Raw genomic sequence first — 144,179 nt, 5'->3', positions numbered from 1 at the left:
GCAGAGTGAGGCATTAGTGCTAACCACTGAGCCACCGTGCCACCTCAGGTTTTCCAAGAAATAGCTCAGGAAAATGAGACTAATTATCCACAGTTATAACAAACACCTTTTAATTGTTCTCAGAGTATCTATCAGTTTTATCAAAAGTACATCAAAGTCAAGAAATTAATTGCTGCATCCAGTTCCACATCAGGGATGTTATCCTTTTATATAGTGATATTGCAAAGTTATTTTAATACACTAACAGCAAGTTGCAAATGGCTTTACTTATTCATTGGTCAAAAAATGTGTGTTTGAATAGAATATATCATATTTTTAGCCTTTAAAGTATTGATAAGGGCATACTTCAGCTCCACAGGTCAAACGAATTACACAGTGAATGTTCTTCATCACTTTTGAAGATACATAGAGTTTGCATTTTTACAGCTTGCAGTGCGTCTCTAGACCTTTCTAAAATTAACTCTGAAAAGTAAACTTGAAAAGCATCAGGAGGCTTATTTGCCCACGTCCAAGTTACCCCTCTATGCGTAGTGCCTGCCTCTATTTCTCACCCTTCTGGCAAGAATATTGGCTCAGTCTGAATATTAGACTAGGTCATACATGCATTCTTTCTGAAGAGCAATCCTGGTATAGCATTTCTACTTGTTTGTTTGTTTCTGTTCCCAAAACTGGAAAAACTTAGAAGAGGGAATCAAATAGCTGAAACCATAGGGGACTTTGCAAAGAATGAGTTGAAGACACTGCTATCAGCAGTGAGAGGGCATTCATGGTATTGAAGCACAATCAGCAAATGCATGTAGGTGAGGGAAGACTGATGGTTAACCCTCTTGAACTTCTGCTAATTACAACCTTAGATTAAAGCTTTACCCTACGAATGATGCACCATTATCATGTTCGACCAACTAAATTTATTTACAAACAAAACAGAAGTTGTTGGAAAAGCTCAGCAAATGTAAAGAGAAATCAGAGTTAATGTTTTGAGTCCAGTTCTGAGGAAGTGTCACCGGACCCGAAACTCTGATTTCTCTTCACAGATGCTGCCAGACCTGTTGACCTTTTCAAGCAACTTCTGTTTTGTTTCTGATTTACATCATCTGCAGTTATCTTGGTTTTTAAGTTAATTTACAACCCTTGCTTGTTTCAGTTAGTGCGTGTAATGGAAGGGAAAACAATTGTCATGCAACAACAGATCTTTCATGATTCTTGTTATCATAGAAGGTCTCTGTTTTGGGATAATTAGGTATTTTAAACAATAAAACTGAACTAAGGAATCTGCAATAGAAATCTACAAATAGAAAGTGTTCCAAAACCTAGCAGGTCTGGCAGCCTTTGTGGAGAAACAGAGTTAACGCGTGGAGCCTGACAACTTATCTTCAGAACCGGACTCTCCATTCCTTTTATGTTTGCATAATTTACTGTTTTTCAAAAGTAGCTGCCAGACCACAATGAATCAGAATGAACATAAGAAAGATTTAGCCCAGTTTGCCATCATCATTCATCTGAAAATAATGTTAATGTCTGGAACTTTCACGGGCATTTTTAACTGTAGTTTCTGTCAATGATTCTACACCACTCCACAGACTGAAGTGTCCTCAAACTACAATCAATTAGAAAAGCATCACAGTTAAAACCTCTGAAAAGTTACTTTGTTGAATCAGGCATAACTTAAAACTCTACCTGCCACTTATCAGATGGAGTTTAATTCGGATAAGTGTGAGGTGCTGCATTTTGGGGAAGCAAATCTTAGCAGAACTTGCACACTTAATGGTAAGGTCCTAGGGAGTGTTGTTGAACAAAGAGACCTTGGAGTGCAGGTTCACAGCTCCTTGAAAGTGGAGTCGCAGGTAGATAGGATAGTGAAGTACTATGGTATGCTTTCCTTTATTGGTCAGAGTATTGAGTACAGGGGTTGGGAGGTCATGTTGTGGCTGTACAGGACATTGGTTAGGCCACTGTTGGAATACTGCGTGAAATTCTAGTCTCCTTTCTATTGGAAAGATGTCGTGAAACTTGAAAGGATTCAGAAAAGATTTATGAGGATTTTGCCAGGGTTGGAGGATTTGAGCTATAAAGAGAGGTTGAATAGGCTAGGGCTGTTTTCCCTGGGAGTGTCGGAGGTTGAGGGGTGACCTCATAGAGGTTTATAAAATCATGAGGGGCATGGAGAGGATAAATAAACAAAGTCTTTTCTTTGGGGTGTAAGAGTCCAGAACTAGAGGGCATAGGTTTAGGGTTGAGAGGGGAAAGAGACCTAAAGGGCAACATTTTCACGCAGAGGGTGGTACGTATATGGCATGAGCTGCCAGAGGAAGTTGTAGAGACTAGTACAATTGCAACATTTAAAAGGCATCTGGATGGGTATATGAATAGGAAGGGTTTGGAGGGATATGGGCCGGATGCTGGTGGGTGGGATTAGATTGGGTTGGAATATCTGGTTGGCATGGCCGGGTTGGACCGAAGTGTCTGTTTCCGTGCTGTGCATCTCCATGACTCTAAGTTCACAAATACTACGAAAGAATGAATTTTCAAAGTTTATTCATGATATTTAAACTTCTAACTTGGGAGCATAGATAAGGTGAATAGCAACGGGCTCCCCTATTCAGAGGAGTCCAAAACTAGACGGCAAAACTTTAAGGTGAGAGAAGGGGCCTGAGGGGTAACGTTTTCATACTAAAGGTGACATATAAATGGGATGAACTGCCAGAGGAAGTAGTAGACATGGCTACACAGTTACAATATTTAAAAGACACTTAGACAGATACACGAATAAGAAAGGTTTAGAGGGATATGGGTCAAATGCAGGTAAATAGGACTAGTTCAGTTTGGGAAAGCAGGTTGCATTGGACCGTCGGGTCTGTTTCCATGCTGTATGACTCTATCACTTTGGTGTATGCTCCAATCATTTAGGTTTCCCTCTGTAAGCCTCAATTAAAAGTGAAAGCTAATCAATACATTTTAATCCCTGGTCTGTTGAGAGGATGATTCAATGGCAGCCTGTCCTGCTTGATAATATCACTGATGCTGGCGATCACCTTGACTTGGTATCAGATTCAAACTAATATCTGACAAATGGAAATACTCAGATACCACTAGACTGGGTGACTGGGTCAGTGTTTCGCATAGTCATTGTTTTAATTGTAAAATCCAAACTATGAGGGGACTAAATTATACTACAGGCTGAAAATGTGTACACAGCAAGTCATTTTCAGTTTCAACACTGAGGTTAATAATCTCCCGGAGTTCATAGTGCATGCAAGAACATGTCTCAATTTTCAAGCATAGTGATCAATACGACTAACTACAATCACACATTCAAGTTCAGTTAATGAAATACAATTATCATAAAATGCTTGCACTGGCAATGAGGATCTTACCAAAACTAAAGTATCATAAAACCCCATCTGGGTCATAAATGTTCTTAAGGGAAGAAATCTACCATCCTTACCTTGTCTGGCTTTCATAGGATTCATAATGGTGTCGTTGACTCAAACCGTTTGGCCTAGCAAGTGTCTCAGTTGAAATCAAAATGTCAGTTCAGCACTTCCCTCTCAAGTTCAATTCCAGATGTCAATTAATCCAGACTGCCCATCTCCAATAAATAAATAAAACTTTTTAAAAACCCTTATAAACAAACAGGAAAAGGGGTTTCATCCTTAACAAATGAAAATCAATCCAGACCTCCGTAAAGAATTAAAGATCATGACGTTAATTCACTGTACTATGTGGTGTCCCAAAATTAAACTGGGGTGTTATTACTCGTATTAATTACCTGCATAAAAATTGCAATAGATTGTCATTCAGTCTTTTAAGAATTTCAGCAATGAGAATTCAAAGACTCCAAAATGTTTGCTTGATGTATTTCAAGCATCTTTTCTTAAAGCGCTCCAGCGTGCTGTCATGCTGATGGTATTTGGCTCAAATGATGGCCCCCGCAGCATGTTCCTCAGGGCCCTGCAGCATGAAAGATGTCATATACAAATCGGCTGACCTGATTAAAAAGAACCACCCTGTTAAGCGCATCTGTCAGATACAGAATTCACTACTGTGGCTAAAGTCTTAGATTAGCATTCATAACATTTTCAAGATGCAATAGTAAACTTGATTGAAAAACTTAACCGTCTTGTTATTATAGCTGCCAGTAAATGCACTGTTTGTAAAAGACTCAGGTATTGCAAAGGAGCAGTCTCCAACCCGACTACCTAATTCAGAGTGCAGCATGTAAATCAGGATCTGGCATAAGGACAATATTAATAAATATATTTTCAAACTAATGCAATCAGAACTATTCAGTCTCTTTCTAAACTTCACAACCTCATTCTCTTCCAAGACACTATCTGCATTCAAGCAAAAAAAAACCATAGCTAATTTTTTTTTAGATTAGATTAGATACAGTGTGGAAACAGGCCCTTCGGCCCAACAAGTCCACACCGACCCGCCGAAGCGCAACCCACCCATACCCCTACATATACCCCTTGCCTAACAGTACGGGCAATTTAGCATGGCCAATTCACCTGACCCGCACATCTTTGGACTGTGGGAGGAAACCGGAGCACCCGGTGGAAACCCACGCAGACACGGGGAGAACGTGCAAACTCCACACAGTCAGTCGCCTGAGGCAGGAATTGAACCCAGGTCCCTGGCGCTGTGAGGCAGCAGTGCTAACCACTGTGCCACCGTGCCGCCCGTAAATTTGAAATAAAAGTATAAAATTTTGAAAAAATGTTGCAAGTTTCTGATTTTATTACATTCAAAACTACAACCAGCTTTCACTAATGATAGGGCCATGACTTTGGCTGTGAAACATTTGGCCTTAAATGTTTTGGGATAGCTGAGAGCATTAGTCCATAAATTAGGTTCGACTATAGATGACAGACCTGAGCTTTTAATAACATTTTAACATTAGTTAAAATTTGCATGTTGTACTGTAAGAAGCATGGACCATCTCCATTCAGACCACAAGCAAGATCCTGATTGATATAATTCACTAGTTACGTCACAGGGTAAACCCTCCTGCTTAATTTAAATCACCAAACCAGAAAAGATTTATTTCATGCTGTAATATGTGAAAATTCAAGAGGCCAAGAACTATTAAGTAAAATTTTAACAACTTTATTTCTTAATGTATAACAGAGAACAATTAACTAACAACTATTTACAACTCCTTCCTCTAACCTACATCTTAGTTTTCCCTCTATGATACTAATCCAATAAAACCCCTGATTAAGATTTCAAAACCAGCCAGCTGTTGAATCTTCTTTTTGTATCTTCCTCTGTCTTCTTTTCTTCTTCTTAGGGTTTTCTGCTTCATAGGTCACTGATCGATAAAGGTACCTTGAAGAGAGCTACTCTTTAGGCAGTCTGCAAGCATCGTTGGTTTGAACAGTTCGCCCTCAACTGTTCAATTTTCCCTGGTCTTATATCCCCAAAGCATCGGATTGTGCCACTGGTTTTTAATATTGTCAATATACTCAATTCAAACTGGATTGGAGTTTGGTATTTTTCACAGTATAATTTAAACTGATAGGCCTAATTCAAATTTGTTTCTTTTTGCCTCCAGGTAACCAGCTACCCTAGCAACTGGACCAAAAGGTTACATTATATCTTGTTCAGAACACTTGGTGCTGTCAGGTAGTTCTACGAGCTTTTAACTTTCTTAAAGGTACAGTACACCCACATCTTCATAACACACAGTTCCACTTCTAATCTAAGCTTCCCGTTTTCAGTCTCCTACCTTGTAATAAAGCTTAATGGAAGCTTGAGGAACACCACCTAACCTTTGAATTAAAAATTAGTCACTTTTCAGCTTTGCACTCAACATTACTGAGCTCAACAATTTCAGATTATAACACACTGCTGCCATTTTCATCCCTAGCAGACACCTGTTAACAATGATTCTGCTGTGGCCACTTTCAACTTCTTCAGAACCACTTCTTTTCAAAAAATAAAGCTTGTCATGTTAACATCTGAAATCAAAAGAAAATGGTAGGAATATAGAATTAACTTTTCAGGTCTGTGACCATCCATCAGAACCCATTTTTCAACTAACATGTGATTTTGATTGGCTGGAAGGTCTTCCCCATGTTTCAACTTGCAGATCACCATAATATCTAACCAGAGTATCTCACAGGTTGAGTATCACTGTCTCTGCCATGTACTTACCATTTTGGTGATATAGTTCAACATTTTCTTTAATGTGTTGATTGCTGTCTTGCAGCGGTTGGAGAACAATGATGAATTCTGATAAAAAGTTGTCAGCTTCAGATGTTAACTTTTTTATAAAACGAACAGTTCCTGCCAAATCAGCTTAATATTTCTACTATTTTCTGATTTTTAAAAAGAATTTCAAATTACCACTTTGTTGATTTATTCGCAATCAGAAAGTAGTATTGGAACTTCATCAACATTGCAATCAACTGGAACTTTTTCAGCAATAACTTGTCCATCAATGCTCAGTTTGGGTTCCTCCAGGTCTATTTAGAGCTAGGCCTCAGTTACAGCCTTAGTCCAAGTAAGGATTAAAGAGTTGTCTTCCAGAGGTGAGGTGAGTGCAACTGCCTTAGATAAAAGTAGCATTTGACCAAGTGTGGCTTCGAGGAATTCTAACAAAACAAAGTCCATGCAATTTTATGTCCACTTTGTAACACATAGCTACAATATTGTGAACAGAAATTTCTGCTACTAACTTTGTTTAGTCTCTCACCCATTAGTACAAATGTAAGATTGCAAAATTTCAAACAATCACACCAATTTATAAGACAGGAGAAAACATGGTGATTGGTTGGTAACATGACTGACTGGCCACAGTATTACCATGGAGAAAGCAACAGGAAACTGCAGCCGGCCCAAACATGTGGCAATTCAAAAAAAGCTTTTGTTTACAACAAACAGGTGCGTACCCTTGAATATAGGTTGCTTCTAACAAGTCAATAATGCTTTCTACTGAGCCACATTACAAGCTCCACTGATTATCCTAAGAGTGAGGAGAAAAAAAGTGCAACTGAGCAGAATGCAAGAACAGCAGTATAGCATTGAACAGACCTGTTCCTATCACAACAGCTTATACACAGTCTCCAACGCAACCAAAAGTTGTCGTAACGCTCTACAATCCTTGTTTTGTGATGTAATTCTGTACCATTATTCAGGTCTTAGATGCCATTATCACTTGATTTTGCACCCCGCCCCCCCCCCACCACCTCCCCCAAATTTAAGGGAGACAAACAAGAGAGACAATGATGCACTTTAAATCAGCATTCTAAAACAAAATCTCACACTGAGCCATAAAGGAAAAGCACAAGTAATTTAAAAGTTGGATTTTATTAAAGTGATAACATTTAGGAATGAAAACGGAGTTTAAATTGGGCATTTGTTGAAATCTCTGCCATTATTCAGAATATTGCTGCCATCTATTGGCAAAAGTAAAATCCTCCCATTTAAAAGCTGCAGTCATGTTCACACAGCTCACACTTTTACTGTAATAATAAATGTGACTGAAAACATCAAAATATTGGCAGAACAACGTGCCTTGCAACTAAGTGTGAACAATACCGACTGGTTTAGGATTAGATTGACTGCATCTCTCAAGTAGCTATGCATTGTAAGGGAAGGCTCACGAAGGGAAATAGGAGGAGGTAACTCTTTAAATAAGGGTCAAGTAAAATTTCTTGATTAATTTTAAAACTGAGAGATGGGAGCAGTTCCATAAGATGTACTTTCTAAGTTAGTAAATAAAAGTGCAACGTTCTCCTTCAACGAACAGTATAACAGTGTATAAAGCTACAAACAGTGTTAATTACATTTGTGTTTGCACAATGAATTAGCCATATCTCCACAGTAATTGTTCCAATTCTGACTAGCAACTAAAAACAACATGTAATAGAGACCCAGTTATTAAGGATACAGTCTTAACAGATACTCATTGTGTATGCATTTGTACTTTAACTTGTGAGTTTGTTGAAAAAGTAATAAAACGAAAAGCAGTGCTGGAGAGTGGATTTTTAAAACCAGAGAAGTTTACCTCTTTGCTTGTTGAATGGTGGTAGACTTTTCTTTGTAAAAGTGAATATCCACACAACATTTCTGAATGGTGATAAACTCTTTTTTTTAACTAAAGTAAATATACATGCAAAGCAGGTTTACCCTGCATTGAGAAATAGTACACAATGGGGGTTTAAAATGTTCTACCATAGCCACACCTGAGGTTGGTCAACAATTTCTCTTGAACATTGCAGATTGAGAATCACTGCAATCAAAGTTACTGGTGTACAGACACGTACAGTGAAGAGAAATTGCACATTGTAATTTCTGTTTGTGCAATTTAAAGAACTTATCATAAACATCCAAAAAACCTATCGTTTCTCAGGTGTCGTGGGAAATATTTCACTTGACAAGCAGGACACTGAATGTTGCAAGTTAATAGATGACTGGAATGAGCTGGAAATTCCATATTAACAGCTCTTCCTGCTTCAAATAAGTTTCTAACCAGTCAGAAACGAAGAGCTCAGATCATCTGCAGTCGTGATGGGTTATATACTTTGATAGCACAAACAACTGAGTGTGTCAAATCTATGTCCAGTTTCCATATAACTATCCATTTATTTCCACTCCTCTGTGCCTTCCTAGTGCCTTAACTGTTTAATTTGAAAATTTTTACATAAATCCTTGTTTTTTGAAAAAAAAATTTAATAGTATCATTCAACACAGCATCAGTGTTTCAGCCTACTAAACTAAAATAATCATAACCAAACAGTGCAATAAATCTAACAGTGATGGATCTGAACTCTTTGAATTCCTTGCAGTTTGTGATGTATTTGAAAGCACAATCCTTATTTAACTTTTGTCTCGGTTCACCTTTCTAAAGTGTCCACACTTACAGATCTAATTGCAGCTATATCTCCAGCAGTGATTTCTCACCCAGTCCCTACACATTAAATCCAGAGCCTCAAGATGCCTTGGCTCCCTAACGTTGCTCATCTAAGTTCTGTCCTGCACCCAAATTACAACAGAAGTTTTCACATCTACTTATGGCACTTAGCTCCAGCTCTTGAAACTCCAACAGTCGGCGTTGGAAGACAGCTTCAAATAACGAGCCATTGATGAACTAAAACATCTTCTGCTTAAATATTATGACAGAAGCCAATAGCTTCAGACCTGTCAAAAAACAAGTTTCATCACTGATTTTTAACTTCTCCCTGCCCACTCTCAGACTGTAATGTTTTGGCCATTATTGATGGTAGCCTTCTGACTCAACATTATTATTCGCTCAGTGTTGGTTATCTCTGTCTTATGTATCAGCTGGTGTGGCTCAAGAGCCTGATTCAAACACATTTGCTACAGAGGGTGATAATGAGCCCCAAATCCAAACAATTCTCAGACTGTCAGTCTCCAAACATCACAAGTGTCAGTGACTGCGTCCTAATTGTCAGTGTCAACATTCACACCTTCGCATTTTATTTGTGTCTCCACTTGGTCGAAGCATGGATCCCCAGAAGGTTGTGACCCACAGGACCTTGAATACACAGCCTTCACCCATCTTATGAACTGTAGCTGAGCTACTGCATAAGTCTTTAACATAGCAACAGGTACGTGCTGATGAAATTAACTTGCACCAGGACCAGAGTAGGCGAACTCCGTCTGACAAAATTAGTGTGTGTTGATTTCAGCACCAATTAAGAGATTTCTGATGACTGAGCAGCCTAGAATTGTCAAGTCTTCCAACAACTCCAGCATCTCACTGTCAAGGTGAAAACAACACCTTGAATCATAAAGGCTTTTACTCATGAGACAGCATGTCCAATTGCTGCTGAGGGTGCTCCTTGATCTGGAATGTTAGTGCTGCATCATCAATATAAGGAACTCTCAGATGTGAACACAGCATACCTTTGTTTTGAATCTCAGGTCAACAAGGTTGAACAGCTGACAATTATATAACGCATCTCGACACCCTCTGTTGATGATCTAAAGGCATATAACAGTAACAAAACGTAAGCATATCAGTGCCCGAATGCAATCCTGCTTACTCCCACTGCAGGTCATAAAGGGTTCAGTGTTGCCTCATCATAAGTAACCTTACCCTTCACATTCTCATGGAAATAGATTTTTGATGGTGGCAAACCAATGTTCTCCAACAGCTTAAATAGTCCACACTTGATTGTGTGGTTAACAGTCTTGATGAAATCAATGAAGGCAATATATAGTGATCTCTCCTGTTTACAGCATTTCTCCTGCAGTTCCTGGACTGAAGCTCATAGTAAATTTTCCAGTGAGATACCACACTGGGATTCAGGATGGATGCATCTAGATTTGAAATGTGTCTGCATTTTGTCAAGAGCCACACAGGTAAACACTTTTCCCACAATGCTAATTAGGAAAATTTCTTCTTGAAAGCTGTATGGTGACCTTGTACAGTGTTGCAAACTTTCAGTTATGTATATCTGTGGCACTGCTTCCTCCCCTCCCACCCTTCCCCCATCCCAACCCCCGAAAAAGAGTTTCATGGGGATGATGCATGTTTCGCTGTTTGGCGAGTTTAGGAGGTATAGCATCATTGCAATGCAACTAAGCAAAAATTTCAACCCAACATTTTCTCCAGCATTTAGGCTATAGTGGTGTCCATCTCTATAACACCATTTGCTTCATCTCTCCATAATGCTTATCTCCCAGTGAAGCCTGACTCCATTTCTTTCTCACCTCCAGACCAGACTAAACCAATTCTCTTTTCGCAGGTCTCCCATCCACTATGAAGCTCCAGTGAATTTAAATATCCCGTGTCTGGCTCATATCCTGCATCAGGTCATAGAGTCATAGGGATTGTACAGCATGGAAACAGACCCTTTGGTCCAACCCATCCATGCTGACCAGATATCCCAACCCAATCTAGTACCACCTACCAGCACCTGGCCCATATCCCTCCAAACCCTTCCTATTCATATAACCATCCAGATGCCTTTTAAATGTTGCAATTGTTCCAGCCTCCACCACTTCCTCTGGCAGCTCATTCCATACACATACCACTCTCTGCGTGAAAAAGTTGCCACTTATATCTTATATCTTTCTCCTCTCACCGTAAACCAATGCCCTCTAGTTCTGGACTCCCCTATCCCAGGGGAAATACTTTGCCTGTTTATCCTATCCATGTCCCCCATGATTTCATAAACCTCTATAAGGACACCTCTCAGCCTCCGACACTCCAGGGAAAACAGCCCTAGCCTATTCAACCTCTCCCTATAGCTCAAATCCTCCAACTCTGGCAACATCCTTGTAAATCTTTTCTGAAGCATTTCAAGTTTCACAACATCTTTCCAACAGAAAGGAGACCAGAATTGCACTCAATATTCCAACAGTGCCCTAACCTAACATGACCTCCCAACTCCTGTATTCAATACTCTGACCAATAAAGGAAAGCATACCAAATGCCGCCTTCACTATCCCATCTACCTGCAACTCCACTTTCAAGAAGCTTTGAACCTGCACTCCAGCAGGTTCAGCAACACGCCCTAGGACCTTACCATTACATGTACAAGTCCAGCTCAGATTTGCTTTCCCAAAATGCAGCACCTCGCATTTATCTGAATTAAACTCCATCTGCCACTTTTCAGCCCATTGGCCCATCTGATCAACATCCCGTTGTAATATGAGGTAACCTTCTTCGCTATCCACTACATCTCCAATTTTGGTGTCATCTGCAAACTTACTAACTGTACCTCTTATGCTCACATCCAAATCATTTGTATAAATGATCAAAAGCAGTGGACACAGCACCGATCCTTGTGGCACTCCACTGGTCACTGGCCTCCAGTCTGAAAAACAACCCTCCACCACCACCCTCTGTCTTCTACCTTTGAGCCAGTTCTGAATCCAAATGACGAGTTCCCCTTGTATTCCATGACATCTAACCTTGCTCACCAGTCTCCCATGGGGAACCTTGTTGAACGCCTTACTGAAGTCCATATAGAACACATCTACTGCTCTGCCCTCATCATTCCTCTTTGTTACTTCTTCAAATAATTCAATCAAGTTCATGAGACATAATTTCCCACGCATAAAGCCATGTTGCCTGTCCCTAATCAGTTCTTGCCTTTCCAAATACATGTACATCCTGTCCCTTTGGATTCCCTCCAACAACTTGCCCACCACCGACATCAGGCTCACCGGTCTATAGTTCCCTGGCTTGACCTTTGTACCCTTCTTAAATAGTGGCACCACGTTAGCCAACCTCCAGTCTTCCGGCACCTCATATGTAACTATCCATGATACAAATATCTCACTAGGAGGCCCAGCAATCACTTCCCTAGCTTCCCACAGAGATCTAAGGTACACCTGATCAGGTACTGGGGACTTATCCATTTTTATGTATGTCAAGACATCCAGCACTTCCTCCTCTGTAAAATGGACGTTTTTCAAGATGTCACCATCTAATTCCCTACAGTCTATATCTTACATGTCCTTTTCCACAGTAAATACTGATGCGAAATACTCGTTTTGTATCTCCCCCATCTCCTGTGGCTCCACACAAAGGCCACCTTGCTGATCTTTGAGGGGCCCTATTCTCTCCCTAGTTACCTTTTTGTCCTTAATATAATTGTGAAAGCCCTTTGGATTCTCCTTAATTCTATTTGACAAAGCTATCTCATGTCCCCGTTTTGCCCTCCTGATTTCCCTCTCCTACTGCCTTCATACTCTTCTAAGGATTCACTCGATCTATCCTGTCTATACCTGACATATGCTTCCTTCTTTTTCTGAACCAAACCCTCAATTTCTTTCGTTATCCAGCATTCCTTATTCCTACCAACCTTCCCTTTTAACCTAACAGGAATATACTTTCTCTGGATTCTCGTTATCTAATTTCTGAAGGCTTCCCATTTTCCAGCCATCCCTTTACCTGCAAACATCTGCACCTAGTCAGCTTTTGAAACTTCTAATACCGTCAAAATTGGCCATCCTCCAATTTAGAACTTCAACTTTTAGATCTGGTCTATCCTTTTCCATCACTATTTTAAAACTAATAGAATTATGGTTGCTGGCCCCAAAGTGCTTCCCCAGTGACACCTCAGTCACCTGCCCTGTCTAATTTCCCAAGAGTAGGTCAAGTTTTGCACCTTCTCGAGTAGGTACATCCACATACTGAATCAGAAAATGTTCTTGTACACGCTTAACAAATTCCTCTGCATCTAAACCCTTAACACTATGGCAGTCCCAGTCTATGTTTGGAAAATTAAAATCCCCTAGCATAACCACCCAATCATTCTAACAGATAACTGACATCTCCTTACAAATGTGTTTCTCAATTTCCTTCTGACTATTAGGGGTCCATAATACAAACCCAATAAGGTGATCATCCCTTTCTTATTTCTCAGTTCCACCCAAATAACTTGCCTGGATGTATTTCCAGGAATATCCTCTTTAAGTACAGTGCAATGCTATCCCTTATCAAAAACGCCTCTCCTTCTATCCATCCTATACCATTTTTGTATCCTGAAACATTCAGCTGCCAGTGCTGTCCATCCCTGAGCCACATTTCTGTAATTGCTATGATACCCCAGTCCCATGTTCCTAACCATGCCCTGAGTTTATCTACCTTCCTTGTTAGGCCTCTTGCATTGAAGTAAATGTAGTTTAATTAATGTGTCCTACCTTGTCCTCTGCTTTGTCCCTGCCTGCCCTGACTATTTGACTCACCTTTGTTCTCAACTGTACCAGTCTCAAATTAAAATCTTTCCTCACTATCTCCCTGGGTCCCACCCTCCCACCTTACTTGCTTAAATCTTCCTGAGCAGCTCTAACAAATCTCCCTGCCAGTATATTAGTCCCCTCCCATTTAGGTGCAATCCGTCCTTCTTGTACAGGTCATTTCTACCCCAAAACAACTTCCAATGATCCAAAAATGTGAATCTTCTCCCGTACACCAGCTCCTCAGCCATGCATTCATCTGTTCTATCCTCCTATTCCTGCCCTCACTAGCTCATAGCACTGGGAGTAATCCAGATATTACTGCTCTCGAGGACCTCCTTTTTAAATTCCTGCCTAACTCTCTGTAATCTCCCTTCAGAATCTCAATCTTTCCTCTTCCTATTTCCCCTTCCTGGTTCCATTGTGTACAATGACCTCTTGCTGGCCCCTCTCCCCCTTGGGAACATTCTGCACCCTCTCAGAGACATCCTTGATCCTGGCACCAGGGAAACAACACACCATTCTGATTTTTTGCTGCTGGCCACAGAAACGTTGGTCTGCACCTCAAACTACAGAGTCCCCTAACACAATTGATCTCTTGGAACCCGATGTACCTCTCATTGCATTAGAGCCAGTCTCAATACCAGAAATTTGGCTGTTTGTGCTATGTTCCCCTGAGAATCCATCACCCCCTATTCAGCACACTTATTTGAAATGGGGATAGTCACAGAAGACTCCTGCACTACCTGCCTATCTCTCTTACCTTTCCTGGAGTTAACCCCTATGTGACTGTATCTGAGACTTAAACCCCTTCCTATAACTGCCATCCATCACATCCCCTTGCTCTTGTAAATTCCTCATTGCTTCTAACTGTCTCTCCAACCAACCCATTCGATCTGATAGGATTCGCAACCAAAGGCATTTATTGCAGGTATAATCCTCAGTAACCCGTAAACTCTCCCTAAACCCCCACATCCGACAAAAAGAGCAATTCAGTCTACTAAGGGCCATTTTTGCTTCTTTCAATCTACAGACCCAGAACATAGCACTGTCTTATTCCTCTACAAAACACTGCGCCAGGTTAAATTAACATTTATGGTTTATATTTTAAGTTTAGTTAAGAGACATAGCTCAATAAAATATATAATCAAGGATTCTCAATCATCTAGCACCCATGCTTTTGTTGACTCACTTTGTCATTTCTAAGAATGGTAAGGGTCTCTGTCCCCTCCCTAACTGCCCTTGAATGTAGTGGCTTTTGGCAATTTCAGAAGGCAATTGCATTCATCCTTACAATGGATCTGGAATTACATATGCACCAGTCCACGTAAAGTTTACGGACTTCCTTCTCTAAAGGATATCAATCAACTTGAATGGGCTTTGACAAAAATCAATATAGTTGCCATAGTGACCGCTCTTACCAACTTTTAAGTCCAGAATTTCTTTTACTGCAACATCAATTCCATCAGCTGCCATGATAGGATTTGAACCCAAGTCCTCTCAGAATGAGCCTGTACCTCTAGCTGCCTAATCCACTCTTAACACCACTATGTCACCAACTCCCAAACATTCATTTAAATTTGTCATACATTTGCAGAAATCCTAATGCATCTATGCCTCTCTCAATTTTTAAAACCTCATACTAAGCCAAATCTTGTTATTCATTACAACAAAGAAACTGCTGGAGAAACTCAGTAAGTCTGGCAGCATCTGCAGAGAGAACACAGTGTTAAAGTTTTGAGTCCAATGATCTTTTGTCAGAATGCAGACTGCGATTTATTACATTGTCTCTTGCAAATCTCCTCCATCTCACTACTGTTAGTGATGCGTTCAGTCATGAAGCTATGGAATTCCCTGGCTAAACCTTTCTGTCTTAAGAACTCCCCCCATGATACTCAACTGTTTGTCCAAGTATCTGATTGCACTTTCTGATACCCCCTTCCACTGCTCATAAGTCTTTGTGAAATCCGTTGACAACAAGGATAGAAGCAAAAAAAAACAGTTGTAAAGTCGTATGGGGATGAGTGACTCATCTCATGCCGCTCCCAGATCCTCCCAGTTGGAAAGCTGAACAAATGAAATGGTTAGTACATGCTTCCAGCATGACGTCTATCAAGGACTGAAGACTAAACCAAATATTTTCGCTCTAACTTGTTCAATAGGATCTTGGGAGTTACTTGAAAGAGGACATTGTGAGCATGTTCAGCAAGTACAATCACGTTGAAACAAGTTCAACAAATTTTCTCATGGTCATTCCACAGAAGAACACACAAAATGAACGAACCTTTTTTTAATTATAGATGCCAGTGAAACTTGATTAACACTGTAGCCACAATCATCACGGTCCATAGCAATTGATCAGATGGTTTCACAATGTTCCACTACTCCACATTCTTTACACGGAGTACAACTGGAACTGAGGTACACGGGATCATTCCCAAGTCTGTGATTACCAAATCAACGAAGTCAGGTGGTGTGACGTCATATACCAAGTTAAGAAGGTGCAGTTTAGGATTTGAGTGCCAACTCTTCAGTGGAGTGCTTCCATTCCGAGTCACCAAAAGATCATCCGGGTCATCTGAAAATTGAAAAAATTCAGAAAATTCACTTATGTACTTAAACCTATAATTGAACTTTAATGGTTGGAAAATGTATTGGGATATCTTGTGTTAGTAAAAGGTGCTGTAACAATGCAAGTATTTCTTTCACTCAACAATAATTCAGAAATACGAGATCAGCAATGGTTTATTCATCTATGAGTTTAATAACACATGAAAATTAGATTAGATTACATACAGTGTGGAAACAGTCCCTTTGGCCCAACCAGTCCATACCGAACCTCCGAAGATCATCCCACCCAGACCCAATCCCCTACATTTACCCCTCACCTAACACGACGGCCAATTCACCTAACCTGCACATTTTTGGATTGTGGGAGCAAACCAGAGCACCCGGAGGAAACCCACGCAGACACGGGGAGAATGTGCAAACTCCACATAGACAGTTGCCTAAGGCGGGAATTGAACCCAGGTCTCTGGCACTGTGAGGCAGCAGTGCTAACCACTGTGCCACCATGCCGTATACATGTTGTCACAATTAACCCATAGATAAGTTACCTTTTCAAGATATAACTGGTCTGTTAGCCCTATGAACAGAATACTCTGTTCTGCCACAACAAACGTTGTATTTTTAAAAACAAATTCCTTAGAAGTTTAAGCACTTGCAATAATAATGAGACCAAAGTTAATGCTCAAAGCCTCAAGGCTATCAACATAAACCTCTGTAGTCACTTTTCTGCCAAGAGCCAAATTTTCCCATCTTATTCTCAGTTCCAAAAGGTGCAACGAAACTTGTACGCAATAGAAAGCAAATAAAATCTCATTTTTTATGTAAAGCCAAATTTAATAAATACTGAAGTATCCATACAGAAAACAAAAATTAAAGTAGTGAAGACAGAGAAGTGAAATATAAGTAATTATCTTTAATTTCTTAATTGTTTAATTTCAGTTGTGAAGTCTAATATAATATTTCACTACTCATGCTGAATCTGATACAAGAACTAAATGACCACACTATTAGGATTGTATAGCACAAGCACAGCTGAAGGCATGATAAAATAAACAGTCTAAGCAGTTGAGGTATAGACTACTGTGCAACAAGTCACAGCTTGAAAGAGGATATATGATAAAACAACAGACAAAACTATAAAAACAGTAAGGAATTCAATATTATTACATTTCAGTATTGACGTAAATAGTAAGTGAAGGTTAACATCATTCTCCACAAACAATTCCTGAACTGTCCACTTTAATTTATTGTCCTGAACAGAAAGAAAATTCCTCATTTTTCTATACATTTTATGTTCACTCCTATGCTAACTTCCCTAATACTACCACGGCCAGGTGGAAGGTAGCATGGAACTTTGCATCTGACATCACAAACAATGGTGCTAGCTAAGGAGACATTCAACAGAAATAGTTTTCAAGAAAAGCAGATTATTTTTTTTCAAATGAGTAGCCAGGGCTATTTGCACCCTCCACAAACAGTAGTGAATAGAACATATTACTAATGTGCCTTCATTTAACATAAGTTCTATTATATAACTTTATAAATAGACCACTCCTTCATTCGAAAGTGTAACTGTCTAAGAGAGAAAGAAAATATAATACTTACCTAGTTCATTCGATACAAATGAATCCGTCTGAACTCTTTCACAAAACTTGTATGTTTCACAACACACCAGGACTGGTACATTGAATGCTTTGGCCAAAAGTGCGATCTGTGATGTCCCCACACGTGACATTACATAGCCATTGGCCAGGAGGGCATGTGCACCCAGGAACACTTTAGAAACCTATGTGAAAAATGATGTTGGATAGTTAATGCAAACCTTGGGGGGTAGGCCAAATGTCATTTCAAAAAGTAAAATATTTCCAAGCAGCTAAATTAATTACATGGGAGGACAGGAAAGGCTATGCAAATGTTAAATAATGCTTTCAATCACCAAATACTATACAAAATTTGAATCATACCATTTTTTTTTGTAATTTCAGATGTCACATACATTTTGAAGACAGGCGAAAACTGTGATAGGTGAGACAGCATTTTAAAACTTATTCCACTTAACTTGCAGTGACATTAAACAGAACTTGTATTAGAAAAATAAGTCCCATCTTTGCTGATCTCACATTCTGATTGTTATACTTTCCTAGTCTTCCACTGAGTGTGCTGCTTTCCTCCAACATTCTCTCCTGTTATATTTTATTCATACAATGACCACATTTACGCACTTGCTGCCACACCCCAGCCCAAGATTTCTATTCTGTGTTTGTGTGTTTACTTATTTTCGTTGAATGCGCGAGATATTTATAATTCAAGGTCATGACTTGAAACATTAACTGCTTCCTGCACCACAAATGTTTCCACAGCCAAGGTATTTCCAGTACTTCCAGTTTTTATTTAAGATTTCCAACATTTGAAATGTCTTGTTTTTAGATATATTTTTATGTACAGCCCTCCTTCTGCATGTTTCACAGAATAACTTGTGTCACTGTTTCTCTCTGTACCTTTCACAATGATCAGCATGTCAGAGCCAATCACAAAGCTCAAAACATCACACTGACACAGAAACGAAGATGCTTTTCTCTGGCTATATTGTCCTGACCAACTGGGGCATTAGCTTAATTTTTAATACACTCTTACATAGAACTCAATCAGGTAAAAAATGAGGTCTGCAGATGCTGGAGATCACAGCTGAAAATGTGTTGCTGGTTAAAGCACAGCAGGTCAGGCAGCATCCAAGGAACAGGAAATTTGACGTTTCGGGCATAAGCCCTTCATCAGTTCATTCCTGATGAAGGGCTTATGCCCGAAACGTCGAATTTCCTGTTCCTTGGATGCTGCCTAACCTGCTGTGCTTTAACCAGCAACACATTTTCAGCATAGAATTCAATCAGCAAAGCATTACTTTTGGCCCCAAAGGAAATTCATGAGCATCTAGTGATGGTAAGGAGGTAGTGCAAGTGTTGTCTGGCAGGTGTCAATGATAATCTTTCAGTGTCACTATCAGCAACCTTTCTAGTCAAAGCCCAAACAATGTTATGTGCATTCAAAAGATCTAAAATGGATACAACAAAAAGAAGTATTTTCTAGTCATACAGTTCCCCAAGACCTTGTGTCTCAGTGAACAGAAAAAAGTTTGTTTTTCAAAAAAGGCAGGATATCCTAAGCAGAATAAGTGATAACTTTTTAAAGTGATAAACAGAAAGACATTTAAGGATATTTACAAACACACCTCAGGTAGAATATAAGACACAGCACTAATCAGAATGTACGTGCAGTGAATCCCATTCCGCACTAATCTCCGGAGTGCCTCTCTTCCTTCCAGTTTAGGCCGGCTGTCTACCACTATCACCTTGAACTTCTTTGCCTTGTGTGCATCACAAAGGATAGAGGTCACTAAAGAAGAACTGAAAAAGGTAATAAAATCAGAATACAATTTGAGGCATAAAGCTATGATTTACAATTCAGAGATAGCACAGAGCATGATGCACCAACACAATCCCTGCGCTTTATCATTCGACAATCATTGTTTTCAAGAAGGTTTAACTAACTTTCAAGTCAAGGAATCTTATTTGATATTTCCAATTTGCAAATAACAACTTTCCTTCATGTCATTATGCTCACAGAATGACAGTTCATCTTCAAAAAAGTGCTAACCTATTCTCGGATAAACAGTGATATAGAATAAGATACACATCTAATTGGTGCACTGCACAGAAAAGTGTGCAAATATCAAAAGACACGTGGGTGTCCAATTTAAAACAAACAGAAACATTTAAATTTAGACATGTTCTTGCATGCAAGCAATATCATTTCAGACAACTATTTTACTTTGTAGCTACTGCACCATAATCCAAGATAATCTCACGACACGGTGGCTCAGTGGTTCGCACTGCTGCCTCACAGCACCAGGGTCCCAGGTTTGATTCCAGCCTCGGGCTGTGTGGAGTTTGCACATTCTCCTTGTGACTGCGTGGGTTTCCTCCAGGTGCTCTGGTTTCCTCCCACAGTCCAAGGATGTGCTGGTCAGGTGAACTGGCCATGCTAAATTGCCCACAGTGTTAGGTGCATCATTCAGAGGCAAATGGGTCTGGGTGGGTTACCCTTCAGGGGGTCGGTGTGGACTGGTTGGACCAAAGGGCCTGTTTCCACACTATAGGAAATCTATTTAATACTAACAAGGGACTAATGATTTAAACAACTCAACATTTCCAATATTACTTACCATCCATATACCAGAATTACATCATCATCATTAATTTTCTCTGATGCTGATTTTGATATGGCTTCAGCAGCCAGGTGAATCTTCTCATTTACGTATTTATCTATACAATTCAATAGCATTTGTTTTGCCTGGAAGTAAAGCAAAAGATAAGCTTACAGATATTTGTTTCTTTTTATTTTTAGATAGAGTGAGAAACAAAAGATCATGCACAAAAAAAGTAATTTGGGACTGCATTAAAAGTTGGTCCCCTACTGTCAACAAAAAACATAAAGCAGAACATGTACAGCACATCCAGAATGGATTTCAAAAATTCAGCAAAGCCAAAAAGATTTGAAGATTTTAAGCAATCCATCAATATATAAAGTAAAAGGAACAGGACATCAAACCACCTCAGCAGGAAAAAAATGTCATACCACCAGGGAGCACAGAATGGAATCAAAGTGGGGTCTGAACAATTGTTCCAAACTCAAGACTCGCCTCACATGAAAAAGGTTTTATAGCCAAAGAATAAATTATTCATCTTGGTTCAACCAGTTACAACAGGTTGGAACAGTAACACAGAAATTGATGAATCTTTCAGAAATTTTTGCTGACTTAAATGTAGAAAATATATTTACTCGGAGCACAGGTCAGAGGCATGTCACCTAACTGAGTAACCTGGTGTCAGCAGGCCACAACACATCTTGTGGGGCAGTCCGCCTTGGAACATCAGTCATAAGCTAGACAAGGTAGTGTTAAAGGCTTTCACAGCATGCTCTCTTTCATCAATCAGAACACTGAGTATAATAGTTGGGATGTCTTGATGCAGCTTACAAGATGTTGGTTAGGCCACATTTTGAAAACTTGCGCTCACACCTCCCCCCTCATCTCCATCCAAGGCCCCAAAGAAGCCTTCCACATCCAAAGTTTCACCTGCACATCCACCAATATCATTTATTGTATCCGTTGCTCCTGATGCGGTCTCCTCTACATTGGGGAGACTGGACGCCTCCTAGCAGAGCGCATTAGGGAACATCAACCCCACTGCACCGTGATCAAACATTTCAACTCCCCCTCCCACTGTGCTGAGGACATGGAGGTCCTGGGCCTCCTCCACCACCGCTCCCCCACCACATGGAGGAAGAACATCTCATCTTCCGCCTTGGAACACTTCAACCCCAGGGCATCAATGTGAACTTCGCCAGTTTCCTCAGTTCCCCTCACCCCCATCTTACCCCAGTTCCAACCTGCCAGCTCAGCACCATCCTCATGACCTGTCCTATCTGCCAATCTTCCTTCCCACCTATCTAATTCAATTGTGAAAACTGAGCAGCATGGACAAATTGGGCCAAAAGGGCCTGTTTCCATGCTGCAAACCACTATACCTCAAAGTCAAAATCACTGATAAACTTAACACGCTGCATGGCTATCTTAATCATTCAATCTTTGTGACAGAAATTTCCCTGAACCTGCCAATGATTAAAGAGCTTAAATCTTTTGTGACCATCTTAGGAAAATTAAGAATCAAATCTATTTTTCTCCATGATTTAACAGGCCATGAAATGGGAACTATTATTTATCATAGAATGTGCTGTCAGGGTTTATTGATGTTGCAATATTATATCAGAATAGAACACTATAGGTGTTATTACAATATATACTACTAAAATACTCGAACAGGAAGAGAAGGCTAATTATATACTTAAATTACACCTTTGCTGCTAAATTAATCGAAATATAATAATGGCATTTCTATAATCATAACATTTTTATTTGCTCATTGACTAATTACTTTACTAATGAAGGGCTTTTATTCGAAACACTGATCTTCCTGCTCCTGCTGCCTGACCTACTGTGTTTTTCGAGCTCTAATCTTATCTGTAATCTGCAGTACCCACTTTCGCCGAATTACTTTAAACACTTATTGAACATAACAGTTAGATTCCAAGGACAAGTTACATTAACAATCAGTAAAACTTGCATGTGTTGGAGGGAATCCAGAACTCAAGCCTGTTGGGTAGTAGAGACAGAAACCCTCATAACATTTAAGAAGCATTTCGATATGCACTTGCAATGCCAAGTCATACAAAACTATAGGACAAGTGCTGGAAAATGGAATTGGAACAGTTAGGTGGTTGGTTTTGACTAGCGCAGACTGATGGATTGAAGGCCCTTTTTCTGTGCTTTAGATCTCTGTGACTCTATAACTATAAATTGAAGTGCTGGATTAGGGCCATCCAATTATGCTAAAGCCAGCCCATGACCCAAACCATGGTTCTAAATTAAGTAAATTTAAGTAAATTCAGCGTCAGCATAAACCATTACTTTTCTGAAAGGTTTTAGCTTTTGTAGACTGCAGAGTTTAGAAAGATGTGGAACTACTTTGCCAATGATTATTTTCTTTCCTTGTCAGACTCCTTTTGTTCACATGGGAGGCTGAGCCAAGTATGTTATAAATCTCCTTCCAAACAGTGAAACATTTTGGATCAGGTTGTTATAAGGTACCCTCAGTACCCAAACAGTTTTAGCAAGGCCATAGAAAAGGAACATGATATCAGTGATGATTCAAGAGCAGGGTTGGAACTGAGCCTATATCTTTCCTTGATTGAATCAGCATTTAACAAAATGGATATAAAGTACATTCCTGTTAAATTAAATTTTTCTTTTTCTTCCCCTTCTGAAATTGATCAGTCATTTTTATGACTTACACACAAAACAACATCTGTGGTAAATTTGGGGTTTCTTGAAAAGTAACTTTCTAAGAAGAAAAGTATCAGATTAAATTAAAAGAATTGTTCTTACCTCATCCTCCTTTACGCTTGCAGAAATATTTGAGATTTCCTTCTTAATGAATTTGATAGCATTGCCCATACTCGTTGAGAGTGATCGGCACTGGTTCAGGAAACTGGAAGGCAGAAACAATACATCAACAAAATAAATCCTTAAAAGAACAGAACACATAGAAGTACTGTCTATTAACAGGAGTATCATTTTCAATCAAGGTCACTGGAAGTGATAGTTGTGATGATGCAGCCACTGGGAAGACACGCTACTATCCAAAAATTGTTGGGATAAGCATGGAAAGACATTAAATGTTCATCATTATAAAGAATTGTTAAATTACCAAAAGGATCTGTGGATAAAGAAACACAAACTTGTTGAAGGCAAATTGTGTTACTTACTGCAGCCCAAGGAACTCCACCAAGGGCATGCTCCTGTCATAACAGCTCTTGCCATTTTATCGTTCACACTGCAGATGGAGAGGAATTACAAATAGGAATTTTTTTTTGTTTTAAAGTGAGGAGACGTGGGTGAATTACCCATTCCTAATTGCATTTGAGGTGGCGTTGATCAGCTACCCTCTTGAATCATTTCAGCTTAGTTGATGAAGGGCTTTTAGATAACAATATCAGGATAATTCTCCCAACACACGAAGAAAAAAAACCCACTTTGTCAGCAATGACCAGGCGTTATGACACTCATCTCCAACCTTCATACTGTGTCACCATATTGGCTCTTCCTTCTTTGATTCATTACTGCTGGGTACATTCTGGCCTGAATTCTTCTGACTCATTGGACTTGGCTTTGGAGGTGAGTGAATGTGGAAATTTGAGGTCCTCCAGGTCTGCGTTTAATACAGGTCTACAGTACAGCAAAAAGGCCTTTAGCCCATAAAGTTTGCGTTGAAACAACCACCCAACTATTGTAGACCCATTTTACAGCACTTGGTCCATAGTCCCGTATGCCTGTGTATTGCAAGTGGGTTTCTGCCTTTCAGGCAGTCAGTTCACAATTCTTACCACCCTCTGGGTGAAACAAAACTTTCTTACATTCCTTCTAAACTTTCAGTCCCTTGTGTGAAATCTATACACTCTGGTAATTGATCAGACCAGCAAAGGGAAATGTTCCCTCCTGTCTACTCTATGCCCCTCATAACTTTATACATCTCAATAGTGCCTCATCCTCAGTTCTCCTCTGCTCCAAGAGAAACAACTCCAGTCTATCCAATTTCTTTTCATAACTAAAACTGTCCTGCCCAGGCTATCTCCTCTGCACCCTCTCCACAGCAATTACATCCATATCTTTTATATGAATTCGAAACTGAACACAATACTCTAGTCATGGTCCAATCAAGGTTTTGCACAGTTTCAATATATCTTCCCGGTTCTTAAAACTCTATACCTCGGCTAATAAAACATCCCACGTGCCTTCTTAATCGCTTTAGCTAACTTAAGGGACCTTATATACCACAAACAGCTAAACTGATCCAACACTGATCCCAATGGAACACCTCCGATCCCAGGCTTCCACTCACAAAAATACCTCTCAACCATCACCTGCTGCTTCCTGCCACTTAGCCAATTCTGGATCCAATTAGCCAAATTTCCTGGGGTCCCATGGGCTCTTACCTTTGCAATCAAACTCCCATGTAACCTTTTTAAAAGTATTACTGTAAGTCCACATAGACACACATGGTCACCTCTTCAAAAAGTTCAGTCAAGTTGGTTTGACATGACCTTGCTATAAAAACAATGCCTCTCCAAGTGTTGATTAACTTTGTCGTTCAGAATTGTTTCCAATAGTTTCTCCACCTCGAGGTTAGACTGACTGGATTGTAGATTCCTGGTTTATTCGTTGGTCCCTTCATGAATACTGGTACCACATTGCTGTCTTCCAGTTTGCAGGCACCTCTCCTGCGACCAGAGAGGAATTGAAAATCTCTGACATGTTTCCACTCAATGGGCTATTCTCAAAAGCAGAGACCAAGTAGCAGTGCTGGGAGCCAATAAAGATATTTAAAAAACAATGATCTACTATCCTGATAATCTAATGAAATTTTAGTGACAGCACACAGCACCCCGGACATTATCCCTTGCTGAGCTGGAGATGGACAACATATCAATAAGGATCTCGTAGCTGAAGACTAGAGTATCAACCCACGAGTTTTTAGATTCAAGTATATAGCATAATTAAGCAATGCACCCACAGGGAGACCTCTGCATACTGCTGCAAAAAGCTCTGTTCACTACTCAAATAATTCCATCTGAACCTTCAAATGAGTGACTCTAACTTGTAGCGCCATTTCATTCCGCAGAGGGACTGACAGCTGTCCGTCCCTTAAGCTCTTGCAAATGCCCCCATAACTATCTGTCAACTGCTGTCCCCTGATGGGCACCCATAATGGAAGTAGTCTGTTTACTTGTTGTCTCCCATGAGATCACATTGTAAGGTATATCTGTGACACAAGGTATGGGAGTGAGTAGGGTCAGGATCTCAAAATTATCCAAGCTCCATAAAGTTTTAATTCTGTCTTTCAACTTCTCTCTGTTCTCAGTGTAGGCAAGCGAATGATTATAAAGCTTCGGAACCTTTTTTTGAGTGCTTTAGGAGCTTTTGTACATGCAACACTTAATTTTAAGTGACGGTGTCCTTTTAAGTTTCTCCAGTATAACAATTTTGCAGTGTCCCCTATTAAGAAACTTCCTGAACAAATCAAAAACAGCACTGGTGACTTGGTATACTTATGGAAGGGGCTGTCACAATGAAAGTTATGCAGGCAGCACACTATACTCTATAATCAGCTTTACTTAAAACATTAAAACAACAAGAAGAATATCTACTATTAATTACTGTTTCCATACAAAAAATATGGAAACATGTATTTTTTATACCTTCATAAATAAACACTCATATGGACACACACACACACACACACACACACACACACACACACACAAAATGGATATCAAACCAGTTACATGTTAGGGTCAGGTCATAAATGGAAAACTTTAAACTAAGCAGAAACACCAAAATTAAAACCATGTCATAGAGTGGGCGGCATGGTGGCACAGAGGTTAGCACTGCTGTCTCACAGCGCCTGAGACCCGGGTTCAATTCCCGACTCAGGCGAATGACTGTGTGGAGTTTACACATTCTCCCCGTGTCTGCGTGGGTTTCCTCCGGGTGCTCCGGTTTCCTCCCACAGTCCAAAGATGTGGTGAATTGGCCACGCTAAATTGCCCGTAGTGTTAGGTAAGGGGTAAATGTAGGGGTATGGGTGGATTGCGTTTCGGCGGGTCGGTGTGGACTTGTTGGGCCGAAGGGCTTGTTTCCACACTGTAAGTAATCTAATCTAATCTAAAAAACATTTGTTCTTGCTGTACCTAGCACTAAGTTACTGAGAGCTTTCTGACTGAAAATGGAGAAATACCTGATATCTGGTTTCAGTTTGTTGACCAAGTCTCTTGACAACTCTTCATTAGGTGGAGTTGAGTAGTCACGAATGACCTGAAGCAGAGCAGGAACTAACAGTTACATTTGCTTTAAGAGAGTGGCATTCGAAATAAATATTTGGCATCACACATTCTAAGATCTGTCACATTTTAATAGCTATAACAGATTTTTCAAGTCATACCTGTTGTTGTCAGATATTGTGGTAGAAACAAGGACATGTAAAAGCGATCTGGACATTTTTTCCAGTATTGACACATTATTGTCCCTAATGACACCAAAGACAAAGTGATACTTTTCACTTTGTTTGTGCAAATAGTTGAGAAACCTGTTTATAACTTCACTTAAGAGGGTGACAGCAGTTTGCCATTAACAAGAATTGACAGGATATTACAGGACAGTCTCACCTCACCTCAAAGAAGCTGCCAATTTTTTAATGTTACATGTTTATAGATTTTTGTCTGTAGATCAAATTTCAAGAGCAAATGATTCACCAGAACAGTTTCAGTACTAACATTAAGCACAGAAATAATATACTGCTTTGGCAAGGTTCAAGTTTTTTCTAATTGTATCCCAATTAAACATTGGCCCAATCCAAAGGCATTTTATTTTAATGATTTTTGTCTAAGCTGTGCACACCTTTCAAACAATCATACAAATTCCCCTTGGTCCAAATCCAAATCTGACAAGTGGGATTGAAAGTCAGGCGAATGACCTGGTGGGTAAACCTACTGTTGTGTGTGACAATGAGCAAGATAAACAAGAAGGTCTTAAGTTCACCTCCTGGCCTATGCCGAGTTGGCTAAACTGGACCAATAGTTGAGATACGGCTACGAAATCCATGAAAAGAAAAAAAATGAATCAGCCAGGTTCTCGGTCTTGATTGCTATTAAATAACTCGTTTATATAGTGCAAATGAGATAGTTTTCAACACAGGATATGAATAATTCCAACTGGAATGCTTTCTACGACCAAACAGTCCTTGACATGGAAATTTGTTTATATTTCCCTATTATTGGTATGTCTAATTGCTTTAATATGTTAAGGCTTCTGACCATTAAAACCTGAGATGGGACCTAACGTCTTTTATGAACACCTTAAATCGGCCCTCTTCTCTTTTTAAGTTCAAAGAAAATATATGCCAACCTCTTGAAAAAGCTTTTTTTAAAATATCGCCCATTCATCTTTATTGAAATCCTTTCTCCTTGTCTTTGATCAGGTACTTAGCTCGACCCAAGATGAAACCACAAATTGATGATGAAGGTCAGCAGGAGGGTGGGGGAAGGTAAAAAAAAATACAATGGGTGAATGGGGGTGGAGATGAAGGTGATAGGTCAGAGAGGAGGGTGGAGTGGATAGGTGGGAAAGGAAGATAGGTAGGACAAGTCATGGGGACAGTGCTGAGCTGGAAGTTTGAAACTGGGGTGAGGCGAAATGAGGAAACTGGTGAAGTCCACATTGATGCCCTGGGGTTGAAGTGTTCCGAGGCGGAAGATGAGGCGTTCTTCCTCCAGGCGTCAGGTGATGGGGGAGCAGCAGTGAAGGAGGCCCAGGACCTCCATGTCCTCGGCTGAGTGGGAGGGGGAGTTGAAATGTTGGGCCACAGGGCGGTGTGGTTAATTGGTGTGGGTGTCCCAGAATTGTTCCCTAAAGCACTCTGCTAGGAGGCATCCAGTCTCCCCAATGTAGAGGAGACCACATCGGGAGCAAAGGATACAATAAATGATATTGGTGGATGTGCAGGTAAAACTTTGATGGATGTGGAAGGCTCCTTTGGGGCCTCGGATGGAGGTGAGGGAGGAGGTGTGTGCGCAGGTTTTGCAATTCCTGCGATGGCAGGGGAGGGTGCCAGAATGGGAGGGTGGGTTGTAGGGAGGCATGGACCTGACCAGGTACTCACGAGGGAACGGTCTTTGTGGAAGGCAGAAAGGGATGGGGAGGGAAATATATCCCTGGTGGTGAGGTCCGTTTGGAGGTGGCGGAAATGTTGTCAGATGATTTGGGTTATGCGAAGATTGGGTGGGTGGAAGGTGAGCACCAGATGCGTTCTGTCCTTGTTACGGTTGGAGGGTTGGGGTCTGAGGGTGGAGGTGCGGGATGTGGACAAGATGCATTGGAGGGCATCTTTAACCACGTGGGATGGGAAATTGCGGTCTCTAAAGAAGGAGGCCATCTGGTGTGTTCTGTGGTGGAACTGGTCCTCCTGGGAGCAGATATGGTGGAGGCGGAGGAATTGGGAATAGGGGATGGCATTTTTGTGGGAGGTAGTGTGGGAAGAGGTGTAATCCAGGTAGCTGTGGGAGTCAGTGGGTTTGAAAAAAAATGTCAGTGTCAAGTCGGTCGTCATTAATGGAGATGGAGAGGTCCAGGAAGGGGAGGGAGGTGTCAGAGATGTCCAGGTAAATCTAAGGTCAGGGTGGAATGTGTTGGTGAACTTGATGAATTGCTCAACCTCCTCGTTCTAGGTATGTCATCAGAATGTCATATGTAAATGACTTTTGCATTAAATCCATGCAACACAAAAGTCAACTTGGCACAACAGGGAACAATTAAGACAGCTTAAATTGTTCTGCTCGTCAACCCACAGGAAGAAACAATAACTCTCCATTTCAGACAATACCATTTTGGGATGACTTCCAATGAACTCACCTCAGACAGCCAATAATAGGGACAAAAAGAAAAATAATTACCTTATGAAGGCTAAATTATATTTTTGATGGGCTATTTCATTAATACTACATGTCTTATCTGTTCTTCAGGGCATAGATTAATGTATCCCATACCTGTTTAAAAGCATGTAGTAATGCTATGCATCGTGCATTAGATCCTACGATAATTCCCTGAGAATACTGTAATCCTAGACGTACAATAGCAGGGTGAAGCACAGTCGATGGGATGCTGCAAAGAATCAAAAGAAATAGCAGCGTAAATGTCAATTACACTTGTGAACAGTGTTTTAATTAGGTTAAGGCCAGTTTCTAAAATGAAGCTGGCTACACCCGTAAAGGTAATTGCTGAACATAACTAGCATGGTAAAAACCACAATAATAGAATTAATATGCTGTTGATGTAAACATAAACTTTGACAGTCAATTTACTATTTAGATATCTAAAACCAGCAATTAAGACTCTGAACAGTATTCAAACTGAGTTGAAACTCAATAACTGTAGACATCATTAGATTGCCACACAGAACAAGCGATTAAAGTTTTATATCTGATGCTTGAGGATCTTCAAATCTTATAAGTATGAACTTGATGACAATCAAGTCAAGCTGCAACATGTCAAAAGTGAAAACCCAACTCCAAAAACCAAAGAAAAACAGAAGTTTCAACATCAAATTTCACTTTCTGTTGTGCCACCAAAGGAAGTTGAATAATGCTCAGCAAAAGATACATTTTGACAAAGCTTTTGATCTTTCACTCTTCCAGACAGGAAGACAAATTCAAAGGAAAATCAACACTGATACGGCACAAAACAGAAGTGCTGACGGGTTGGGAATAGAACTCAATTTAGTAGAGACATTGCCATGGAGAATGCACCCGCTAATGCTGATTGATAATTAACAATGAGACTTCGTTTACATTTTAAAGCAAAACAGCTGCGGCTCTGGGACGCAGTGGCGTGAAACAGCCTCAGAGCCAGGGTCTGGTTCAAGCCTGATTCAGGTGTTGCCTACTCCAGAGATGCATCTTAACATGTCTGAACAGGTTGATTTTAAAAAATTATAATCCAAAATTGGCTGTCAGAGTAATTATCCAAACAGTGTTGTCCAATTTCAGAATCACATGTAATATTGTACATTATATCATCAGCTATGCAAGGATGAACTGTTTGGCACGAACAATATCTTTCTTGTTCCGAAGAGCTGACTTATGCTGTTTGATACAATCTGCCAGTCTTTGGGATGTACAGACTACAAACCCAGCATCATACCGGCACAGACATTCATACACCACATTACTCACTTGTGTGATTGGCAGAACATCTTTTTGGTTTGACAGTAGCATCCTGTTAGTGGCAAACACCACTCTTACTGCTACCACTTAGTCAGAGCTGACAACAAATTTAGGATTGTCAATCAGGCTTGCATTGTCGTGCACTTGTGTGTCTTGGAACTTACGTATATTCATACAGACTGTATTCTTTGCAAACTGAAGGAACATGTACATGCACCACACCCATGTAAGCTCAACAAAACATGATGACAGCCATTTGCTGGTTCACTTCTGAACATAATGCCCTGACCAAAGACACCTTCCTAGTTTATAATTTAAACAAAGCTTGACTGTCAAACAGCATTAATGGATAATTGCTCTGTAGCAATGCTTCTATCAATCAGACAACATTTGCCAACAAATCAGGATGCTAGTCACATGCACTAAAATTGTTGGCTTCCCTCTGATATTGGTATTCTTGCAAAATGTCCTGATGAATGTAAGACATAGAGCTTTTTTTAAACGCAAGATTAAAACTTTGTACTCCAAATCTATACAGAAAAACAAATCTAAAGAACTGCAGACGATGGAAACAGAAATTGCTGGAAAATCTCAGCAAGTCGGACAGGATCGGTGGAGAGAAAGCAAAGTTTGCACTTTAGGTCCAGTGACCCTTCTTCAGAACCAATAAAGAAAATTCTGAGCAAAGTCGGGGAACAGGGATGAGTGGTGATCCCTTGTTTGATTAGATTAGATTAGATTTACAGTGTGGAAACAGGCCCTTCGGCCCAACAAGTCCACACCGACCCGCCGAAGCGCAACCCACCCATACCCCTACATTCACCCCTTACCTAACACTACGGGCAATTTAGCATGGCCAATTCACCTGACCCGCACATCTTTGGACTGTGGGAGGAAACCGGAGCACCCGGAGGAAACCCACACAGACACGGGGAGAACGTGCAAACTCCACACAGTCTGTCGCCTGAGTCGGGAATTGAACCCGGGTCTCCGGCGCTGTGAGGCAGCAGTGCTAACCACTGTGCCACCGTGCCGCCCGTTTGGTTTTCCTGATTTCTTGCAATCGATTTCACAGCGATATTGGCAATGTGAACTCATTTTATTTTTCAGATGTAATAGTCATTGGTAGAGGTATTTGCAGAAATGGGGTTAAATAATCAAAAGGAAGCGTTAAATACTGCAGGACCCGTTTGGCTTGAGGAAATTCCCATGTTTATATTCTAGAAATTACACTAAAAAATGTTTAATGAAAATAACAAAGCTTAAATTAGGGTTCCAACTAGAAACAAATGACTCCTTCAATACCAAAAAGACAGACTAAAGCAGCCTTGTGATTGCAAGTAACCTCTCAACAAATTTACAAATGGTGGTCCAAAACATTTGCAATTCGGGACAAAAAACATCAACAACACTGCACTTGTAGGCAAGTTGTTCATGTCTCCAACTTAACTAGAATGTTACTACATTCAATAACAAAACAACTATTAAAACATGCCTACTTACGTCAGCTGCTGTGTCAATGGCATTTTACGGCTGTATTGGTGCAAATGTGAAAAGAGAATGACTTTGCTGCCATAATCTTGCCTAAGTGGAACCTAGAATAAATCAAAATATTTTAAGTACTTGTTTAAAATAAAATGAATGTTTTTATGTATCAAACTAAAACGAAATTGACACATCAAGACTACCAATACTTCAAGGAAAATTACGGATATTCTTTGGTGACACATCAAATTTTGTATTTGTATTAATGTTTTTGTGTCCCTGAGGTACAAACAACTTTCATTACTTCACCGTAGCTGAAACATGCAAGAATATTATGGCTATGTGGATAGAATTCTTCACTTTTATTTCTGTACCCAAGTGGCACTGTACAGTCCTTCGTAAAAGCAAGGATATTCCTAACTTCAAAACTGAAATTTAATTATCCTCAAAAGAGGATAATCCAACAAACACTCAAAAGGATTGGTGACCTTAGCACTATTTTTGGATTCCATTCGTATTGCATGTTCAAAGAAAATCAACAACTTCTTTTGAAGCTAATTAATCTATTTAGACCTTCCTAAAGCTTCTACTCTCCGGAAATACTATGAATTGGATCAAGATCAACAAATTGTTAAATAAGTACTACGGTTAATCAACACAAACGGAGGGTCCATTAAAATGAGAATAGAATAATAGACTGCGTAATCATAACGAATGTTGTTCTCAGAGTTGTGGAAAGATTTACTACCATAATTTTGTACTTAAAGTGCAGTGTCCTCTATATTTGAGAGATCAAACAGACTGTGACTCCACACTTCCATTAGCTTGCAAGGGTGGTCTTGAGCTTCCAGTTGCTTGTCCACCCTACTTTCAATTGCATATTTTTGTTCTCTACCTCCTATGCTATTCTAATAAGACACAATAGAAGCTCGCAGATGAGCACATCTTCACTGAGTCGTAGAGCCAAAGGTACAGAAGGTGGTCATTCAGGTCACCAATTTCACACCAATGGTCTATACAGCAATCCAGTCTGCCCCCATTGTTTATTTCCCTTGAGTGATAAATATAATTTCCTTATAAAACATTGCATTGTCTCTGCTTCTAGAACCCTCATTTGTTAAGAGTTCAATGTTATTACATGCTGCATTAAAAGCTGTTCCTCACAATCACCCTAAATCTCTTGTCCCAAACCTTTAATTATATACCCTTGTCCTTATAATCATATACGCTAGCTCCAATCAGATCTTTGGAACAGCTTGTCTTTGTATGCTTTATTCAAGCCCATCACATCCTTGTCATCTCCATAAAGTCTTTTATACATCTTTGTTCCAAAGAAAAAAGCCCTGTTTTCTCCCAACCTAAAGTCCCTAAATCTCAAAAATTCTAATTAATCTCCCAGGCACTTCATTGAGCACCCAATCACAAATGTCATCCTTAATTTCAGCTAGTTTTCTTTTACAAATCATTATAAGATCACTTTGAAGCTATTGTCATTAAAATTCCTGGCACAATTTTCATTCTCAGACAGGACACATTTAGCACAGAGGGCTGTCAACACTGGGTCTTTAAGTACAGTCAAGGCCAAGAAGACAGATGTTTAACCAGTAAGGGCTATGAGGAATGGAGCTGAGGATTATCAAATCAGTTATGATCTCAGTGAATGGTAGGGTTGATTGGCCGGGCTAAGTGATCTGTGTATGCTCCTTTTTCTCCCCTATCCAGAAGTGCTCTTACACACAACTGAACAGATTTTCCCACTACCATTATGCCTACTTCTGCTTATGGTTTATAGCATTTAGCTAACAGCAATTTTAAATCATAAGAATCAGGTAGCAGTGATCAAATATGAGGATGGACAAACAGACCAAAGAAGGGTGAGACAAGGCTTCAATCTCTCATTAGACTGTTTCTCAGTGGACTTAAAGAAATGCATGGTATAAAAGGTAGGAGAAAAAGTCACCAGCTACAACTGCTCAGCCAATAATATCACACACTAACAAATGAAGACAGTGAAGTGGCAGATTGAGTTCAATTTAGTTAAAAGTGAGGTACTGCATTTTGGGAAAGCAATCTGAGCAGCACTTATACACTTAATGGTAAGGTCCTAGGGAGCGTTGCTGAACAAAGAGACCTTGGAGTGCACGTTCATAGCTCCCTGAAAGTGGAGTCGCTGGTGGATAGGATAGTGAAGGCGGCGTTTGGTAAGCTTTTCTTTATTGGTCAGAGTACTGAGTAAGAGGTTGGGAGATCATATTGCGACTGTACAGGACATTGGTTGGGCCACTGTTGGAATATTGCACGCAATTCTGGTCTCCTTCTTATCGGAAAGATGTTCTGAAACTTGAAAGGGCTTGAAAAAAATTTACAAGCATATTGCCAGGGTTGGTGGATTTGAGCTACAGGGAGGAGGTCAAATAGGCTGGGGGTGTTTTCTCTGCAGCATTGGAGGTTGAGGGGTGACCTTATAGATGTTTATAAAATTATGAGGGGCATGGACAGGATAAAGAGGCACAGTCTCTTCCCTGGAGTGAGGAAGTCCAGAACTAGAGGGCAAAGGTTTAGGGTGCGAGGGAAAAGATATAAAAGAGACCTAAGGGGCAACTTTTTCACGCAGATAGTGGTACATGTATGGAATGAGCTGCCAGAGGAAGTGGTGGAGGCTGGTACAATTGCAACATTTAAAAGGCATCTGGATAGGTACATGAATAGGAAGGGTTTGGAGGGATATGGACCGGGTTCTGGCAGGTGGGGATAATTGGTTGGCATGGACGAGTTGGACCATGCTGTACACCTCTCTGACTCTAATGTGCAAAGATCCATGAATCCCAGGCAAAAAGATAATGGCTACACTTAGCTATTTGAAAACACACATAAAAGTGATAACATATGTTGTGGTTCTGCTCGCCGAGCTGGAAGTTTTTGCTGCAAACGTTTCGTTCCCTGGCTAGGGAACATCATCAGTGCTGTTGGAGCCTCGTGTGAAGCGCTGCTTTGATGTTTCTTCCGGTATTTATATTGGTTTGTTCTTGCCGCTTCCGGGTGTCAGTTTCAGCTGCAGTGATTTGTATGTGGGGTCCAGGTCGATGTGTCTGTTGATGGATGTTCTTGCCGTTTCCGGGTGTCAGTTTCAGCTTTCGTGGTTTGTATATGGTGTCCAGGTCAATGTGTCTGTTGATGGAGTTTGGGGATGAATGCCATGCTTCTAGGAATTCCTAGAAGCATGGCATTCATCCCCAAACTCCATCAACAGACACATTGACCTGGACACCATATACAAACCACGACAGCTGAAACTGACACCCGGAAACGGCAAGAACATCCATCAACAGACACATCGACCTGGACCCCACATACAAATCACTGCAGCTGAAACTGACACCCGGAAGCGGCAAGAACATCCATCAACAGACACATCGACCTGGACCCCACATACAAATCACTGCAGCTGAAACTGACACCCGGAAGCGGCAAGAACAAACCAATATAAATACCGGAAGAAACATCAAAGCAGCGCTTCACACGAGGCTCCAACAGCACTAATGATGTTCCCTAGCCAGGGATCGAAACGTTTGCAGCAAAAACTTCCAGCTCGGCGAGCAGAACCACAACAACGGATACCCGAGCTACAAATCTTCAATCAGATTTTAAACACTTAGGAGTGATAACATAAAAAGGACATGCCAGTATGCAACATTGTTGTCAATGGAATGATATTAGAACATGTCAATCAATTCAACTATCAAAGAAGCACAGCAGCATCAACTGTTAAAGGCAGTAATGAATAGAGCAGCCAAATGATGTTTTAAATGAAGCAACATTATAAAGAACATCAGTTAGAGTCTGGAAGCAAGAATCCCAATCCTACAAGATTATGTCTGGCCATTAATGAATTATTGACATGAAGCTCACAGCTTCAGAAAAGAGGAAGAAAGGAAAATAACTTGACAGTGTTGTGCTGAAGGAGAAATAGAAAGCTGACGTAGTGATTGTACTGAGGTCAGCCAATTGGACCTCACAGAATGAGTTCCCTAATTGGGCACTGCTAATGTAAAAGATTGGCTGCCATAAAGAGGGGAGTGTCAGAGATCTTGACACGCTGGTAGCTAACTGAATGAGACAGTACTAAAGTCAAGGACTGTACTGTTCATGTGTAAACAAAAGGGTGACTTGGTGACAGATAACAGCCTTAGTGGGGTAATGTCAGGTAAACTGGGTGGAGAAAAGGTTCAATAAAATAGTAATGAATTAGACCATAAGATCAAGTGAACTCTGAAATAATATCTTAGAAGACAAATGGGAGTCTTTCGAACATGCTATCTATGTGAAAGGTTGGAATGTCTAATCACCACTGGAAGGATGAATGAAAGAAAACCAAGTGGTCAGAGGCAATGCAAGTAACAAAACAACATTAAAGATCAACTTAACTAGAACTCCGACAACACTGTCACACTGACTGGAAAAGTTTCCGAAACCCACTATGTCACCAATGCCATCAGTATGGCACTTAGCCAATGACAAAGCAACATTTTGCTGACCAAAGCATAATTACCAAACAAAATATTTTGTGGCAGACTAAATATTTTAAGTTGCCTTAAAGAAAACTAAAGTTCTTAGGTGAGAAACAATGACTGAGATCGCAAGAGTAAATAACGAATAGACAAATGCACTAAAAGAAGAAATGCTACCAGCAAAATGAGAGATAACTAGTATGAATACAGTCAAACTAAGGACATGTGACATTAAAACAACAGCAATAGATCTTGGTTTCTGGAAATCTGAAAACTAACAAAAAGTGCTGTACATACTCAGCAGGCTGAGCAACATCTGTGGACAGAGAAACAGTTCTGAGTTAGAAACATGATGTATTCATTGCAAATGAAAGGGAGGAGAGGAACAGTAAAAAGGAAGGTCGGTGATAGGGTGGATGGGGAAGAGGTTAAATGTCAAAGATGTGAAGGAACTAAAACCAAACGGTACAATGTAATAATTTTGCAAAACATCTGGGAGCAGAACATATAAAACAAGATTAAGACATGTCAAGGAGAACAGAATCAGAACGGAGGTTATGGTCAATGTTGAATCTAGAAGCCCACAACTGTCTAATAAAATGCCAAATGAAGTTGTTGAGGTGCTTTTCCTTGAGTATGAATTGAGTTTCAATGAAACACTGCAGCAAGTAGTGACAAGAAATGAGACAGAGAGCAAGGTGCAGAATTAACATTATAGGAAACAGGAAGCCCGAGGTCGTGCTTACAAACTGAGTGGAAGTGTTCTGCAAACCAGCTGCCCTGCCTGCATTTGATCTCCCTGAAGTGGAGAAAACCACATTGGCAGCAGTAAATATCGTACACTAAATTCACCTGCTTCACCTCCAAGTTGCATTCATTTAGTCTGCAAGAAGCTTGACTCTAGTTTGAGCTGGTCAGAATTGGTTATGTGCATATAGTAAAAGATTTTACTTTTCGATAATGCAAACTGAATAATACTCCTCTGAACCATACAGTTATGCTGTGAACTCGCACAATTACCAATGAAAATCTTAATCACGAAGCAAGGAAACAAACAATTAGCACACAGTTCAAACCTTAAACTTGGAAACCTTTTTAAAGCAATCAGCTGAATCAATCTGTAAGAGACATTCACAATAAGTACACCACCAAATGACATGAGCCAGTTTGATCAGTTTTAGCACCAATTCCGGATGAAAATATTAATAGAGTAGTCATCAAAACCAACAAAGCAAGCAGTGGACCTTAAGACACGGCTCATGATTTTGTTCTAAAATAGGTTAAAACATACAACAAGGCAAGGGCACCAAAAAACAGTCACATATAGGTTTGCAGCTTCTTCTGGAACACAAGGTCTTGAGCTTCCTGAGCTGTCAATAAAATCGACAATTCCTTCATGTATGTAAAATACAGCTAGCCACTGCACATTGGTTTACGATCTGAAGTTATAGATTCAGGGACAGCCATGACACGTCATTCTAATGTGATAGATTCATGAAGGAGTAAGGTAAAAAAAATGTGAAAACATGGTAGATTTCAAAAAATCTACAAACTCAAGTTTAGATCTCCAGTTCCTGTTCAAATATCCCATAGGCTGCCTCAAATATTGACAGCAAAGATTCTAGAAAAATATGTGTGGCAGTAAAATTGAACACTGAGTAAACATTGAGGGACAAGGGCACAAGCTTGATATTCCATGTTCCACAAAGCCTTTCCTTAATTTACAAGCATAAGTCAAGATGATTTGCCAGGGTGAGTACAGCTCTATAAACCAAGAAGCTGAGCATTATCATGACAAAGCAGCCTGTTTTATCAGCATTTCATTCACATTCAGCATTCACTCCCTTCATCAAAGATCTCATATGAACACAATATGCAACATCTACAAGATAAACTGCAGCAATTCATCAAAAGCTTTCCAGACAGCATTTTCCAAATCCATGTCACCTATCACTTTCAAACAGCAAGCTTTTAGGAAAAGAATCACCTCCGAGTTTCCATTAATTTCACAAATTCCTGACTTGAGAATATTTTATTATTCTTTCACTGATACTGAAACAAATTCCTGGAACTCTGTGAAATATCTTCACCATATGAACTTCTGGATTGCTAAGACGCATCATCATTGCCATGTGAGGAGTATTTAGGAATAGCTAACAATATCACCAGAAATGCCCATGTGCTGCAAATTAATAAGAATGACTTTGAAGACCTGTTTTGGCATCTTGACAAAACATTACTGGAATTGAAGTAATACAAAATAGAAAAAATGATTTGCAATGAAGGCCACTGCAGAGATAGGTAAGTGTTTCAACATGCTGCATTCCAAGACATGTACATTAGAATCTAAATCTAATCTAAAATCTAACAATGATCAGGGTCATGCCTGTTATTCTCCAACATTCAGTCAGAAGCTGGAACATCTCTAGATTAAAAATTGTAAGTTAACTCAACTCTTGTTATCTTTATTCCATTATTCTGACAGATAATAAGACTACACCAGAGGAAATCTGACTGAAATATATACAAGTTAGAAAATAGAATTTAAAAAGGTGAATCAAAAACATTTACTTTGTTGTTTCAACCAGAAAATTTTAATATTAAAATGCTACCTGTTGCCGCTCCAGTTTTTTGGCCAGTTTTTTGAGAGCTGCTGGGTCATCTGCCTGAACATGATCTGGGAGTCGCTTTACTGTGGAAAAGGTGTTGAGAAGATGCACTCATTACTCAGGAGAATGCAAGGAAATTAAACACACTTATTAAATCCTCAATTTCTTTAAAATCTTTCTTTAGAACTTCAAAACGGTCTTTGGTGCATTCTTTCTTGGAAGTCAGGTAATATTCATAAATGGCAAGCAACAATGTTAACAAAACACCAGAACATGAAATGAAGCACTGGTGACATAGGTAGAGTGTCAATTTTATTTCAGATTTGGGAAAAAAGTTACAAATCATTTAAGCCAAGTTCCTTCTGTTAGTGGAGGTTCAAATCAATAAGAGATAAGGTTAGCCAGTTCAAAATGATCCGACTCCTCTATCAGACTGCATGCACAACACCTTTCCCTTGCAACTGAACTACAATTTTCACAAAAATATAAACTTTTTACTTACTAATTTAATAGCTGTGAATGCAAAGGGAATAGCTATCCAAAAATGGATTATTTAAAAACATTTAAATAGAAATTTTTGAAGAGTACATTACACAAAATTGCTTCTTTACTTGTTTAGGTATACAAAACATGCTGATACAACAAGAACAGTTTTCAACTATTTCAACTCCATAAATTTCAATGTCAGCAATCATTTTTGAATGACTTGCTGCTTCTTCCTTTTCCTCTGTTGCACTCCACCACCCATTACAGTATACTGATTATGTTTCTTATTACCTTGCTGAGGCTCACTGGCTACAACTTTTGGCTTCAATAAAGCAGCAGACTGGCTCTGGTCAGATCTCTTGGACTGTTTTGAACGGTCTTCTTGCTTTGCTTTCCTTTCTGCTCGAAGTTCAGCTTTGCTTTTCCCAGCTGAAACTTTATCACTATTGACAAACGTTTCATTTAATGCTGCATTTGCTACTTGAAATCAAAATAAAGGAGAACAAGGGTGAAAGTTAATAAGGATTTACTAATATTTGATTCACTTCAGTTTTTCAACAGTATTCAGTGAAAAGTACATGACATCAGTAGCTTGTAACAATCCCTCCTCCCACTGTAGTTAGAGTTCACCCAAGATCCAACCTAAGTAAATATCAGTGAACAAAATTATCCTGAGAGAAAATATTGAATTTGCTTAGTACTTGTACATTAGTAAAACTGAAATTAAATTATAAAAGAAACATGGAATGTTCACATCACTCAATCAAACTGTCGTGTCCAGTTCTATATAAGGGCAACTCAACAAGTCATAACCTCCTGGCTTTTCCCTGCACTGTTACAATCTTTCTCACCTCATATCATGTTCCTACTATTTAAACAAACAAATCCTTCAAGATGAAGATGATCATGATCATCAATATCTTTTCTGAAAATCTCTATTGCATCTGCTTCCATCAGACCCTCGGGCAGGAGATGGGCGATCCTACCACTCAGTTTGTATAAATGTTTTTCTTTATGTTGCCTCTGGTTCTGCTCAGTCATTTCAAATCCACGTCCGTGAGCACTCAACCCTCCTACCAATGAGAACAGTTTGTTCTATTTACTCTATGCAGAATTTTGAACTGCTTGAATCCAAACCGAACATTCAACTCTACAGTAACAGAATTCCAATATGCTGATATCACCATTAAATTTCAACTTTTATTCATGCATATTTAACTACAAATGCTTTTGCTGCATGACTGGAAGTCATTCTAAATCCAGGCCTTTAGCACCAGTCTGATCATTCGATAGAATGGCAACCACAGATTACTGCTCCTCTCCAATTTTGTCTTGCAGCAACAGAACTACACATTTCTGGCCAGGAGTCGCAAGCCTGTCCTCTTCAGAAATTAAAGCGTAATTCGGAGTCCTTCTTCATTGAATTGATCAACATATTCCATCATATCCACTTGTGTACCTGTCCTTCATGCACCTCCTCCCCTTTTGATAGAGCTGTACACTGAAAAGCTTTAGAATATTTAAGCTGCTTTTCAAGTATCACATATACTCGAGTAATAGTCAAACTTTTTTGATGACTTTTTACGATTAAATTTACGGGGTCAACTATTACATGGATGCTACTTTTGAGGGGCTGACACTCATGCCTGTCAAAATTCATACCATATCATCAGCAGAAGCCCAAATGATCACTAAACGCCTGAAGGGAGAATACAGAAAGGCAGAAATTTTAAAAAAGGTCAAGGGTAGGAATGTCTGAATTATCCAGGTGCTGCGAGCGAACGAGAGTAGGATTAAGATGATAGAGCAGATGAATGCATGGCTGAGGAGCTGCTGCAGGGAAGAAGGCTTCACAATTTTGCATCATTGGAATCTCTTCTGGAGTCGAAGTGACCTGCTCAAGAAGGACAGATTGCACCTGAATTGGAAGGGGACTAATATACCGGCAGGGAGATTTGCTACAGCTGCTCAGGAGGATTTAAGCTATTAAGGTGGGGAGTGGGATCCAGACAGATAGTGAGGAAAGAGATCAATCTGAGACTGGTACAGTTGATAAAAGAAGCGAGTCAAACAATCAGGGCAGGCAGAGTCAAAGTAGAGAACAAGGTAGGACTGATAAACTAAACTGCATTTACTTCAATGCAAGAGGCCTAACAGGGAAGGCAGATGAACTCAGGACATAGTTAGGAACATGGGACTGGGATATCATAACAATTACAGAAATGTGGCTCAGAGATGGACAGCACTGGCAGCTGAATGTTCCAGGATACAAAAATGGTAGAGGAAGGATAGAAAGGAGGGCAAGAGAGAAGAGACAGTAGCATTTTTGATAATGGGGAGCATTACAGCTGTACTAGCGAGGATACTCCTGGAAATACATCCAAGGAAGTTATTTGGGTGGAACTGAGAAATAAGAAAGGGATGATCACCTTACTGGGACCGCATTATAGATCCCCTTAATAGCCAGCAGGAAATTGAGGAACAAATTTGTCAGGAGATATCAGTCATCTGTAAGAATAATAGGGTGGTTATGGTAGGGGATTTTACATTTCCAAACTGGGACTGGGACTGCCATAGTATTAAGGTATTAGATGGAGAGGAATTTGTTAAGCGTGTACAAGAACATTTTCTGATTCAGTATGTGGATGTACCTACAACAGAAGGTGCAAACCTTGACCTACTCTTGGAAAAGAAGACAGAGCAGGTGACTGAGGTGTCAGTCGGGGAGCATTTTCGGGCCAGCGACCATAATTCTACTAGTTTTAAAATAGTGATGGAAAAGGATAGACCAGATCTAAAAGTTGAAGCTCTAAATTGGAGAAAGGCCAATTTTGATGGTATTAGGCAAGAACTTTCAAAAGCTGATTGGGGGCAGATGTTTGCAGGTAAAGGGATGGCTGGAAAATGGGGAGCCTTCAGAAATGAGGTAATGAGAGTCCAGAAAAAGTATATTCCTGTTAGGGTGAAAGGAAAGGCTGGTAGGAATAGGAAATGCTGGATGACCAGAGAAATTGAGGTTTGGTTAAGAAAAAGAAGCATATGTCAGGTATAGACAGGAGAGATCGAGTGAATCCACAAAACAGGATAAAAGCAGTATGAGTATACTTACGAAGAAAATCAGGAGGGCAAAAAGGGAACATCAAATAACATTAAGGAGAATCCAAAGGTTTTTACAAATACATTAAGGACAAAAGGGTAACTAGGGAGAGTTACCCACAAAGATCAGCAAGGCAGCGTTTGTGTAGAGCGCAGGAGATGGGGAGATACCAAACAAGTATTTTACATCAGTATTTACTGTGGAGAAGGACATGGAAGATACAGATTGTAGGGAAATAGATGGTGACATCTTGAAAAATGTCCATATTACAGAGGTGGTGGTGCTGGATGTTTTGAAACGCATAAAAGTGAATAAATCCCCAGGACCTAATCAGATGTACCCTAGAACTCTGTGGGAAGCTGGGGAAGTGATTGCTGGGCCTCTTGCTGAGATACTTAGATTAGATTACTGAGTGTGGAAACAGGCCCTTCGGCCCAACAAGTCCACACCGACCCGCAGAAGCGCAACCCACCCAGACCCCTACATATACCCCTTACCTAACACTACGGGCAATTTAGCATGGCCAATTCACCTGACCCGCACATCTTTGGACTGTGGGAGGAAACTGGAGCACCCAGAGGAAACCCACGCAGACACGGGGAGAACGTGCAAACTCCACACAGTCTGTCGCCTGAGTTGGGAATTGAACCCAGGTCCCTGGCGCTGTGAGGCAGCAGTGCTAACCACTGTGCCACCATGCCGCCCTTCGATAGTCATAGGTGAGGTGCGTGAAGACTGAAGATTGGCTAATGTGGTGCCACTGTTTAACAAAGGTGGTAAGGACAAGCCAGGGAACAACAGACCGGTGAACCTGACATCAGTGGTGGACAAGCTGTTGGAAGGAATCCTGAGGGACAGGATTTACATGTATTTGGAAAGGCAGGAATTGATTAGGAATAGTCAACATGGCTTCGTGGATGGGAAATCATGTCTCACAAACTTGATTGAGTTTTTTGAAGAAGTAACAAAGAGGATTGATGAGGACAGAGCTGTGGACGTGATCTATATGGACTTCATAGTAAGGCATTCAACAAGGTTCCCCATGGGCGACTGGTTAGCGAGATTAGATATCATGAAATACAAGGAGAACAAGCCATTTGGATGTAGAACTGGCTCAAAGGTAGAAGACAGAGGGTGGTGGTGGTGGAGGGTTGCTTTTCAGACTAGAGGCCTGTGACCAGTGGAGTGTCACAAGGATTTGGTGCTGGGTCCACTCCTTTTCGTCTTTTGCATGAATGATTTGGATGTCAGCATAAGAGGTATAGTTAGTAAGTTTGTCGATGACACCAAAATTGGTGGTGCAGTGGACAGCAAAGAACGCTACCTCAGATGACGATAGGATCTTGATTAGATGAGCCAATGGGCTGAGAAGTGGCAGATGGAGTTTAATTCAGATAAATGTGAGGAACTGCATTTTGGAAAAGCAAATCTGAGCAGGACATATATACTTAATGGTAAGGTCCTAGGGAGTGTTGCTGAACAAAGGTTAGGTGAATTGGCCTGGCTAAATTGCCCGTAGTGTTAGGTGTAGGGGTAAACGTAGGGGAATGGGTCTGGTTGGGTTGTGCTTCAGCGGGTCGGTATGGGCTTACTGGGCCAAACGGCCTGTTTCCACACTAAGTAATCTACTCTAATCTAATCTAAAGAGACCTTAGAATGCAGGTTCATAGCTCCTTGAAAGTGGAGTCACAGGTAGATAGGATAGTGAAGGCTGCATTTGGTATGCTTTCCTTTATTGGTCAGAGTACAGAGTACAGGAGTTGGAAGGTCATGTTGCAGCTGGACAGGACATTGGTTAGGCCACTTTTGGAATATTGCATGCAATCCAAGTCTCCTTCCTGTCGGAAGGATGTTGTGAAACTTGAACGGGTTCAGAAAAGATTCAGAAGGATGTTGCCAGGGTTGGAGGATTTGAGCTATAGGGAGAGGATGAATAGACTAAGGCTGATTTGAGGCTGAGGGGTGACCTTAAAGAGGTTTATAAAATCATGAGGGTCATGAGGAGGGTAAATTGACAAAGTCTATTCCCTAGGGTGAGGAAGCCCAGAACTAGAGGGCATAGGTTTAGAGTGAGAGGGGAAAGGTATAAAAGGGACCTAAGGGGCAAGTTTTTCATGCAAAGAGTGGTGCATGTAAGGAATGAGCTGTCAGGGCAAGGGGTGGAGGCTGGTGCAATATTAAAAGGCATCCGGATGTGTATATGAATAGGAAGGGTTTAAAGGGTTACAGTCCATGTGCTGGCAAATGGGATAGATTAGGGTTGGATATGTGGTCAGCATGGACGAGTTGGACTGAAGGGTCTGTTTCCATGCTGTACATCTCTACAACTCTATGAATAAAAGAAAAAAAAACTGAATTATAATAATTCTGAAAACCTGAAGCAGAACACAACAGCTAGCGGACTGGAGGACCAGAAGTGAAGCAGAACAACCAGCAGATTGGAAAGCTGGAGCAGAACGTGATGACCAGCACACTGGCTCACAAACGTTGTTCTGTTATCTGTGAAGATCTAGGGTGGGCTTTAACACAAGATATATGGAAACTTCCAGGTTATTTGGCCAACAAATAGGGAGTCAAGTTTTACAGATCAACTATTACTCGAGTAGAAATGGTATTTAAGTGAATAAGGGTGGGAAGAGTTGGTAGGGTGGAATGGATGCATCAGATCAGGTGCACTAGGGCATCACATGGTCAGTTCACGGAAAGGGAATTAAGTGCTTGGGAAAGTCGGAAGGCCGAGGGGGAGCAAGTCGGAGGTGTGGGAAGAATTTATGTGGGAGTTGGAATGTCAGATTACCAGGGAAAAGCTGAGAGAAGCAAAATGTCAGTTGTATAGTTACTTAAGTGTCATTCATGGATTCAAACTGTCCAACATTTCCTGAATCGCTCCTCAGCTCAGTATGTTGGATAGAATCTCTGATTCTAATTCCATGGGATTTTTCTTTTAAAAGAGAGTCCTGGGAAGTAGGATAATTACCTATCAGGAATTCAAACTTCCTGAGCAAATCTCACAGAGTCAGAAGGGCTTCACACTCATAAATTGGATGCTATGTCCAGTCTAAACTAAATCAAGATCAGAAACCTGGACAAGAATAGGAATAGCAAATCACAACTTTCATTATTCTTCCTCAAAGTCGTGCAGACATTCATTTACCAAGTGCCAAATTGTGTGTATTCACATTGATCCTGACAAACTGTGACAACTTTAGTCACTAATTAGATCTTAAAAACAATGTAGTAAATAGGCTTTAATCTGTTCGAACTCTTTGACAAAGTAGGACTTTACAGATTATTGACATGGAAATACAATTTGTGGACAAGTATCAATACATGTATTTTAAAGACTCATTCAGTCTTTTTTGTAAGTTTTACGAATCTCAATTTTAGAAATCTTCAGTAAATCTTCTTATAATGGTAGATAAGATACCCACACTAGTCTTTTAAGCCCAACTTTGACCAATGGGACTCCTTTCTATCAGAAAGATGCTTTGAAACGTGAAAGGGTTCAGAAAAGACTTACAAGGATGTTGCCAGGGTGGAGGATTTGCGCTATAGGGAGAGGCTATTTTCCATGAAGCATCAGAGGCTGAGGGGTGACCTTATAGAGGTTTACAAAATTATTAGGGGCATGGATAGGATAAATAGGCAAAGTATTTTCCCGGGGTCAGAGAGTCCAGAACTAGAGGATATAGGTTTAAGGTGAGAGGGGAAACATATGAGAGAGACCTACGGGGCAACTTTTTCCACACAGAGGGTGGTACGTGTATGGAGTGAGCTGCCAGAGGAAGTGGTGGAGGCTGGTACAATTGCAATATTTAAGAGGCATTTGGATGGGTATATGAACAGGAAGGGTTTGGAGGGATACGGGCCGGGTGCTGGCAGGTGGGACTAGATTGGGTTAGGATATCTGGTCGGGTTGGACCAAAGATCTGTTTTCATGCTGTACATCTCTATGATCTATTGCCAAAGAGCTGTTCTAATCCGGACACTGCTAACCTGAGACTGCATGCAAAAATAAATTAGCCACGAGAGAGAAATAGAGTGTGCAGTTTACTTTTCTGCTGTTGCTGCTGTTTATTTGGATCATCTGTCGAAAAAGAATTACCACCATCTGTGGTCTTATCTTGCTTCCTGTTTTTCTTCTGCTGTTTCTTCTCCTTCCTCAATCGCTGCTTTTCTTCCTTGGACAACTCTTGCCCTTCTAACTATCAAAGAAAATAAACAAAGAACAGCTTTTATGCCATTGGATTTGTTGAGGAAGAGAGAGGCCATTTTACATTATACAGGAAAATCGTTTAACAGAATGACATCTGACCTGGGGAAATCTAAATCGTTTCTGTGAAATGGGAACAAGTCTTGATTAATAATGTATTTTGGGGGGTGGGGGGAGAGAAAAAAACTTCAAAGAATGGTAAATAACTGCTGTTGCTATCCAATGTTCCTTAAAACTGTTATGCTCAAACTATTCTAAGATATCAGGCATGATTTCCCCACTATGAAGCCATACTTTACTTGATAATATTACCAATGTCTAAATGCTCTGCTTTTGCATCCTCTATAACAGGCTCTAACATTTTCCCATTAACAGACATTAAGCTAATTGGCCTATAGTTTTTAATGATGTTACCATATTTAATAAAAATAATTATCTCCTTACCTGAAAAAAAAGGGAAATGAATCACCATAGGCCAAATTCAAATTGAAAATAATTAAAGAGAGGACATACTCTCAAGTCACACACTCACAAACCAAGAATATCAACTAACCATTTCTTTACAGTAATACAAACAAACACAGACATTCTGGTCTCTGGATAGTTGGAGAGCGAACATATCCTGAGAGATTCACATGAAGATCTCTCAATAGTCCTAACATCTGGAACCTTTCAAGAAAGTCACTAACTCTGAAATCTGAGACTTCAGAAACTTCCAGCTTGTGTAAACAGTTACCGAGGAAAGTAAAGGGATTAAAACCTGGTTAACCGTACAACCAATCTGCTAATCACTTATACCAACCAAACCTACCACACACCAGACAAGGCTCAACACATCCAACACCCACAGAATGATTCTACCTCAACCACACTCACCAAGAACATCTTACTGACCACCACTTCCAATGAGACCTGGCCAACCTCCTCCCCACAAAAAACCCCTGACTAACTTCCCCCAAATCTTGCAGACACCTGACAACCCTGGTCATTACAGGCATCCAACTGACCAGGTATCATACTCCCAGCCCCTCATCAAACTTGGATTCTTAAATACAACCCATGCCCACACACATGACCTTGCCTATGCTGTCACCCACGTATCTGTGATCTGTATCCCTCACCCACTTGGCACCATACACACACGTACCTGCCACTTGTATGCCCTCACCAATTTGATACCTGTAGTCCTCAGTCCAACAAGTCCACACTGACCCGCCAAGGAACACCCCACCCAGAACCATTCCTCTACCCTATTACTTTACATTTCCCCTGACTAACGCACCTAACCTACACATGCATGAACACTTTGGACAATTTAGCAAGGCCAATCCACCTAACCTGCACATCTTTGGACCATGGGAGGAAACCACACAGACACGGGGAGAATGTGCCAACTCCATACAGACAGTTGCTTGAGGATGGAATCGAACTTGGGTCCCTGGCACTGTGAGGCAGAAGTACTAACCACTGAGCCACCGTGCAAATTGGGCTCAAAACTATAACCTGGTTTCTCTCTCCACAGATGCTATCAGATTTGCTTTAAGTTGCTTCACACTTGCTGTGTTTAATTCAGATTTCCAGCATCCACAGCATTTTACTTGTACAGAGAAACCTTGATTATCTGAATACCAATTATCTGAAAATCGGATTTGGCGGGTCAGTGTGGACTTGTTGGACTGAGGACTACAGGTATCAAATTGGTGAGGGCATTAAAGTGGCAGGTACGTGTGTGTATGGTGCCAAGTGGGTGAGGGATACAGATGACAGTTACGTGGGTGACAGCATAGGCAAGGTCATGTGTGTGGGCATGGGTTGTATTTAAGTATCCAAGTTTGATGAGGGGCTGGGAGTATGATACCTGGTCAGTTGGATACCTGTAATGGCCAGGGTTGTCAGGTGATCTCGAAGTCCCCATGGAAACATTACAGCAAAGACGTGCTTCCAACAGTGATCGTGTCTTTTGTTTACAGTGATTAAACATGCACTGTCTCCAAATGACTGACATCCTGCCCTCTCTCTCTCCCCACACTTTCCCTGGAGTTCTACACAAGGGTGTACCCTAAACCCCCATCCCCAGATAATCTCTCCAACATTGTCCTGTACAGGGCAAAGATGCAACCTGTCAAACAGTTGCAGTAAGAAGTTGTGTGTGTGTGTATGTGTGCGCGCGCGCCTTATTCCACAAAGGCAGCTGCAGTCTAACTGTTAATGTCCAGTTCGGCTGCCGCGGAGAGGGGGGCCGATATGTACAGGGTTTTTGGGGGGTGGGGGTTGGGCGGGCAGGGAGCAGTGTTGGACTGGGTTGGGGTGGGGGGGGGGTGAAGGGGCAGTGTAGGATGGGTTGGGGGCGAGGGTGGTGCTGGGGTCGAGAGGGGGCAGAGTTGGACAGGGTTCATGCGGGGACGATGTTGGGGGCAGGGGGCGGTGTTGGACAGGGTTTGGGGTGGTGAGGTTTTGGTGGCAGAGGGCGGTGTTGGACAGGGTTGGGGGTGCAGTGTGGGGGGGGCAGTGTTGGACAGGGTTGGTGGCGGTGGGGTTTTGAGGGCGGGGGGCGGTGTTGGATGGGGCTGGAGGCGGGGGGCGGTGTTGGACAAGATTGGGGAAACGGTGCGAGGCTGGACATGTTTGGGGGCAGGGGGCGGTGTTGGACGGGTTTGGGGGTAGGGAGGCAGTGTCGGACGAGGTTGGGGGCTGGGGTCAGTGTTAGAGGCAGGAGGCATGGGGCAGGTTTGGACTGGTTTGGGTGGGTGGGGGGGGCGGTGGGCAGTGTTGGACAAGGTTGGTGGCGGGAGGTGGTGTTGGGGGCGGAGGCAATATTGGATGGGGTTGGGGGTTAGGGGCAGAGGGCAGTGTTGGACAGGGTTGGTTGCCGGGAGCGGTGTTGGGGCCTGGGGGATGGTGTTGGACAGGGTCGGGGGCTGGGGGCGGGGTTGGACAGGTTGGGGGCGGGGTTGGACAGGTTGGGGGCGGGGTTGGACAGGTTGGGGCAGGGGGCAGTGTTGGACGGGTTTGGGGGCAGTGGCGCAGTGTTGGACAGGGTTGGGGCAGGGGTGAGGGGAGGTGTTGCATGGGGTTGGGGTTGGGGGGGTAGTGTTGAGGGGGCGGTGGGGGGCAGTGTTAGACGGAGTTGGGGGCAGTGAGGCAGTGTCTGACAGCCTGGGGGTCAGTGTTGGGGCGGGGGTTCATGTGCTGTGTGCTGCTGCAGTCTCCTGAACAGGGAGCAGACTTTTAAAATGTCAAGCCCCAAAGGAAAGGCACTCAATCGATTATCCGAACGAAATAGTGCCCGCCCGTCACGTTCGGATAATCGAGGTTCCCCTGTAAACAAGGAATAAAGGAGCTATTGTGATGTAGGATGGAATGGTTTCTGCAAAAATTCACTGCAATGCCACATGCGTGACTTGCCGGACTGCTTCTAGGACTTTGTCTTAGAAGTCTATTCAGAAAGCTCCCAGATTGCTAAGTGAATGAAGATTTGTCTGATCTGGGTTAGAAATAGAGATTCCAAAACAAATCAACAAACCTGAGCCCTAATTTTAAATAATAAATGTTCAATTCCTCATTTACATAAACAAGTATTCAAGACAGTTAGAAAGTCTGTAATAAAAATGCAGAATTTCAATAAAAGATCAGCCGTATTTATTACTGCCGGCAATCACACTTTTCTACAAAGCTGACAGCACATCACTATTTGGCAGACTGCAAGGAAAATACAGCTTATGGCTTGTCATAGGCCTCGTCCAAAAATACACATTTCAAGGATTCAATGTTTGTTTTATCATGCCTTGTTTTCTTGGAAGTCTCAATCAACAATGTTTAATCAGTTTCACTCATCCAATACTATCTTCAAACTACGCATATAATTTATAAGACATGTCCTTAACACATCTCTCTTTGGCAAAGTAGTCATACATTGCTCCCCAAACGATTCTACTAAGCATCTTTCCCATTATGGATTTCAAACAAATGGGTCTGTCTTATTTCTTTTTTTGCAGAAAATTGAAATAAATCATCTTTTACATTCATTAAGCTACTGAAAATACAATACAAGCTAACAGCTCGGCCAACATACTTCCCATCGTATTCAGTATTCACTGGAAGAAGAATGCCTGGGTGATACATCATTCATCTACTGTGAATTATGTTACAAAGATACATCTGATTATTATTTCACAAAACTGTGTTACATATATAATCAAATTCTGAGCAAGGTGCGAGTTTTCTAAATGTCAAGACTTGATTTTGCAGCAAGGTGATTAATTTGGGCCAGTGCCATTTACTGTCTGAACATAAAGAGTCAAAACAAAATTTAACATTATTAACACTTTAGAACAAATGTGTGTGTCAGCAAGGAAATTAGTCAGCAATATCACAGAGTTTACTCCAGACATTCATTATATGTTTACTTTAGTTCGCCTTGTTATGGAAAAATACCGACCCAGAATACTTGCATATACAAGTTGGGATGTAATGTTGCAGCTGCACAGGACATAGGTTAGGCCACTTTTGGAATACTGTATGCAATTCTGGTCTCCCTCCGATAGGAAAAATGTTGGGAAACTTGGAAGTGATCAGAAAAGATTTACAAGGGTGTTGCTGGGCTTGGAAGGCTTGAGCTATAGGGAGAGGCTGAATAGACTAGGGCTATTTTCCCTGGAGAATCAGAAGCTGAGGGGTGACCTTATAGAAGTTTATAAAATCATGAGGGGTATGGATATTGTAAATAGACAAGGTCTTTTTCCTGGGGTGGGGGAGCCCAAAGCTAGAGGGCATAGGTTGAAGGTGACAGGAGAAAGATTTAAAAGGGACTTATGGGGCAACTGTTTCACACAGAGGTTTGTGCATGCATGGAATGAGGTGCTAGAGGAAATACTGGAGGCTGGTACAATTATTATATTTAGAAGACGTCTGGATAGGTATTTGATTAGGAAGGGTTTTGAGGTCTATGGGCCAAATGCTGGGAAATGGGACTATATTAATTTCAGCATGGAGGGAAGGGTCTGTTTCCATGTTGTATATCTCTATGACTTGCATCAATTTATGATTTTATTTTTTAATGCAACGCCATTAAATCACAATATACTAATTAGTTCTATGGCATTTACTGCACTGGCAAATCTACAATCTAGCTGAATCAAAGACAGTACGTGATCCAACACACTAGTCAGTTACTTTGTTAGGTGATAGTTTCATCCCTTTACCATGATTGCAAATCAATCAGTATCCCAAAAGATTCTGAGGAAGGGTCACCAGACCAGAAACTTTAATTTTGACTTCTCTTCACAGATGCTGCCAGACTTGCTGAGATTTTACAGCAACTTCTGTTTTTGTTCCCAAAAGGTATGTTGACAGGCTTCAATTACATTGTGTTTTAATATTCTCTGTACAAAACATGCTCGTAGTAGGCCTGTCAAGAGTTATCCTGCTGAGAGCTGCTGTGACAACATACATATTTATATACATGTAGTCTGCAGCTACAAATCGTGATGGCAGAAGCTACAATTTTCTTTACATTCACCAAGACCTCTCATACAGCACCTTCTAAACCCTCCTTCCCCAGCCTTATCCCATGTCCAGCCCCACTCCTCCTCCTCACCTCTGATCTATTCTAACTTGTCCATTTTCCTAGTCACCTGTCCACTCCACCCTTCCTACTGACCAATTACAACAACTCCCTACTTAAATTCACCTATCCCCCCGCCCCCCCCCCCCACCCCCAACTTTCACCCAGCCCAACCCCACTCCCTTTTTCTACTTCTCCCCAGTCCTGACAAAGGGTTTTGGCCAGAAATGTTGACTTTGCTGCTCCTCACATACTGTCTGACCTGCTGTGCTTTTCCAGCTTCACACCTATTGACTCAGACTTTCAGCATCTGCAGTCCTTACTATCTCCTAGTTAAGTAAGCAAATTTGTTTTGACTTTCAGTCTGTCTGTTGGTTGTGTTTTTTCGCTAAGCAAGCAAAGGATTCAAGAGAACTGATGACAAGGCATAGTTGGGTGCCCACAATGAACAAGCTAAAACATTGTACTTTATAAGGAACAGCACATACACAGGATATAGGCAGGGGCCAAGGATTGACGTTTGGGGGACACCAGGGATAACAGTGTGGAAGTGGAAAGTCATTTAAGCGATAAGGAGGTCAAACGCATCAAAAACTGCAAATGGGTCAAAAACGATAAGCAAGAATTGTATCCCTTGTACAGACAAAGCGGACATTTTTTGTAATGTTTTGGTAGCGTTTGGCTGAAGCCTGATGGGAGTGCATCAATAATGGAATTTTGGGAAAAATTGGCAGGGATTCAGAAGACTGCAGAATGTTCAGGGATCAGACAGCATAATTAGGATGAGGTGATAATTAGCAAGAAAGATGCAGTCAACTTTTTTTAAAAGAGAAATGATGGCAGATTTTTAAAAAATACAGGAGGGAGGGGCAGGGGGGTTGCAGAAGGACAGAGAGAGAAAGAGATATATGACAGATAGAAAGAGGAGCAGAGACAGAGATACACACACAGAAAGACAAGAGTGTGAGACAGAGAGACGGACAGTGAAGCAGACAAACATACAATACCAAACGAGAGAGAACAATTAACAATTTGGATAACAGAGATCAAAAAGGAAGTTGGGCAGTTAGTTGTTTAATGGGATTACGATGAAGGGAGCAAAATGAGTCTTATGGACCAGGTGAACACAGAAAGTACTTGACAGGAGATAGGAAATAAGTTTGAGTCAGAAGTGATTTTGGACAAGGGCAATTTATTAGATGGTCTTGATCAGAGTGACAAGGTCCATGAACTCTTCATATTTACTGCTGCAGGTTAGAAACCAGCTTGGGTACATTGTGACCCAGTTTTTCTGACCATAACATGATAGGTCACTTCAAGTTACTTTCTAAAAAATCTTCACAACAGTAATAACTATATTTTTAAACGCTGATATAAATCTGTTTTCATGCTGTATAACAACCTGCAAGAGGTGGTGGTTCAATTACAAACTTTAAAAGTCATCTAAATGGACATACCAATAATAAGAGTTGAGGGGGATATGGGCCAAATGCTTGCAACCCGGACTTGATCAGTTTAGTATCTCTGGATGATGCATACAAATTTGACTAAAGGGTCTATTTCCCTGCTGCATAACTCTATGACCCTCCGACTATGATTCTATTTTATGTAAAAGATGTTTATTATTGTTCTATTTTCACCTAGCAAAACTGTAGCAGACCCAATGGAATTACTTCCTTTTTTTATACAGTTTCCAAAGGATTAAAGTGGGGAAACAAAAATTTTAATACAATTGTGCTTAGTTCATTTTTTTCCATTATATTATTTCCTTTGACTTTTATTTTACTATTTGCAGAGAAAGTTACAAACCACGTGACCACTACTACAAACTATTGGCTTACTGGAATTCAACAGCTATGGGAGATTTACTTTATCTGATCCACTCAAATCAAACAGGTACCAACTGCTTTGTAAATTACTCAAAGCTTAAGTGTTTCCATTCGTACGTTTTGAGAAGATTTGAGGCTCAGGTTGAGGTTTTGGATGTTGATTTGCTTGCTGAGGTGGAAGGTTCATTTTCAGACATTTTATCACCATACTAGGTAACATCTTCAGCGAGCCTCCGGACAAAACACTGCTGATGATTCCTGCTTCCTATTTATATGTTTGGGTTTCTTTGGGTTGGTGATGTCATTTCCTGTTCTTTTTCACAAAGGGGTGATAAACCTGGGTCCAAGTCAATTTGTTGATAGAGTTCCGGTTGGACTGCCATGCTTCTAGAAATTCTTGAGTGTCTCTGTTTGGTTTGTCCTAGGATGGATGTGCTGTCCCAGTTGAGGTGGCATCCTTCCTCATCTGTATCTAAGGATACTAGTGAGAGAGGGTCATGTCATTTTGTGGCTAGTTGATGTTCATGTATCCTGGTGCCTAGTCTTCTGCCTGTTTGTCCAATGTACCATTTGTTACAGTCCTTATACAGTATTTTGTAAATGATATTAGCTTTGCTTGTGGTATGGGGTCTTTCAAGTTCATTAGCTGCTGTTTTAATGTGTTGGTGGGTTTGTGGGCTACCATGATGCCAAGGGGTCTGAGTAGTCTGGCAGTCATTTCAGAGATGTCCTTGATGTAGGGAGAATGGCTAGTGTTTCTGGTCGTGTTTTGTCAGCTTGGTTGGGTTTGTTGCTGAGAAATCTGCGGACTTGGTCATTGGGTACCCGTTCTTTTTGAATACACTGTATAGCTGATTGTCCTCTGCAGCTTTGTTTGTGGATGTTGGGATGATCGAAGCTGCATCAGAACATTATTCCAATGGGTAACCACATACTGCAGCACAGAGGAACTATGCAGACAAGAGGCCACACGCAGTATTTTGTGGGGAAAACCATACAAGATTAGAGAGAATATAGAACTCAAGGAAAATTCCAGGGACTGTTTTCATTTGAAGCTGATCGACAGTGGAGAGGAGCCAAAGTCATACTCATGAAAAGGTCCTGGAGTGATGTTTTGATATGTACAGGGTACAGCAGTCCCACGAAAGGAGGGTGATTCACCAGAGCAGAAGCTGTAATTGAGGTAGTCTATGACCAAGCTGTTTTTGTGAGGTCATTCCAAAAACCAGTCGAGTACAAGCGAAGAACTGTGAAGCCTCGTGAAGTTTATTGGATTTGATGATCCATGATGTCATTATCATCCAATGCAGGGGAATTGCTGAGAAATCTATGGCATCAATTTTCATCATGCTTGCTATTTCACATATGCTGTGTGGTGCTGAATCACTCTACTACCTATAATTACCATGTCACTTTTGAGTGTAGGAAAGAAGAATATATACTGTAGATCAGTACTTCCCACACGTTTTCCCACTGTGAGCCCACTTCAAGGCTTGAAAATTGTTGTAAGTACCTTGGTGAAAATGTAGAAGTGGAGAAAAATCAATGAAAGCACAGATGCAGAAAGAGGACTTGCGAAACAGAGGTGCTCCTCAACAGTCAGTGCTGCCTTGAAACCCCAATTCAGCTTCTGATCCCCAATTCAACTTCTGTTAATGAAGGTAAGCATGCAAGTACAGCAGATAGTGAAGAAGGCTAATAGCATGCTGGCCCTCATAACAAGAGGGATTGAGTATACAAGCAAAGAGGTTCTTCTGCAGCTGTACAGGACCCTGGTGAGACACCTGGAGTACTGTGTGCAGTTCTGATCTCCAAATTTGAGGAAAGACATTCTGGCTATTGAGGGAGTGCAGCACAGGTTCACAAAGTCAATTCCTGGAATGGTGGGATTACCTTACATTGAAAGACTAGAGCGACAGGGCTTGTATACCCTTGAGTTTAGAAGACTGAGAGGGGATCTGATTGAGACATATAAGATTATTAAAGGATTGGACACTCTGGAGGCAGGAAACATGTTTCCGCTGATTGGTGAGTGCTGAACCAGAGGACAAGCTTAAAAATACGGGATAGATCATTTAGGACAGAGATGAGGAGAAACTTCTTCACCCAGAGCGCGGTGGCTATGTGGAATGCTCTTCCCCAGAGGGCAGTGGAGACCCAGTCTCTGGATTCATTTAAGAAAGAGTTGGAAAGAGCTCTCAAGGATTGTGGAGATAAGGCAGGAACAGGATACAGAATAAGAATGATCAGCCATGATCATATTAAATGGTGGTGCAGGCTCGAAGGGCAGAATGGCCTACTCCTGCACCTATTGTCTATTTTGCAGAATGTACGGCTATTGCAATATTGTCTAGTAAAGTTCATTGTTGCTTTTCAAAACCATGGAGTCTTGTGAATTTATTCCCTTACTAAGTCCACTGGATCTGACACTTCAATCATAAAAAAGTTACTGATCCCTAGCCAGATCTTTCCATAAATTTTGGCAGTATGGACCAGGATTATAACAACCATGACAACAAAAAGAAAACAGCACTTACCTTTTGTGTGTTGATTTTCTTATCCTCGATATCTAAAATATACAAACACAATGCAGCAACAAGATTACAATGAAGTTTAATATATTTTTCATAGACAAGACAACAATATAAGTCGTTCCTACTGACTTTTAGGGCCTTGAGTGGTTTAGTCTCATTACTTTGCTCTATTTCTTGGAAATTCTTGGAAGAAATGTTGAAGCCAAGGAATATGATGTTAGATTTTATTGATATAATGAATCTCATATGATGGCTGTTTCTAATTTCAGGTACATGAATTATAACACTTGAGGGTTTACAATGCCAAAAACTGGATTTCTGTACACAAGATTTACACAAAAACAGGCAATTCAGCCCAACTCGTCCATGCCAGTATTATACTTTCTCACATTTATAAAACAAATTGTTTCAAGGTTGAGAACATATTCAGCAATAGCCACACATATTTATTAAATACCATGGTGGGGGAATCCAAAACTCGAGGGCATAGGTTTAGGGTGAGAGGGGCAAGATATAAAAGAGACTTAAGAGGCAATGTTTTCACACAAAGGGTGATGGGTGTGTGGAATGCACTACCAGAGGAAGTGGTGGAGGCTAGTACAATTGCAACATTTAAAAGTCATCTGGATGGGTATATGAACAGGAAGGGTTGAAAGGGATATGGGCCGGGTGCTGGCAGGTGGGACATCTGGTCAGCATGGACGACATGGACCGAAGGGGTCTGTTTCTATGCTGTACATCTCTATATATCTATGACTCTATGTGACTGTTTTCCAAATGTCACACCTTTAAAACAGATGTGACTGAATAGTCATAATTTATAAATAAAATCCTGAAGTAAAACAAAAGACCTTGAACATGAAACTTGGTTCAGGCAATTAACTCCTGATTTAACTTTTGTCCGAAGTTTCTTAACTCCCAAGTTAACAGAAGAGATACTGATGGAATCCTAATCTAGGATGATGTCTGCACCCAACTGTGTTCAACGTTCTCCCAAGTCCCAGACCACTAAAACCTGCTGCACTTTTTTTTCATACTTACCCTCAATATATTGTTCTGCTTTAATGATTCATATGGTCCTTGGGCCTTACACATCTTTCATTCTCAATATGCTCCCTTTTGTCTTACAAGGATGTCAGTCAAACACCACCTGTTCTTCTGGCTAATCACCTTATAGGGCATTCTTGAACTTGTCCTGTATACAAACAGGTAGTCCAACTAAGATACTTTCAGATCCCAGATTACCAAATATTAACTTTATTGACACATACATACTACCTGACTAGCTGAGATTTTCCAATATTCTTCTTTCTGTATTTGTCCTTTCTTACACAGATTGCATTGTACAAATTGTCCTACTGAGCAAAGAGGGCAGGAATAATACATTCACAAACACAAACAGAAATTGCTAGAAAAATTCAGCAGATCCTACAGCATCTATGGAGAGAAAACAGAGTTAATAATTCAGGTTCTGATGAAGGGTCACTGGACCCGAAACGTTAACTCTGCTTTCTCTCCACAGTTGCTGCGTTTTTCCAGCAATTTCCTGTTTTTGTTTCTGATATCCAGCATTCCTAATGGAAAAGATATGAAAATCACGTGTCAATGCCAAGTTTCTGCTACAGGAATTTACTGAATTAAATGGCAAGGCTCAAAGATGAATAACAGTCCTACAAAACAAAATGGGGATACATTACGGGGCTCTTCCCAGACGAAAATTGAAACAAATGCTTTGGAATGGGCAAAACCAGGAGCCTCAGGAAAGCAACATATTCTCCGTCGCGGGAATTGCATCAACTTCCGGTGATACATTTACACGAGGCCGCCCAACAGTCCTTTCTTTTTATGAATAAAAGATCAAGACTTTCTTTTAGTTGTAATCTATCCCTTCTGTTGAATTACTGGAGAGAGCTATTCGAAGCTTACCCGGTGCAGAGCTTGCGCTCGCGCTGCTGCCCGGAACTCCAGGACTCGTTCCATCTCCTTCAGACATTCTATGCACTATGCGCTACTGCGTCTGCGCGCCCCTCCTCCCCAGCTTTCCCTTCACACAGCAGAGTGACTAGGTTGATGTTTGTGTGTGTCCCACTTGCTCTCTCTTCAGGGATGCTACCTAACCCGCTGTGATCTTCAGCATTTGTGATTTGGAGATGCCGGTGTTGCACTTGGATGCCTAAAGTTAAAAATCACACAACACCAGGTTATTGTCTAACAGGTTTATTTGGAAGCACTAGCTTTTGGAGCGCTGCTCCTTCATCAGGTGGTTGTGGAGCGCTCCAAAAGCTAGTGCTTCTAAATAAACCTATTGGACTATAACCTCTGTTGTGTGATTTTTAACTTGGTCCAGCATCCGCAGTACTTTGCTCTCATACACCACTATCACCTGGTACAAAAAAATTCAGAGTTGCAATATCTAAATAGTAAAAAAAACTGTTATATCACAACATGACTTTTATTTAACCAAATGATTTTAACGTTTGATGTTTATTTTCTGTTGATTATCCAACATAAGATATCAATACAATTTATGCAGGTGATAATTAAACTGCAAACGCAAGAGAAATAATTTTGCCTGAATGTAGAATTGAATTGAATTTATTGTCACGTGTACCAAGGCACAGTGAAAAGCTTTGTCTTGCGAGCAATACATAGATCACATAGTTAAGTAGCACAGATAAGTAAATAATAGGTAAACAGCAGCAAAAACAAAAACACAGTACAGGCGAATTTTAAGAGTTTGTGAGTCCATTCAGTATTCTAACAACAGAAGGGTAGAAACTGTTGCGAAACGGGCTGGTGCATGTGTTCAGGCTTCTGTACCTTCTCTCCAATGGTAAAGATTGGAGAATAACATTGCCAGAGTGGGATGAATCTTTAAGAATGCTGGTGGCCTTTCCTTGACAGCAGGCTTGGTAGGTGGATTCTATTGATGGGAGGTTAGCCATTGTGATTGTCTGGGCCGAGTTCACCACTCTCTGTAACCGTCTCCGATCTTCAATGGTACAGTTGCCATTTCATATAGTGATATATCCGGACAGAATGCTCTCGCTGGCACACCTATAAAAGTTGGCAAGGGTATTCTCTGTCATGCCAAATTTCCTCAGCTGCCTGAGGAAGAAGAGATGTTGTTGGGCCTTTGTAACCAGTGTATCCACTTGAAGAGTCCAAGTGGATGACCACTCCCAGGAGCTTGACACTCTCCATTCATTCCACCTCAGTGCTATTAATGTGTAGAGGAGCATGAGTAACATCCTGCCGAAAGTCAATAATGAGTTTCTTGGTTTTGCCGGCATTGAGAGCTAGGTTATTCTCAGTGCATCATTTTTCCAGGTCTTCCATTTCCTGTCTGTAGTCTGCTTCATTGCCATCTGAGATTTGACTGACTATGACTGTGTCATCAGTGAATTTGTAAATGACATTAGTCTGGTATTTGGTGACACAGTCATGGGTAAACAGTGTGTACAGTATGGGACTGAGTATGCACCCCTGGGGGGCTCCAGTGTTGAGTGTTCGTGAGGATGATATATTGTCCCCAATCTTCACTGATTGTGGCCTTTGGGTCAGGGAATTGAGGATCCAGTTGCAGAGAGTGGGGCTTAGTCTGAGATCACTAAGTTTCGTAATTAGTTTTGAGGGGATAATAGTGTTAAAGGCTGAACTGTAGTCAATGAATAGGATTCTTACGTAGCTGTTCTTGGTGTCAAGAGTGAAGGGCAAATGATATGGCATCTGACATGGATCTGTTTGTCTGATAGGCAAATTGGAGTGAGTCAAGAGCACTGGGGAGGCTGGAGTTGATTAATGCCATGATCAGCCTTTCAAAGCACTTCATGACCACCAAAGTTAAAGCCATTGGGCAGTAATCATTGAGACATGCTGCGTGAGCCTTCTTAGGTACGGGGATGATGTTGGCCCTCTTGAAACAGGCAGGGACTGCAGGGAGAAGTTGAAGATGTCTGAGAAGACCTCTGCCAGTTGATCTGCGCATGCTCTGAGTGCAAGGCCTGGTACTCATCTCGTCCCATTGCTTTCTTTGCATTCACACAAAGGAAAACTGATCTGCCCTCTGATGCAGTGACTGTTGGAATAGGTTCATCAGGAATAGTTAGAACAGGTGTTACCTCTCCACTGAAATTCTGCTCAAAGCGAGCATACAAGGCATTGAGATGATCTGGGAGGGATATGTCATCATCTGCTATCTTGCACTGTCTCTTTTTTGGACCTCTGATGTCACTCAGTCCTTGCCATAGTTGCCAGGTGTCTGTCTGTGGCTCTATTTTGGATCAGTATTGGTCCTTGGCTATCTTAATGGCTCTGCGAAGGTCATACTTGGATTCCTTATATTTGAGTGGGTCTCCTGATCTAAAGGCCTCAAGCCTGGTTCTTAGAGTTTACTGACATAAAAAAAAACAGAAAATACTGAGAGTATTCAGGTCTAGCAGCATTTGTGGTGAGAAAATTGATACTTATGTTGTTGACCTTCCATTGACGTTACATGTTAAAAAAAAGAACAATACAGCACAGGAACAGGCCCTACAAGCCTGCGGAGACACGTTTTGCCCTTCCATACTAAAATTATCTTCAATTACAGGATCCATATCCCTCTATTCCCTTCCTATTCATGTATTCATCCAGGTGTTTCTTGAATGCTGCTATTGTGGGGAGGTGCTGGTGTTGGACTGGGGTGGTCAAGGTCAGAAGTCAGACAACACCAGGTTATCATCCAACAGGTTGCGTACTTCCACCACCTCCCCTAGCAGCTTGTTCCAGGCACACATCACCCTCTGGGTGAAAAACTTACCTCGCAGATATCTTTTAAACTCCCCCCTCCTAGCACCCCTACAAAACTTAAATCTGTGTCGCCTAGTGACCCTTCCACTCAGTGAAAAAACCTCATACTTTCCACTCTTATCCATGCCATTCACAATCTGATAAACTTTCTATCAGGTCGCACTTCAACCTCCTGTGTTCCACTGAAAACAAACACAGTCTGTCCAAGCTATCTTCAAATCTAAAATCCCCTATACTAGGTAATATCCTGGTAAACCTTTTCTGTACCTTCTCCAAAGCATCCACGTCCTCTGGTAGTGTGGCGACCAGAACTGTATGCAATATTCCAAATGTAGCCTAACTAAAGCTGCGACATGACTTACCTATCCTTATGCTTAATGCCCCTTCCACTGAAGGCAAGCATGCCATAGGCCTTTTATGCTAAGTTATCTTCCAGTGGTGCTACCTTCAGTTATCCATGGACCTGCACACCTAGATTCCACTGCAAATCAATACTCCCAACAGTTCTGTCATTCACTGTACAATTTCCATCTATAATTGACCTTCCAAAATGCATCACATCACATTTGTCCAGATTGAACTCTATCTGCCATTTTTCTGCCTTCAACTGGTTTATATCCTGCTTTATCCTCTGGCAATCCTCCTCACTATCTGCAACTCCATCAATCTTTCTATCATCCGCAAACTTACTAATTGAACCATCTACAGTTTCCTCCAAATCATTTACGTAGGCCACAAACAGCAAAGGTCCCAGCATTGATCCCTATCCAACACCACTAGTCACAACCCTCCATTCCAAAAGGCATCCTTCCAATGCTCTCCTTTGTCTCTTATGACAGAGCCATTCTGAGCCCATCTTGCCAGCTCACCTCTGATACCATGTGACTTCACCTTGATGGGCCAAATGGCCTTACTTCCACTCCTATGTCTTATGGTCTTATGGAGCAGTCTGCCATGAGGGACCTTGCCAAAGGCTTTACTGAAGTCCATGCAGACAGCATCAACCGCTTTTCCCTCATCAATCATCTTTGTCATCTCCACAAAAAAGCTTGAGCAAGTTGGTGAGGCACAGCCTCCCCTCCTGTATAGCTAATAGGTCCATTTGTTTCTAAATTCGTACAAATCGTGTCCCTGAGAATCTTTTCCAATATTTTTTCCACTACCACCACCTGAACGTAGTCTCTTTCTCTTCACGAGTGGTGCTAGCACCAGTATTTCCAGCACTTATTCGTTTTCCGATTCTGAAAATCTACAGTACTTTGCTTTCATATTTAATCTATATGACTGATTGGATATCGGGAAAGTTGAAATATTTCCAAACCAGTTGATGATAAAACTAAATGCGAATGTTGTAAGGTAGGTGCATGTAGGGTTGAAATATACTTGGATAGCCTAAGTGTACAGCAAGCACATGGCAAATGGAATATGAATGTGTGTGAAGTTATTCACATTAATAAAAAATCATAAAGACAACATTTTGCATGTAGTGAGAGGCTGGTAAGTGTTGGGTATCCAAAGGAGCCTGGGCATCCTTATTTACAAGTCACCAAAAGCTAGCATGGAGCAATAATCAATAATCAAATTGCATTGTGATCTTCATTTTGAAGGTACTGAAGTACAGAAATTTTATAGCAATTGTGTAGAGACTTGGTGAGACCACAATTAGAGTATTATGTACAGTGTTGGTCTACTTATCTCAGAAAAGGCATACATGCCAGAGATGATGCAAAACACTGCTTACGATACTGTCTCTTATTTTGACATGAACAAAACTGGCTATGTGGCTTTCTATGATTCATTATTACGAAATACTCTTTTTCTTAGGTGGTCTGTCAAAAGTAAGGATGATTTTCTATTATTCCAGATAGCCAAAGGTTGTGTTGGCACACTGGAGTTTGAATTTCATTGTTGATATTTGCCCTCACTGAAAAGCTGCTTCCAAGGTATGAGAATTGATCGATCCAGTGGCTAACCACAGATGTTGATAATCAGAGGACAGCATTTCATGATAGGAGTCAAAACGTGTGGCACTGGTAAAGCACAGACAGCATCTGAGGAGCAGGAGAGTCAATGTTTCAAGCATAAGCTGTTCAACAGGAATGTGCTTATGCACGAAATGTCGACTCTCCTGTTCCTCAGATACTGCCTGACTGGCTATGCTTTTCTAGTGCCACACTGATCTCCAGCATCTGCAGTCCTCACTTTCTCATTTCATGACAGAAGCAGATTGGTAGAAAACAATTACTGAGCAACCTGTTAAAGAGATATTATGACATACTTCTGGAGCAGATAAGCAGGTTTTGTCATTCTTCCAGATGTTTAACCTATCACCTGTTCCTCTAGTATACTTCATTGAATGCCTGGATTGGAGCTCAGTCACTGAGTATATGCATATGCAGGCACATCTGCATACTTCAGCACAACAATAGATATTGGGATAGTCTCGGTTCTGGACTAGAAGTAAAGCAGGTTGAATAGTACACAAGTTCCACTCTACTCTCAATAGAATTTAGAAGAATTAAGGTGAAAATCATTGAAACTTATAAGATACTAAGAGGCCTTGATACAGTGGATATGGAGAAGATGTTTCCACAAGCAGTAAAGGCTAGGACCTGAGGCACAGCTTCAGAATAAACGGATGACTCTTTAGAACTGAGATAGGGAAGAATTTCTTCAGCCAGAGGGTGGTGAATCTGTGGAACTCATTTTCTCAGAAGGATGTGGAGGCCAAATGATTGAAATGCATTTAAGACATATAGATAGTTAGCGAGTTTTGAGAAAATTTGTAGCTCAGGTTGAGGTTCTTGATGTAGGTTTGCTTGCGGAGCTAGAAGGTTCATTTTCAGCCTCTGGAGGCTCACTAATGATGTTACCTAGTATGGTGACGAAATGTCTGAAAATGAACCTTCTGGCTCAGCAAGCAAAGCTACATCCACATATAGATAGTTCTCGACTGGTAAGGAGATCAAGGGTTACAGGTAGAAGGCAGTGAATGGGCTTGAGAAATGTCGACTCTCCTGCTCCTTGACATTTCGCGCATGTATCAGCAATGACTCGGTGGGATGAATGGCCTAATTCTGCTCCTATATCTTATGGTCTTCTATGATGATTCATGGATATGGGGTGATTGTTTCAAGCAAGGAAGATGAAGAAGAGCATTTCTTGTGAATGACAGCCTTCCTTGATTCCAGTTTGCACACATATTAGCTCTGCGATGGTTCTGTTTGTGAAGGTCAGGATCATGTCATGTGGGAGAATGATGACAAATTACTTTAAATGACCAAACTTTCATGAGGATCAATTTGTATTTATTTTGTTTTGTATTACAACCACTTCCAAATATCTCAATTCCATAACTGTTAATGCCCATGCCTAACAACAATCAATCAATCACAATGCTAGGGACCCAGGTTCGAGTCCAGCCCTGGTGACTGTCTGTGTGGAGTCTGCATGGGTTTCTGTTGCATGCCCTGGTTTCCTCCCACAGACCAAAATTGTGCAGGTTAGGTGGATTGGCCATGCTAAGTTGTCCGTAGTTTATAGAGCTAGCAGGCTAGGTGGATTAGCCACGGTAAATGTGGGATTGCAAGAATATGGGGATATGGCAGGGGCCTGGGATCTAGGCGGGATGATCTTTGAAGGGTAAGTACAGACTTGATGGGTTGCTATACTGAAGGGATTCTATGATTCTATGAGAATGCTCTATAGTATCTGTGGTTTGATGGAAATAAAGGCTACTGTGAAGTCATTGAAGGCTATATATGAATGATTCTGCTGCTCTCTGCCCTTTTTTTTGGATTTGGCTTTTGTGAACATCACGTCCACTGTGCCTCATGATAGACAGATTTAAATACAGTGAGTACTTCAGCCCCAACCCTACACGGTGTGCTTGTCTATTGTGACGACAATATAGAATTTCAAAAAAGACAGATAGGTGGCCTAGGTGAACAAGTGGCAGACACATTTTGATGTGAAAGTGTGAGGTGATATACTTAGGTGCAAAGAATATGGAGAGAAAATATAAAGTAAAGGTACCATTCTAAATGGTGTGCAAGAGCAGTAAGGCATGAATGTAAATGTGAATAAGTCATTAAAGGAGGTAGGTAGGTAGAGTAAGTTAGGTAAAAACAATGACTGCAGATGCTGAAATCCAGATTCTGGATTAGTGGTGCTGGAAGAGCACAGCAGTTCAGGCAGCATCCGAGGAGCAGTAAAATCAATGTTTCGGGCAAAAGCCCTTCATCAGGAATGTAGAGTAAGTTGTTAATTAAGCATAAAGAAATCTAGGCTTAATTAATTGTGTACTGAAAATGTGTTGCTGGAAAAGCACAGCGGATCAGGCAGCGTCCAAGGAGCAGGAGAATTGACGTTTCGGGCATGAGCCCTTCTTCAGGACTCCTGATGAAGGGCTCATGCCCAAAACGTTGATTCTCCTACTCCTTGGATGCTGCCTGATCTACTGCGCTTTTCCAGCAACACATTTTCAGCTCTGATCTCCAGCATCTGCAGTCCACACTTTCTCCTTAATTAATTAATTGTGAATAAGAATAGAGAACCTATATAAAGATTGTTCCATTTCCGTGTATTTTCTCCATCACCAGTAACTGGTTAGACCTTAGCTTGAGTATTGTATGAAATTCTGTGCACCCTATGTTAGGAAGGATGTGAACGTGTTGCAGAGAACACAGTTTGTGAGAATGGTTCCAAAGATGAGAAGGATTGTTTGGAAACATTGGAGAGAAGAATGATGGGAGATTTAACAGAAGCTTCAAAATTATGAGGGGTGTGGACACAGTAGAAAGGAAGAAATTCGTAAAAGGATCAAAATCAAAGGACACAATTTTTAAGTGTTTTGCAAAAGTGGCAAATTACACAGTGATGAAAATATCTTTCACTGATCAGGGTTTGAAATGAATTGCCTCAAAGCGTGGTGGAGGCACATCAAACCAAGGTGTCCGAGAGGGCACTAGGCGATTAGTTAAATAGAAATGATGTGCAGAGTTATGGGAAACAGACAGGACTTTGTCACCAAGTCAAAACATTCAGAGTTGGTGTAGACATGACAGCCTCTTTATGCATTGTGGGAAAAAGTGAGGACTGCAGATGCTGAAGATCAGAGTCAAAACGTGCAGTGCAGCACAGCAGATCAGGCGGCATCCAAGGAGCATTCTTGATGAAGGGCTTATGCCCAAAATGTCATTTATCCTGCTTCTTAGATGCTGCCTGACCTGCTGTGCTTTTCCAGTGCTTTTTGACTCTTTATGCATTGTAACAATTGTGTGTGTGGTGGACGAGTATCTTTGTTTACAATCCTTCATAGAATGTGGAGGATGGCCAGTTAATCAATGAGATGGTAGTTAAGAATGAACCACATTGCTGTGGAACTGGAATCACATGTCAGCCTGATCAGGCAACAAAGCAGATTTTGTTCATGAAAGGTCATTAGTAAACCAGATATGTTGTTATGATAATTGACAGTGGTTTTATGGTAAAAACAAAGACTGCAGATGCTGGAAACCAGATTCTGGATTAGTGGTGCTGGAAGACTGTGTGGAGTTTGCATGTTCTCCCTGTGTCTGCGTGGGTTTCCTCCCACAGTCACAAAGATGTGCGGGTCAGGTGAATTGGCTATGCTAAATTGCCCGTAGTGTTAGGTAAGGGGTTAATGTAGGGGTATGGGTGGGTTGCGCTTCGGCGGGTTGGTGTGGACTTGTTGGGCCGAAGGGCCTGTTTCCACACAGTAAGTAATCTAATCTAAAAAAAAGCACACCAGTTCAGGCAGCATCCGAGGAGCAGTAAAAATTGACATTTTGGCCCGAAACGTCGATTTTACTGCTCCTCAGATGCGGCCTGAACTGCTGTGCTCTTCAAGCACCACTAATCCAGCGGTTTTATGGTTGCCATTCTGTGATAATTTTATTGAATATAAATACCAGTATCCACCATGGACGGACTTGAACGTGTGTCCCAGAACATTAGCCTGAGTTTTTTTTTGATTAGTAGTCCAGTGATATTGCCATTTCAGGAGGTGAGAAGCATCTTTGTGTATTAAAGGGAGATTTTCTAACAGGGGCGGTTTCTATGTACATCCAGGAGCAAAGTCTGTCTGTGAGTGTACAGAAGAAATAGGAGCAGGATTTATTGTCTCATCAAGCTCCTGCTCTGCCATTCAATACAAGATAAGGAAGCATCCGATCTTGGCCTCAACTGGCTGCCCCACCTCCACATCCCCTAAAAACGATGACACCCTCTAAATTCAAAACTTTTATCTCAGCCATGCAGATATTCAAAGGCTCACTAAAAACCAAAAAAAAATGCTAGAGTCTCAATTCCAGCCTCAGGCGACTGTCTGTGTGAAGTTTGCACATTCTCCCAGTGTCTGCGTGGGTTTCCTCCGGGTGCTCCGGTTTCCTCCCACAAGTCCAAAGATGTGCAGGTCAGGTGAATTGGCCAAGCTAAATTGCCCGTAGTGTTAGGTGCATTAGTCAGAGGGGAAATGGGTCTGGGTGGGTTACTCTTCGGAGGGTCGGTGTGGACTTGTTGGGCCGAAGGCCCTGTTTCCACACTGTAGGGGAATCAGATCACAGCGGGTCAGGCAGCATCCATGGAGAGAGAAGGATGACTCTTGGTCAGAGCTGAACTTCATTACTGGAGAAGTTAGCCTGATTTCCCTCCTGAGTCGCTGTGATCTCCAGCACTTGTTGTTTTCCAGTTCAGATTCCAGCATCTGCAGGTTTGTGCGCTTTTGGTGTTGAAAGCTGCAACAGCAGCAGCAGCAGCAGTTGTCCGCCAGCAGCGCGCAGTCCCACTGCCTCTCCCAGGAGGCCCGGCTCGGCCCTGCACTGTGGCCATCACCGCCTGCCGCCAAGGCCGGACACTCACCCCATCATACCTTCGGCCAACTGGAGCCGCCATTGTGTGTGCGGTGGGAGGGAGGGTGAGGAAGGTCAGCATCAACCCATCCTCAAACCGAAATCGTGAATAAACCCGTCACGGGCGGCCAAGCTACTGACAGTTCGTAACTTCGACACGATCGTATCATTTTACGGTGAGTGCTGGGTGGAATTTGTGACCGTCCTTCCCCGCCCCAGAGTTGACAGCACCCAGTCCTTGGGCGAAATCGCACTGAGTTGGGCCGGACCACTGTGTAAAAAGGGGGAGGGGGTGACGTTGTCGTTGTGCCGATGCTACGTGCCGGAGTTTGGGAACTCGGTGCGCCGCAGAAAGGGCCCCTCCCCCTCCCAGTTTGGTGGCTCGCGCGAACAAGATGGCGGGCGTCGGTTGCTGATTGAGCTGTTGGTGGCGGGTGTTGTTGCTTGCTGGAAGTTTCCAGGTCGGGGAGGGGGGGAAACCTCGGTCCGGGTGCCGCTCTGCGGATACGATGCATTTTTCCATCCCGGAGACTGAGGTGCTGAGCGCCGATAACGGATCCACTTATGTGGTGAGTAGACGGAGCGGCCACCAGTTTCTCGCCCGGAGGTTGGTGATTAGAGTGCTGAGGGGGGTGTGTGTGTAAGAGAGAGCAAAGAGGAGGAGGAGGGGGTTCTTGGCCAGAACAGAATCCCTTCTCACCAGAAGCCGTGAGCTGGAGCTTGTCAGTTAAGGGGATGTTGGTCGTAATTCGTCGATGATCTCTTTTTCCCAGTCCACCGACGCGAACGTGTAAGGTTGTTTGGTGAAATGAGCATTTGCTGACACCTCTGGGCACTGGTGAGGTGGGAAGGAAAGATGTTACAAAACTAATGCAAACAACAGCGGTGAACTCTTCCAACTCCCCCCCCCCCCCCCCCCCCCCCCCTTAGCTTGGCCAAGAGTTTGTGCCCTTCTGAAACACTCAATCCACTGTTTTGTTTCACTGAAGCTGAATGCTCTTGTCGAAAATGCTGTCAAATTCACCGATTTAAGCTTGAGGCAATCGTATTAAAGCTGGATATCGCTTTAGTTACAAGTAGAAATTGCCGGAGAAACTCTCTCCGCACGGTGGAAGCGATGATCCATATTGGTTACTGAAATTCGAAGGGAACATTTGTAAGAAAGCTCAACAGGCTGATTTCCTCCAGAGTCTGGATCTTTAAGAGTAAGCACAGTAAGAGGTGGACTTGACTCTTAACCGGGTGCCCATTTCAGATGAACCCTTTGAAGGGTACAAATGAGTAAAAGGCTACTTTTCGGTGAATATCTAGAAATGCGTTTTAGCAAGGAATCAATATCTAAAATTCTTCAAGGTGCTTTTGGATGCTGTGATCGTGAGCACGAATGTTCAGAGAGAAGTATAACTCAGACGATACTGCTGAAATTACAATCAAATGAATGTGGCTTCAATTTTTCTTAGTAGAAAGTGAGGACTGCACATGCTGGAGACCAGATTCTGGATTAGTGGTGCTGGAAGAGCACAGCAGATCAGGTAGCATCCAAGGTGCAGCGACATCGACGTTTCGGGCAAAAGCCCTTCATCAGGAATAAAAGTCGAGAGGGCTTATGCCCGAAAGGTCGATTCTCCTGCTCCTTGGATGCTGTCTGACTTGCTGTGCTTTTCCAGCACCACACTCTCGACTTTATTTTTTTCTGATCCAATTTAACTCTGCGTACTCTTAGGCAAGCGTGTGAAACAATAGCATTTATGAATTTTAAGTTGCTTTAATACTTCAAAGAGTGGACTGTTTAAACGCTAATCTAAATAATGGGGAAGTTCTTTAACCATTTGCACTCAAATAGTGCTTTTCAGGCCCTCATGACATTTCAAAGCACTTTGTCGCAATTGAATTAGCTAGTAGTCACTGACAATCCTGCAAACAGTAAATAATGACATAGTCATGCAGCACGGAAATGGACTGTTCAGTTCAACCAGTCCATACTGAACGTTATCCCAAACTAAATTAGTCCCACCTGCCTGCTCCTGACCCTTATCCCTCCCAACTTTTTTCTGTTCATGTATCTGTCCAATGAGGTAAATTGTTAGATAATGGTGATGTTGATTAAGGAACAAATGTTAGTTGGTTCATCCAGTGAACTTCCTCTCTCTGAATAGTGCTATGGGATGGTTCCAACTCCAGCTGAGATGAAACTTGCTTTAATGTCTGATTTGAAAGATTTGTTTGAGTACAGAATTGCTCATTGTTCTGATTCAGAAGAGCTAGACTCTGAGGTTTTTAACTCCCTGTAATACAGGGACGTGAACTCAGGATAAAGGGTCAATTGTAAACAACTGAGATGGGAGTGCCAATCAGAGTTTTATGCATCTTTAAAATTGCAGAAGTCTCATTACACTTCTGACAGAAATTCACTTTCTGTCCCTTGTAGCCTTCATCCAAATCCTGTTGCTTATATCCTTACACCAACTTTCATTGGCTCCCTGGCAGACATGACTAGATTTTAAAATTATCATCCTATATTTCAAATCTCTCCATGCAATTCCTGTTTTTGTAATCTCTTACACCATGCAAGCATCTGAATCATCAGATCTTCTCTAACTTGATTGCCTTAAGCGTCCCTGATTTTATACACTCTGTAATTCATGATCATGCTTTCCGTTGTCTCCACCTTAAGCTCTGAAACACACCTGTCAGCCTCTGTCTTGCTTGTTTTCTTCTTTGACGATGCTTTAAAACTTCTCTTTGACAAAGTTTTTGGTAATATTGTTGTGAGATTCGGTCTCTATTCTTCATTTTGTATTTTTCCAAAGAAGTACCTTGGAATTTTGTTAAAGGCATTGCATGAATATCACACATCTATTTTAATATTGTGTTGTAGGGTATCAACAGATAGTGGAGCATGTGGGAAAGTAGAGTTAAGGCATTAAGTCAATCATGATCAGATTGTACCGAATGACCTCATTCATGATTGGCCTCCATTCATTGTTGTGTTAATGTAGAGTATTTGCCTAAATCTTTGGAGTGGGAATTGAATCCGTACTTGCTGATTAGAGATGAGAATTCCGTCACTAAGCCAAGGTTTGTACTGTATTCTAGTGATGTTTGTTTAGTTGATTGAATCCTATTGAGTAACTAGCTGACTTGGTGTGCAAGCTGTTTCAAATAATAGTCATAGTTTCAAGTTTTACCTGTTATACGTTTATGGTTTGAAATGTCTGTGATCTGGAGAATAAGCAATCATAGCAATGACTGTTGTATGCATGCTGCTTTGAATTCAGTTCTTATTTCACTGCATAGACACCTTTTTCATAAGCTTTGTTTGGAAACAAAGAGCAAATATTTCTCAAAGCAATTGAAGATGGGCTTCTGTAATTGCTTGTTTTGTTTGACAGATTAATAACTTTTGCTCGATACTGTGGGTAGTGGTACATGGCTGTTCTTAGTTGAAGTGATTTTCGTTCGGTCAATTCCAGTAATGAACAAGACTCCCACATGCTAAATGGTTAGAATCGTGTGGAAGAAGCCATTTGGTCCATTAAATCTGCACTGAGCATCCCACCTAGGCACAGTCTCTCCCTTGTAATAACAAATAATATGTATTTAACTTGCATCCATTCTTCCTAATGTCTTTTTGGCAGTGGTTTTATTGTTTCCCACTAGTTTGAATGCCTGGATCATTTGAAAGCCTGGACTATGAAGTCTTTTCTGCTTTGCATATAGACCGAGGAGTGTTAAGAATATATTTTCTTAAAGTTTCACTATAAATTTGTCCTTTGGTGGTGATGCAAGTGCAGTCAGTTCTGCTATAGCATGGTAGTTCCGTTCTCGTGCAGACATGTTGAGAAAATCTCATAATAAAACCATTTAGGCTAATGAAGCCAGAATCATGTTATAACCATTACACATTACAAAACTTCATAGTTAGAAACAGTGTCTCCAGGTATGCAGACTTCATATGACATATAAAGTGGTCACAGCTCAGATGACCAATCAGCTTCTTAATGGTCCTTCCTTCCCTTCAAGTCTGTACCAAATCTCTGGAGAGCAATCCAATAGCTTAGGAAGTCTGCAGGGGAGGCAATTTGTCTAATTTAACCTCTGATGACATTATGTTGAACAACCAGCCAGCCCCATTCTGCTACTCTGTCCCTTTTTAATTGCATCGAATTATTTTTGAGTTCATAAGATTTCCTTTTTGAAATCACGAATTGTCTCCACTTCACTGGTCTGGTAATGAATTCTAGACTAATACTACCGCATGTGTGATGAGGAAAATTCTTCACAGCCCTTTCACCCCACTTTCCTGGAAACATAACTGTATGCTCCCTGGTCCTTAAGCCATAAGCTAATCGGAACAGCATTTCTTTGTGTACCTTTGGTTAAGCCTACAACAATTTTCTACTTTTTTTTCCAGAAAGAATCCTCTCTCTCATCACATCCCTTTCAAAGAGAGCCGTCCCTGGTTTTTTTTAATTTTGCAGTTGTAATCCTTCCTCAAAATCAATCTAGTAAATTTTCTCCTTTAATTTTTAAAGTAGCTCCTATACTTCCTGGCTAAGTATGGCCACTTGAACCATTCATGTTCTAGTTATGATTCACTAAAGCTTTAGGTATGAGATTCCACATAATTTCCCACTTTTATTCTAAGTTATTTTGTTATGATGCCCATAATTGAGCTTATGACCCTGGTTCTGGACTCGCCAACCAGGGAAAACATCCTCCCTACATTTAGTTTGTTTGGAGTTTTATATTTCCCTCTCATCTTTCTAAAGTTCTGGTGAATGCAGGTCATTCGCGCCAATCTTTTCTTATAAGACAGTCCTGTCATCCCCAATATCAGTCCAGTGAACCTTTGCTGTACTTCCTCGATGGCAACTGTATTCTCGTTTTTATGAAGAGAGACCAAAACCACACATTGGCCTATGCACAGTGTCACAAAATCCTGGTATAATTGCAGTAAGACATCACTAATTCTGAACTCCTTCCTCTTGCAGCAGAGGCCAGAGGCCGTTTTGCTTTTCTGATTGCTTGCGGCACCTGCCTGTATACTTTATTTGAGTAGTGTATAAGAACAGCCAGATCCCCTTTGTATATCCAGATTTCCCAATATATTGCCATTTAAGTAATACTCTGCCTTTCACACAAATTATACACCTTCACAATTATCCACATTGCACTGCATCTTTCATGTGCTTATCCCCATGGTCGACTTGCCTAGATCATCCTGAAACATCCTTGCATTTTCCTGACAACTCTCAATCCAACCTAGTGTTGGGAGTTTTGGGATAGTTTTATGTTGTCAGCAACTTGGGAATCTTGGTTCCCTCGTCCAAATAGTTTAAATTTCGTGAATGGCTGTGTTTCAAGCCCTGCTCTATTTCACCCGCCCACTACCTATCAAATACAGGGGAAAAAAAAGACACCTTTCTTCTCACTTTATTTCTGGTCTGCCAACCAATTTTCAATCTATGCCAGTACATTACCCACAATCCCACGTGCTTTAATTTTTGGTCACTAATCTCTTCTGTGTATCAAAAACTTTCTTGAAATCCAAATGCATCACATCTACTGATTCTATCTTAATATATTCTTCTACTTATATCCTCAAAACAAACTCCAGTAGACTGGTTAAGCATGGCTTTCCTTTCTTAAACTCTTGCTGACTTTGTATCATCCCATGAATGCTTTAAACATTCTGTTATTATACCTTTTACAGCAGTGTGCAGCATATTCCCCACTACTAATTTAAGCTGTTCTGTTATTCTGCTTTTCACTTGTTTATTTTTTAAAATAGTATGGTTACATTTGCCATTCTCAAGTCTGTACGAACTGCTCCAGAGCGTATAGAATTTTGGAACATGACCACCAATATGTCCAATATTTCCAGATCCATTTCCTTTAGTTCATATATCAAATCCTTCAAATTTGTCAGCCTTTAACTTCCCCCTAATTTTACCTATACTGATTTTCTTCATTCCTTTCCCCTATGAGATTCTTCGTTTCCTAACATTTAAGAAATTTTGGCCTAATTTGAAGAAGGAACCAAAAGGTGTGTTCACTACTTCTATCATTACTTTGCTCCCCATTATAATTTGTGGTTGCTGTCTGTAAGGGACTTAGATTTGTCTTTGCTAATCTATTGTTTTTCACAGTTTTAGAACCTTTCACAGTTCAGTCTTGCTGCAAGTTTGCTGTCATTCTGTTTTCCCTCACCTGATTAATCTTGTCATCTTTTGCTGAGTTCTAAACTGTCCCAGTCCTTGGGCTTGCTGCTTTATCTAGCAATTTGATATGTCCCCTCTTTAGGGGGAGTACAGGGGTATTAGATCTAATTTATTTTATAACCCATGGTTGAGCCACTTTACCTGATTTATTTTTGCACCAGATCAGAATGAATAATTGTTGCAATTCATGCATATATTCATTAAATATTAGCTGTTATTAGATATTAATCACTGCTTATTCTTCCCTTCTTTGTAAGGTTTTCCAATACATTGTTGCCAAATTACACCTTCCACTGCTGTTCTTTTAATTCAGATTCACGGCCCTTGTTTCAGATTCAGTTTCTTCCTCCTTCATTGTAATGAACAATTCTATCATTTTATGGTCACTCTTCTCCAATGATCCCTGCTCAACACGGTTATTAATTTAAACCTTTCTCATTGCACACTTGCCAATCAAGGATCTCATGATGTCTAGTTGATTCCTAAATATACTGGTCCAAAAAATATTGTATAGATTCCAGGAAATCCTCCTCCGCAGTATTGCTAGTTTAGTTTGTCCAATTTGTATGAAGTCTGCCACGGTTGTAGTTACATGCTATTGCATGGTTTGCTGTTTAACGTCTTTCCTTATTATATCTGCCACCTTTTGGGGTCTATGGACAACTCTGTCCTTAGTGTTTCTTATCTCTACTTGCACAGATTTCGCCACCATGATGTTCTGAGCATATATCCTTCTTCACTATTGCATTGGGCTCATTTACTAACAATTTACATCACACTTGCCTATTTCTCTGACCTCCCTCAAATTTTAATACCCCAAAAGTTCAATCTCCATCTTTGATCACCCTGCAGCCATCTCTAACTGCAACTATATCATAACCATGTCTAATTGTGTTGTTAATTCATCTACCTTATTGTGAATATTCCTCACTTTTTTGTCTGTATTCCTCCCGATCAGGTTCCTTACCTTCACCATTCAAGTTTAAATTCTCCATGATGGCACTAGCAGGCACCCCCACCCCTGCTGCCGTCGATGCATCTGGATAGGACTCTGACCAAATATGTGTTTGTACTGGTATCATCTTCCTCTGAACTGATCCATGGTCCCAGCAATCTGAGGATATCTTGTGATTTCATTGCTTGTTAGCACATAGCACTGGTAATAATCCTGAATCACAATTCTTGATGCCCTATTTTTAAATTTAGATCCGAACTCCCTGTACTCAGTTTGTCAGGCCTCATCCTTTTTCAAACGTATTTCTTTAGTACTGATGGTAAGTGCCACAACTGTGAACATAGGAAATATGGTTAATAAGTTTGGAGGTGAAGTGGACAGCGAAGAAAGTTACCTCAGTGTATACTAGAATCTTGGTCAGAAGGGCCAGTGGGCCAAAGAGTGGCGGATGGAGTTTAATTTAAATAAATTTGAGGTGCTGCATTTTGGAAAGGCAAATCAGGACAGGACAGGACTTATACACATAGTGGTATGGTCCTGGGAAGTGTTTCATAGTTCTTCAAAGTAGAGTCACAGGTAGATAATATAGTGAAGGCAGCTTTTGGTATGCTTTTTTTTATTGGTCAGAGCATTGAATATAGGAGTTGGGAAGTCATATGGCTGTACAGGACTTTGTTTAGGCCACTTGTGAAATACTGTATGCAATTCTGGTCTCTTATCAGAATTATATTGTGAAACCTGAAAGGATTTGGAAAAGATTTACAAGGATGTTCCCATTTTTGAAGGGTTAGAGTTTTTGGGAGAGCCTTAATAAGTTGGGGCTGTTTTCCCTGGAGCATTGGAGGCTAAAGGGTGACCTTATAGAGCTTTATGAAATCATGAGGGATATGGATAGGGTAAATAGGCAAGGTATTTTCCCTGGGGTGGGGGAGTCCAGAACTAGAAGGCATAGGTTTAGGGTGAGAGGGGAAAAATTTAAAAGGGATCTAAGGGGCAACCTGCTCATGCAGAGGGTTGAGAGTGTATGGAATGAGCTTCCAGAGGAAGTGGTGGAGGTTGGAACAGTTACAATATTTAAAAGGCATCTGGATGAGTATATGAACACAAAGGGTTTAGAGGAATATGGGCCAAGGGACTATATTAACTTAGGTTAGTTGGTCAGCATGGATGAGTTGGACCAAAGGGTCTATTTTCACGATGTACGTCTCTATGACTGACCGTTGATCTTCCCCTTCAAAAAATGTTGAAGAATGGAAGACAGCAAACCATCAATTAAATTAAGATTTGTATGTTTTATTGAGGAGCAATAGAGCATTTTTGTCATAGCACTGCCTGTTTTAAAGAAAATTAGGTTAATAATTTATCTTATAACTAGGGTCACTGGCATTCTAAATAATGATCTTAGTTAAGAGATCAAGTTTCTATTTTAAAGTGATTAGATTTTTCAGTCTTGCTTTTATCCATCCAGTGGTTGACTTGATCTGGAAAATTCTTGCAAGACCTTTATGATGAAGGTTTACTGATGCAAGAATGCAAAATAACTCTGGCAACACTTCCTAAGCGAAGATACATTTCAAAATTGTCTATCATGAAAGAGCAGTTATGAAAGATTTGTAAGTAGGAATGAAGAGCGTGTTAAGTTAATTCTGTTCTATAAATCTTAACATAGTTTAATATCACAGACTCAGTCCTAAGTAGATGGTACTAGATTGCTGGGACTCTGTCCTTAGACACAGTATATCATGATCGGGTCACAAAATGTGGCACTCAGCTTGCATACTAAACAGGTTCTCATTGCCTGTGGTACAATGAATTTGCATTCTATCATTCTTTGCTTGAAGCTTAAAAAAACAGATTTTCTGTAACAAATTACTATATATGCTAGAATCTGTGCTGAATGCGACAAATGCTCGAGATCATAGTGGGTCAGATAGCATCCGTACAAGACGGCAAGCTAATGTTTTGACTATAGATGATGCTTCCTCAGAGCTGGAATGTGGGACAGCATTTATGCTATAGTTTGGTGGTGGTTGTGGGGAAGGGGGGGGTGGAGAGCATTGAGGTGAAGGGTGTTGGTGAAGAAAAGATGCTGAAAGTTCAGCTTAAGTGATCGGAATGTGAGCATGGCAGAACAAGATATGTCTCCAGACAGGCTTGATAGTAGGTGAACTGGAGAGAGAGGAAGCCTTGAAATGTGTTGCTGGAAAAGTGCAGCAGGTCAGGCAGCATCCAAGGAGCAGGAGAATCAACGTTTTGGACATGAGCTCTTCTTCAGCCCTGAAAAAGGGCTCATGCCCGAAATGTCGATTCTCCTGCTCCTTGGATGCTGCCTGACCTCCTGTGCTTTTCCAGCAACACATTTTCAGTTCTGATCTCCAGCATCTGCAATCCTCACTTTCTCCTGAGAGGAAGCCTTCCCATATAGGTGCACGTCAAGAAGACACAATAATGCCTCTTCCTCATGTGGCTCAGTAAATTCTGGCATGTCCATAAGGACCCTCACCAACTTCTACAGATGCACAATTGAAAGTCTACTGTCCACGTGCATAACAGCCAGGTATGGCAACTGCTCTGTCCACAATCATAGGAAGCCATAGAAGTATGCACAGCCCAGGTCATCACAGGAGCCAACCTTCCAACCATGGATTCCACTTACATGGTTCACTGCTGCAGAAAGGCTGCCAACATCATCAAAGACTCTTCATGCGCTGGTAATGTTCTCTTACCTTCTGCCTGACCGAACAGATTGTACAGAAGTCTCCACGCACGCGCCATTCGGTTCAAGGACAGCTCCCCAGTTGTTATTAGACTATTGAATGGATTCTCTAGCCTCAAATAATGCTGATCTTGCTGACATTGATCTCTCTTGTATGCCTCTGTACATCTTTTGTTCTATACGTCCTTGCTTATTGTGATCTGCCTGTACTGCTTGTAAACAAAATGTCTCACTGTACTTCGGTACAATAAATCAATCAAACATGACAAGCTAAAGGGAAGAAATGTTCACATTTTAAAGGTGTTGAACTCCATATTAAGTCCAGAATACTGTAAAGTGCCCAGTGTGAAGGTGAGATGTTGGTCCTACGGTTTGGTCTGATATTCACTGGAACAGTGCAGCATGCCAAGGACAGACATGTAGATATTTGAGCAGGATGCTGTGTTAACATGACCAGCTACGAGGAGGTCAGGGTCCTGCTTGCATACAGACCAGAGGTATCCTGCATAGCATTCACCCAGTTTGCGTTTGTTTCTCCAATGTAAAGTAGGGCAATTAGGTGCAGCAAATACAAGTTTGGAGGGGGTACAGGTGAACTGCTGCTTCACCTGGAAAGACTATTTAGGCCCTTGGATGGTGAGCAGGGAAAAGATGAAGGGGCAGATATTGTGGTGTTGGGGGTAGTGGAATGGACTGTGGTCTGGAAGGAACAATCTCTGTGAAATGCAGACATTGGGAAATGAGGGGAAGAAAATTTGTCCTAAGGAAGTATAAACTATACCTAGAATGTAACATCTGTTATTTGTTAGTTTATGTGTTTGCATCTTACCAAGGGCTACCTAAGTATGAATGAAGTGGTGCTTTGAATTTTACTGGTTACAGAAACAAAGCTTCACTGGCTTAACTTGTGTATTTGAGGGAAAAAAAATCCACTCGAAGAGCCAGAATGTAGACATAACGTTAGTCTTATCTGGTTAGCATTCGCCAACATTTGATGTTGATGTTGAAATACCGCATACTGATACATTTGACATGCCCCAGCCAAATATAAAATGTTCTTTTCAAATATTCATTTGTCCAAAGTTGAAACTTGATTTTGGATTAAATAAAGCTCTGGTGCACCTTAAAGATGAGAAGGTTAAATTACAGTAAGACTCTACAACTACTTTCAACATTTCTCAGTATAACCGAGTGGTCATCACTCGGAACAGACTGAGAATTTGTTTTGCTGGTCGAATGATTTAATCGATGTCAAGACTGATATGGAGACTCTGCAGGAGGAGGAGTCTTGCCTTTGCAATTATCCCAATAGCTTCCTAGTTCTGTATGGATGAAAAAGTCATTGCTCAATGAATGAGCAAACTAACCATAACTTTGTGGTACTGGAAGCAAAGGGATTGAATAGAAATATAGTGCTATTTGGGGGCACTGTAGTCAGGGCCTATGTGTGATTATCTTCACCCAAGAACAAGAGTGCAAACAACTGTTGCAAGCTTAATATCTGCTTTTATGGCCTCCATTCTGGACACGAATAGATCTTGCAGTGGGAGAAGTAGAACCCATTGGTTGTGGTCCACGTAGGTACGAACAGCTAATATTAAAAAGACTTTGCTGAGGAAATAAGAGTGCTGGGAACTATATTTTAAAAATCAGAATCTCAAAGTTAACCCAGAGATGATTATCTGAGACAGGAGCAAACAAGTCAAACGGGTTAAGAGATGGTGAATGTGTTGCTTAAAGACAGGTATGGGAGAAATGGGTTTAATTCTTGGGGCACTGGCATCAGCATTGGGGAAACTAAGGTGTACTGTTGTATTTGCTGAGACAAGTGTTCTGGTGAATTGTGTAACTAGGGTGGTCGAGACGATTTTAAACTAAATAGTGGGAAGGATCAAGTGAAAGGATAACAACAAAGTAAGAGCAAAGTAGCACTGTAGGTAATTATTAGAATGTGATAGGGACAGAACATAAAAATCTGAGTCCTGACAGCAACAGCTAAGGTCAGAAGTTGCAAAAATAGCTTGAAAAAGCATTTCAAACACTGTCTGAAAGCACATGCCTTTGTTAGTAAAAAGAGATGAATTGTTAGCACAGGTAGAAATAAGTATGTTCCACTTGATTGGAAGATGACCGATTTAAAGGCACTCGTGTTGCAGCAGTATTGTCCATACTTCAGAGCTAAGAGGCCTGGGTTAAACTCCCACCTCCCCTACATTTGTGTAATATAATCTCTAAGCAGGTTGATTCAGGAAAATATCTGGAGGATGACCAAGACTGAGACTGTGGTGAACTAGAGAGATTCATTGCCACAGAAGGGTGTGGAGCTAAATCAGTCTCTTTAAGACAGAGAATAGAATAGGCTCTTGATTAGTAAGAGGGGCAAGGAGAAGACAGGAGAAAGGGGCTGAGAAACATCTCAACAATAATTGAGTGGCAGAGCAGACCTGATGGACCAAATGGCCTTATTCTACTACTATAACTTATGGACCTGGAATGTTGAAGGGAATTTAAACTAAAATGATGACAAGCTGGTTAGCTCAGTTCAGAATGACGTTAGTTCAGTACTGAGAGATGGCCAGCTTGAAAACCTAAGATTTTATATCCGTTTTGGTGAGAGACAGATAGTAAAGGTACAAGATCTCTTGTGGGAGCAGTTATATGCCCCTAGCAGTAGCTATAGAGAACTGATCATGCAGGAAGAAATATAATGCAATAATTGAGTAACTTCTCTCTACATCTAAATCGGATTGGTAAAGGTCACCTGGTAGGTGAGTTTGTCGTGTGTATTGGGACAGTTTTTTCGAGCAGTACGTTCCAGAACTGTTTGGGGAGGAGGCTATCCTAGACCTGGCAATGAAACAGAACTAATCAATAATGTCTTGGGAAGATCTCGCTGTTGTGGTCAGAGTAGGCCACAGTGAACTAGTTGTACAGTTACAGGGGCAGATTTTTAAGGAGATATTTTAATAAGTCTAAGTAATGATTTATCCCAGTGAGGAAAAAGACCTCTGAGATGGATGCGTCATGGCGACAAAAGGAAGTTAAGGTTAGTAATAAATTGAAAAAAATCTGGTAAAATAAGTGTCAAGTCAGAGGATTGGACTGACTTTGTGAACCAACAAAGGATGAGTGAAAAGATAATGATGCAGAAAGCTGAGAATAAGAAAAAAAGTTGGCTTATGATTGAAAAATTGGTAAGAAGCATTTCTACAAATATTTAAAAAGAGAAGAGCAAGTTAAGTTTATTGTCAATTTGTGAGCAAGTGTCAGGAGTATCTGGGAAGTATTTTAAAGAAAAACAAAGAAATTTTGGAAACTTTTGAATCAGTGTTTTAAATTTGCATTCATGGCAGAAAGCTTGGGAAAACTTCCCAAATATAATTGAAACCTAATTGGGAGGGATTTTCTTTTGGGAAAAGTCAGTCTTGCAGGGAAGGGGTGCTAAGTAAACTATTGGACATAGAGGTTGATATGTACTCAGGGCTTGATCTGAGGCTCTTTAAGAAATGGTAACTTAGAAAAGATTATTTAGTTATGATCTTCCAAAAATCTTTAAATTCTAGAAACGTCCTATTAGTTTGAAAAAACCTTAAGAAAGCTAGGCAAAAAAGAAACTATAGACCAGTTTAACATGTGGAAAGTAGAAGAATCCCTTGGTAAAAAGTGAGGTCTGCAGATGCTGGAGATCACAGTTGAAAATGTGTTGCTGGTTAAAGCACAGCAGGTTATGCAGCATCCAAGGTTGGCATAGCAGGTTTCCTTTTTAAGAAAAAGTTGTCACTGGCCCAGCTTGGCTTTGTGAAAGTAAAATTGTGCTTAATGTGTTTTTTTTGACTAAATTACTATTCATGGTGGACAGAGGGGAACCAGCGCTTATGGTGTACTTGGATTTCCAAAAGGCCTTTGACAGGGAGCCACATCAAAGGTTGCTGTACAAAATAATAGCACATTTGGTAAAGAGCAACATATTCATATGGATAAAAGATGTTTAGCTCGTTAGAGGGTTTTTTTAAGTTGGCAAGTTGTAACTAATGGAATGCCACAGGGATCAGTGCTGGGTTCTCCTCTTTACAATTGATGAGTGATTTGGATGATGCTGCTGAGTTTGTGAATCACAGCAAGATTAGTGTGAAAGAGTGTTGTCTAGAAGAAACCGTCTGCCTAAAGATATGGGTAGTTGCAATGAGTAGCAAAAATTTGGCAAATGGGGTATCATGAAATAAATGTGAACAATTCCACCCTTGAAAGAATAATTGAAAAGCAATTTACTATTTAAATGAAGAGCACTTGGAGAACTCATGGTTAAGATGGATTTGGGTGTTCTGGAGAATGAATCACATAAAATTAGTCTACAGTTAAGGCAAGTGATAAGGACATAAAATCTGAAGCAAGTAGGTAGTGGATTGTTTTAGGCTGTCATTGTGCAATAACAAAGGGTTAATTGATCTTTGTCAAAGAGTGTCCAGTATGATATAATTTTATATTCACTTTTAAGATCTCCTTCAAGCAATATTACTGTCTTCAATCTTAAAAAAAGAAACTCCAGTGGTATAAGGGGCAAGGTAGCTCTTGAAGATAAGGGGGCTACACAAAAAGGCAAGCTAGTAGATAAGTAGTTAAGGATTGAAACGTGTGCCACCACAGTGACAGATTTAACTGTTGAATCATTTGGGCCACTGCTGCATCATTCAGATTAAACTATTCGGGTACTGTCATCCTCAATGATGGAAGAGTTGAGCACCTCAGTGCAAAAAGTAAGGATGTAGCATTTGCAACAATATTTGGCCAAAAATGTTGAGTGGATGATGCAACTTAACTACCTTCATAAGCATCCAGAATCACTAATGCCAATCTTAAGCCAATTCAATTCACTTAATATGATATCAAGAACAACTGAAGACACTGGATGTTGTAAGTTTATGGGCGCTGACAGCATTGGGCAGTAGTGCTGAAGACTGATTCTTTAGAAGTTATTTGGTTTAGCCAAATTATACCAGTATAGTTAAAACACTGGCATCCACCCTATATTGTGGAAAATTGTCCAAGTCTGTCATGTTCATAAAAAGCAGGACAAGTCTAACATGGGTAATTACCATCCCATGACACTATTCTTTAAACACTAGTAAAATGGGAGATGTCATCAACAGTGCTATCAAGCAGTATTTGCTTCACAGTTGTCTGCTCGCTGACACTCAGTTTTGGCTCCACCATGGTCAGAAAGTTTCTGACGTCACTATAGTCATGGACAAAAGAGTTGAACTCCAGAGGGGAAGTGAGAGTAACTACCACATTTAACATTGTATGGCATTCAGGAAACTAGCACAAGCACAGTTGATGCAAATTGGGGAAATGCTTGTGGATGGAGTCAAATCTAGCACAAAGGAAGATGGTGGTAGTTGTTGGAGGCCAGTCAGCTCAGCTCCAGGTGTGAATGTCAGAGTTCCTGATGGTAGTGTTCCAGGCTACTGCATCTTCCAGGCTTAATTAGCGGCTTTCTCCTCATAAGGTCAGAAATGAGAATGTGTGCAATAATTGGCAAATAATGTTCAGCAACATTTGTGCCTCCACAGGTACTGAAACAACTTGTGTTGATATGCAGCAAGACCTGCACACTATCCAGCCTTGAATTTATAATTAGCAAGTAACAATTGTGACAGGTAATGACTATCTCTAAGAAGTGAGAATCTAGCTATCGCCCCGTAACATTTGATGACATTACCTATGCTAAATCGCCTGCTATAAATATCAATCCAGATTTGAACTGGATTAGCCATATAAGCAAAAACCTGCGTATGTTGGAAATTTGTTTGTGAAGAGAGAGAAAAGCGTTTTGAGTCAAGTGTGCCTCCTCTTCAGAACTGAAGGGATTCGAAAATTAATCTCCTTCAGAACTGAAAGAAGTTGGAAAATCATGGGTTTTTGCTGTTATCAGAATGAAAAGAAAATCTTGTTCCTCCTTTCCCTCATTTAGCAACATAAAAAAGCTCCAGTTTCCAGCTCCTTTTTAGTTCTTCAGGGCTGTCTTACATACCCAATGGAAACTATCACTCTCTCCACAGATTCTAGCCATACAAATATGATTACAAGAACAGGTCAGAAGGTAGGAATTCTGCCGTGCATAACTGTCTCCACCTGACTCCCTAAAGCCTGTCCATCATCTAAAAAGGATAAATCAAGACTGTTATGGAATACCCCCACTTGTCAAGATGTGTGTACACCTCCCAATAGTACTCCAGAAGGTTGAAACCCTTCATAACAAAGCAGCCGACTTGATTGTCATCACATTCAATCCCCTTGTTGTTCCGGCCACCCCCCACCCCCAAAACAAACAGTATCCACGAGATGCAAAGATGCAGTGCCAAACTTCACCAAGGATTGTTAGACAGCACCTTCCAAACCTGTTACCACTACTGTGAGAGAATACAGTTCACAGATACCTCCATAGCAGCATTGTGGGTGTACCTACACCAAATGGACTGTAGCAGTCCAAGCAGGCAACTCACCAACATCTTTGCAAGGACAATTAGGGACAGACAGTAAATGCTGACCTTGTCAGCAAAGTCCACGATGAATGTAATAAAATCTTATACTGCACTGATAGAGAACATCATGCCTAAATGCGTTTTAAAAAAAAGTATTAAAAATTTAAATTGTGGTGTTTGTACCCAAAGTTCATTGCAATTTTGAGGTCCACTGCTCTATTGAGTCACTCAGCTGTTTTGGCTCCTTGACACTTTCTTCTGATTTAATAAGGCAATGAAATTAACTGAACTCACATATAGTTTGAATTCTGAGTACTTTGTTTCTTTAATAATTTTTTTCTGCTGTGAGCACATTATTAAACAGTTTGTCCGCCATTTGCAATTGGCAAAGTGGCCATTCTTCAGCCACTTAAACTCCCTGGCTGTGAAAATATCTTAATTGGTGTGTACACATGAAGCAGCTTTAGATAATCCTTTGAAGCCCAGGGAGTTTGAAGCATTTAAGTTTATAGAATAGTACAACAGAGGCTATTTGGTGTCACATGTATGTTCTAGCTCTTTGACATAGAACTGTCAAATTAACTATCTTACCTTTGTAAATATTACCTCTTTTTAAGTATCCATCTAGTTTTTCATCTGTAGATTGTAAATTAATCTACTTCCATCACCATTTTAGGCACTGCATTCCTGTTATGCAGCATTTATTTCAAAATTCTCCTCACCTCTAGTTATTTTGCAAACTACTAAACATCTGCATCCCTTTTTTTTTCCCTAGAACTAGAAACATATTTTACTTGCTTAGTTTATTGAACCTTTTTGATTTTTTTTTGAATGTCACCTGTAATATCCGGGAGATAAACGAAAACTTCTACAAGATTCCACCGTTCCTGGTTCCATTCTATTAAGTCTCTTCAAAGCTTTTGACATATCTCTTGACGTACAGTCCCCAGAATGGAGCACAATCCTCCACCTAGGGCATAGAACCAGTGAGACATAAAGATTTAACCTGACTTTTATACCTCTAATAATGCAAAAGGTCCCATATGTTAAGAGCCTTCTGAAGTTGTTCTGCCTCTTGCAAAGGTTTGAAAAGAACCATTTCAAGCCATGAAAATTGAAGACAAGAATTCTGAACTGTTGAAAGAAATCATTGCAAATTGCAATTGTGTTCAACCAATTTAAGTACCTGACTGTGTCTACGTGTAGCAACTTATGGCAACAATTATAGAAGAATGGAATTTGTAGCTCATGGAGAGGCATTCAACCTTTTTTTAAGCATTTGTTTTCTAGACTAGAGATTATACTGTTCACCTTTTGTGGTGTTGCTTGATCTTTGTTTATTGGGTTTTTTTTAAGGGTGAATGTGATAGTTTCCATGTAGATTTCAATTTTGGAAGGTTTGTAATGGTTTGAAAGTCTTCTGATGTGAAAATGTTATTGTGCATTAATTACTATAACTAATATAGAAATACTCTTGTATCTCTGCATTGGTCAGTTTTTTTTAAATTAGTTCATGGGAAAATGCGTTTTGCTGCCTAAGCCAGAGGGCAATTAAGAATCAACCACATTGCTGTGGAGCCATATATAAGCCAGATGAGAGAGGGATATCAGATTTCCTGTCTCTAAGGACATTAGTAAACCAGATGGCTTTCTACGACAGTAGTTACTTTTTTCTTAAGAGAGAGATATTAGAACATGAATAAAAAATCAAATACAAAACCAGGTGCAGGTTTCTATGAATGTATCATAAGGAAGAGGGTAGCAAATGTTGCTTGATGAGGATTAAAGTTTTTGACAAAATCTATTTTTCTAGCAATATTCAAGTTCCACCAAGGAAATACTCAGAAAATCATAATGCAATCGAACATAGTCGATATATTTTGTGAAGGAGAGTGTGTTAGTAGGTCTGAAACCATGGGGCAACATCAGTGGATTAGTGGTAAGCTGTTTGGGTCTGAGAAGAGAACTTCTTTCACTCATTGGATGATTAATCTTTTACCCTAGAATATTGTAGAGGCTCATATGTACTGAAGACCTCACGAGGTATGGGAATAGTACAGGAATGTGGCATTATGGTAGAAGATCAGCCAAGATCCTGTTAAATGGCAAAGGAAGCTCAAGGGGTTGAATGCCTACTCTACCTTTTCCCTAAACTAAACATTTAACCAATCTCTTCACATTATTATGACATACATTTGTGAAGGGGGTATTTGAACCTGGGTCTTCTGGCAGAGGTTGGGATACTACTATTTTGCCACACAAATCTTCATCTACATATTTCTGATGTTGATAAATTTCTTAGATTTCATTGAACATGTAGCAAGTAACATGGAGGAAGGGCAGCCAGTGGATTTGGTATATTTGGATTCTTAAAGAAAAAAATTCAGAAAGTGCCACACAAGAACACTGTACAAGATAAGGATACGCTTGTGTTATTCTGTGTTATGTATTAGCATCACCAGGAATTGTCTAGTTTATAGGAACATAGTCTGAATCAGTATGTTATTTTCAAGTTCACAGACGGTAACTAATGAGTTCAATGGGAATTGGTGCTTGGCTGTCACTAATCAGAAATTTATCTTAATGCTTTGGTTGAAGAGACTGTGTGTAGTCAAATTTACTGGTGAGTTAGACAGATAGCAAAGCATGTTTTGGGGAGGATCCAATCGATAAAGTGATATAATGAGACAAAAATTTAATAGAATATGATGTTGGAAATGTGTTTACATATACATATTTAGCAGGAAGAATAGAAAACCAAAATTACTTAAAGAAACTGCAAAATACTATCCTTATATTTTTTATTCAAACTGTTCAGAGTTGTTCACCGATAGAACAGGTGGGACTTGCACTGCTGTCTTGGCCATCCTTGTACCTAAGGCTGAATTGCAGGTGTACTGTGTAATTAGGAAGTCAAATGGAATGTCAGTTTTTATTGTAAAAAGGGTGGAGTTTGAAAGTACCAGGTCTTGCTCCAATTGTAGAGAGCAATACTGAGTCCACACCTGTTCAGATTTGTTCTTCTGTCCTAAGCATGCATATATTTTCATTAGAAAGAGTTCAGATGACATTTATAAGGCTGCTTCCTGAGGTGATTGGATTACGTTTTCAGGTTGGGCGTATTGCTTGAAAATTAGAAAAATGAGATGGTCTTTTTGAAAAGTGGTTCAGAGGGGATTTAGGAAAAATTAGCTTGGAAGATACTTCCTCTTGGGATCAGGTTAAGAGTAGAGTGGAAATCTAGAAGTAGGGAGGACAGTGTAAAAATAACTTGTTTCCATTTTGAATTTCCTTTCCCATAAGATTCAGTCTGTGGAATTCTCTTCATGGCAAATAGTGGCATCTTGGTCATTGAATATGTTCCAGCGTGAGTTAGACAGATGGTTTGAATGAAATGGGAGTTGTGTGATATGGGGACAGGACGGAAAATAAAGTCAAAGCATAAGCAAGATCAATTCTGTGTTCTTATTGAATGATGGAGCAGGCTTGATTTGCTCCTCTTTGATCTCATCGGCTGCCGCTAGATTTGATAGAACCAAGAACAATTTATCCAAGAAATAGTTCAATTTTCTGTAACAAGCAATCCATCTTTAGGCTCTTTGTGGTTACTAATTCATTGATTTAAGTTGTGAATATTATTTAAAGCAATCTCCACCACCATTAGTATTTCCCTCAGTGGATGACATTTCACTTTCCAAGTACTGTTCTGCACAAAATTGATGGCTAGAGGTGACCAAGTTACTAAATCACTGACTTGCATTTATGTCAAGCACTTATTTAAGATAAAACTCTGAAAGAGTCGTTGTTCAAAATTTCTGAAGCATAAGATCTGGAATCCCTTCTGTAATTTCAGTGACATATAACAAAATACAATTCTTGAATGTGCTTGAGCCATTTTGGATTAAAATAGACTATTGAAAGTTATTGTTTATCATTGTGCTCAACAATGTAGCCAGGAGAGCAAAAGTGACTTTATTATGCAAACAAGGAGGAAGATCCTAGATTTTGATTTTGCTAATAACATTGTTCTTTACAGTGACTCAGAAAATGGATAAAACAAGGAAGAATTAGATGGAGCACAAGTTGGTCCCCCAAAGAATGCGGAGAAAATCAAATAACTGATGCTAAATATCAGCAAATCAAGAGAATTAATAGTTGTCCAAAATTAAGTATAAGAGCTCAGGGACTTGAAACACTTAAGATTATGGATTAAAACAACGATAGACGAGAGAGAGATTATGATTAGGTACATGCAAACATAACAAATTAGTCGCTGCAGTAAGATGCTTGATCCAGAGCCTTCTCCGCCATTCACTGAGATCATGGCTGATTTGGTTATTCCATATTCTTCTTTACTCGTGATAACCTTTCATCAAGAATCAACTCTGCCTTAAAATATTCAAGGACTTTTTTTTTCATCACCTGCTGAGGAAAAGGGTTTCAAAGATAACCCTTAGGAAGAAAATCACCTGTAGATCTGTCTTAAGTTTATTTTGAAACCGCTATCCCTAGCTCTATATCCTCCACAAAATAAAGTTAAAAATCATACAACACCAGGTTATAGTCTAACAGGTTTAATTGGAAGCACACGAGCTGTTGCTCCAAAAGCTAGTGTGCTTCCAATTAAACTTATTGGACTATAACCTGGTGTTGTGTGATCTTTTAACTTTGTTCACCCAAGTCCAACACCAGCATCTCCAAATCACTCCACAAAATAAACATTCTTTTCCTCTTGCACCCTATCAAGACTCCTTAGGATCATGTGTTTCAATGAAGTGGTCTCTGACTTTTATTAACTCCAGTGGCTACAAGTTCAAGCAGACGTTAACCTTTGAAGAGACATTGTGAGAAGATTTGCCAAATCAGGATGTCCCAATTGAGCAGAAACAATAGTCAGTGTAGTGAAGCTGGAGTGTGCTGTGACCATTGTGCCCTTTACTTTATTCTTTGCTTTCTGAGGCAATTGGTGAAATGTACACCACAGAAGTAGCAATTTAAATCAGGAAATGGAAGGGCGGGAGGAACATTAAAATCACCAGAGAAATGGAACTGGCAAATGGAGCAATGTGCTGACAGGTGTCTGGGCTCTGATATATTTCATCCCAGGGTCTTAATTGTGACAATTGATGCATTATGTATGGAAAATGTGAGATTTGTACTTTTGACAGAGCGAATACAGGAGTTAAATGTCAGTTAAATTAAGAAAGAGTACAGAATGCTTCAGCACAATGATCTGGAAATCATTGTACATAAATCACAATCAGATTTAGCTGGTAATTGGAAATGCCATTGGAATGTTCATGGAATCTCTACATTGCAAAAGCAATGACCATCTCCAACAAGAGTGAATCCAGTGATCGCTCCTTAACGTGACCATCACTGAATTCTCCACAATCATTAACCAAAAACTCAAATGGACTAGTCATATAATTACTGTGGCTACAAGCACAGGTCAGGAGTTAAGAATCCTGTAGCAAATAATTTTCCACCTAATTGCCCTGTCCACTACCTTCAAGGCACAAGTCAGGAGTGTGATAGACTACTGTACTGCAAAGATCAGGCCACTCCCAACAGAATTCAAGGAGTTTGACACCATTCAGGACAAAGTAGCACACTTGACTGGCAATATATCTACAAATATTCATTCATAGTTATTGAATTTTTCTGAACTGTAAAATTCTTTCCATTGCTTAGTAGCAGGAAGTGCCATTTGCAAGTTGCACTGTAGAAATTCACCCAAGACTCCTGAGACAGCACTGCCACCAGCATCAGAATAGAAGACCAGCAGATCCATGGGAATGCCACCATGTGCAAGTTCCCTTCCAATGCGTTCATCCTGACTTGAAAGAATGTCACTGCTCCTTCGTTGTTGCTGGCTCAAAAGCATGGAACTCCCTCCTGAACAGCATTCTGGCCTGCAGCAGTTCAAGATGATAACTCACTGTCACCAGCTCCAGAGCAGCTAGGAATAGGCAATAAATGCTGGTCAGGCCAGCAACACTGATATCAAATTAATGTTTTGTTTTAAGTGTAGCACAATGTCTACAAGGTTTTCCATAATCCTTCTGGTGATAGCATTCTGAAGAAGCGGTCTAGCATATTGTGCATTTTGATATGTTGATAATACAATGCATTAATTTTGAGAGTGAAGGAGTAGCTGATAGACACAGAAACCCTATTTTGGAGAGTTCATTGGAAATTGATGTATGTTATAAAGATCTATCAATGGTTTGATGCTTGAGTGCAGGATGGCAGTTAGTGAACTGTGAAGATAAATTTAGTTGTCTCCAGATATGTTAACTGCAAGGGATCACAAATTTACAAACATCCACTGAATGAAATCCCATATGAGGGTTTAATTTTAAAATCTGACCAACTAAAATTTTCTTCACTCAAGAACAATTTGAGGACTGCCTCCCATCTATCTTGTCACCACATAGTTTCCTCTGGCAATAATTGTTCTTTCCTTTTTTGTTAATATTTGTGATTCAGGGGGAGCAAAATTGCTGAGTTCGCTATGCTGTTTTTGACTGTCCCTGCCATAGTTTGAACCCAAATGCCAACAAAGTCGGAAACCCATGGACATTTAACTAAGTAGCATTATATTGGGCTATTACATACAGGATATAAGAGATTTGAATTTGGAAACTGCACATTAAAAGCAATGAGAGTATAATGCCACTGTAAAATGAGCTGTTTAGCAAGAACATTAACAAAGTCATTGGTCAATTGGAAATATGTGAACAAAACATTATCACTTTGAAGTTAAGTTTGTATCATTTTTGCTCCGTAAGAAATGCATAGTTAACTCTAATTTCTCTTCTACAGGCCTACAACATTCATGTGAATGGAGTGTTGCACTGTCGAGTCCGATACAGTCAACTCTATGGATTGCATGAGCAGGTGATTACTTTTTTCTAGTTGCAAGGCATGATACTTTTTCCTTCCCAAACTGCTATTTTCCATCAAATTATTTCCTGATGAAACGTTTCCTGGACAGGAATTAATCATTCTCTTGTCTATGACTTAGTTACTTTGAAGTTAGTTTCTTTGAAGAGAAGGTTCCTTAACTTGAAAGCAATGAGTTTGGTTCAAAAGGCGTAATGGGTTTTCACTACAAAATAACATGAATAATTTTGAAAAGGTATTTAGTAAACTAGCAAAACAAATGTATATACCTTATTCACGCCTCAACTAGGCACAACTTTGTTTTTTTTATATGCTGTACCCGTGAACAATTTGTTTACTTTTGCATCATGAGAGAATCTGCCTGTACTCTCTCTTAGAAGTTCCTTTTGTTTCACATGCTCCCTTCTCCTGGCTTAAAACCTTTACAACTCTATCCATCTGCAGTTTTGAAAAAAGATTATTAACTGAAAAACATTAAGTCTGTCCACAAATGCAGCCTGACTTAAGTATTTTCGATATTTTTGGTTGTACTTTGCTTCTGAGCAGCTTCAGTGTTATGTTTTGTTTTGAATGTACATAGCAAAATGTTTAAAGTTGTACCATTGATGGTCTTCACTGCTTTGCCCTAAGCTCTGGAATTCCTTCCTTGAAATTCTCTAATTTACTACATTTCTCATTGAAGATGATTCATAAGATCTACTTCTTAGCCAGTCTTGGTATTTAACTTAATGTTGCCTTAGATGGCACTGTGCCTAACACAACTAAACAAATTTGGGCTGCTTTTAACTTGTTCACCAATAACTGTTTTGGTGAAGGTGATTAATGAAGTGGCAAAACTTCTCCCAAGATGATCGAACAAATACATGTTATGGTATTAGCAAGATGCAAGTTTGCAGGAGTTTTTGTTAAAGAAACATGTGTTTTGAATTTGTTGTGCATTTTGTGTATGATCCTGTATTTTCTTTCAGCTGAGAAAAGAATATGGAGCCAATGTACTTCCTCACTTTCCACCTAAAAAGATTTTCACGTTAACGACTGCAGAAGTAGAACAGCGGCGGGAGCAATTAGAAAAGTACATTCAGAGCGGTAAGAGCATGCTAAGCATTTCCTTTTAACTTGTAATTCGAATCAAAATTAGCAGCTTTTGCTCTGACATTTGGGCTTGTGCACAGTAGTTGCTAAAGTAATTTAAATTAGAATGGATTCTGAAAGTTGATAATTTCACTCCGTCCACTTCAAGCCTGAATTAGAGGTTCAGTTAACATTTCTTTGCCTCTGTGGACCCCTATAGAGGAAGACTGTTTCCTTCCTCCTTTTAGTCTAATTCTCTTCAGTTACATTATATTTTGAAAATAATATTTTTTGAGTATTCAAGTTCCTGTTTAGATCCACTTCTTCTTTTTGGTTTTAATTAATTTTCATTTCATTCCCCTCCCCTTTGCCAAATGCATATGGATAAATTTAATTAGTAGGTGTTACGAAGTTTTTCATATTTGTATGTACTTCTTGCTTGACCTGGTGTTTGGAGTTATCATTTGTTCAATCCTGAAGCTTGATGTTAGGCTGGAAACCCTCTAAGTAATATTTGTGCATATGTATTCTACAAAGACAGATTAAACTAAAAATACTTGAACGTTACCATATCAATAAACCCAAGAGTTAGGAACAGGAGTAATGAAACAATTTCACTCAATATTTGCTTCTGCATGGCAAGCACTGATCAGTTATTTGAACAAGGTTTTTGTAGTTCTCTTACTTTTGACCTCACTTCACAAAGTTTCCACGTGATTGTCAGTTGTTCTTTGCCCTTTTCTCCTTTCAGCTCCTCCCCTCCAACTAAAATATTATAATTAAGATATTTCAATGCTTTTGCTGCCCTTTAGTTATTGACACAGATGCAGCAGAGCTCTCAGATGGGGCAGTTGGGAAAACTAAAACTTCAACTTATCACTGTTGAATCATAACAATACTCTAACTCAGTTTCCTGGGCCAATTGCTCGGTCAGTCTCATTGGTAAGCTTAATAGCATTCACGTAATGCTTGAATTTTATTTTTGTACCCTTTTGCAACTTCTGCATGTCTTATAAAATGTAGTAGTGTTTGGCTCAACTAGTCATTGAAACATCCTAAAGGTGAGAATCCGTGCATTAATGTATTACTTGGGACTGATTTTCCTATAGACCATCCGAGAGGAAATAAATAATTTTGTTAAAACTAATTCTTGTTTCACTTTAGTACGCCAAGATTCCTTGCTTGGTGGCAGTGAGGCATTCAACAGCTTTCTGAGAAAAGCGCAACAGGTATGTTGGTGTTCATGGCCAAGAATATGTCAAAAGGAATGTTTGGAAAAAGTAGTGTATACTTTCTTCCCTTTTGATACCCACACCAAAGAATTATTGTGATGTGGCCTAATGTTTGATCTGTAACTTTCTTTCTATTTCCCATTGATATGACCTCTACTTGGTATCACTCACGGCTGTTAATTCATCCCAAACCTCAGGGTGTAACTATATACTGTGGGCTGGCTTTCCAGTACACTATTAATGCAGTGTTATCCTTACGATGTGATTATAAGATGACCTCATGTCAGCTGTTCAAATGAGTTTTAAAAACATTGTTGGACTATTTTGGACGTGAACAAAAATCTTCCTTTATGTAATGTAATGTCTCCTACTCTGCCTGCAAGTCCAGAAATTTTCTGAAGCTTTTTTAATATATAAACTTATGAAGCCATGTTCTATTATGCCACAATGACAAACTCAAAAAGAGATGCAGGATAGTGGCAGATAGGTCTGTTCTTGTCATCGTAGTTGTTTGTCAGCATTAAAGTCAAAGAATGAGAAAAAGGTGAGGCAGACTGTGTGGTTTTACTTATCTTTGTGGATGGTAACTTCTCATCTGTCATTAGGCAAAGTGACATGTTTGTTTAGTTGACTTTGCAATCCTGTTTAGAAAAAGTTTGCATAACATTGACTAGTGTTTTTAAATCTGTTAAATAGTCCTGCCAATAACGAAAGTGTAATATTCACAAAAGCAAATCGTAATACTTTGATTAGTATTCAGCGGTAGCGCTGAGAACATTTTTACACAATTTTAAGTGCTTGCAATGAAGCAAAGTCCAATATAACACCCCGCTACTTTTGAAGTTAACGTAACATGTTCAAACTTGGTTGTTCAATAATATGTTTAGCTTAACATTTGCTGTCAATGACTTTGTAAGTACGTGTAATTAATTATATGTCGGTTTGGTAGCGTCACTTCTCTATTTCTGTTTGTGTAGAGATGTCTCAATTATTAATTAATCCAAGTTAATCGATAGAGATTCCAGTTGATCCAGCTCTTTTTTAATTATGTTCTTACTTTTTGGGACATTTAGGAAACTCAGCAGATTCCAACACAAGAGGTACAGCTTGATGTCTACCTATCCAATGGACAGAAAGTAACAGTTAATATTTTCAGTTCAGACCAGACAGAAGATGTGCTAGAGGTAAAAGAAGAACTGTTATGAATGAAACCCTTGAATCATATTAGCAAATAAACTTGGATCCCATCTGGTAATAACCTGTGTAAAAATATTCGGTTGTGCTCAGTGGAGGTTTAGCAGTTTTTAAGTTTGTTTCTGAACTTCAACTTCATAATTCTGGAGCTAAATAACTTCCTTGGTAAACAACTGAATATTTAAAAGTTGTTTATTTTATTTAAGATTGGAGCATTCTTGTATGATAAATCTTAAAACATTTAAATGGAGAATTGACTTTTGAAAGATGCTGGATGAAATGAAACATCCATTCTTTTGGTCCAACATTGTTGTGTTCATAGCTTCAGACTTCATTTTGTATTGGACCTGCTACTTAATACCATTTATGAAAGAAGGAAAATAAAATTGGCGAATGTTATAAACCAGAACTAGTGGTGCAAGATGGCACCTCACTACTTCTCCAAAGTAATGAAGGTTGACCTAACCAGTCCACATTCCAAGAGAAAATAATAATTTTTAAAGAATGCTTTGTAAGATGCCTTGCAATGTGTAAATAGAGTTGTAAATCATTGGAATGAAAATTATTCCATTCTGGTGGTTTTTTTTGTGTATAGAAATGTGTTTTCTTATAACGTGCTGGGGGACCAATATTCTATGCTTTGAAGAATACAGACTAATTCATGTCTGTGATCGTGGAATTTTTGCAGAAGGATTGCAAGTGCCCAATTGTGGCTCATCCATCCGGAAAGACTTTTCTTGGTCCTTTGATTGCACTGCCTTCCTATCAAATGATTTAAGGGCTAGGTTTGCACCTCCATAATGCAACCTTTTCCTTTTTTCCTTGATTCATTTTTCCTCTCCCTGCTACCATCAATTTGCTGAACTTTGGGAAAAAGTTAATAGGATGATAACTGGACAGAGTGAATTTATCTTGCTTTTGGTGGATAGGATATAATGAGCCACTTTTCCACATTGTCAGACAAATGTTACTGTATTGTTGCATAAAAAGTTTGGTCATAGGACTGGCTCGTTCTGGTGTGCGGCTTTTGTAAGCATTTGGTCAGAATAGTATGATAGCCTTAAGGGCTTTTGGGACACATAACAAATGAGATCATTTAAACAGTTATACCTATGCTGATGAGAAATTCATGAGAATGGCGCACTAGGACTGATTAAGGCCAAATTTTGACAATCACATTGCTGAGAACAAAATTAAATAGTATGTGCCTGTGTATTCTTTTTCGTGTGGGGGAAAAGTATATTTTATAAGTTTTTTAAGAACGAGCTGATTGTTCAGTTCATGTGATCAAGTCTTCTGGGTGATCAGCAATAGACATCAGAATTAACCAAAGATTAGTTATAGAAGCAAGTAGATTTTTAGCACACCTCTGACCTAGGGTAGGATTTTCTTTTAGAGCAAGCTTGCTGCAGGAAATACCTCTTTCAAGCAGAATTCATTTGAACATTTGTGTGCTCGCCAAAGAGTTTAAAACTCCAATGAACTTCTAGGGAAGCTGCGCTGAAAAGAGAAAGATGCAAAACTCCAGCAAAAGAATGCTAAGAACTTAGGATGCAAATGATGCCTGTGTTGACCAAAGCATCTGTAACTTTGGGATATTTGAAGGGACAATTGACTCAAAAAATCTCAATCTCAAGAATCTTTTAAACAGTATATCAGTTTCTGGTACTTTACTGTCTTAACTAATTGTGATGCAAGACAAATGGGAAATGAAATAGGGTTAGAACACAAAGTTCAACTTAAAATCCAAATTCATTGTACTTCTAATATTTTAATTTAACTAACTAATGAAGTAATCATAGGGATTATTTAATATGATTTTTGTCGAGGAAAATTATTTATAAACCATAATCCTTGCAGCCTATGCCAGCCCAGTCTATTGACTGTGTTAATGAGCAGGTATGAGCCATTCCAATTCATGACTGATCATCTAACTGTGCATTCCCATGTTATCCGGATATCCTTTGATCGATTTGTAATTACTAATAACCTTAATCCCTGTCATGAATTTCATTGCAAAGTTAGGTTCAAAGCTCTCTGGGTACAGATTTCCAAAGATTCAGATCCTCTGACTGCAGAAGTTCTTCCTCTTCCTAAGTACGTCACTTGTTGCTCACATGGTTATACAGCCGAAAATGTGTTGCTGGAAAAGCGCAGCAGGTCAGGCAGCATCCAAGGAAGAGGAGATTCGGCGTTTCGGGCATAAGCCCTTCTTCAAGCCTGAAGAAGGGCTTATGCCCGAAACGTCGAATCTCCTCTTCCTTGGATGCTGCCTGACCTGCTGCGCTTTTCCAGCAACACATTTTCGGCTTTGATCTCCAGCATCTGCAGTCCTCACTTTCTCCTCCCATATGGTTATATAGCACAGAAACAGATCCTTTGGTCTGATCAAGTTTCCCAAACCAAAATAGTCCCATTTGACTGCATTTGGCCCATAATCCTCTAAACATTTCCTGTTCATGTATCTGGTCCAAATGGCTTTTAAATGTTAGTTCATGCCACATACAAACTACCCCAATGTGAAAATGTTGCCCTCAGATCCCTTTTAAATCTTTCTCCCCTCACCTTTTAAAATATACTCTCTAGTTTTGAATTCCCCTACCTTAAGGAAAAGACCTTACTATTCACTCTGTCGTATCAATGCCGTTCATGTTTTTATAAATCTAAGGTCAGCCTTCAGCCTCTGTGCTCCAATGAAAAATGTCCCAGCCTCCCCTGTAACTCAAAGCCTTCAGTCCCAACAGGTGGGTGGAGCAGTGGCATCCTAGAAAGTGAGCTAATGTACTTGGGGAGTGCTAACACGGTAAGGGATGACACTGTGTAAGATAAGACCCTGGAAAGTTTGGAGAATCAGAGGGATCATCCACTCATCCTGAAGGTAATAAAACAAGGAGATAAGGTGGTTATGAAGGCATCTAGGATATTTGTCTTTATTCGCTGAAACATAGAATACAAGAGCAAGGAGGTTATGCTGGAATTGTAAAATACTGATTAGGCCACAACAGGAATGCTACATATAGTTCTGGTCCCCGCATCACAGGAGGGATACAAGGGCACTTACTGGGGTACGACCTAGGGCTGGAGGGTCTGAGCCATGTTGAAAGATCGGATAAGCTGGGACTGTTTTTCTTCGAGTAACTAAGGTTGAAAGTGAACTTGATAGAAATCTAAAAATAGAGGGGAATGGAAAGGCACTTTTTTTGTCGATCATCAAAGGGACGATTGAGTCAGAAACTCAAAAGAATTCAGGTTTCAGATATTCACTTGCATTCCCATGGCATCAAGGGCTGTGGCCAAAAACTGGAGAAAACAATTAATGTAGAAAGATGTTTTGTTGACTGATACAGTGGGCCACGTGGTCTCTTTTTTTGTAAATGTCTGAACACATCTACTATCTTCCCATGAGCCAGTCAATTTTCTACCCATGCCACTGTCCTATTGCCTTCATGAGTTTTTCTACAATAACATTTGATTTGGCACCTTGATTTCCAGAAGGCATTTGATAAGTACAGTACATTCACCGATTTCTAGTCACCCACAGCACATTATTTGTAAAATCTCCTTTTTAAAAAAAAATTAAACATGTTATCTCTTTCACAAAACATTGGGTCTGCTGTTAATCTTGAACTTATCCAAATGTCCTGTAGAAATATCTTCAAACATTTTCACTATTATGCTATTATTTCACCACTAAGCTAACTGGCTGGTAGTTACCTGCTTTCTATCTCCCTCCCTTTTCAGGTGGAACTGTACCCAAATCAAGGGAGTTTCAGTTAATTAAAACCAATCCAACAACAACTAGGGTGCCGTGCAGCAAAACCACATGACAGCCCACAACCCCTGTGACTTATCTCATGATCGTGATTTGCCCGAGTTTCTCCCTCCATTCCACTTTCTGAATTATCACTGCCTCTGGAGTTCTTTTTCTATAGCAAAAACTGATACAAAATAATTGATTAGTACGTCTGCCATTTCCTTACTTTCCAATAATCTTTCTCAAATGTGACTTTCTACAGAATCAACACATGTCTTGTTTATTCTCTAAATAAAAATAAAAGTAAATCCCAACTATCCATTTCAATATTTTGGGTTATAAATTATAAAGTAATTTACCCTTTTCATTAATTTTTTTATTTTCGAATATTCTGTCCAATCTTTGCATAATTTTTTTTTTAGTTTAATCTATCTTCAACCTATCTAGCCAATCTCAGATGGTGGACCTATCCTTGGAATAATTCTTGCCAATTGGAATGTTATCTGTTCTGCATATCCTAAAATATCTCCTTGAATGTTTTCCACTACATCTGTATTGACCTGTCCTTTAACCTAATTTACTATATCCCTTGAATCTACTCTGTTTTCATGTTTTCAATAATTGTTCTTATCTACATTTTTTAAAAAAGTTGAGGAGCAGCCCCCTTAAGATACTTTATTTCAGTCTGATTTGATTGTTGGGAGTGTTTTATTTCTGACCTGTGTAGCATTTACTAGGTCACTTCAGAAGAGATTTGAAATGAACCATGTATTGTGGAACATTTCATGTATTGGCAAGTTTCCATTCTCAGAATAATAATAGTAAACCAGCATGAATTTTGAGGTTTTTTGAAGTATTTTGTATGGTGCTGACTTACCAATTAGCAGGTTTAATTAATTGCTTGTCACAAATTGATTTAGAGTTTTCCCATTGTGATCTCATTTTTATTGCTCCGTGGATTCAAAGTAGACAGCAGTTGTTTAATCCACGGGCTGTCTTTTAAAATAAAGAGCATGAGTCTTGTTGCCTCAAACATGTCCACTCTTGTTGCCGTGTTACACTGCGCCCACTACTTGAAATAAAACTGGCGAGGATTTAGAAAGGGACAACTGCTGTCAGGACTCGATTGGAGCTTTGGAGCTCCTGACTCCAACATTTTGGCTGGTGACCCCACAGTTTGGGAAAATCATTACCACAGTTTGGGAAACACTGCTTTATGCTGCTAGGCCTGCCAAGTCACACAACTTGCATATGTAGGCTTTAAGTGTATGTATTTATCCTAAAATCAAATCCTTTCAAGTTTCGGTTTCTAAGTTTTCCAATGAAGAATAGTCACTGGGAATGTGATAGTGTTTTGACTGATCAAGGAGCTTGATAATTCAGAGGCTAAGTGCTGGATTGTCAAATAATAGGACTATTGATTTTGGGAAAAAAAGTGTGTATGATTTCAATATGGAATCATAGGTCAGAAGAACAAATGAAAAACCTTAAAAGAATTGAAAGGTGATTTTAGTCAGTTAATGATTTAAATGAAAGGTAAATATGATAAAAGTGTGCAAAAAGAAATTCTTAATGATTTAAATATTGCAATTCAGTCATCTGTCACTAATGCTACCTTCCTTGGGGTTACTTTTTTTATATCTGAAGCAAAAAGTAGAATTCAACTTCTAACCAAATGTCCTGAGAAATCTTTTTGCCTCCCCTAATTCTTCTTTCTTGACAAGTACAATAGTTAATATGCTGCTGATTATAATTGTGAAGGATGGAAACAGTCATAACATTCCAAAGGGAGTGCATCTGTAGATGATTTTACATGGCTGCATGGCTACATAAGGCAAAGATAAGGAACCAACCCTTGGAATCATACATGGGTAGAGAACACATTTTAAAAGTGAAGTTTATATGACAAAGTGTTTGTAAATTTTGAAGAAATGTAACATAAGTCAAAAAGAGAGATCATTACCATGAAAATGATTAAATGTTGGTCAGTTTGGCTACTTAAAATACATGCTAGCTTTTGTTAAATATAGCCTGTAGAAAGAAGTCAACAAACTCCTAAACTGCCAACAGAGCCATTGCTTGGATTTTTTTACCAAGTTTATTGTGAGCCAAAGTATTCTCCAGTACCTACACCGTATCAGACACAACAATATAGATTGCTGGGAAAGCACTGCAAGTCTGACAGCATCTGTGGAAGAGAAATCAGTTAATGTTTCAAGCTGAGTGACCCTTCCTCTGAACAAAACATCAATTCTGATTTCTCTCTACTGATGTTCCCAGACATGCTGAGCTTTTCCAGCAATTTCTATTTTTGTCTCTAAGTTACAGCATCTGCAGTTCTTTCATTTTGTTTTGTGTAGTACCTACACCATAACATTTATTGAATGTCAGTTCCCAACTGAGAAACAAAAGATCAAACTGGTGTATAAAGACAAACTAACGAACGTTAACGTTAACATCTATCATAGGGAAAATGTTCATAGCTATTAAAGAAATTTAATGCAGGGCTCTTTGAAAAATACAACATAATAAGGCAGAATCAACATTTTTTTTTTGAAAAGAAAGTAAAATTTAATCAAGTTAATAGAATCCCTATAGTGCAGAAAGGAGCCATTCAGCCCATCGAGTGTACACCGACCCTCCAAAGAGCATCCTACCCAGATATAGCCCTCTACCCTGTCCTCATACCCCTACATTTATCATGGTCAATCCACCTCACCTCCCTAACTCCTGACTGATGAATGAAACTACAGAACCCGGAGGAAACCTACGCAGACATTGGGACAATGTCTGCTTGAAGTTTGAACAGTCACCCAAGGCCAGAATCGAACCTAGATCACTGGTGTTGTGAGGTAGCAGTGCTAACCATTGAGCAAAGGTGCCAGTGATTCATCAGAATTCTTTGAGGAAATAGCATGAACTATGGATATAGGGAAACGTACCTGGATTTCTTGAATTATTTGGATTTTTAGGAGACAATTACTGATGTGCCACATCCAGAGTTATTTCAGAAAGTAAAAGCTCATGGTGCGTGGCAGTATAAATGCATGGATCAAAAATAGCCTAGCTAGTGGGAAGCAGTAGGCAGAAATGGGTCACTTCCTGTTTGTGAAGATACAATAAGTGATGTCCCACAGGAATCTGTACTACATCCTCGGTCTTTTATAAGTAAATGACTTGACTTGAGTGAAGGGACCAAAAGTATCATTGCTAAATTTACTCATAACATAAAGACAGGAGGAGAGAAGGTTGTGAAGCAGATATGAAAAAACTACAAATGGATATAGATTGTGAGTTGACAAAGACTTGGCAAATGAAGTATAATGAGGGAAAATGTGAAACTGTTCATTTTAGCTGGAAGAATAAATTCAAGACTTGTGCAAAGATTTGTAACTAAGGTGCTGGTTGTCATGGTTGTTCTCCAAGTTGGGAAGTTAATTTGCAGGCGTTTCGTCTCCTGCCTAGGTGACATCTTCAGTGCTTTGGAGCCTCCTGTGTACTGTCTCTTCTGAAATTTATTTGGTTCCATTTCTGGTACATCCAGTTGCTGGTTCCAGTTTTGTTGTTGTGGTCAGTATATTGGGTCTAGGTCTGTGTTTGTTAATGGAGTCCGTGGCTGAATGTCATGCTTCTCGAAATTCTCTGTCTTTTCTCTGTTTAGCTCATTCTATGATTGTTGTGCTGTCCCAGTCAAATGTGTGGTCTTTGTCACCTGTGTGTATGACTACTAGGGACAGCTGGTCGTGGCAATTAGTGGCTAGTTGGTGTCCATGGATGTGGATTGCTAGTTGTCTACGTGCTTGCCCTGTGCAGAGGAACCTGGATTATCTGAACGAGATGGGCGGGCACTATTTCGTTCGGTTAATTAATTATTCGGTTAATTGATTTCCTCCTGGGGCTCGGGGTTTTCTGTGATGTCTGCTCCCTGTTCAGGAGACTAGGCAAGAGCATACTGTGCACAAGACCTTGTCCCCGCTGCCCGCCTCAACCCCGCCCACCACCACCCCATCCCCAACATCGTTCTCTCCCCCCCCCCCCCCCCCCCCCATTCTGTCCGATCCACCCTGCCCCCATTCCGTTTGCTCGCACCTTAGCTGCTGACAACCCCCAAACTCCGCCAACCAAACATCATCAGCCCCCCCCCCCCGTTCCCCCAATCCCACCTGCTCCCAGCCCGCTCCCCCACTCCCATCCACGCGCACGCACACACCACATGCTCCCCACAGATGCCCCATACGGACAATTTTTTAGCTCGACATTTTGAAAGGTTCGACCTTTGTCCTGTACTGGACAATGTTGGCGAAGTGGGAGTTCAGTGTACACCCCTATGTAGAACTCCAGTGAAAGAGGGCAGGAGGTCAGTAATTTGGAGATGGTGCCTGGACTGTCCAAGACTGTTCTCGGCAGCAGTGAGACAAGTTAGTTTTTAATCAGGGTTGAAACAGCTCTTTGATGTAATGTTTCTATCGGGACCTTAGGTAATCCGATATTCAGATAATCGAGGTTCCTCTGTATAGTGTTTCGTGCAGTCTTTGCATGGAATCCTGTAAATGACATTAGTCTTGCATTTATTGAGTATAGGGTCTTTTGTTATGATGAGTTATTGTCTGAGCGTAGCTGTCGATTTATGGGCTGTCATGAATCCCAGTGGTCAGGGAAGTCTGGGTGTCAGTTCGAGGCATTTTTTTATGTAAGGTAGCGTGGCTAGTGAGTTAGGTCATGGCATGCCCTTGTCACGTTTTATCTGTTAGCCATCTGCAGATGGAGTTGTGGGGAAATCTGTTCTTTGCCAATACACTATAGAGGTGTTCGTCTTCCCTTCATAGGTTGGGAGTGCTGCAGTGTGTTGTAGCCTCTTTGAAAAAAAGTCCTAATGCAGCTTCTCTTGCTTGTGTTTAGGTGGTTGCTGTGTAATTCAGGACCTGGTCAGGGTGTGTGTGTGTGTGTGTGTGTGTGTCTTGTACACTTCTGTTGTGCATTCACCATTCTGTGTTCTTTGTACCATCACGTCCGATCTGGGACAACACAACAATCAAAAGATAAGCTAAACATTGGAGAGCCAGAGAATTTCTAGAAGCATGGAACTCACCCATGGACTCCATCAACAAGAATGTTGACCATATATCGGCCCCTACAGCAATCAACCAGAAATAGCAGAAACTGAACCAAATAAATCCTAGAAGAGAGAGTACAGCAGCCCTTCACAGGAGGCTCTGAAGCACTGAAAATGTCACCTAAATGGGACAAAATGTCTGCAAATCAACTTCCCAGGTTGACAAACGTATCCACAATCATGGAAGAATAAATGTTGAGAGGTTGCAGAGCTCTAATATACAGAGGCATTTGACTGTCCTAGTGCATGAGGTACAAAGTGCTATTAGCTACAGCAATTAATTAAGAAAGCTAATCGTGTTCTTGTTTATTGTGAGTGGAATTGAATAAAAAAAGTAGGAAGATTATGCTTTATACGGAACATTGGTGAGATCACATATGGAGAACTTGCACTGACAGGAAGGATGTGATTGCACTGGAGACTGTACATTACTATGATTTGTCCAACCCGGAGCGGTTATGTGGGGAGATTTGGTGTCAGGTTGCTTTTTTTAAGACTAGAGTAGGACACAATGGGATTTGCTTGAAGTATATAAAGTACTGAGGGCATAGACAGGACATCCTTGGGAAAACCTTTCCCCATAGTCAGTCAGTAATTGGGGCAGGGGTTTTGAAGGGATTTAGGAGGGAAAAGAAAATCACTCAAAGTTGAGAGTATCTGGTACTCATTGCCTAAAAAAGTGGTAGAGGCAAGAACCCTTATGATGTTTAAAAACCGATTTCATGAACAAACCTAAAGGCAAAGTCTGGATAATGGGTTTGAAATAAATTTTTGATAGCCAGTATGGACACACAGGACTTGGGGCCTGTGCTGTAAAAACTGATTCTGTGACTCGAGTCTCCTTGAAGGAATAATGTTAATGCATTAGAATCAGATCAGAGAAGGTTCGTTCGGCAGATACAGGTTCAAAGTGTGAAGAAAGCTAGGCTAGGTTTGTATCTACTTGCGTGGAGGTGACTCGATTGATCCTGAAGTCTTCAGAAAGTTGTGACAATACTTTGGCTTTAAGTGGTATATTGTGTTTTTTTTAATATAAAGCAAGGTTGAGACAGCGGTACTGAGCCGTCTGCTCCAAGCCAATAAAGTAAACAGCTTTTGAGTTTTTGAGGTTTGTTTTTAAAGCTGGAACAATAGGAGCAGCATGAATGGGTGGAGTCAGGCTCTCCGATAACCAGAGTTTTAGTTTAGCCTTCAGCAGTTGGGGTTTCAAAACTGCCACAGTAGATTAAATTCTCTACGGTATGGAAACAGGCCCTTTGGCCCAAAAAGTCCACACCGACCCTCCAAAGAGTAACCCAACTAGACCCATTCCCCCACCCTACATTCACCCCTGACTAATGCACCTCACATTATGGACAATTTAGCATGGCCAGTTCACCTGGCCTGCGCATCTTTGGAGGAAACTGGATCGCCAGGAGGAAACCCATGCAGACACTGGGAGAATGTGTAAACTCCACACATAGTCACCAATGCGGGAATTGAACCTGGGTCCCTGGTGCTGTGAGGCAGCAGTGCTAACCACTGAGCCACGGTGCTGCCCCCATATGTCTCTCCCTGCTACAGCAAAATGCTAGAGTTTTCTATCTCTCTGCCAAAATTTTCACTAGTTCTTTCCTCCTAAACTGGAGAAACATCGTATGTGAGACAATCTGTTTTGCTAAATTTGCCTTTGCCAAAGGTGTGTTTATGAAATGTCTGTATATTGGAACAGTAGCTTTACTAGTTAAATATTCAATTATTCTGTTGAGCCAGTTCTTTTTCTGTCAGACACTGGATTGAGAATAAAGTGTGTTTTGTTACACCACATAGCTTTAAACAAATAGTTACATCTGAAACGTTAGCACCTTACATTTGCCTTTCAATAAGATAAAACGTGTCTAGGCCATCTGGATATGTTTAAATGGAGTTTGGTGTGATGTATAACAGGGTGAATGCAGAGGTGGTGTTTTTTCTTCTGGGAGAATTTAGAACTTGGGGGTCACTCATTGTTTCTAAACAGGACAACACTAGAAACATGGATCTTCTGTCAGATTGTCATGTTTGGAGCTCTTCATCAAAAAGTGGTAGAGCAGAATCTTTAAGTATTTTTAGGAAAGTGATAAATTCATAAGAGGATGATGGATTATAGAAAGGCAGAAATGTGGAGTGATCTAATCAGCTGTTGTCATATTGAATGTTACAGTAGAATGAAGAGGCTGGCCTATCTGATGCTTCTGATTTGTATGCTGGTTTCTCTGGAATTTATCTTGAATTAATTTTAAAATTAATTTCCAGAGGTATTTTGACTTTTTTTGTTCTTAAAGGCAGTTGCAGCAAAACTGGACCTTCCTGATGATCTGGTTGGATACTTCAGTCTTTTCCTTATCCGGGAAGGAAGTGACGATAGTTGTTCTTGTAAGTTTATGGATTAAATTCCCACATTTCTCCCTTCAGTTAAATCTTTTGCAATGTTTAACTATCAATATAGACTTGCATCCATATATTTAATTGGGAAATCTTAGTTTGTCCAGATTGACTATCCATTTCTGTTCAAATTTAAAATGAATTAGAGCAACAACCTGCTAATTTTTGGATAATGAACTTCTCTGATTTTGATAGTTATTTTTTAGTTCTATTTCTTCCGTTTTGTGGCCGTGTTGAAGAAATTGATATTTTTGACATAAGTATTCAGCCATCTCAGAAATTGTTAAAGTATATGCCAAATGATTCTTTGTAAGAAATTACATCCTAGATTACATGTGCATTTTGTGGTTGGGTTTTGAAGGCTCAGACATGATAGCGAGTTTTAAGATTTGCATCTCCGGTTGAGGTTCTGGATACAAGTTTGCTCACTGAACTGGAAGGTTCATTTTCAGATGTTTCGTCACCATACTAGGTAACATCAGTGAGCCTCCGGTGAAGCACTTAATGACCCACTTTCTGTTTGTGTGTTTAGGTTAATGATGTCAGCCCCTGTTCTTTTTCTGAGAAAATAACAAGAACTGACATCACCACAGGAAATGACATCACCAACCCAAGGAAACCTAAACACACACATAGAAAGTGGGTCCCTAACACCAGTGCTTCACCAGAGGCTCATTGATGATGATACCTAGTGTTGACGAAACATCTGAAGTTGAACCATCCATCTCAGAAGTAGGTTGGCATGTTTTCTTGACTTTGTCATGTGAGTGGCGAGCTAAAGAAAACAAAAAATGTGCGGGTCAGGCGAATTGGTCATGCTAAATTGCCCATAGTGTTAGGTAAAGGGGTAAATGTAGGGGAATGGGTGGGTTGCAGGCCGGTGTGGACTTGTTGGGCCGAAGGGCCTGTTTCCACACTGTAAGTAATCTAATAAGCAAAATGACTCTTGGAAGAATGTCCTGCCTGCCCATAATCCTGCCAGAAAATTAACTAGTCATATCATTCCAAAATAAAGAGAAATAGTCGTACTAACCACAATAACTTAAATGGGTTGACTAAGACTGTGATCAGCATTCTAGCATTTCAGCTCTTTATAGCTTACATTGCAGCTCAAAAGGATTGTATCCTTTTCCTGTCAGTTTTACAGGACCATCATGACATGATTTTGGAATGTTCATTTTTTCTTCGTGCAGGTGCTCAGTATTTAATTTTTTTAAAACCCAGATGGGATAGTTGACTGTCAGCAATGCTGCAAAAATCTGCACCAAATAGGAAATAGTCTTAGAGTAATATAGCATGGAAGCAAACCCTTCAACCCAACTCATTTCTGCTGATCAGGTTTCCTAAGCTGAGCTAATCCCATTTGCCTGTGTTTGGCCCATTATTACTCTAAACCTCTCCTGTCCGTGTATACATACAATTGTCTTTTTAACTGTTGTAATTGTCCTTGCCTCCATGATGTCCTCTGGCGGTCCATTCCATATTCGCAACATCACCTCTGTGGAAAGCATTGCCCCTCAGATGCTTTTTTAAATCTTATCCCTCTCACCTTAAGCTTAAAACTAGAGGGTATAGGTTTCACTACCCTGGGGAAAAGACCTTGGCTATTCATCCATTTTTGGCCTTCAGGATTTTCAAAACCAATATGAGATCACCGCTTAAAGTCAAAGCTCGAATAACTTGTGTGGAAAAAGTGTTCCAACTTTATCATGTATTTTGAGTGCCAAAATATTCGGGTTGGACCAAAGGGTCTGTTTCCGTGACTCTAAGTACATAAAGCATAAGAAATAGGAACAGGTTTAGGCCATTTGATCTCTCAACTGTCCTACAATTAAGTAACATCGTCACCTGATCTAATCCAGGCCTTAAGTCCTCTTTCATCATAGTTGTCACGTCTCAAATATTTCAAGAATTTACCTGTCTCTAACATAGAAATGATGAATAAAAGGCCACTCGGCACTGAGAGCCTGCTTTGCCATTCGGTAAGATTGTGGCTGACCTGATTTTAAACTCCCCTCTGCAATCCCCAATAATCTGTCATGCCACTGGTAATAAAGAATCTACCTACTTTGCCGTTAAAATATTTAATAATTCTACATCCACTGCCGTTTAAAGAAGGGAGTTCCAAAGACATTGAACCTTCAGAAAAGGAAGTTTCTTCAACTTTGTTTTAAATGGATGGCCCCTTAGTTTTAAACAATGGCCCCTACTTCTATATCCTTTCACAAATCCTTTCAGCATCTACATTGTCAAGTCCCTTCAGGATCTTGTGTTTTAATTAAGTCACATCTGACTTCTTCTAAATTCCAGAGATAAAGGACTAGTCCATTTAATCTTTTCTCATAAGTCAGACGTCTCTAAATGTTTTGTGATCTAGCTTCCACACACCTCTGGGATTAAGAATCCCAGTCACGTGGAGAAGAAATTCCTTCGCATCTCAAATTTAAATTCGTGTCACCTTATTTGACTTTGCCTAATTCAAGATTTTCCCCACTAGTGGAAAGCTTTTCTCAATAGCTATCTGATAAAACCCCTCCAGAATCTTGTATGGTTCAGTAAGATCACTAATCATTCTTCTAAACTAATGAATTAAAGGTCAAACCTGTTTATTTATTCTTGATAAATCAGCCCTTCACTTCAGGAATCCACCTACTGAATCTCTTCTGAATTCCTCCAAGGCCAGTACATCCTTTCTCAAATATAGGAACCAAAACTGTACACCGTACTTCAAATGTGACCTTACCAACTCGCCATACAGTTGTAATAAGACTTTGCTATTTTAAACTCCAAACCCTGAGCACTAGTCACCAAAATCCCATTTGTAACCTTAATTACTTGCTGCATCTGCATGCTAACTTTGTATTTCATGCACAGTAACATCTCGTCCTCCATGCTGCAAATTGTATTGCAATCTCCCTCTTTTTAAATAATAGTCTGCCTTTTGATCTTTCCTGACAAGTCGGTATACTTCATGACATTAAACTTCATCTCTCAAGTTTTTGCCCAATCACTCAACCAGTCTATAAAACCTTGCAGATTCCTTTTGTCCTCATCAGTTTACGCTCTCCCATGTTTAATTTTATATCATCAAACTTTCGATGCATTACACTCTGCCCCTCCCCTCAATTATTTATATAGACGCAAGATAATAGACTGATCCTTGTAGCACTCCTCTAGTCATGTCTTTCCAACTTAAAGTTGATCCATTATTGCAGACTGTCATCTTTTTTTCCAATTTTCAATCCATACACCGATATTACCCCAAATACATTGACCACCTATCTTATGAAATAATCCTTTGTGACACCTCATTGAATGCCTTCTGGAAATTGAACTTCACTACTGGTTTCCTTTTATCAACTCACCATACCTTCAATTGACTGTCAAATTTGGTAGACCTGATTTCCCTTTCGCAAAACCATGTTGACTCTTTGATTTGTGGTTAGCTTTTCTAAATGCTTCCTTAATAATCATTTCCAGCATTTTCCCAACAACAGATGTTAGGCTAACTAGCCAATGGTTTTCTGCTATCTATCTCCCTTCATCCCCTCCCTCCCTTAAAAAGGGGTATCACGTTAATGGTTTTCTAACCCACTAAAACCTTTCTAGAATCCGGTGACATCTGGAATATTATAACTGATGGCTCCATTTTATTTGCAACCAATTCCTTTCAAAGCCTTTGCTGTTTTTGATTGATCTGAATGAGTAAGCAGTATCTGATTCAGCATGATCAAGGGCATAGTGCAACTCCAATAGCAAGTTGATTCTAGATGTGAGTCTTTCATGCTTTGCTTCAGTTCAGTCTACCTCATGACTGCTTTCCTGCTCCCATCTCTCCTTTCCTTTATATCCCTTTAAGTGGTGACTCAGGCAACTCCAGACAAGTGTAATTGAAAGAAATACTCCATGATGTTTATTTTTGGTATTGTTAAAGATTTTCAACACTTACCGATATCAGTTTTGTGAATCATTACTCTTCAGTTGTACGCAAGCTTCAGGAGTTTGAACTGCCATATATTTCGGTCACAAGTTTGAAAAACACAGAATATAGAATTGTGTTGCGAAAGAGGTAATTAACATAATTTTGTATTTTAAATAATTTCTTAAAGATACTTTTTCCTGAATTTTGTTTAGTAAATTACTGCTTTCTGTTGCAATGGTGCATTTTGTTCTGATTTGAATTTAGAACATTACTGCAGTGGGAGTTTGGTTAAACTATGAGCACTGATCATACTTACCTTTTTAATTATCTGATAAAAAAGGAAACTACCAAATCAAATTAAGAATTCTGTAACCCTTAATCAGTAGTTTAAGATATTATTTGTACTAACAGCTATTAAGCATACTACTGATATTACCCTATAGATTGTTTCATATATTTAATGTTAATTCTTTTAGATTTCTTGGTGGAATAATAAGTTATTACTTTTATAAACAATATCTTGTTTTGTTATTTAAACCCTTCTGATGAATCCTTTTATCATGCCTTTTTTTTAAATTGAGACCTTGATTATTGTATTAATAATTTTATTATAAGAATAGGAAGAGTTTGTATTGAGATGGTCAATATCTGTAGTTTGCTGAGCAATTTCTTGTTTCTCTTCCCAAACATAATTTCTAAGTAGGAAAGGGAGAATTGTCAGTGAGTTGGGCATCACCACTCAATATCAGTGAGAGTAATCCATAGCCATTCTTGTGATTAAACATAGTTTAAAGTTGTGCCCATTGACCACCTTACACGTTGAGTCAATTCATATTGTGCTCTGCTTCATCAAGTTATCTTTCAAATCTGTTCATTTTTTTAAAATTAAGTCTTTTTGCTTAAAATCTACTCTGCCTTATACAAGCATGTGTGAATGATTAGTTGAGGGTTTTACTTTTCCTGGGAATCTACTGTAATGGGTCTTGCACTTTGGGTGTTACTTTAAATGATTTACTGGCTTGTTTTTAAAAATTGACACGGAAGTGCTTGTAGATGATCCATACTTCTGATACTGTGCATCTGTGAAGGGAGTATTTGTTAAAGTGGGGTTCTAATCGAGCGGGCTGCTTTGTTCTGGCTGATATCGCGGTACTTGCCTGGATGAGTGTAGCTCCACTCAAGTGGAAAGTATTCCTGACTTGTGCCTTGTAGATGATGAACATGCATCAAGGAGACAGGAGGTGAGTTACTCATTGCAGGGTTCCTAGTTTCTGTCTTGCTCTTGTAGTCACAATATTTGCATGGCAATCCAGTTCAGTTTTTGGTCAGTGGGAACCCTCCAGATGATGTTGAGAGATTTAGTGATGGTAATGCCATTGAACACCAAAGAATAATGGTTAGATTCTCACTTATTGAAGATGGCATGTATGTGACATGTTTTACTTGCAATTTGTCAACCCAAGACTGGATATTGTGCAGGTTTTGTACTGTATGAACACCAGCTGTTTCTGTATCTGAAGGTTAACAATGATATCACACATTGCGCAACCATCAACAAACATCTCCACTTCTGATCTAATGATGGAGGGAATGCCATTGAAGTAGCTGAGGATGTTTGGGCCTAGGAAACTAACCTGAGGAACACTTTCAGTGATGTCCTGGGACTTAAATGATTGACCTCTAATAACCATCAAGTTCCTTTGCTCCTTGTTATTGAGGGCTGTTAAGAGGTCTGCAGCAGAAGAGTTCTTTTGGAACTCAACTGAACAACATGAGCAGGTAATTGCTGACCAAGTGCCACTGAAGATCTATCAGCAACTGCTTCCATCACTTCAATCAGCAATGAACTGAGAAAGTGTTGATTGACCAGGTTGGAATTGTCCTGTTCTTTGTGTAGATGCCAGTGTTTGTAGCTATAATGGAACAGCTTTGCTAGAGGCATGTGCTACTGAACTAGCAATTTCAGTGCTGCTGCTATGCTGCCAGAGCCCATACACTTTGCAGTATCCAGTGCCATCAGTTTCTTAACATCACGTGAATAAAATTGGCTAAAGATGGTATCTGTGATGCTGGGGATCTTCGAGGCTGAGATGAATTCATCCACTTAGCCCATCTGTCTGATGCTGGATGCAACACTTCGCTTGGCTCTTGCATTGCTCAGGCTGAGAATATTTGTGGAACCACTTCCTGTTAATTCAACTGTCAATCACCATCCATGGCTGGCGGCACCATGATTACAGAGCTTTGATCTGATCTGTTGGTTATGAAATCGATTTGGCCTTGTTCCTTGCATTGGAAACAGCAGAAGCAGAATGTATAGTCCTACAAAGTTTCACCGGGTTGACATTTCTAGGTATGCTTGATGCTGCTCCTGGCCCTTCTGCACTCTTCTTTGAACTAAGATTTTTCCCCATATCTTGGTGGTAGTAGTAGAGTCGGGTGAATAACCCCAAGCTGTGAGGTTAATATTGTACTGCTACTGATCACCCACAGCACCTCATCAATTCCCAGTTTTGAATTGCTGTTTGAAGCTATTCCAGTGATAAAGCCGCACAATATGATAGAGGATATCCTCAACCTAAGGGGAATTTGTCTTAAAAGGACTTAGTTTCATGGACAGGCACATCTGCAACAGTAGATGGAGAGAACCAGGTTAAGCAAGTTTTTCTTTTTTGTTTTCCCTCAACACCTTCAAAACACCTGGCCTAGCAGTTAGTACTTAAGGACTCTGCCTGCTCAGACATTAGTGGTGCTATGAAGCTACTGTCTGTTGTAGATATTGAAGTACCCCCACCCGTCCATCCCATGTGTACCCTGTGCCTTTGTCTCACAATATTTCTCCAAATAATGTTCAACATGGAGAAGTGCTGATTCAACTGAAGTGGGAACCAATAGGTGATAAGCCGTAAGTTTCCTTGTCTGTATTTGACCTGATGCCAAGAAATTTCTTGGAGTCCAGGGTCAGTGTTGTATTTCCAACTTCCTGAGAATTGAATGTCTGGTGGTTCTCATTTGCTCATGGACCAGGATGTGCGTAGGCATGGTGGTGATGGTGTCTGTGACACAATGAAATATGATGATGACACATAATGTCAGACTGTTGCTTGATCATTTGTGGGACAGCTCTCCTCATTTTGGTAGAAACCTGCAGAAGTTGAGAGGTAGGATAGTACAGTGTCAACAAGCTGGTTTTGCCTGAACTTTCCAGTGGCTAGGTCAATGTTAGTTGCTCCATCCAGTCTCGTTCCTTTCTTCAGACTCTGTAATGGTTTGATTCAGCATCACATTGAAGAGAGACAACTTCGTAGTGAGTCTGGTGTGTGTGAACCAGACACGCAGGTAACAATGGCACATTTCCTTTCCCAAAGAGCACTCGTGAAGTGACACCCAACACTCAGGAGCACCATTAAAGTTGCTTTTAATTCCAATTTATTAATTTCATGTTTCACATCGCCACAATGTAATTTGAACCCAAGTCTTCAGCAGCAGCCTGGATCTCTGTTGCTATTCCAGTGGCATTATCACCATTGTTAAAGCTTTTTATACTCTTCAGAGATTATCTTATTGATGTCTGAACTCTAGGAATTGAGTGCCTTCCTTCTATGCAATGACTCAATTGCACTCAAGTTTCTTATTGACTGAATTTCATGATGGTGATGGAATATGGATTTTTTTTGTTTTTAATTCTCTTGTCTGTATTGAATACCTGGGACTTGCATCAACTAAAATAATTTTTGAAAAGGGACAGAAGCACTTGTTAAATTGCTTCAGCAATAACTTGGCCACCCAAGTTGGTCATGTTTCACTCAATCAATGTGAAGTAAACAAAGATGGTCTGAACCAAAATTAGCATTTCAGCAAAAGTCACAAAAAGTCAGTTGTAAAAAGGCCTTTGCCTCCTATTTTTATTAACAATTATGTATGGGTTTTCATGTATTGGATAAGAAACTTTACCTGCAGTTCATAGGATGCAATGAACTCTGATACCGAAATACATAAGTTTATATTTCATGTAGTGGTTTGTGGCAATAAAAGGAGCTGAATTTTGGATTGCAGAAGATTGATAGAGAAAGCTGACTTCCTGTCTCTTGAGGCAAAAGCATCTGGTGATGAGACTGATTTGAAAAGAAACATCAGAACACTACGAACTCAAAGGACAAAGGGAATATACATTACTGATGATTCAAGAAGCTAACTAAAAATCTGTGGTCTCAGATTAAATACATTTCATGCATAAGGACACTCTAAGGACTTTAAACTGTATGTTCCTTTCTTTTGTACTGAATAATATCCCCTTAAGTTTGTACCCGTTATGCTTGATGATGCTCATTTTGGATATTGGCCAATGAGAAAATAGCTTGTTCTTACAAGAAATTATTGTAAGAACTCATTGTTGCTCCAATAGGAATTGGTTAACTGCATTTTAATCGAATAGAAGTGAACTATTTTTTGCTTAAAAAGGACAAATCTTTGTTGTGATTAACAGAAAAAAGGCAGGGCCTATTCATTCCCCCTCATTTGGTTGGAACACTGGAGAAGCAACAATGTGACTCATGTGTTGGATAGGATAGCTTTATATCAGCTCTAAAATTTGGCTAGGTTGTTTTTCAGAGGAAGAGATTTTTTGTTTTGGTGATTGCAAATGTCTTCACTTCTCTACAATAGTGTTCCTTTATATACAATGCCAAGCAACTTAGTGCATGTTTATGGAATATAAATTAAGTGCTGATATACTCAGGGCTGGTGGCATCTGTTGACTATTTTTATTTTATAACCCTCTGACACACATGCTTCGGAATTTAAAAACATTGCAGGTCCTCTAATAGGTCACAGACCTGAAAGATTAACTCTGTTTCTCTCTGCTGCCTGACCTTAGTCAGCCTTTTTCACGTGTAATTCAGAATTGCAGAATCACAGTATTTTGCTTTTCTTGGGGAAGCAACAGTCTTGTGGTATTATCACTGTTAATCTAGCGACCCAAGTAATATTGTGGGGGAGGTAGATAGTGGAATTCAAATTCAATAAAAATCTGGAATTGAGTGTCTAATGGTGACTTTGAATCAATTGTCTGAAAAACCCATCTGGTTCACTAATGTCCTTGGGGATGAAACTATTATCCTTAGCTGGTCTGGCCTACCTGTGATTCCAGACCCACAGCAGTGTGGTTGATTCGTAGCTTCCCTCTGGGTAATTAGGGATAGGCAGTAAATGCTGGTCTAACCAGCAGTGCTCACATTCCATGCATGAACAAAAGAAAAATTGTGCAACTGTAATTTTTTTGACTGTGGTCTGAGTATCTTAAAATCCAACAGTACACATTCATTCAGCACATTGTGCCTAATCCCGTTTGCATTTAGTTCAAACCTATAAAAAGAAACAGTTTGAGGTGGTGCACATGCAAATTATTGCCTTGTATTGATAACCATGTTTTGTTTACAGCTATTGGGATACTGCTTATGACAATGATGTTATGGAAAATCGGGTTGGATTGAACCTTTTATATGCTCAGGTAAGAGGAGTCATAGTTGCCAAGTATTTGATCCAACTCGAGCATTGTGATCAGATGGAAGTTTTTTTCAACATTCTTTTGCCCTTCTTTGTTTTAAATTAGTATATCAAAATGAATGACTGCAAGACTCACAGAAGATTGTTTTTCCTTTCTCTTGCCTTTTTTTAATCTGAAATGTTCTATCATTTGTCCTAGATTGCTTCCTTCACTTTTTATAAATCCTATATTCATACCTCACCTCATGTTTTACTTGATGTATTTTGTGTTTATTAGAAAAAATAATCGTAAATATATTTTCTTAATCTAAGCAATTTTGAACAGCCATCCTTCCTGACCATTTACTCTAGCACCAAATGATAGAGTAGTTCAATTTTTAAAATAGAAGCAGAAGACTGGGCTATGGAGTAGTCTGAATAGTTCACTACATGTGATTAAAACCATTATAGGATTTCCTCCGACAAGGTTTTATGTTCATTACATTATCTTTTAAAATGAAGTATGATTAGATTAGATTACCTACAGTGTGGAAACAGGCCCTTCGGCCCAACAAGTCCACACCGACCCTCCAAAGAGAAACCTACTCCCCCTATATTTACCCCCGACTAATCCACCTAACACTACAGGCAATTTAGCATGGCCAATTCACCCAACTGCACATCTTTGGACTGTGGGAGGAAACCGGAGCACCCGGAGGAAACCCACGCAGACACTGGGAGAATGTGCAAACTCCACACAGACAGTTGCCCGAGGTGGAATTGAAACCAGGTCCCTGGCGCTGAGGGGCAGCAATGCTAACCCCTGAGCCATTTGTAGTGCATACAAAGACCTAATGGAGGTTTTAAATGGCTACTTTGCATCAAAGACAAGGTAGGTAAAGATAAACTGTTTTCACTGGTTGGTGATTGTAAAACTAGGGGACACTGCCTGTGAATTGGGGCCAGACCACTCAGAGATTTGGAAACCGTATTACACAAAGGATAGTAGATATTTGGAACTCTTCAGCAAACAGCAGTGGATACTTGATCAGTTGGTAATTTTAAGTCTAAGGTCAATAAATTTTTGTTCAGCAAAAGTATTAAGGGATAGGTACCAAAGGCAGATATACAGAATGAGGTCACAGATCAGTCATGGTCTCATTGGTAGAACACGCTCCAGGGCTGAATGGCCTACTTTCAGTGCATTATGAAATAATGGCAGAAAGACTAAAACAAATCTTGCATGTATGATGCAAAACACTATAACTTGGAGATTTATCTCCATGATGTTTGTGTGATCTTGTGCTCAAACAAGCTACTGTATTTTCCTACATTATTACAGAGATTGCACTTTAAAAGAATTTTGGTTATGAAACGCTTTGGGATGCCTTGTGAAAATTCTCTCTTCTTTTTCCATTGTTCAGAATTGCCTGTTATTTTGTGCCACGTTACTCTGTAAAATCCATTTTTATAAACGCACGCACAATACATTCAATTGAGCTTTCCTGTACAGGTGATTAGCATTTTCAGAGTACAAATGTGAATCCCACATTTTTATGGGATGAGAAGTGAAGTGAAATAAATGGCAATTTGATTCAAAATTTCTCATGCGTGTATACAATTGCCCACCTTCATGATCCTTCCTCAGTGAAGGCTCATGCAAGCGGCATGCATACGTGTTAATATTATCTTGATCATGCATTTCAGCTACACTTTTAAAAGCTAGTTCTCCCTAACTAAAATAATTCTTCTTGTCTCAGACTGTGGCTGATATTGAACGAGGGTGGATCCTGGTCAATAAGGAGCAACACCGACAGCTGAAATCACTTCAAGAAAAGGGCTCCAAAAAAGAGGTGAGGACTCTGGTGTGAAGAGTAAATACTACAAAGGAAAGCTTTTTTAGTGCGAAAAATACAGCCTTTTGTGAAAACAGAATCATTTACACTCAACTTCTTATTTTCTCCATGCCATTTAACAGTTTTATGATGCATAATTTCATTTTGGAGGTGTACAGAGGATGCTGTTGAAATATTTTAGCTTCACGGTGAAAAATAGAAATGTGAAATTATGCCACTTAATTGTAGCTTTGAAATGAATTTAACAAAATTTCTGAAAAATCTCATTGTGACGTACTGTAGCATTGAGCAAATCACAGAAGTAATGTGTTTATTAAATATTTCATGTAAATTGACTAACTGCAAAATAGCTTTTTACAAATTTGCCAAATACATGTGGAAATCAGTTCTACTCGTTGGGCAGTGTTCCATCCGATATTCAAGCCTCCAATTCAGTTTTTTAATAAATACGATTTCCTCTTGTTCTCATTTGTCTGCACTAGCTCCCTGCTTTCTGCTGCACAGTTTAAATTACTCATCAAAATGCTCAAAAGTAAAGCTTTCAGTTGCCTAACTCTCTCTCAGATAATCCTTTTTGAAACCTTTCTGCCTGTTTTTTTTTCCCTCCATTTGAAACCTTTTTGGTCAATCTTTTTTATTGTACACATTCCTTTTTAAACATTCCCTTCCTTCCACGTGTCAGTTATTTCTATCCCTTTCACTAAGTTCATGGGATAGTTTTTAATCTGTTGGAGTGAAGTTACTGCAATCTATAATTGACTTAGTGTCTGAGCAATTAGATTATTATGAACTAATCCATATGTGGACATTGATTTCTAAGGGGAAAGTTATGTCAAACTATTCTAGTTCAATTGTTTTGAGTAAACTAAAATTGGAGATCAGCGAAGAACTGTGGATGTTATCTGTATTGACATCTGGAAGGGTGAACAGTGGGCTTTTGTACTTTACACAAGACCTACAATTAAATTACAGTTGACTTGGGATGATTGGTGTTTATTGGCTCATTTAATTAATCTTATACCAGTTCCTGTCATCCAAAAGCTTGATTGGGAGAGGCTTGTTCCACTGCCAGGAACTTGATAGTTTGTGGTTGGGTCCACTTTAATTTAACAATGTTGCCCATTTGCAGTGGACTGCATCAATCCAGCCTGAGAGTCCTGAATGCACCCCCTATGGAGCAAGGGGCCACTTGTCAACATGATGTAGCTTAGAAGAATTGGTGGAGTGCGACAAGAAGTATATTCAGGTGAAGAAGGGTTCCCCATATAGATGGTGCACTTCAAGTAGGTTTCAAGGTTACTTTTGAAACATTTCACAGGCTGCTCTGATCTATCTAGCTTGTGAGCTAGGAGCAGAAGAACGCACTCTAAGATAAATGTTTGGAGTTCTGATACATTGGTCTGTATATGTCATCTGTCATGTATTTGCTCACTCAAATTGTCCAAATCACACTGGAGCATCTCTGCATCCTCTTCACTGTTCGCCTTCCTAGCCAGCTTTGAGTCATAAGCTATCTCAAGAATATTTTTTTTAAAAAAATAGCGTTATTCTTCAGTTTTGTAGAGCTATGGTCAGATTCTGTACAGTTTACTGCTTTCAGTTTTGGCCACCACACCTTTGGATGTGGCCATTAATATAGTGCAGTTTCACAAAGATATTCCTAAATCTGACACTTTTTTTTAGATTCTGCTGTTATCTTAAAAAAAGTGACTAAGCAATTAATTGGAAGAGTTCATGTTCTGAACAAAAAAATTTACTTCACAACAGTTGGGCATTGCAATTTCTAACTTGAAACGTTTTGGAAGCATATTAAGCCCAATAATCTCATCACCAACTCCTTTTTAAGTAAAATACTTCCAAAACTAGAAATCTGGGACAAAAATCTGAAAATACTAGAGAAACTCAACCAGTCTAGTGATATCTGTGGAGACAGATACAGGTAATATACTGAGTCTGATATAGCTCCTTTTCAGCACTTGCTGTTTTTATTTCAATGTAACTTTGCAATGTAACAATTGCATTTCTACACAAGCTCTCCATATAGAACATAGAACAGTACAGCACAGGACAGGTCCTTCAGCCTCCAATGTCATGCCAACCTTTTATCCTACTCTAAGATCAAACTAACCTACATCCCTTTCATTTTACGATCATGCATGCGCCTATCTAAGAGTTGCTTGAATGTCCCTAATGTATCTGACTCTGCTACCACTGCTGGCAGTGCATTCCACACATCCACCACTCCCTGTGTAAAGAAGCTACCTCCTGACATTTTCCCTAAACCTTTCACCAATCACTTTAAAATTATGCCCCCTTGTGATAGCTGTTTCCACCCTGGAAAAATGTCTCTTGCTATCCACTTTATCCATACCTTACATCTTGTACACCTCTATCAAGTTACCTCTCATCCTCCCTCTGTCCAGTGAGAAAAGCCCTAGCTCTCTCAACATTTCTTCATAAGACTTGCCTTTCAGTTCAGTCAGCATCCTCCTAAATTTTCCCTTGCACCCTCTCTAAAGCGTCCACATACTTCCTATAATGATGCGACCAGAACCAAACACAGTATTCTAAGTGTGGTCCAACCAGGGCTCTATAGAGCTGCAGTATGACATCACGGCACTTAAGCTCAGTCTCCCTGCTGATGAAAGCCAACACACCGTACGCTGCCTTGACAACACTATCAACTTGGGTGTCAACTTTGAGGGTTCTATGGATATGGACTCCCAAGATCCATCTCTTCCTCCACATTGCCAAGAATCCTGCCTTTAATCCTGTAATCTGCATTCAAATTCAACCTTCCAAAATTAATCTCTTCACACTTTTACAGATTGGACTCCATTTGCCACTTCTCAGCTCAGCTCTGCAACCTGTCAAAGTCCTGTTGCAACCTGCACCAGCCCCCCACACTATTCACAATTCCACCAACTTTCATGTCATCGGCAAACTTACTAGTCATTTATAAAATTCACATAACGGGTCCAAGAACAGATCCCTGTGGGGTACCTTACTTTCTGAATGAGCCTACCATGGGGGACCTTATCAGATGCCTTGCCAAAATCCATATACACCACATCATCTCCTCTACCTTTGTCAATGCATTTTGTCACATCCTAAAGGAATTCAATAAGGCTTGTGAGGCATGACTCTCCCCTTATAAAGCCATGCTGCCTATCTCTAATCAAACCATACTTCTCCAAATAATTATAAATCTTGTCTCTCAGAATCCTCTTCACCAATTTGCTCGCCATCGACTCCCACTATTAGCCCTATTCCCTTACTTGGACAAGTGAATAACATTTGCCACCCTCCAATCATCTGGTACTACTCCAGTGGTCAGTGAGATGCAAAGACCATCACCAAAGGTGCAACAATCTCTTCCTTCCCTTTCCATAGTAACCTTAGGTATATCGTGTCTGGGCCAGGGGACTTATCTTTCCTCTTGTTTTTAAAATCAACCTGTTCAAGCATATCATTAACAGGATTTTGAGGATTCCGTAATTTATAGCTGCAAATAAGGGCTGCCATATCTCTCATAATTTATGTCGATTCTTCTTTATATTGAAACTATTCTTGGCTGTATACAAAACTTTATGGTTCTTATGGCAAAGCAAAAATTCCAGCTCCTTTCCAGCCTAGAAAGGTGACTTCCCCACCATGGCAAGTATAGATGTCACTGTCCTCTGACATTTATGTCCAAGGTAATGTGCAAAAAGTGCACAAATAGATAGATTTTGGTCTATCGCCATGGCAAAGTGCCACATGTCGGCTGTCCCAGATAGATAGTAAAACTAACTAACCTACTTCAAAACATCCCTCCAGTTTTGGGACCCAAATGAATAACTTGTATTTCTAACAGCTGCGGTCTTACCAGACTCAGTCTCCATTGTGAAGCCAAGATTGGATCATCTGTTTTTTTTTGCTTTTTCCTCACCTTTAACTTTAAGCCCTTGAAGTAAACATGGACCATCTTTTTGGATTGTTGTTATGTTAAAGATATTGCCAATAATTTCAGCCAATGTGTATCCTTTTGTTTTTGTAATTAAACATTTAATTCCCAAAAATGAAGTTGTACTCAAACGCAAATCGTAAAATGAGGCACTTGTAACAATCCATAGTAATTACTTCCTCTGGTGGATTTGCTCAATGTTTTTTGAGCTAGGCTGTTGAAGTCTGAAATTTTATTTGTGACTGTTTTTAGTTTTGTGACCCTGAGTTCTGGTCTTATCCACAAATGGAGTCTTTTTTCTAACAGCATCAAGACTTTTCTTTAATCTTAAAAGGCCTCTACTTGGCCTTCCTTCATGTTTCTTTCTTCACTTTTGTAGAAAGAGAATTCTGTTCAATTAGTGCTGATGGGGATGACCTCTCCAATTTTAATGTCATAATCATAGATTTCTAGTGCACCTTTGCCAGTATCTTTAACATAATATGGAGATGAGAATTGCATAGAACTGGTGTGACCCAACCAAATTTTTAAAGGTGCTTTTTGCAGCCTTTCTGCTTTTCACAGCCTTTCTGCTTTTCAATTCTGTTTTGAAATGAACTCCCATGCTTTGCTTGCTACTTCAATAACTTTGTTAACCCGTGTCACAACTTTGATTTATGTATGTGTACTTTTGGAATTATCTGCTCCTCACTCCATGTATACTATTTTGAGTACATAGCCTCTGAATCGATACCAAAATGTTTTACCTTGTTGAGTTGTCTGTTATTTATCAATTAAATGCCCATTCTGCAAGTTTTGTTAATTTATTCCTCTAGTCTTCACAGTTGTCTACACCTGACACCTGTTTTTACCTACAGGTTTTGACATTCTCTCCCTGAGGTCATCTCATTTATGCAGATATTGGACAGCAGTGCTCCAGTTACTGATCTATATTGAGCACCATTTCCTACCTCGCCACTGATATGAATCTGTCTTTAACTCCATGGCATGAAAGCAGCCTGTCACTGTTCTGCTTAATACATTATGTAAAAAGTCCTCAGCCACTTTTTCCCCAACGTTTTATAGTATGTAAGGATACTACCAATTTGAAGGCAGGTTTTATCCTGTTAGCTTGAGCCATTAATACCTCAGCTTTTCGGTCGTAACATTTTTTTTATTTCTTTGATCTCTTTAATGTCTCGTCTCATCTCATCATATTCCTTGTCTTGGTATCTTGGGGAAAAAATATTTCTATCATTTCATATGAGTTTGTGTGCATTCCTTATCCTGACTTTCCTTTTATCAGTAAATAAAAACTGAAAGAATTGCAGGTACTGTAAATCAGAAACAAATATGGAAGTTGCTGGAAAAGCTCAAAGTCTGGCAGCATCTGTGAGGGGAAATCAAAGTTAACATTTTGGAACAGGTTACCCTTCCTCAGAACTTAGTTTCCAGCAAATTCTGTTTCTGTTCCTTTTATTGGCGTCTGTCGGATACTTTACTATGTCCCTTCCTCTTCCTGTTTCTGGTCTTTTTGTGCATAAATGCATGTATTTTTGAAGCACAAGCATTAAAACTTTGATACAGGGTAACCGCACTCTGTTCTTTCCTATTTCATGGTATCATGGCTCAATCATGAAGATATAATAGTTTGGTAATTGATAGACTCCTTGTGATGGTACAGAATTAAAGCCTAATGAAAATAGACTATGCATAACAATCTTGTCTGTCATTTGCCATAATCATGATGCATATTGGATTATCTACTTATAAACTTTTCAAGCACATGTTTCAAATTAATTTAGATGTTATCAATATTCCCTTTTTTATTTTGGTATAATTTACCTCAGTCACCAGCAACTTTTTTGTAAGTGCTAAAATCTACACTCAATCATTTGAAAATTGAACATATGAACTTAAAAGTCAATCTTTCAACAGTGAAGCTAATGAAAGAATGAAGCAACAAATGACAGTGGGCTCTTAGTGATAGCAGTTCGAGAAAATCACATTTGTTAGACAGTAATGACATTCGTGATAGACCCTGCATGTTTTTTGGGTTTTATATTAAATGTGTTCTTTTTGCCCCTTCTTCTCCTCGCTAGTTTCGATCTCTATCATCTTGCATTTGTGATTCATTTTGCTGCTGTCCTGAAAGTCCTCATTCCAGCTATTACTTAATTCATCTCAAACAGTCGACATGTCAGTATCTTAACCAAGGCCATTGTTGCACACATGTATCCCTTACTGAAGAAGCTGACCTGGTATTTTAGTTTCATTTTCTAAGGAGGAAGAAGTTCAACCCCCGCCCCGTTCACCCCACCTTATCCCAGATCCAACCTTCCAACTCAGTGTCTCCCTCATGACCTGTCCTACCTGACCATCTTCCTTCCCATTTATCTGCTCCACCCTCCTCTCTTCGAGTAAAAAGTGAGGTCTGCAGATGCTGGAGATCAGAACTGAAAATGTGTTGCTGGTTAAAGCACAGCAGGTCAGGCAGCATCCAAGGAACAGGAAATTTGACGTTTCGGGCCAGAGCCCTTCCTGATGAAGGGCTCTGGCCCAAAACGTCGAATTTCCTGTTCCTTGGATGCTGCCTGACCTCCTGTGCTTTAACCAGCAACACATTTTCAGCCCCCACCCTCCTCTCTGACCTATCACAATTATCCCCACTTTCATCTACCTATCACACTCACAGCTACCTTCCCCACCCCATCCCATTTATCTCCCCACCCCCTTGGCTCATAAGCCTTATTCCTGATGAAGGGCTTTTGCCCAAAGTATCGATTCTCTCCTGCTCCTCGGATGCTGCCTGACCTGCTGCGCTTTTCCAGCACTACACCCTCGACTCTAATCTCCAGCATCTGCAGTCCTCACTTTCTCCCAGCTTCCATGGCAGTCTGGGATAGATAATCCCAAAAGCTCTAATGTCTGAGTGAAGGCATTCTTCCTCATCTCAGTCTTATTAGCTTGTTCTTTTTTTGTTTGAAACTGGCCTGTGGTTCTAAGCCCTCAGACACAAGTGGCATCCATTTCCATCTACTGTTTCTAGCCCTTTCTGTGCAATTCTGCGAGATCCCCTTCTTGTTCTTAAACTCTAGAAAATCCAGGCAAAGTTTGTCAATTTCTCATAGGACAGTCCTGCCATCCATGGAGCTTGTCCAGTGATCCACTCCTCTATAGCAAGTATATCCTCCTTTTTATAAAGAGATCAAAACTGCACATGACATTTCAGGTACAGTTTATTCTTAGCTCTGTACAATTTCAACAAGACATTTTTCCTGACGTACTTCAATCCTCTTGCAGTAAAGGTAAATGCACCATTTTATCTTTCCAATTGCTTATTGCATTTTAATATTTTGGTGATTTATGAACAAAAATTCCTGGGTCCCTTTGGACATGAATACTTCCAATCTGATTCCAATTAAGAAATACTGTTCACCTCTAATTCCCCCCCAAGTGGTTAACCTCTCATTTCACCACATTATATTGTATCTGCTTTGTGAGTGTTTAGTTGCTCGAAACTTGGAACAACTCTGCATCATTCTCACAGCAAATATTCCATATCAATCCACAAACTTAGAATATTGGATTTGGCTGCCATATCCGAGTCATTGTTACGGACTGAGAAAAGTGAGATCCTTGCAATACCCCACTAGTCAGAGCCTGCCAATATGTGAATAACGACTTACTCCTAAGCTCTTTTCTTTCCATTAAGCAATTCTCAATCCATGTTTGAGTATCTTCCAAATTAACTCATTATTCCTGGATGGTTTTGGATATCACCAATAACCAAGGTTTATTCCTGTTATCAATGTTACTTAATTGCATCCCTCTTCCTTACCCAATCCTCCATTTCAGCCAAGGGGCATGGACGTTATCACAAAGATAAGTACCATCTATTCATCTGTTTCATTTTTTTTAAACTCACTCACTGGATGTGGGTATTGCTGGTCAGGCCAGCATTTATCACCCATCTCTCTTTGCCCTTGAAAATAGTAGAGAGCTGCTGCCTTGAACCACTGCAGTCCATTTGGTGTAGTTACACCAAATGCTGTCACAGACGGTTTACCAGGAATTTGACGTGGCAAAATTGAAGGAATAACAGGATGATGAGTGGTTTGGAGGGAACTTGCTGCGATGCTGAAATATAGAAACCTAGAAGATAGGAAGAGGAGAAGGCCATTTGGCCCTTCAAGCCTGTTCTTCCATTCATCATGACCATGGCTGATCATCCAACTCAATTGCCTAATCCTGCTTTCTCTCCATAGCATTTCATCCGCCTATTTGACTCCAAGTGCTGTATCTAGCCACCTCTTGAATGTATTCAATGTTTTGGTATCAACTACTTCCTGTGGTAATGAATTCCACAGGCTACCATTCTTTGGGTGACGAAATGTCTCCACATTTCCATCCTAAGGTGGTCTACCTTGAATTTTCAGACTGTGACCCTTGGTTCTGGACGCACTCACCATTGGGACATCCTCCCTACAGCTACCCTGTCTTGTCTTGTTAGAATTTTATAAATCTGAGATATCCGCCTCATTCATCTGAACTCCAGCAAATCCAATCCTAACTTAGTCAATCTCACCTCTTATGTCAGCCCTGTCATCCCTGAAATCAGCCTGGTAAACCTTCACTGTATTCCCTTGACAGCAGGAGCATCCTTCCTCAGAAAAAAAGACCAAAACTGCACACAGTATTCTAGGTCTGGTCTCACCAAGGTCCTGAATAACTGCAAAAGCTCCTGTGCTCGCAACCTCTCGCAATGAAGGCCAAAATACCATTTAGTCTTCTTTACTGTCTGCTGCACCTACATGCTTACCTTCAGCACCTGCTGCACACACCCCTTGCCCAGTTTATTAACTATTCAGATCATAATCTGTCTCCTTGTTTTTGTTTTCATGTGAGTAACCTCACAATTATCCACATTATACTGCATCTGCCATTGATTTGTCCACTCATGCAACCTGTCCAGATCATGCTCAAGAATCTCTTCATCTTTCCCACCCAACTTGGTATCCTCTGCAAACTTTGAGATGTTACATTTTGTTCCCTCAACCAAATCATTAATATGTATTGTGAATAGCTGGAGTCCCAGCACCAATCCCTATGGTATCTCACTAGTTACTGCCTGCCAATTTGAAAAGGACACATTCATTCCTACTCTTTGTTTCCCCTCTGCCAACTAGTTTCCTATCCATCTCAATGCACCACCCCAATTCCATGTGCTTAATCTTGAACAATAATCTCCTATGTGGGACTTTGTCAAATGCTTTCTAAAAGTTCAAATATAACACACCAACTGGTTCTCCTTTGTCAACTCTACTAGTTACATCTGCATAAAATTCCAACAGATTTGTCAAGCATGATTTCCCCTTCACAAATCCATCCGGTGCCCTTGTTGTTTTTAGCTGGTAGTATATTTTGTAGATGGTGCACACTGCTGCTGAGCATTGGAGGTGGATGAACTGTGAATGTTTGTAACTAGTCCCAATTGAACAAGTTGCCTTTTCCTGGATGATAAGCTGCTTGAGTTTTGGAACTGCACTCATCCAGGCAAGTGGGGAATATTTCATCACACCTTTGACTTGTACTTCACAAAAGGCTGCCAGGGTTTGGGAAATCAGACCACGTCAGTTCATTTTCTGGACAATGGTAGGCCCAAGGATGTTGATAGTGGGGAATTATATGGTTGTGATACTATTGAATATTGAGGCGTAATGGTTAGGTTCTCTGTTTATGGTCATTGCCTGGCATTAGTGTGGTGTGAATGTTATTTGCCAGCACAAATCTGGCTATTGTCCTGATGTTGTTGCATTTGAATTATTTCAGTTGTGAATGTGCAGTCATCAATGAATGTCCCACTTCTGATCTTGTGATAGAGGGAAGGTCATTGAAGTAGCTGAAAATGTTTGAGTCAAGGATACTATCCTGAGGGACATCTGCAGAGATGTCCTGGAGCTGAGATGGCTGACTTCCAAATATTGCAATCATCTTCCTTTTGTGCCAGGTAGGATTCCAACCAGCAGAGAATTTTCCCCTGATTCTCATTCCAGATGCCATACTCAGTCTGTTGCAGCTTTGATATCAAGGGCAGTCACATCTCGCCTCTGAAATTTGGCTTTTTTGGACATGTTTGCGTCAAGGCTGTAATGAGGTCAAACACTCAGTGGCCTTGGCAGCACTGAGCTGAGATTCACTGAGCATATTATTGCTAAGCAAGTGCTGTTTGAAGCAGTGTTGATGACATCTTCTGTCACTTTACTGACTGAGAGGAGAATAATGGGTGGTAAGTGGGCGGGTTGGATTTGTCCCACTTTTTGAGTACAGGATGTATATTGGCAATTCTCCACCTGATCAGGTAGATGTCAGTGTTCTACTAGAACAGCCTGTTCTTCAGTATTCTTGTCTAGACCGATTTAACCTTTTGTGGTATCCAGTGCCTCCAGAAGTTTATTGATGCCATGTGGAGTGAATAGAAGTGGTTGAAGTCGGGCACTTATTATTGTAGTTGACCTCCTGAAGAAGGACAAGATAGATCATCAATTTAACACTTCTGGCTGAAAATTGTTGCTAATGCTTGAGCTTTACCTTTTGAACTGATGTTTTGGACTCCATTATTGAGGATAGGGATTTTTGAGGTCATGTGAATTGTTTAATTGACCATGACTGTTCATGACTGGATGTGGCAGGACTGCAGAGCTTAGATCTGACTCATAGAGTCAAGTGATTTCACAACCAATCTGTCATTTGCTGTAGATTCAGCTGGACACCTCATTTTTATACGCATGCTGCTGCTCCAGGCATGCACTCTGTTGAACCTGTGTTGATCCCCTGTCTTAATGGTAACGATAGAGTGGGGGTTTTGTTGGACTATGAGGTTGAAGATTAAGTTGGAGTACAATGCTGCTGTCATGCAGTCAAATCATGGATGATCTCTCTGCATCACAAACTTTTATCAGTTGCCTTTCATCCACATTCCAATCCATAGTTTACATTTTCTGAATGACCTATCTTCAGATTGAGTGTTATAGTGTTCAATTACCAGTTTTGTAAAATAATTCTGCTGAATGTTTCCTTGACATATGTTCCCTCTAATTTTCTCAGCTGCTTTGTCAACCTCCAAGGTGTTTTTGGCAATGGCTGTTTAAACTACAAATGGATATAGCAGTACAGCAGTATGCGTAGATCCTGTGGTTGCATGGCCACATAGCTTAGAGGGACTGCTGCCCTTGATCAGTCTAATTCTAATTTTAAGTTTATGCTCCATACTTCTGCACATCCACCCAAAGAAAATATTTTCTTTCTAGCTGTCCTATTAAATGCTTTGTTCATGTGGACATCTTATTTCAATCATTCCATAATATTTTGTACTCAGAATAATAAAAAGTGAGCCTGTGCCCCTGTCTTAGTGATTTAACAGTTTGATATTACAATGATTCTGGTAAGTCTCTGCTGCACGTCCTCCAAAACCAGTGAACATGTCCAAAGTGTATAAACACTTTCAAAGTGTAATAGCTAGCACTGAATTATGTCTTGCAGAGACTGTGTAACCAGAGCTTTATATAACTGCAGCATAATTTGCAAACACTTTGTAATCCAGTCCCCCTTAAGATGAGGGTTAATTTTTTTTGAGCTTCTTATAAACTTGTTCCCTCCCCAATGACTAAGATAGGGTTTATCTCTTAATCAGCACTTAACAAAAATAATCCACTTGTTTATGTAATTGCTGTTTGTGAGCCTTGCTTTACATGCATTGCTTGTAATTCCTACATTAGCACAGTAAATACATTTCAAAAGTACTTAATTGGCCACAGTATGTTTTGGAAAGTCCTGAGGGAATATAAGGCATAATGGAAGTTTTTTTTTCATTTGTGGTATGTAAAAATTAATGGGTCACCATGCTATCGAGTCCTGCTTTCCTGATGGAAGAAAGCATTCTTTGTTTGTTTTTGGTATGCATCATTTTATTTTTCCATATTAACAAAGAATTTTATCACCCCTTAAAGGTACCAACTGTAAAGATGTAAATATCTCTGTTTTTGTGCAGTTTATCAGCCTGGCTCAAACGCTGAAGTATTATGGATATATCAAGTTTGACCCTTGCATCACTGATTTTCCAGAGAAAGAATGTCATGTAATAGTCAGTGCTGGTAACAATGAACTGAATTTTCATGTCAAGTTACCCAGTGACCAAATCAAAGAAGGTAGTTTCAAGGTCACGCGCATGAGATGCTGGCGTGTCACATCCTCAGTAAGTATTATGGAAGGTTTTTAAATACCTTACTGTCCCTTTATTTCTGGCAAGCTCTCCACAGAAAATTCTTAATTTTAACTCTTTAAAAAAGTTAAGTTTAAATTCTTCACTCATATTTTGATTTAAATAACTCAAAATTTATTGTCTTTTGTGGTATTAAGGAGAGGCTGAACCGGCTGGGGCTGTTTTCCCTGGCGCGTCGGAGGCCGAAGGGTGACCTTATAGAGGTTTACAAAATCATGGGGGTCATGGATAGGATAAATAGACAAAGTCTTTTCCCAGGGGTCGGGGAGTCCAGAATGAGAGGGCATAGGTTTGGGGTGAGAGGGAAAAGATATAAAAGAGACCTACGGGGCAACATTTTCAGAGGGTGGTACATGTATGGAATTAGCTGCCAGAGGAAGTGGTGGAGACTGGTACAATTGCAACATTTTAAGAGGCATTTGGATAGGTATATGAATAGGAATGGTTTGCCGGGATATGGGCAGGGTGCTGGCAAATGGGACTAGATTGGATTGGGATATTGTGTCAGCATGGACGGGTTGGACCGAAGGGTCTGTTTCCATGCTGTACAATCTCTATGACTCTCTATTTACAGATCCTGTGTAACCCAAGGAGTATTAAAGTACTGACTGACATTACACTTTCTCAGCCTCGCCCCTTGTCTGAAGACTTGTGATTTTCAGGTTAAATCATCACCAGTCTTCTCTCTCTAATGAAAGAGGAGCGCTATGGTCCTCTGGGCCAATGGCAACTTTACCGTACAGTTTCACATTGTCTCAAGACTGCACTGATTTTGTCAAGTAATCTTTTCAAAGTGATGCACAACAGCTTTAACACAACAAAAGTACCCCCCACTCTCTCTCATTTTATCAGAAAATTAAATAATCAAGTCAAGGTCGGTTTTGAACACATGGTAGAAATGCTGCTGCCTCACTGTGCCAGGGACCCAGGTTTGATTTCAGTCTTGGCCGACTGACTGTATGTAATTTGTACATTCTCCCAGTGTGTCTGCGTGGGGTTCCTCCAGATTCCTCCCACAATCCAAAGATGTGCAGGTCAGGTGAATTGGCCATGCAAAATTGTCCATTAGTCAGGGGTAAATATAGGGTAGGGGAATGGGTTTGGGAGGGTTACTCTTCAGAGGTTTGGTGTAGACTTGTTGGGCCAAAGGGCCTGTTTCCATACTGGAGGGAATCTAATCTAATCTAAAAAATGCATAGTTAGGTATGGTACTGAGTAAGTCCAGCATAGTTTGATGTGTAAGTCTTTGATTGAAATGTTAAGCTTGTGCTCCATCACCCTACTTGGGTGGATGTGATAAATGCACTATATGCTTTTGCACACTCAGAAATGGGTACGCTTGGTATCCTGGCCAACATGCATCCTTTCACTAAATCAATGACATGAATTATCTCAGCTTCCAATGGTGTGCCAGCTCTTTAAGATTTAATTATTAGGTATAATTAGTATAGTGATTATGGTACTAGATTAGCAATCAAAGTTGAGTTGGAGTCCTTGCAATATTGTCTACATCAAGAATGAATTTTTGTGGTATTTGTTTAGTCATGCTTTTTACTCCTTTGCCTGGAATAATGAGCAGTATTATATTAAACTAATATATGCATCTGAGGCCTATTTTCAGTGCATTGTTGGTGCTGTTGTATATTTCTCTGGCAGTAGGTCATTGAATTAGAAGAATGATAGTGGGTTCTTTTTTTATGTAGCTGTAGTCATCTCCATATTTGTGATTACTTAACTTTTGAGGCCCTTCTTAGGCTCCCATTCATTTCTCCACTTGGTATTATTCTCTAAGCTATGAATTTTCAAATGTATGACAGTTCTAATATTTTATAGTTGGTGTTATCGATATTTACTTATTAGTTATCAATATTTATTAGTTTGAAAGCTTCCTCCTCCTCTTTTCTCTCTAGTATAAGTAACCATTTCCTTTTAATGTGGGTTTTTCTTTAGATGTTCTTTGACATAATCTTGATGTTATCAGCTATATTTCTAAGACTTAAACCCATAAACCAACTTTATTCAGAAAATAGTATTAAGCAGTTGTCCTTTTTTAAGGCTTGATTATGAGTGAGAGTTGCTTGTGTTAAATTTGATTACTGTGATTTAAATAGTTGCAGAAGCCATGAATTCAGTTTCTTGATAATCCAAAGGTTGAACCAAATTGAGATTTGCTTTAACCTGCTGTTATATTTAATTGTATTATTTTTACTGTTCTTAAATGCTAGCAAGTTCCACTAACAAACGGCACTGCAAACAGCCCAGGAAAGACAGAGACCAAATTGGAATTGGCTTTTGAGTATTTGATGAGCAAAGACAGACTCCAATGGGTGACCATTTCTAGCCCCCAGGTGAGGCACATGATTGATTTTAACCATTAAAATATTTTACTTACGGTGGCCTAGTAATAAAGTGAGATATTCACTTTGACTGAACCACAGAACTCCTGTCATGAATATCCACTTTTACTTCGCAGGGTTTGCAAGTTTGACTTTATTTCAATTAACCTCTCCGTCACATTAAAAAAAGCGATGGTTGGTTGAATTTGGATCTGTTTAAGTGCAGTACATTTCAGTGGTGGCAAAGCATCAGTATGGTTTTTTAAAAAAAAATATTTTAATCCAAACATATACAGAACAACCTCGGCTTTCTGAACATCAATTATCCGAATTGGATTATCCGAACAAGATCTTAGTCCTGGTGTGGCTTCCTTTGTTTACGATTAGATCAGTTATCTGAACAAAATACTCCCCGCCCATCTCGTTCGGATAATTGAGGTTGTTCTGTAAATTAGGAGCAGAAGTAGGCCATTTGGCCCTTCTGCCATTCAACAGGCTCATGGCTGATGTGATTGTAGTCTGAACTAAGTTGGAGCATGTGAGAAAATTGCTAGAAATGTAAAGCAGTTGGAAGAGTTTCTATAGATATTTAAAAGAAGCTAAACAAGTGAAGTTGGACCTATGGGGGAGAATGAGGTAGCAGATAGGGAATTGAGCGATTTTGCATCAGATCCATTATAGTAGGTACAATTGACATCCCAGAAATACTGAAGACAATGGGAGAAATCAACTCAAGAAAATCACAAACACCAGGAAGTATAACTGAACAAACGTATGGAATAGCAGGCTGACAACTTGCTAAGTCCTCATCACCTTCATTCGCAGATCTTAAGTGGTTAGTAAAATAATCAAGTTCACTTTTAATTTTTTGGAACACTGTTGGGTCAGGAAGATTTCTTTTGATTCGAAAATATCTAATGCAACTCCTCTCTTCAACATAAGGAGACAGAAAGGAAATTACAGACAGTATCTATAGAGAGAAACACAGTTAACATTTCAAGTCGCTACTGATGAAGGATAATTGCATTTGACAAGTTAACACCATTCATTTCTCTGTAGATGAATCTGTTGTTGGTTCAGATACCCAGAAACATAATAATTGTATTTCTAAATTCCATGAATTTGAATTTGATGTTTGGACTTTTTTCCCGAAACTCAGCACCACCTTAAAGACACTATTTTCATGCAGGCCTCAGCCAATATTGACGTGCAGTTTTATGTAGTGTTCAGGGCTACTCAGAGCTTTTGTTCTCTAAAGTTTTCTCCTTTTTTGGCTCCTGCTGGGTACCATCAGTGTAGATGGCAGGACACTGGAGGAACGCAGCAAGCCAGGCAGCATCAGGGATGGAGAAGTCAACGTTTTGGGTTTAACCCTCCTTCAGGACTGGGGGTGAGCATGGGGAGAGCTGCAGATAAAATGGGTGGTTGGGAGCAGGATGGTGAAGTGGGGATAGGTGAAGACTGGTAGAGGCTAAGACCTGGTTGGTCAATGGGAGGAATGAATCCGGTTGGTGGGAGGGAGGAGTGGAAGGGACGGTGTGGGGCTGGGAACAGAGTCGGGGATGGGAAGGGAGGTTATTTGAAATTGAGAGCTCAACATTGAGACCTCCAGGCTATGCGGTGCTCAGGCAGAAAACAAGGTGTTGTTTCTCCAATTTGCGCAGTGGTTCATTGTGACAGGAGTGGAGGCCAAGGATGGTCTTATCAGAAAGGGAGTGGTTAGAGGAATTGAAATGGGCAGTGAGTAGGAGGTCTAGTTGGCCCCTTTGGTCCTGGCTGTGATGCTTTGTGATCCAGATGAGACAGAGGTTCACCTGCCTCTCTTCCAACCTAGTTGACTGCATCAGAAGCTCCCAATGTGGTTTTCTGTACATGGGTGAGACCGAATATAAACTTAGTGAACGGCTGACCGAGCATCATGGCTTGCAAGAGCTGACTGGACCTCCCAGTCACCGCTCATTTCAATTCCCCCAACCACTCCCTTTCCGACATGACCATCCTTGACCCCCTCCATTGCCACAATGAACCACACCACAAATTGGAGAAACAACACCTCATCTTCTGCCTCATAGCCTGTAGCCCAGAGGACTCAATATTGAGCTTTCCAATTTCAAATAACTTCCCTTCCCATCTCCTGACTTCCTACCCAGCCCCTTCCATTCCTTCCACTGCTCCTTGCCACTATCTGGATTCATTTCTCCCATTGACCAACCAGGTCGTATCCTCTACCTGTCTTCACCTATCCCCACTTCACCGCCCTGCCCCCACATCCACCCGAATCTTGAAGAAGGGTTACACCCAAAATCTCGACTTCCTGTGTTATTCCAGTTTCCTGCCTGTTTTGGATTTCAGCATCTGCAGTTTTTGTCTCTAACCGGGTACAATCAGCAGTCTGCACTTAGAGACGTAATGTTATTTGACTTTAAACTTAATGGCAGCACTGTGGAACTCTGTGACGCAACACCATGATGCTACAGTGTTTGGTGCAGTCTTAAACATATATATGAACAGTATAAACACACAATAGTACGTGCATTGTTTTAATATGTTGCCGAGAGCTGAAATTTGTCTGACTTTTTTTTTGATATTTTTATTAGGCAATAATGATGAGTATTTCTTTGCAAGCAATGGTGGATGAACTAATGGTGAAGAAATCAGGTGGCAACATAAAGAAGGTGAATTAATATTTATTTAAGTTACTTAGGTCATATATATATAAATTTTAAGCAAAAGACTATCCTACAACCCTGGTGTAGGATGTCCTGTTCCATGCTTACTGGGAAATGTGCAGCATGTCCACTTGTTTTGCATAGTGAGAGCATGAACCTGCCTCAGTACCAATAACTTGCACTAAAATATTTTTAACATGGCATAACAACTTCAAGGCGTTTGACAGGAACATTGTCAGATGGAAAAGTGATCCTAGTTCTAAACATAAATGTTAAAAGCCTACATGTTGTGCTGATTCATCAAAGTTCACTTAACTGTTTGAGGGAATTTTTTTCAAAAATTAATCCCTGAAAAATGGATGTTCTTGCCAATTTATTACTCATCTCCTAGATGCCTCCTGAGAAGACGGTGGCACAATAAATGAAGCCACAACTATATATTTAGTGAAGATGCCTCTACAATGCTTTTTTTTTCCATTCATGGAATGTGGGCATTGCTGGCTAGCCAACATTTATTTCCCATTCCTAGTTGCCCTTCAGAAGATGGTGGTGAGCTGCCTCCTTTAACTACTGCAGTCTGCATGCTGTAGGTTGACCAACAATGCCATTAGGGAGGGAATTCCAAACATTTGACCCAGCAACAGTGAAGGAATGAAAATATTTCAAGTCAGGATGATGAGTGGCTTGGAGAAGAACTTGCAGGTGGTGTTCCCATGCATCTGCTGCCCTTGTCCTTCTCCATGGAAGTGGTTGTGGGTTTGAAAGATGCTGTCTTTAGTGAATTTCTGCAGTGCATCATGGAGATAGTACCAGATTGCTACAGAGTGTCTGTGGTGGAGGGAGTGGATTCTTGTAGATGTAGTGCCAATCAAATGGGCTGATTTGTGATGGTGTCAATGAGAAAGGAATAATACTAAGTCCAAGTCAATATGATGTGTGACCTGAATAATATTTCAATACACCTACTGCACTTTGCCTCCTAGAGGTGGAGGTTGTATTTGGAAGGCAGTGCTGAAAAAGTGATGATGACTCAAATAGCATATCTGTTACATAACACGGCAGTGGGAGGCAAAGTCCATAAGTAAGCTGGTATATCACAAAATGGTTACAGATCAGGAGAAGCTACTTGCCCCATGCCTGTGCCAGGTTCTTAAAAGAGCAGATGACCTAATGCCACACTGTTATGTTCTTCCTCTTAAGACCATATTCCAATTTCCTTTTTGAATACTTTGGTTGAATCTGCCTCCACTGCTCTGAGTGAAAAAGCTTTCCTCTTGTCATTATTTCTGTTTTTGCCAATTACCATAAATCTCTTCGTGCTTATTCTCAGTCCTTCCATCAGTGTGAGCAGTTTCTCTGTCCAGCTCCTCATGCTTCTGAAAATTTATCATCTGATCTCCTCCCAGCTCTCTCTGCTCCACGGAAAGTAGTTTCATTTTCTTCATTTTATCTACGTAATTCAAGTTCCTCATTCCTGGAACTATGCTCGTGAATCTCATCTGCATGTATTCCTTTCCCAATCTTCTTAATTTATAGTGCCCAGAACTGGGTTTAATGCAGCAATTGAGGCTAAACTGATGTCTCCAGGTTTAACATAACTTACTTGGTTTTGTATTTTCCGTCACCATTAATGGTGCACGTTTATGATGCACTCTCTCAATCTGTCTCGCTATCTTGAATAATTAATGCACGTAACAGCCAGTTTCATTGCTCCTGCACCCTTCCTTGAATTGTACCATTTACTTCACATTGTTTCTCTACATTCTTCCTATCAAATTGAATCACTTATACTCCTTTGCAAAAAATTCATCTGCCACTTTTTTGCTCATTCCACCAATGTGTTCTTTTGAAGTTCTACTTAACCTGGTCACCAACACACACAGTTTTACAAAATCTACAAATTTTGAAATTGTCCTATGTGCTAAGGTGTAGGTCATTAATATTCATCAGAAAGAGCACAAGTCCTCATGTCAACCCCAGGAAGCACCACTATGAAATTTTCTTTAATCCACAAATGTCGATTATTGCATCCTTGGGATTGTCAATCAAATCCTTGGTTTGCTCCAGATGTAGACAAGTGAGGTGTGTTCAGTCAGAATGAACCATACTTAAATCTGAAATGTTTTCTGTTTTCTTCAAATTTTAGATGCTAAAGAAGCGCATGAATGGTGCGTTACGTCGGTCAGACAGCCAGCAAGCTGTGAAATCTCCTCCACTCCTGGTTAGAAAATTTTAATTTGTAATATTGTTTTCTACTGAGTAAGTTTTGTAAAAGGAAATAGCTTTTTGTTGCCATGTTCAACATAAACTTAACGCCCTTCTCTATCTTGGGATCTACCATTTACAGTGCAAAAAGCTGATGATGAAACTGGGGCTTTGTATTGTGATCATTTTGTGAATCTCATGCTATGTCATGTACATAAGAAACTTGCTTACTGCATCATAGCCATTCAAAGCAGTTCTGTTAAATCCAAAAAATGAAAAAACTGTGGATACTGGAAATCGGAAACTGCTGGAAAAAAAACTCAGCAGGTCTGGGAGCAGCTGTAGAGAGAAAACAGAATGAATGCTTTGAGTCCAGTGATATTTCAGAACTGTAGCTAGGTGAAGGTTGGTATGTATGCTCAAGAAGGGGGAGGGGAGGAGGAATGAGTAAATGATAGGTGGAGATCAAACCCAAAGAGAAAAACAATTAGGCAAACGAATGAATAAATTTCATTTGGGAAAATGATGATAAATGGGTGTGATTTAATTGCTTTATGGAGACTTCACCACAAAGTGCCTAAGTGGAACAGAATATCCAAGGATATTTGAAGTTTAGAAGGAATAGGAAAAAAGAGAAAGAAGGTGGTTCAGCATTCTTGATGTACTGATCTCTTTCTTATTTTCATTTGTAAGAAAGAATTTTGTATTGAAATCCATTTGCGTGAAGCAAAGATACTTAGATGGCTTGACAAAGTAGATAGGGAGAGTTCATTTCCACTTGTGGGAGAACCTTGAACCAGTATACATAATCTCATCATAAAGGATCACCCATTTAAGGGGCAGATGAGGAGGTTCTTGTGAGGGTAGTAAATTTGTAGAACTTGTTTGCATAGAGGCATGGTTATTAAGTATATTCATGGCTGAGAGACATGGATTTGTAATCATTAAGGATTTGAGGATTATGAGGATAAAGCAAGAAAAGTGGGGTTAAGGATTATCAGATCAATCGTGATCTAATTGAATGATAGAGCAGACTCAAAAGGCAGAATGTCCTATTTCTGTTTTTGTCTTTATTGAATACAGCAATTCAAGAAGGGGCTAACCACCACCTTTGCAAGCAGTTGTGGATGAACAATAAATACAGCCTTTGGTAGCAATATTTGTGCCCAGGAATGGAAACGACAAAGAAAACTGTACATGACCAGGACTAAGCAATACAACTTGTGTTCTAGCTTATAGTAACAAGTAACTGCATAACTATGGGATTTCATATTAGTCTTACAATTTGATTTTTGACCTAACTGATGTAAACCATCTCACCCCAAATACAATTTACACCATCAATACAATCGATGTAATTCATTTACTGACCTTGCAAAATAAATTGCTACAGTAATAACTGATCCTTTTTCAATGTTTTCTAGATTTTTGTTGGTATTTCCTTGAAGTAAATGGTGAAATTAATTGTTTCGAAGCTAAATCAATGGGTGTAGCACTTTTCTAAGATGATTGTTTGTTGCCATTCCTTTAACTTTTTTTAAAATTCTCTAGGATTCTCCTGATTCAAACAGAGAACCTATTGTCAAGCTCTCGGTGAGTAAAATTATTCAAGCTGGCTTGAAATTAGACTTTTACTTTGCAGACTAAATGTTGGTCTGCTACTCCTGTAGGTGATTAACTGATGTCTAAGCAGTGTTCTTTCAACTTAACGTAAAAGGTTTAGGTAACCATCAATATGGCTGTTGGTGCTTGTACACAATAAACATGAACTATCTTTAGAGTGTGCTACTTTTCCATGTAATTTGACTGTGATGCAGAAATCACGTATTAGGATTTTTTTTAAAAATTGAAATATAGTGAATTACATGTTAAATTTTAGATTATTGTTACTCTACTTATCAAAAGAATTGTTCTGTATTTTCCAGAGTATACCATCTATTTAGAATGTTTAGACAACAGGAAAAAGTTAGCTCAATGGATATTTTTCTGCATTATTAGACAGTATTGATGAAAGTTGGTGATGTACTGGACAGTGAAGAAAGTTATCTGAGTATGAAGAAACAAAGATCAGATGGGCCAAGGTATAGCAGATGAAGTTTAATTTAGATAAATGTGAAGTGTTGCATTTTTGGTAAGGCGAGTCAGGGCAGGACTTGTACAGTTAATGGTAGGGTCCTAGGAAGTGTTGGCGAAGAGAGAGTTAGGGGTGCAGGTGCATAGTTCCTTGAAAGAAAAGTGGCAGGTAGACCAGACAGGGAAGAAAGATTTGGCATGCTTACCTTTATTGTTCAGTGCATTAAATAAAGGTGTTGGGCCATTATGTTGTGGCCAGGACATTGTTGAGGCTACTTTTGGAATACTGCATTTAATTCTGGTCTCCTTGCTTTCAGAAAGATGTGAAACTTGAAATGGTTCAGAAAAGATTTACAAAGATGTTGCTGGAACTGGAAGGTCTGAACTAAAGAGATAGACTGAAAAGTTTGGGGCTGTTTTCCCTGGAGCATCGGAGACTGGACATTTAGCTCACAGGTTTATAAAACCATGAAGGGCATGGGTAGGGTGAATAGTCATGGTCTTTTTCCCAGGGCAGGACTCCAGTCTCGAGGCATAAGTTTATTGTGAGAGGGGAAACATTTTTAAAAGGGTCACAAGGGGTAACTTTCTCATGCAGAGGGTGATGTGTGTGTGTGTGTGTGTGTGTGTGTGGAACAAATTGCTGGAGGCAGGTACAATTACATTATTTAAGAGTTTAAAAATTACACAACACCAGGTTAGAATCCAATACGTTTATTTGGAAGTACAAGTTTTCGAGAGCGCTGCTGTTTCCTCAGATAGCTATTGGGGCAGGATCATAGGGCACAGAATTTTGTTTAATACATCGCGTCGGTTGTATGACACTTTGATCTTTTACTTTGATTTTGTGTCCTATGATCCTGCCCCAATAGCTGCTTGATGAAGGAGTAGCGCTTGGAAAGCTTGTACTTCCATATAAACCTGATAAATTATAAGCTGGTGTTGTGTGATTTCTTTAACTTCGTCCACCCTAGTCCACAACATTTAAAAGCTATCTAGATGACTAAATAAATAGGTAGGGTTTAAAGGGTTATGGGCCAAATGCTTGAAAATAGGACTTGATCAAATTGGGATATCTGGTCATCATGGACCGGGAGTCTATTTCTATTTTGACTATAAAAAAATTAAGGCACAATTGTCAAAGGAAAAGTTTATTTTTACTTGGAAAGCATGAGTTCAAGAACTGTTAGCACAGAGTTTTAAAGGTTATTTGTATCTGATCAACCTGATTAAATTCTTTGAAACAGCAAGGACAGAGAAAGGTACTATGTAAATGTTGTACATATATGCTTTGAAAACAAACATAATTACCACCCGCCTTCCTTGTGTGAATAAATAGAAGTTTGTGGAATTAAAGGGAGGTGGTAACTTGGGTACTTGATTGTAAAGGTACCTATTCCTTTACAATGCAGGATGTAACTGAATGATTTCCTGACAGGAGGTAATATGAAATAGGAGTCTCCAGGTCACTTAGGGCAATAGCTGTCACATTTATCTTTGGCCTAAATATGATATTAAGAATATAACTTTACCAAGTTTTCATACAAAACCTTCAATGTAGGAAATAATAAGCAGATTAACAGCAGGCTGTAAGAGTGTATCACCTGGCAAAGTGAATAGACACATGGCAATTGCAGGTCAAGTGTGAAGTGATACTGTTTTAGAAGAGTATGGAGCAACAATATAATTTGAACCATACAATTTTGAGTGACACAGAAGTATGAATATTTTGAGGTATAGAGGAGGCAGGTTAATAAGGCAGTTAGGTAAGTGTGTGTCAGACTTGGCTTTGTGAACTGAGGTACTAGATACAAAAGCATGCAAAGAGCCCTTCAAGTCTTTGTCCCACATGTGGCAAAGTTTGCAGATTGTGCATTGGACTTATCAACTATTTCTGAACCCATTGAACCAGTCTGAGTGGATAGCTTTCTCGAATCTGATGAACTGTGTAATTCTGGGTGCAATAGTTTTGGAAAATTGTCAATCTTTAAGCGGCAGAAGGGAGTGTTACTGGAATGAAGATTGTATGAAAGAGATTTGGGAAGCTGAGGTTCTTCTCAGAATGCAAAGTTATGAGGATACCTGACAGGTGATCAAAATTCAAGGTGAAACTGTTTGATATGTATTTGTGTCCATTAGTAGAAATCAAGCCTTAACGTATTTGGCGAATGGGAATTTTTTTCACAAAGAAGTTGAATTCACGAATGCACTTAAAGAATGTTAAAATTGTATTCCATAGGAATTTGTCTCTCAGCACTTATTTGCAGGTTGATAGAAAATATTGGGTGTACAACTAAATTCAAAGTCTAAGAGGGGTGCGCCCTAATTTTGTTGCATTCACCATAGTAGTGTCTCAGCCAATCGGAACTAGATTTGGCCACCAATCAGTACCCCTCTTCTCCTGTGATAAAGTTTTGACTGAAGTTTGGCATTCTTGCATGCATCCTGATGGCTGCATAATGAAAAGCTTTGGCATCATGTCACTCATTAGCAGTCTTAAGTTCTGACTTATGAAGATGAGACGATACTGTGCTGATCCATTCAATGCCCATTTTACTAGTTATCCACTTAATTCAGTTTATTAAATTCTGAATACACGCTAACCTCTTCAGGTATAAAATATTTTAGTTGTTTTAAATATTTTAACTTTGTTTCTTTTCAACTGAAGGATTTTATTCACTGAATTTTTATCTTTTACTTCATCTATCATCTTGTAGAGTAAGCTGTCTTCTGTTAGCATCCGGGGAATCGGAACTTCCTCCAATGACATCAGTGCTAATGACTTCCATGGTAACTATGCCTTTGAGGGTATTGGTGATGATGATTTGTGAAGTTTTGCTAGGTGAACCATTCACTGCCTGGGGAAAACAGAAATCTTGCACTTGCATCTGATCAGTTTGCACAGAATCTACCGAAGGATTGAACCATGATTGTTGTTTGGAAGATGTCATCATGGATCATGATATGTCAAGAAGCAACAAAGTTAAACAGTCATGATCTTTTGTTTATGATCATGATTAACACCAAATTATCGTTTACTAGAGTATTTTGCACAATGATTCAAATTTTTTTGAAAATTCATAAGATTCGCTTATGTTTACACAAAATATTAATGAAAGTTAACAGTATTTCTCAATGATTCCAGAAAAACTGTCGTTGCAGACTGAAGTTAGTTGAAATGTCTTCTACTTTTTAAAAAAAAAATTGAACAGTGACACTAAGTTGTTTACGAAATTGTAGCAGTGGTTTTGTTGCCAAGCCAGAGCACCCAGCTAGTATAGAAACTAAAGATTTCATTTAGGTATAAAGCACCAGATTGACTACTAAAATGTAATCCAGGTTGCAGAGAAAAGTGTAGCCTGTTTTCCATTGGTGATCACTGTGGGAAAATTATTGTACATTCTGAATGCCATCTTAATATGTCAATGCAAGATCAAAATGTCTTTGTAAGCTCTTCTTTGCAGTAACTGTACATTATGCTGGTGTCAATCATATTTCCATCTGTATAAACTCATTAAATGTTTATTTGCGCAATAATGCATTTAATTCCACTTAGTGACCTGATATTATACTTGCACAAGGCAAATTGTTCACTTACTTTGATTTAATTTTGGTCCGCAGTCTTGGTTTCAACTGCAGAAAATTGGAGGCTGTATCTAGATAACCCTCTTATTCATTGAGTAGGTCATAAAAAGCTGATCCTAATTTTTAGGAATGGTTTAATTATTTTAGCCCTCTAATTGACACACTAAAATATCAATGTTTTCCCTATCCGTCTTGTAAATTTAATCTTGTTTGAATAATATCTGCATCTTCAGAACAAGGCATGTGGAAAACCTAAGCAATTCAATTGCAGTTTTACGCTGAATTGTAACAACAACTTTGGCTAGCCAAGTAACAGATCAAATCTTAATTTTAGAGAATACTGCAACAGGCAGGATTGAGAGATTCTGCTGAAGCCTTCAGCACTGCATTGTTGATGAGTGCCAAACCTACAGAGGTTCCAATCTTTTTTTTTATTCCTTTCTGAAATGTTGTTTGAAACCTTAGTACCAAACTGAGCAGAGTTAGATTTTTGCATATTTCCATTTTAATTATTTGATCTATGCTTACTAAAGTTATTTATGTAAAGTCAGCTGTGAAGCATTTAAGTTTTCTAGAAATGAAAATCGCTATTGTATTCTAATGAGTACATTCATCCTCTTCAAAATCTTCTGAGTTCTTTTCAGACAGGATGCATGTATAAGTACTCTACTGTTAAGTTACTTAAGCAATAACATGGGTATGCAGCGATACTAGAAGATTGCTTCTTGGTTGACTTATATTAACTACGTAGCACATGTGCAAGTATGATACAGATTAAGATAGTAAAGAGTCCATTCATTTTGTTGTTCCTAAAAATGGTACGTTTCTCCTTTTACCAAGGTGTAACATCTATTTTAGATGTTCTCAATAATTCAACTGTTGACTCTCTTACAACCACTAGCCATCCACCAGTCTGAGCAAAAATAAATGCAAATGCTTTAAAAGCTTTGAAGTCCTCTGTTAGTTAAACAGCTTTTAATTGCTGTCTCATTCTCTTATACTAGCATTCTGGTAATGGTACTGTACTTCACTGGTAGCTGTTGTCTTTAGTATTAGTTAATATTAAACCAAGCCCTTCCCTACCCCATAAACTAGTTAGCAAAGACGTGATGTTGGTGCCAAAAGTTTTTGATGCCAAACTGTTTGTTAGGATCAGAAGCCATTTTAAGTAGCCCAAAGAAA

At 40.0% G+C, this 144,179-nt stretch overlaps 2 protein-coding genes across 3 annotated transcripts; one reads left to right on the top strand and one right to left on the bottom strand.

Annotated features, from left to right (window-relative positions):
• Positions 1 to 15,940: 15,940 nt before the first annotated feature.
• eif2b4 (eukaryotic translation initiation factor 2B, subunit 4 delta) lies at positions 15,941 to 58,947 on the bottom strand. Of its 2 annotated transcripts, none has more exons than XM_060849983.1 (13): positions 58,872 to 58,947; positions 56,949 to 56,980; positions 46,861 to 47,011; positions 40,001 to 40,189; positions 39,227 to 39,306; positions 32,125 to 32,216; positions 29,446 to 29,560; positions 26,643 to 26,719; positions 23,234 to 23,336; positions 20,453 to 20,580; positions 19,460 to 19,634; positions 17,839 to 18,019; positions 15,941 to 16,243 (listed from the first exon to the last, which is right to left on the bottom strand). In XM_060849983.1, exons 1-13 carry the CDS (start codon positions 58,936 to 58,938, stop codon positions 16,047 to 16,049), a joined length of 1,587 nt encoding a protein of 528 aa, XP_060705966.1. In that variant the 5' UTR covers positions 58,939 to 58,947; the 3' UTR covers positions 15,941 to 16,046. The 2 variants fall into 2 exon arrangements, with proteins under 2 accessions (XP_060705966.1, XP_060705975.1); XM_060849992.1 differs by having other exon boundaries at positions 40,001 to 40,186.
• A 10,055-nt stretch (positions 58,948 to 69,002) lies between these two features.
• snx17 (sorting nexin 17) lies at positions 69,003 to 143,551 on the top strand. The gene is made up of 15 exons (XM_060849970.1): positions 69,003 to 69,177; positions 91,814 to 91,888; positions 92,863 to 92,980; positions 94,130 to 94,194; positions 95,271 to 95,381; positions 106,562 to 106,652; positions 110,643 to 110,730; positions 116,023 to 116,092; positions 117,828 to 117,920; positions 129,899 to 130,102; positions 132,355 to 132,477; positions 135,063 to 135,140; positions 137,281 to 137,355; positions 138,891 to 138,932; positions 142,130 to 143,551. The coding sequence occupies exons 1-15, from the start codon at positions 69,118 to 69,120 to the stop codon at positions 142,241 to 142,243; spliced, it is 1,407 nt and encodes a 468-aa protein (XP_060705953.1). The 5' UTR covers positions 69,003 to 69,117; the 3' UTR covers positions 142,244 to 143,551.
• The last annotated feature ends 628 nt before the right edge of the window (positions 143,552 to 144,179 follow it).

Source organism: Hemiscyllium ocellatum, chromosome 3, assembly GCF_020745735.1.
Source record: "Hemiscyllium ocellatum isolate sHemOce1 chromosome 3, sHemOce1.pat.X.cur, whole genome shotgun sequence".
Classification (NCBI taxonomy): Eukaryota; Metazoa; Chordata; class Chondrichthyes; order Orectolobiformes; family Hemiscylliidae; genus Hemiscyllium; species Hemiscyllium ocellatum.
The sequence above is the reverse complement of the archived record's forward strand: the minus strand, read 5'-3'. Positions and strand labels throughout refer to the sequence as shown.

Coding starts and splice junctions, on each gene's coding strand:
- eif2b4 (XM_060849983.1), bottom strand. CDS start 58,938: ATGTCTGAAGGAGATGGAACGAGTCCTGGAGTTCCGGGCAGCAGCGCG. Junction 40,190..46,860: donor ACAGCAGCAACAGCAGAAAA/GTAAACTGCACA, acceptor TTTGATTTCAAG/TAGCAAATGCAGCATTAAAT. Junction 19,635..20,452: donor GTAATTCTGGTATATGGATG/GTAAGTAATATT, acceptor TACCTTTTTCAG/TTCTTCTTTAGTGACCTCTA.
- snx17 (XM_060849970.1), top strand. CDS start 69,118: ATGCATTTTTCCATCCCGGAGACTGAGGTGCTGAGCGCCGATAACGGA. Junction 91,889..92,862: donor TCTATGGATTGCATGAGCAG/GTGATTACTTTT, acceptor ATTTTCTTTCAG/CTGAGAAAAGAATATGGAGC. Junction 106,653..110,642: donor AAGTGACGATAGTTGTTCTT/GTAAGTTTATGG, acceptor ATTACTCTTCAG/TTGTACGCAAGCTTCAGGAG.